Raw genomic sequence first — 144179 nt, 5'->3', positions numbered from 1 at the left:
AATAGATATTAACTACCTATATGCATATATCTTCTGGTACTACATTATCTTATATGTAACTTAGGCACCAACCATTTTTATATGGAGGGTCTGGGATTTTTAATTTTGCTTTTTGTCTGCTCTTTTATTTTTTTCAAAGGCAAATGAATTATAATTTTTTTTTCAGGCATATGACAGATTTTGTTATTGTCAGTTCAATCAGAATTTTTTTTCTTGATAAGGCCAAATAAAATATTTCAGTAAATTTTCATCCCTTCCCGTCCCTACAAAATGAAAAAAAGAGATGAAAAAGGAATTTCAAAATCAGGATTTTTTTACCTCAGTTTTCAGTATTGAGATACTATAATACACACATCTTTCATTTCTTATATTTAGAACAGATCGATACATTAAATAGCTATAATTAAGCTAGTAAATATCGGATAACAAATAAGAAATAAAAAAAAATAATCTCCCACCCACCCTACATTTTTTTATGAAAATCTACCATTTATGTTTACTTGGCCTAAACAAGACATGGATTTGTGTGTAGCAAGGAATTGGACAAGGAGCTCCTCCAACTTGCTTCTTCTAAAACATAGCAGTACCCAGGCTACAATCAATTATGCATAGTCAATCGTGATTGACTTGCATAAATTAGCATTCTTTAAGCATCTCAAAAAATATATCAATTAAGCGGGAAGTAATCTTTGAATACATTCATGATTGTTTATCTAATAAACATTCTTGCACACCTATATTTAGTCTATAGTGCAAATGTATGACATTATAACTTCATGACAGTATTTCATTTATATTTTAGTAAAATAAATGTATTATGTAATATATATACCCATAAGAAAATTTCACGTATTTTGTTTTGGCGTCCAATCATTAGCCTCAGAGCCTTGCTCACACTAACAAATATGCAGCCACACTAGTACATGTATATAACCACGAAAATAATATGAATACATACATCAAGATGTACAGAAGGCTCATTCTCTTGCTCGATAAGATAAAAAGATGTATTAATCATACCTGAAACGAAAGACTCCTCATTAAAAAACTTAAAATTTCTTTAAGTTATAGATGAATGGATCTTTTTAATTTCATGTCTCTTTTCTTTTCTAACTAAACTAACTGGGGAATGATCACTGATAGCAAATTTGCAAACAAAAGAATCCAGGACCATATGATATAATTTGCTATTATCATCAATTAAAGTGCTTGAATTTTCTGATACTCTAGTTGGCTCAGTTATCAGCTAATGAAGATGAAACATATTAATGAAATCTAATCGTTTGGTAGAGGTTTGGTGGATGTTTTGATGGATATGAAAACTCATATTAAAAATCACCCATAATTATAATATTAGAATTTAAATTATTAGCTATACTCATTTCTTTTTCAAAGTTATCAATCCAATCAGTTAATGACTTAGATGGTCGGTACACATAGCACAAGGAAAAGGACTTTTCATGTAAAGTCTCCAACCATAAAGTATCAATATCTGAATCACGTCTATTAGAAAGTTAGATCATAATGAAAATAAACTAAAATACCACCACCACCACCACCACGCATCTTTCTTCTCAAGATTAATATTAAAACCTGGAATAATTAGTTCTCTATTAAGACTATTTGGATTTAGAAAAAAGTTTCACAAACCATTGTCTACTATATTATTTCCTCTTTTAAAGGCTAAGATGGATGGTGATTCAAATACTTGAGAGCATTCAAGGTAATTAATTATATAAGACCAGTGCTTTCATAATAAATAAAAGATTATGTGCAATTTTGTTACAAATGTTATTAACTTTTTATTTGTTTTATTGACTTAAAGTCTGAGAGCACACCTCTGCTAGTGGGCTGAGCAAGCTGCATATTTTCCTGAATTTCAAAAGTCGAGTAGCTTTTTTAAATGAAAACTGTTGAGATTATGGACTACTATTAAGTTTTAAGTGACGTAAGTATGGTTCCACCCCAGCCAACCCCCTCCCCACTTAATGAGACCTTTCAGTTTCCTTCATGTATGATTTTGTATCAAGTATGTTAGTTGCCTCAAACCTTTCGCCCTTGTAAATTGTTAAATCTAAGAAATTAACTGAGGACTTAGAGAACGTATAAGTAAATTTAAGTAGTTAATGTTCTTTATTAGCAATTTTATATAACATTTGAAGCTAATCAAAAAACCATTTAATACAAGAAAGCAATCATATCAGAACTTTCGATGCAAAATTATGTTGTGCTTGTTTGAGAATTTTTCAATAATAAATTTAATAAGTTCATACTCTCATATGTCGCATATTTCAAGGGCTAGGAACCATTGCGCATCCTATACGCTAGATGAGATAAAAGTGAGCTAATTTAAATTCAGTAGTCTTAAGAATTAATTCTAATATTACAACTAAGCTATCTTTGCTAAAAAGCGGAATAGCAGTCTTCTTTTTTTTCATTTCAAAGTTGAAATTTTCAGCCACCTTAATTAGTTCATTACTGAAGTTGTTTGTATACATGATATATAGAACATTTTAGTCATTCAAAAACTGTAGAAGTTCCAAGCTATCGCGTACATTATTTCTAACTATAGGTAGCAAAAAATAGTCAAGAAGTCTACCGTTGGAGATTTCCGTTGGAGAACAACTTCGAGAAATATTCGAACGACCTTGTATTCTAACCTCCTCTCTGTTGGAGATACAATTTAAATTGGTTAAAATGTTTGGTTGTATAATTTTGTTAGATATACATTCTGCCACATTGGATAATATGTAACCCTGTTAAACCCCTGTTTAAACTTTTTCTAAAAATACTTTTTTTTTATTCTGATTTTTCTCTAATGAGTGTTACATCTGAGCATCTTTCTAATAGAATTTAAAATACTGGATAAATATACAACAAAAGTCTCGATATCCATTCACTAACTCATTATAACATCATGAATTTTGCGACTAAAAACCGTAAAAGTTAATATTAAAGTCATATATTTCTCCAGACATAATTTTACATGTTGAATGACAGTTTATAATATATTTACTATATGCACATGCAATTCCTCTCCTTTCCTTTTCTTTTTTTCCCCTTTTGTTCTGCCTAATCTTTTATTATGAAATACAGAATAAAACATTATTTAATTGTTTTTACCAACGTGGTACTTATATTTGTTTTGTTTTTCTTCAAAGTAAAATTATTCTTTTTACTTTTCAAAAATACCCCCCAATAAAAATGATCGGTTCCTTACTGAGATTTCTTATCCTTTTCGAAATGGCCTCTTGCTTTTCCTCACTATCCAAAACTAGAAGTACTTTCCATGCTTCTTTAGCCTGGTACTAAGACAGTTTACTGTTATATAACTTCACACATCTTTGAAGTTCCCTCTCATAAGTAAAGCAAGGGTCCACACAAACTAAAAAACGTGAAGGCAGGAAGATAAACAAAATGAATATTCTGCTGGCGGATATTTCGTTATTCATAGAATTACCTGTCCTATCAAAACATGTTACATTATAATATGGCCTAAATTAACATCCCTTCGGCTCCTGCGTATGGTATGTTCATATCACAACTCATACATTATGCCAGAGCTCGCCGAAACTACGCAAACTTTTTGTATCGCGCTAGAACTCTAACAAATAGAATTCTGGAACAGGGTTATGTTGCTACAAGATTGAAGTCATCACTACAGAAAATTTATGGTCGTCATCATGAACTCGTGGATCATTATGGAGTATCCATTAGCACCATGAAAACTGATTTATTCAACAGGTCATAGTTTTCCTTTCCTCGTTTGTCTACCCCGGACTTGACTTTTTATAAGCAACTCGGCGGGTGTTTCTAGAAAAGCAGAGGACGCTTACCCTACCGGTGCACCTGGTCCATGCTCCCAGTTTTTAGTGGAGTCTGAGTTGCTTTTGTTACTTTGTATGTATGATTTTAGTTACTTCATGTTCTTTGTTGTGTATGTCTGTTTTCCATGTCTGGTCTTTGTCCCTGGATTACATTCTTTTGATTACCGCTATAAGCTTGGTTCCCTTGATTACTCTTTGTATGAACCTTAAGAATTAAAAATTAGCTGCATCGGGATAGTTTAAAGACATTTCGGATATATTTATGATATATCACTTTTGTTTAAGGATATATATATATATATAGATTTCGTAATCCCACCAACGGTTGAAATTAAACACGCGATTTTGTGACGTCACAACATTAAATTGATTTATTAAGTAAAATCACGCGTTCTTATTGGGCATACTGATTACAAAACTCCCATTTTACAAATGAGAAAAACAATCAAACGGCAAAAGAATGAAAGACTGAGAATTCTCCGACACCCTCAGGAAAAATATTAATGTTCTCTATCTTTAGTGAGAGCCTCGTCATAGAACTTGAAATTTTACCCATTGGTGTCTGGGAAATCTCTGTTATGCACTCACGACTCTTCATTTCTAAATTGTGATATTTATTGTTTATGCAGTCCCATACTTTATTTACTTCGCCGCATTATTACTTATTACTTTTTAGAGTTTGATGTTTACATGTGATAGACGTAAAATGCTTTACACAAAAATCAAGATTATTTTTATGAGTAATGCCCCTCAGACTAGGTCTACCTCCTTATATATTTTTTTTCAAATCTCTACATTATGAAGATCCTTGAAAATGATGAATATTCTCTAAAAATTGTAGTGATGGTAACATAATTGGAACAAAATATCAGTTTTAATGATACATCTTTGGTGCCTTCCCGAAATTAACTGTCAAAAGACTTTAAAACTGCAAGAATAAGTAAGCAGGCATGGTATTGATGTAAAAAAAAAACAGAAATATGTGTAACTTTTTCGGCTCATCTGTTCACGATTTCAGTTATAAAATTTCATGCAAAATTTTGCACTTTTGGAAAAGAACCAACTGGTACAGAGGAGACAAGGACCTGAATAATTCCGTTTAGTTTAAAACACATTTTGCATCTCTCGATTTTCACAAGAACTGCATCTATTAGTGTACGAATGCTTTACTAAGCACAATCAATATGACCTCCAAGTTTCACCTTTTATTTTCAAATACTTAAAACTGTAGAATTCTAGTTAATTTCAATTAAGCATTTATAACTTAAAGAGTAATTCACGTTAATATTCTTGCATATGCATGAGTACACCTTTTAACTGTATACATTTGAAATGACGTTTTCAACTTGATATCCATGATTTGTTATTATCAAAAAATGTAAGAAACTAATACATTTTTTTTTGCACATGTAATATTGATATTCGATTTTCCTTTAGGAATATATATATTATACAAACATATTTTCTATAACATGAAACAACACTCTCCGGGAAAATGTTAACTATTGCCTAGAAACAGACCTCATATACTTTAAAACTTATATTGTCTTTATAATTTAGATGACGGTGTAAACAATATGTCGATTAGGTTTTGGTTTTGGTTTGCAAAAAATAAATATGGTAATATTCCGACCACAGCGGTAAGAACCAGAAATATCTATAAGATAATTGTATTACTGGGCGACACGAATTAAAATTTTTAGAAAGTATTTTTTTTTTAAAATCATTACACGAGCATTGGACATGTTTTAAGACAAATCAAAGATACGGTCTCAATTAAATACCATTGTTTTGTATAATTTACTTTGGTACTGTGACGTCATTAACGTCGATTCGGTCCACAATTTTGGGCCAGGTTAAATATTTTTTAAACCGTTTCGAGGTTTATGATTGTAAGTTAACTTAATCTTAACTGGAAATTGCAATTTCTGTCATACCATTTAAACGAAGATATATTGAAATGACGCATTAACGCACAATCAGCCCCTGGAGCTCCATCACCTGAAATGGAGTCAGGTTGATTTGGTTCCCAATTTGTGAAGCCAAGCTTTGCTCCATTTATCCACTCAAAGTTCCCTTCAGTTTTTAAATCATTTAGTCCTATCCACCATTCGTGCCTTTTGTAATCTAAACAAGCAAAACACGAACCTGAATACAATACAATGATTTACATACGACATTGTTCTTTTTCATGTGGTTTAATCTTTGTATATGTTAACCATTTGCCTGCGCGAAGGACACATATATCCTTCAGACAACAAACATTCCTTCACAAAAATAAATTAAAATTAAGACCAATGAATGGGCTAACAGTTACAGTTTTGTATTTTTACCATGTTGCTAAGTAATTTTAAGAGCAAATCTTGACGTCATGGACATGATGACGTCATACGTGTAATGACGTCATGCATTTTCGGCGTGTTTGACTTTTATTCAAAATGGACGACGAACTTGACGAGCCTGTACGAGGAGAGTGATGAAGAAAGTAACGAAGAAAATTATAAAGATTTAAACCCTGAATATATGTGGACATTGCTAGATGCTGACAGTTTTGAATTTCCACATGATATTGAACCTTTTGAGGAGTCAATTGGACCAATACTTCCATTATTGACTTTCTTGTTGAAGAAACAAATCGATATGCTAACCACATTTGAAACACTAACAACTTTAAACCAAATGCAAGACTAGATAAATTGGAAGTTAGTAATCATGAAGAAATGTCGGACTTGGTTGTCCATGGGTGTTATCTGTAAACCCACATTTGCATCTTATTGTTATGGAAGTCAGCAAATCTGGTTATACAATACACCGACATTTACCAAGGTAATGCGGCGAGATCGGTTCCAGATGGTTTTGTTATGGTTTCACGCAAATAATATTTTTAAATGTAGGTGCTGTATCCATGGGAAATCCAAACTATGATCCTGCTCACAAGGTTTGTAGAATTTATGACCTGACAAATAAAGTTTTTTCAAGGAGAGGTATGCGGCAGTACGAGATTTAATGGTTGACGAGAGTATGGTTGGACATAAAGGTCGAGATTACACAGTATAGTATATGCCAGCTAAAAAGGCTCATTGCTGGAATGCTAAAGTGTGGGTACTTGCAGAGTCGCACACGGGGTATACTTTAAGCCCATCTCTGTACGCCGGCATGTATATATATATCAACAAAATCTGATTAAATATGCTATAATGACTTTAATAGAAGAGTTCGACTTATTGTGGGAGTGAGTAAGTAATTCGATTTGGATACTGACTGTGTATTTATCAAAACGCAAATAAATCAAATTAAAATAAATCAAAAATGTATCTGTATGACAAACAATCCATTCATTACTGGGTAGTTTCCTACATATCACTTATAAAGCCATTCGACCAAAAAAGAAAAAAAGTGTCCTTTTGAAAACACAAAATCTGTTTGGTAACCAAACCTACTTGACGGGAACAGCGAGGAACACAAGAAGAAACATGCCAAAAGGCTTCAGAAACATGAAACTACAGAAAGGTGAACGAGTTGTGCGACAGTCCGGTGAAGTAATGGCTCTAACGTACGGAGACAGGAAGACAGTTTGCCTTTTGTCTTCTATATATCATCCAAGGTATTACAAATATGTAAGTTGTCAAACAGTTGCTTATTTTTTGTTTTAAACAAATAATTTCCTTTTATACATTGTACATATGTCTTTAAGTGTAACTTCCAAAATAACAAATAATACTATTTACCGGTACGGTAAGCAGAGCACGCTTACCCTACCGGTGCACCTGGTCCATGCTCCCAGTTTTCGTTGTTTATTTGCTTTTGTTACTTTGTATGAATGATTTTAATTACTTTATGTTCTTTGTTGTGTATGTCAGAAGTCATCACTACAAAGGTTTTATGGTCGTCATCAGGAACTCGTGGATCGTTACGCTGTATCCATCTGCGACATGAAAACTGATTTGTTCAACGTGTCATAGTTTTCCTTTCCTCTTTCGTCTACCCCGGATTTGACTTTTTATAAGCAACTCGGCGGGTGTTTCTAGAAAAGCAGAGGACGCTTACCCTACCGGTACACCTGGTCCATGGTCCCAGGTTCTAGTGGAGTCCTAGTTGCTTATTTACTCTTGTTACTTTGTATGTATGATTTTAGTTAGTCTATGTTCTTTGTTGTGTATGTCTGTGTTCCATGTCTTGTCCCTGGACTACATTCTTTTGATTTCTGCTATAACTTTGGTTCCCTTGATTACTCTTCCATGTCTGGTCTTTGTCCCTGGAATTACATTCTTTTGATTACCGCTTTAAGCTAGGTTCCCTTGATTACTCATTTAATCATACTTCTTTCAGTTTGGAAAATTATATGAATTCAGAAGGTGTTGTACACGATATTTCGAAAGCAGTTGTCATGTACTTTATAACAAATTAATGGGAGTTGTTAATCTCGCGGACCAAATGCTGACAACTTATTAATCAGATGTGAAGTTTGTAAAATTATGGAAGAAACTTCTGATGAACGTACTTCTTAGAATCACTGGTAAGTTAACTGAGATTATTTGGGTGGGAAAACATTTTGCTTTGGCTATGTCCGTCTGTCTGCCTGCCATAACTTTATAACTGCAACTCCTCGGAGTTCCATGAAACTTTGTAGGTAGTTAGGACATGATAAAGATTTGGATATTATCATGATTGTATGATCAAGTGAATTTTGAACATAGGAAACGTACGTTTTTGTATGCAGAAAACAAATTTTAATTGAATCATTTATTTTAATATAGCTAATGTCGATTCCAATCTAAGACATCGTCCTATTTCACAGATAGTCATCATATAGGCCGTTGTTGGTTTTCAAATTTATCAATGGTTATGTGCGACGTTTATTTTCAATGTCATAAAAATCGTGTAAAAACGTCTCAGTTGATAGCAGTCGGTGCTCTCTTTATTACGCGTTTGTACGTGCGTTGTAATGGTTTTAATAGCCCAACAACGTTAAATGATGGCACACTAATGATTTTGTAACCTTTGTGGATCTGGTGCCAATCAACCATTATAGTAACATTAAGTCTTACTTAGCTTTAATACTAATTAATTCACAATTCTCCTGTGAAAAATATTTAGTTTATATAAATGTTTGAACAATAAATATATCAATCTGGCCACGTGAATTTCAAGGATGATTGTGTAATCTGACATATTTTGCGATCTTTTCTTTCTTTACAAATAATGGTCCGTTCTACATTTAACGGTGCATGTACATTTACATAGTACAATTTTTCTTCTGTCACCCTCAGATGGAATGATTGGAAGCATAACTAAAAAATAAAAAATATATATATAAAATTCTTCATGAACAGCAAAATAAAAGTAAAATATTTGACTACTAAAAGATTTACGGTTCATACAGATTTTCATTGCAGATTTATACCAAGATTTAGGCTCAGTGCCTCTAAATACATTGTACATGTATTCCAAAAGCATTTACGTAATTTTAAATTACCTTTAGGTGGCACTCTGTATCATGAGAGTTAATTCAAATATTTTGCCATGGTTTCAGGCAGAACCCTACCGCGACGAGAACAATAGAACTCGCGCTCTCGTTTAGTTGAGGCGGAAAATTTAATTCTGTTGTTTGTTGCCATTGCTAATGACCTTAATAGTTACTTTTAGACAAAAAAATTATTATTTTCGATTTAAGTTAGGAACATTATTACTTAACATTAAATTATCAACGAAAACAGTATCAAATAATACCAAGATAAAGCCTCGATCTTTAATTGAAATGATTTTGAGTGGGGGTACGTTTAATCAAAATTGGATCACGCTTTTTGTTTGATCACAAAAAAATCAGGAAAAAATATACAAGTCCGACAAACGTGTATCTACCAACATGTCAAATTTGGAATTTTTTCTAGCCGTGATAATTATAAAAAAAAATTAATTGAGTCGGGACATCGAAGCCTTGCCGATGTACACATGGCATACATTTACCTAACTTTACCTGTATAATCATGTCAATGAGCTTGTCAACAATTAAGATCAAGGTTACGTGTATATCGAAAACGTGGCATGGTTTAATACCAAAAGTGATTTACTACAATTAACTCATACCGGTATATTATTTGAGTATAATTTCACTCTATTTACTAGGAATTTTATTCGCGAAAATCTGAAAATTTGATTAATTCTTGCTTTTGAGGTGTCTGTTGTAGTGTTGAACATGGCTTTTATTTAAAATGTATCCGTTCGCAGATTTTTTCTCTCTGTCAAAATATGCAAACAACATACGTTCTACTCTGAATTCCTTTCTCACGCTAACAGTCCCGAATTTCTTATGTTTGTGTAACAATCACACTGTCTCTTATTCTGTGGTTTACGAAATTTAAAACTATGCCGAATTTTTTTCAATAGGAAAGGCAATTACACTACACATGTGCACAAAGTGTTCAGAATGCGGCACCGAGAAACATCCCGATGGCGACATATTTTTTATATGTCAAAGGACTACACGACATTCCTCCAAAACCCCAAAATAAATACAAACCTTTCTTTATCCTGTAATGTAATTGTATTAAGGTCAACTTAATCTGGTGAGTTTAGTTTAATAGTAAAGACACCGACCATTTGTATCCCGCGGGAGGGGGACCGGGAGGGGGATGTGTTTACCTAGATTTGATGGCAGATTATAATTTTTTTTCAATGAATGGATGAGATAAAAATCAGAGAATTTGGAACTCTTTTTTTTTCAGAAAGACCATACGATCTGGTCCTTCTTTAATTATAAACATGGTGCCTAAAACAAAACACTGTGGCGAATTTTTACTGGCTTTCTGATTGTCACGTGCTCTAATTGTAACATATATAGCGTCTGCATAGAACCTGTTCCAAAAATGGCAAAATCGTAACTTGTCTGTAAGAATCCTTCATTAGCTATCATCATATTCTACTCCAATCTTGAATGATTTTTAGATACGATTGCCGTACACCGATTGAGATCATGAATGAAGCTATAGGACAGTTCATGTACGTTCTACATTACAACCTTTGACTCTTTTTGTTTACTCAATAATGTACGTGTGTTGTGTCTTCAAATAAAATTTTAAGTTTAAGGGGATCACTTCTATATGCGACCTCGGAGGAAAATATTTGTTTTTACTTTCTAGGAAACTAGAAACACTTCTCATAAAAACAAAACGCATGATCCAATTTTAAACTACGAAATATCATCAGGGCACCACAGTTTACCACCAATATAAGAATTTTTCACAACTTATCCATCCAATGGAATCATCGTTTTACAAATCTGTCAAGCAAAAGGCACGATCTACATTTGTCGTTTCCTGTTCACCATACATGTAGAAAGCACTTTTCACCAGACATATACATTATCAACACGTGAATGTCGGTCATATTCGATCATTTTCGGTATCGGAATCAACAACGGCCTATCGCAGCCATTTCCTCCCAAACAGTCGAAAATTACAATGAAATGGGAGATAATCTAACTTGGGAAGATTTCTGCTCGGTTTACGGATCCTCGTAGATATTTGTTTTGGTAAACTATTTACTGTTTTGGGCTGTATGCAAATTGTCTAAAGAAGTTATAGCCAGGAGTAAATAAAGATCTTGAAGCTTATGTTATTCACAGACACAATTACGTTTGTTTGTTTGTTTGTTGGGGTTTAACGTCCGAGCAGCAATATTTCAGCTATATTCAGACAATGAACGTGAAATGGATGACAAAATGAACATGAAATGAAACAAAAAGGATGGGTCACAAGGATAATAGGGTCGACAAATTTTGATTGCCACTGGAAAAAGGGGGGATGGGTAAGGTAGGGAAATTTAGCCTCCTGTGGCGGAGCGCAAAGGTTCCTACTCCTATCGAATACCACAGCAGGGTCCTTTAACGTGCGAGGAACGTGGTATCTTTCACAACACGGTGCACCACTATGGTTTGCGGTCAGGTTTTCCGTATTATAGCCTGACAACCCCAGCATGTAACACGCCAGGTGCACCCCATTCCACCACCTGGGGCACACATCCCAGTTGCTCTGTGGGCAGAGCGCCTAGCCCCCGGCTAGGTTTCTGAGCACTATTTAGTCGCCTTATACGACAAGCTTAGCGCTGCTGCAGGCCTATTCTTTTGACACCCGGACCTGCACGGGGCGACACAATTACGATGTATATATATAGACACAATTACGATGTATAAAATTAACGGACTGAGTCATTAAAAAACCGAATGATGATACTGAAAACAAAACGGAAAATATTCACTTCGACAGTTTAATATTTGAATAAATCTAACCAACAAATTGGTCGACGATCTTTCAAATTTTTTTCATCAAAAGCACTATAGATTTGGTTCAAACTGAACAAAAATAATAAAATATTAAAACTAACTTGGAAATAGATGAATAAAATGGCGTTCTGTCAGTCTCTGAAGAACAGGGTGAATACTTTGCCTGCCAGTCCTTTTCTTGAGGAGTTGCACTTACAAAGTCATGACAGGCAAACAGACGAACATAGGCATAGCAAAATGTTTTCCCACCCAAATAATCTCAGTTAACTTACAAGTGATTCTAAGAAGTACGTTCATCAGAAGTTTCTTCCATAATTTTACAGACTTCACATTTGATTCATAAGTTGTCAGCATTTGGACCGCCATATCAACACCTCCTATTAATTTGTTATAAAGTACATGACAACTGCTCTCGAAATATCGTGTACAACGCCTTTTGAATTCATATAATTTTCCAAACTGAAAGAAGTATGATTAAATGAGTAATAAAGGGAACCAAAATTATAGCGGTAATCAAAAGAATGTAATTCCAGGGACAAAGACCAGACATGGAAAACAGACATACAGAACATAAAGTAATTAAAATCATACATACAAAGTAACAAAAGCAAATGAGCAATTCGGACTCCACTAAAAACTGGGAGCATGGACCAGGTGCAAGCGTGCTCTGTTTACCGTACCGGTAAATAATATTATTTGTTATTTGGAAATTACACTTAAAGGCATATGTACAATGTATAAAAAGGAAGACTAAATTATTTGTTTAAAACAAAAAATAAGTGATTGATTGACAACTTACACAATAGTATTACCTTGGAGGATATATAGAAGACAAAAGGCACTCTGTCCTCCTGTCTCCGTACTGTAGAGACATTACTTCACCGGACTGTAGGACAACTCGTTCACCTTTCTGTGGTTTCATGTTTCTGACGCTTTTCGGCATGTTCCTTCATGTGTTCCTCGCTGTTCTCGTCAAGTAGGTTTGGTTACCAAACAGATCACGGCCCAAAACTGGACTCGTAAAACCATTGTCAACCACTACATGATGATAGTTTCTATAGAAGTATTCGACCAACTTGGTAACGCTCTGTCCCAGGTGGTTGAATGGGATACTCCTGGCGTGTTACATGCTGGGGTTGTCAGACTATAATAAGGAAAACCTGACCGAAAACCATAGTGGTGCACCGTATTGGGAAAGATGCCACGTTCCTCGCACGTTACAGAAGCCTACTGTGGTATTCTCCCGGAGCAGGAACCATAGGGATCCGTCACAGGAGGCTAAATTGCCCGACCCTACCCACCTCTCCCTATTTTCAGTGGCAATCAAAATTTGTCGACCCCATTGTCCTTGTGTCCCATCCCTATTTCATTTCATCATCATTTCATGTTCATTTATCATCAATTTCATGTTCATCGTCTGAATATATCTGAAATATTGCTGCTCGGACGTTAAATCCCAACAAACAAAACAAACAAAACTAAAAAACACCCTTTAATATAATAAAACATTATTTGGGATGAAAAATACTACATACATTATAGATGTAGCTTCATATCTTGACAAACACGTAAAGACCAACGGAATAGGAAAACTAATGACCAAAGGTGAAGATTTATCATTCCGTATTTTTTTGTCAATTTTCCTTTCACTTTCCTTTTCAGTGGCAACACCTTTGGAACATGCGTATGGAGTTTTCCTATCACGTAACTCATATGTTATACCAGAGCTTGTCGTAACTGCTCTGATTTTTGTAGCGTGCTATACTCCTTACAATTAGGCTTCTGAAACAGGGTTATATTGCTACAAGATTAAGTAAATCACAACAGAAATATAATGATCGTCATCATAGACTCGTGGATCGTTGCGGTACATCAATCTGCGCCACGATAATGGATTTCTTCACCGTGTCATAGTTTTCCATTCTTTTATCGTCTACCCGGGATGTAATATTTTAAAGCAACTCGCCATTTGTTTCTAGAAAGCAGAAGACGATTACACTACCGGTGTACTTGTTCCGCACTTCCAATTTTTATTAGAGTCCGGGTTGCTCATTTCCTTTTGTTTCTTTGTACGTGACACTTTGGTTTGTTTATGTATGTATGTGTGTGTGTGTGTGTGTGTGTGTGTGTGTGTGTGTTTTACTTGTCTAGTCTCTATCCATGGAATGTGTTCTTTAGATTTTCGCTCGATTTTTGGTTTCCTTGATTATTCTTTGAAAATGCTAAAGACGACGATTAGACAGGAATGCCGGAAAGAGACCGGAAGTTCTGGGAGCAAATGAACAATGAGTTTCAGCTATATTCAACAGGGCATCGGTTAGCTCTACTACCTTTCAAGGCACCTTTACCATCAGTGTCTAACAATGAAAATGAAGCAAGGCATAGAGCAGAACCGTTGAACGCTAGTCTCAAGAAAAGTTCAACAATAGGAAAGCAGCTCGTCAAATTCACTGCCATAATTATTAAACGAAGTGATACAAACAGGACTAAACTTGGCAAACAAACTTATTGGTGGAGTTCTACTTCTTTAGATGTTGTCACTGTCACCAACAAGAATCTTCACATACAGAAAGAGGGTACACATCTTCGGAAACAGCCTATTGCCTGCCGCCACAACCCTACAGTTGCGATTACCTCAAACCTCTCTTCAATTCTGTTAGGGTTTGCTGTCAAAGAGTTCTGAAAAAACTGTTCTGACCGTGACCTTGTCAGTATCTCTCAGGGCATTGGACAAACTCAGTTATAATCTGTCATTGGTCGTTACACTCTCCTGTCAGGAACTGTTCTAGGTAGAACAGATATGTGGATTAGAAGAGTTCCTGACAGATTCTGACAGTCATTAGCTCGCGAATACTTCTCTGACCGAATTACATACAGTACATGTACGTGATTACGAAAAAAGGCCCGAATCCCATTCGTACGACGGGAACGAAGCCTTGCTATATTTAAACTTGATTTTTTTTTTATTTTTTACCCGACTTTTATGTATAGCATGCAGTACCAACAAAAAATATTGCCTGCCGTACGTGCTACGCCCCTGACAATTTTAAACAGTTTATACAGAAATTTTAGACCTTAATGGAACTCTAAAGTGCTCACACTCATATACATTTTGCAAGAATAAGATATTTTTAAAGAATTTTGAATCCAACAAATGTGTCACAGCCATCCACATGATAGTTATATTGAAAACTTAAGCATTTTAGTCATTAATTTTAGACCGTCATGCAAATAAAAAGTGTACACAGGCATACATTTTGCAAGAATATGACATTTTTTTTTAAAAATTGACTCAAAATAATATGTCACAGCCCATATATGATAGTTACATTGAAATGATTAGTATCTTAGTCAATAATGTTATACCCTCAAGCAAATTAAAAAGTGTGCGCACTGATGTATTTTACTACAATATGACATTTTGGAGAAATTTGACTGAAATTAATTAGTCACAGCCACTATATGATAGTTATATTTTAGCATTTTAGTCATTAATTTTGTACCCTCAAGCTAATTTAAAGTAAGCACACTCAAATATTTTGCAAGAATATGACATATAATAATATATGACATAATATATATATATATAGAAAGGTCTGAAAATTCCCAACGATGTTAGAACTGTCAAATTTGCGATGCAAATTTTTGGTCGTTCCCTCCGCGGGACTCGAACTCGTACTGCTGTGACATGTATGGCAACACCGCCTGCACAAAGTCCAGCGCCCTAGACCACTCGGCCAGCTAGGCTATATAAAATATAGCTTTCGCTGGCTGGGTCATTCTTCCTCGTAGGATTAATCTAGGGCTGTAACTTAGTACACGATGTATGGTGGTACGGGACAGTTCATTTAGATGTAAATATGTAGGATAGAGGATCAAATTAAGATGCATGTCACAACAAATCAATATTATAGGCTAAAAACCAATAATTCCACTTCCCATAGGCTTCTATGCTAATTTCACAATATTCAATGGCTTCTCTGGACTTTACCTTAACTTGAACCTGCAGAGGACTATATATCAGCATGATTCTACATATGTCAGCTCACAATCCTCAGAATGGCATGTGGGGTTAGCAGACTTGCAGTGCAGTACTGGTCACCGGAAGTGAAGTGTCTATAAATAGCATGGGAAATCCCAGTGTTTTCATAAGATAGGGGTATATTTAGAAATCATTATCGAGATTAGGCTTCACATCACAAGAAGCAAAATGCACCTATAAAATGTACCGAAATGTTTTTCCTTTCAGAAACTGTTTAAATTTTTTAAATGAAATGAGAACTTTTTTCACAGCACTATGAGGAACAGGGGTAATTTCTGCGTAGGACTATTTTTGCGTACGTTCCAAATGCTCATTGGTTGAATTGGTGGTCTGTAACCTGAATACAACGTCTCAGAATGTGACGACTCTATTCGCTACACTGCTCCATCGGATCAAATTGATACAGGGAAGATAACGTAAACTTATAGAAGGGTCTGAAAAATTCCCAACGATGTTAGAACTGTCAAATTTGCCAAGCAAATTTTTGGTCTTTCCCTCCGAACTCGTACCGCTGTGACATCTATGGCAACACCGCACGCACTGTCCAGCGCCTATATATATATAGCCTAGCTGGCCGAGTGGTCTAGGGCGCTGGACTTAGTGCAGGCGGTGTTGCCATAGATGTCACAGCGGTACGAGTTCGAGTCCCGCGGAGGGAACGACCAAAAATTTTCTTGGCAAAGTTGACAGTTCTAACATCGTTGGGAATTTTTCAGACCCTTCTATATTATATATCGGGATGTACCCGGCTTATTATCCAATCAGAATTCCTACATTTTAATGTAAGCGTTAACATATGTATGTAATGTACATCTGCTTAGGAATTATAGTATCATTGATGTGTTAATTAATTTTGTAACTTTCTTTTTAGCAATGGTTACAAATAGTCTCCAGTAGCCATTTTGAGTATAAATTACAGTACAGCTCGCAGCATAGTCTAATAGATGCCAGGTATACCTCCAATACCTGGCATACCTGGCACAACTCTTAGAAGTTTACCTCTGTAATTTCTAATATACAACTATTAATTACTTGAAAGTAAATTTTGGTATCTCAGGTAAATTTTACCTGTTCACCTAGACAGGTACAAGTAGCAAAGTTAAATAGGTATTCAGCGAATTAGTATTTTATGACACAAAACACTTACTTAATTTGATGGCTTCTCATAATAAGAGCAGCAACAAAATTGAAATGTTCAGTCTTATAAGAATAAATCTATATATTTTCATTCAAGAAGAATTTAAGAATTGGCAAAACATTTTAAAGAATTTTTTTTTACAAAAGTGGTTGACTACACTTACATACGTGTATATCAGAAAATTAACAATAAGTACATGATTATTTTTTTACACTTGAAGTGTAGCAAAACTTTTTTCTTCTCAAGAGTTAAGATTTAGATTTTTTTAATGAAATGCAATACTATGAAATAATTAAGTAGTGGCTACACACTGAAGTAAAATAAATTAATAGATTTATAAAGTAGAAACACCTGATGTTCAAAGTTTTTAATTTGCCTTCAGGTTAGGCTTTGTGTTTTATGACCTTTTCCACATCCTGTCATCCTGGTCGTAAGTATTAATTACAAAAACACTGGATGTATGGTGTGTACTATTCAGGCCCCAAGGTATACTTATAAAATGTAAGATTTTCAAGTCAGAAGTTTGGACACACTGTTAATTAGTTTCACAGTTATACATGGAAATATTAAACAGTAAATTAAAGCAGAAAAAACAATATTTACTTAAATGCAAAATTTTATATTAAATCTAGAACAAAATTTAGAAAAAATGTCCTGTTTTATATTTAAAATTTTGTAATTAAAATATAAATATAACAAAAAAAAAACTTCTAACAAATTTTTCTTTAACATATTCCATTTTTTATATTCATTTTAAAAAACTGAGTTGAGCCACCTGTGTGTGATAATTAACTGTACAGGTGAAATTACCTGTAGGTCCACGTACCTGCTCTGTAAATTAGTAAATTCCTGTTGTATATTGGATACAGGTGATGCTTGGGTGGGGGTCATGTTAATTAGGAGCCAATAAGCAATAAATAACTGGCATTGGATGCCAGGTATGAGGTATGCCAGGTATTTATCAGACTAGTTTTATAATTCATGTACTTCAAATGGGTTGAATTAAAGAAATGAATTTCTATGAAGTCAATTTACTAGTAATTTTGCTACAAGATTGAAGTCATCATTACAGAAGTTTTATGGTCGTGGATAGTTGCGATTTTTCCATCTGTAACTCGGCGAGTGTTTCTAGAAAACCAGAGACCACTTACCCTACCGGGGCAACCCAACTATATACACAATCAATTATTACGGATAATCAAAGAACATATTAACACTATAACAATAAAAACTTTTGTCCAAAGTGTTTTTTATAATTACATGTATAATTATTTAAGTTTGAGCTTTTTTGGCTGTCTTATTAACCCTGCAATGATTTTTAATACAAATTGTGTGCTTCCAACAGATTTGTGTAAGAGAAAAAGGGTTAAACATTTCACTGCAAAAATCTTTGATTTTCGTGCATTACTGCAATTCTGATATTGATCTGTTCAGTGTGGTAAAAATTCTTTAAAACTCTCAAACCAAATGCAGGTTTCATAGAATGGAATTGATATTGAACAAAACAAATCAATGTGTAATCCATTTGAATAATACAAATGAATACATCTGCCCCATGAGAACTGATTTGTTCACCGTGCCTTAGTTTTTTCATCTTTCTTCTTCACCGGACTTGACATTTGTAACGAGCAACTCGATATGTGTTTCCAGAAAAGCATAAATAAGACGCTAACACCACAGGTGCACCTGATCCAATCTTCCAGTTTTGGGAGGGTCCAGAGTTACTCATTTGCTTTTTTGTTTTGTTTTGTTTTGTTTTTGTTTTTCTTTTTGTTGTGTGTGTCCATATTTTCCTATCTTGTCTTGATTCTTGGATTATCTTCTTTTGATATCTGTGCGGATCTTGGTTCCTTTGATTATTCTTACATGTACAATCAGTAAATTGTGTCAATGCTGTATGGTCATAATGGGATTGTCAGTTAGATCGGTGTGACTAAATACATGTAATATGTTTAAAATTATAAACCAAAGAATTTTTTTTTTCTGATTTGACACTAGAATGTAAATGCTACTTTAAATTGTCAGGCTATGGGATCGTACATGTAATAGTTACAGTAAATTATAATTTTCGTTTTGCTTTTAATTAAATCATCAAATATTATGCTGGCAAACTTTACTCATGCACAAAGAAGCCAGAAAACGACGAATGATCATATCCAAAGATTTGCTCCAGGTGGTTCTGTACACGATGTTTAATAAACACCCTGTCTCCTCTTTCTAGCTTAGCGACAACACTAAGAGTACTCGAATCAGCATATTTACCAAGCTTACTGTACCCTAGGACATAAGGACTGTTGTTTTTGTTCATTTGATAATGAACAACATGTCCGTGGTTCCCCAGAATCATTGCAGAAAAAAAGTAGACCCCAGACTTCGGACAGACAAAATGCCCCGTTAGACTGTTATATCCTCCACCGATGTTGACCTTTACTCCGTCGAATTTAATGACGTCGTCAATGCCATAAAGACTGAAAAGGTGTGGCTGTAACGTGACAAAAAACGCAGGATATTTTTTTCGATCTGAAATAAATCAAAACAGCAATCACTGAAAGGAGAATAAGAATGTAAAGCAATAACAAAAAGGGAAAAATATATGTGCATGTATATTTGATGTATCCTATGATGTTGGCATTCTTGAAATGTTTGTGCATACAAACGGAATTCCGTTTACGGGGATTCCAAGCCTGTATGTACAAAATGTACGATATGTCTGACGATACCTGCGGCATCCATATCACCATGAAAAGTCACGTAATTACGCCCATCACTAAAAGAAGAAAGGCGTAAACTATAATCAATTATTTAAGTGAACAAAACGAGTGTCCACATTGTAGGGGGTTTCTCAAAAATATTTCGAAGTAACAAAGTATCTATGACCCTGACCTCCAACGTGTGCAGAGACTTGTGAGAACATTTTATTAAAGTGATTATAAATGCATTAATATTGAACTAGTCCACCAGCCTAGGATGAACTGCAAAATAAAAGCAACGAAGTTGCTCAGGATCTACATTGTACAAAACTACAGTAATGGATTCCCTTAATGTACATTTGCTTAAATCGGACATCAACGCTTCCATTAAAGTATCTCGTAATATCGGATAAGGGTGTTTAGTCGTTTCACCCCGATTGCCCCGAGTCTATTCGCACCGGGTCGTTTCGCATTGACATATTTAGAAAGAAAGAGAAAGTGTGTTAAGAGTAACTTTACTGTCTGTCAAAAGCAAAGTATTTTTTTAAAGTTCTGGCTAAAATTGATGAAGCAGTATACAATAAGATAAGAGAGGAACAGGCTTCCGAAAAAATACCAGTACATTGTAGAGTGTGTATTGATCAGATTATTACAATTTGTTACTATATTTAGCAAGGTATTGAATGAAACATGCCTATATTCATGAACTTCATTGACATAAGAAAAGAGTTTACCAGCATCCATAGATACATCTTATAGTAAAATCTAGGAGTTATTTGGATTTCTACCATATTTAGGCCACCAATTTCTTCTAACCCAAATATGAATGCAGCACACTATATAAAAAATGTCACATACTAGCCTATCAAGGTTAGAACTGATGTAAAACTATGACTCAAATTGTAACCTTTATTGTTTCTAACTGTCAAGAGAAAGAGAAAGCAGAGTAGAGCTGATACAATTTTGAAGGTAACAATTTTTCTGAGCTGCAATTAATAGGATACACCTTAGGTCAAGCACAACACGTGCTAAGGACAAGGTAAAATTGGGAGAACTTTCGGCCTATTCACACGCATGTATGCAAGGTGAGACGATATGCGTTCCGTAAATATGGATCATGTTCTAAGCACGTTACAAAAAGTTGAATGAATGCTAATCGAACGCCCGACATCATTATATACATGTTCATGTGCAATTTAACACGTCATGCACGACCTGGGTGTATGTTAGACGAATATTGTGTATGGGCTTGGCATATGTGAAGAACGCTAGTTAACTGGCATACGCCGTTACACATTCTATAAGCGCTACAGATAAGTTACGAATTAGTTTCCCGCGAATAGTTTGTTGTGAAAGCATTATCAACGAGGAAATGTCTTGTTTCTACTGAGTGTACCACCATATTTGTTATTTTCTTCAAAGAGTAATCAAGGGAAGCAAGATTCTAGCGGAAATCCAAAAATGTAATCCGGGAACAAAGGCCAGACATGGAAAATAGACAAACACAACAAAGAACATAAAGTAACTAAAATAATACATACAAAATAACAAAGGTAAATGAACAATTCGGACCATAGACCAAGTGCACTGACAGGGTAAGCGTCCTATGCTTTTCAAGAAACACTCGCCGAGTTGTTCATAATAAGTCAAGTTCGGGGTAGACGAAAGAGGGAAGGAAAACTATGACACATTGAACGAATCAGTTTTCATGGTGCACCGTAACCATCCACTAGTTCTTGATGACGCCCATAAAACTTCTGTAGTGATAACTTCAATCTTGTAGCAACATAACTCTGTTCCAGAAGCCTAATTGTAAGAAATCTAGCGCGATACAAAAAACCCGCGTAGTTACGGCAAGCTCTGACATAACGTATGAGTTGTGATATGAAAGCTCCATACGCAAGTGCTGAAGGGATGTTGCCACAGATGTAAGGAAAGTTCCGAATGAGAAGTCATCACGTTTGTTGTGAAGTCAATAGTTTTCCCTTACCAACGATTTCTAAGTGTAGGTCAAGATATGAGGCTGACTTCACAGTGTCTTTAGTATCCTTTATCTCAAGTTCTTTGGGGTAAATACGATGTATCAAATCCCCGAAACTAGGATTGTTTAACGATAATACGTCATCTATATAGTGGAAACTTAGATTAAAGGATCTAGCTAAACGATGCTCTATCTTTCGGATCAGATCAGGTATAAAGTCAGCCTCATAAGAGTGAAGGAATAGGCCAGCAAGTAGAGGAGCAAATTTGTTCCCATAGGAATGCCGACCGTTTGTTGAAAAACGCGTCCACCACACTAGACAAATATGTTGTCAATCAAAAATTTAAGCATTTTTAAAAAAAAATTCTGAATATTCGGAAGATGATTTAGAATTATTTTTATACAGTATGAGGAACCTCTACCAAGAACTGTATATTTGTATCTAGGTGGACCATCTTTTTTTAACACCGGGATGCGTTAACTACAACGTGACATGTATAATGTGACATGGTCAGTACATCAAATCAAAATTCGACTACAAGCATAATACTATGCTGATTGGTCTTTTCCCATATCAGGTAGCAGTTCGGGAAAGATACCAGTAAAGAGTCATTTATTGAAAATATAATTTCGGATTAAATTAATTGACACAGAACTTTGTAGATGAACAACTTACTACATGTACATGTACTTACCTAAGATACTTGAACTCTTAATACCACTGACAGCACTCTCAACTTCTTTCCGTATCAGATTTTTTACCCGTTTAATCAGATAAGATTCATCCAGGCCTGATCCACCAGAAGTACTTCCAGCATTGGTACCGCATGCAAGAGTTATCATAACCAACATAACAAAATTCTGTTCCAGTTTATCAACATGTTTTTTTTTTATTATTATTTCTTTAAGAAATAATTATCTCAAGTCCATCTTTTTTATATACATTTTTTGACAGGATATAGGCTTTATTTTCATTTAATATCTCTTCCGATATACACAACAGACTTCCAGTATTTCCTTTTAATTTATATTGTTTATTATTTCAGCACAAAATGACCTTGCATATATAGATCAAGAATAACAAAGAAGTGTTATACATTGTGGAAATTATCAGGCAGCCTTTCATAGTACATGTGTACCTGCGCATTACACGCTTATCACAACACAACAATATTGTCGGAGTACGTGCAGCTATTTTTGTAATGTAAGTTTATAACATCCAGAAATTTAGTTGAAATGCACTATGGAAAAATGGCGGGGAAATTTTCCCGCACTTCTTCCTTACATAAGCAGTCAAATATATCTATGTCACAGATGCTTTAGGATAAACTTAAATAGCTTTTTGTTTTTTTTAGATGTACTGAATAATGTTTATACAAAAATGACTAAATTAGGAAAAATGATGTTCCACCCATTGCCTGATTCTTATACAGAATGGTACTTAATACATTTTAACTTCTGTGGTACATATAAGGAAAATGAAATTGAACAGAGTGGTTTTATACTGTTCATAAAATGCAACGAACAACATTTCTTTGTACTACGAAATATTTCCACAGTAATCTGTTGTATTTTTTTATGAATCCTTACAGATCACGTTTTTACATGTACATATATATAATGTGGTGTATAATTTCTATAGAAATGACATAGAAGGTATGTAGTTACATGTACAATGTGTATGTATCCACTGCTTCTCAAGAGTAATATGGTATACATGCACATGTATACTGAAAAGGGACGTATGTAATTAGGATTATACAGAGATGTTATATTATATTATATGTTATTAACCCACCAACTGTCCAAAATACGTTAATATATGTCAAAAACTGACAAATTGATATGAATTCAAACCGGGCATCTATACGGGGCCAATATGGATCAAACCAGGGCCAATGCGGCATCATAACTTCCGGTCGTTTGACACCGCCATTTTGACTTAGAATTGGATTTCATGAACTTTCATCATCAGATTTAAAAGCTGCAGAAACACAAAAAAATCTTCCATTTAATACGAAAAGGATATTTAAGACTGATAAATGCAAATAAACCTACATGTTCTTGGTAAAACACGAAAATAACTGTTTTACAAATCATCTACTTGAGTTGGTTAATAAAATTGTCAATAAATATGTAATTTCATATTGGCCCTGTTATAGGTTTCGGTCATTCATATTGGCCTCGACAGCTGTATTGGCCCTCGGCGATGCCTTGGGACCAATACAACCGCCTCGACCAATATGACAGACCTTAAACCTATAACAGGGCCAATACGAATATACATATTTATTTATACAGCTTTTAGATCTGCATGGTGATCAAAGTTCATGAAATCCAATTGTAACTCAAAATGGCGGTGTCGAACGACCGGAAGTTATAATGCCGTATTGGCCTTGGTTTGATCCATATTGGCCCGCTTTTTTCATATTGGCCCCGTATAGATGCCTGGTTTGAATTGATATCAATTGGTCAGTTTTGACATATTTTGACGTATTTTTGGGTAATTAGTTAATAACATATATTATATTATATAAAATGTTAAAACAATTATACAATAATAAACATTGTTACGATATTCGGATTTTTTTTTCAGAAGTTATTACAAAATATTGCTTCACCATTTGGCATTTGGATTTCGATACATGAATACGAATAATCATCTCTGTCAAATTTTATGCTTTTGGAGTTCTCTTCGACAAATCTATTGTCTCATTGTCATCGTAGAAGTAACAGGTGATTCCAGTTCAGTTAATTCCATGTACATTGCATTAAAATACCTACAGTTCATTAAGGGGATAACGTTTTACTGGTAACATCAGAACAATGTAATATATATAAACTCCTTGCGAGACAAATTTGCCATTCCGGAAACGGCAAATTTTACATGCTTAAAGAAAAATGTAGAAGGATATTTTTTGGCTGATCATGTAGTACTTAAGTAGTCTAAGCATAGACATGCAAAGAGATAAAAAAAACTATCGAGAAAAAAGTTATTACGGAATAAAGTCGATCAGATTTCCCATAGGAAAATCTGGATTTCCTAAGGGAAAATCATATATTTTCCATGGGATGTGTAAAGATTCTATGGGAACTAATTTTCCATGGGAAGATTCACTTTTCCCATAGGAACTTTTGTTCCCATGGGAAGCGTGGACTGTTCTCATGAGAAATCTGGTAAGTTACATAAATCATTTTAAAAATCCCAAGAATCAATTGTTTCTATAATTTCATAATTACAAATTTCATTTGAGTTCTTCAGATAAATTTGTTTTAACCAAGGGATGTAATTTTGTTTTTAGTTTAAATATATTTTATTTGTAATAAACAAAAAGGATTGGATAAAAGTAAAACATACTTACGAGGTCCTCTCCCATATACAATAGCAATGTACAATATTTTCTCAAACCGAGCATGCATCATTTTTCAAACACTAGATAAAAAATAAAGTGAAAAATAAGACATAGAAGAGAAGAGTTTGAGAAAAGGAAAGAAAAAATAAGAGAGTTGAGAGGAATGTGGTGATGGTGAAGAAAACATGGGCATATCACTATTTCATCAAATTTCATCAAACAACAGAAAATCTTTTAGTTTCTTTGATATATCTATGGACATGTTTTATTAAACGAACATTTTGATCATAAGTTAAATTTGGATTTCCATGAATCAAAAGATTTACATTCAATGGCAAATCATCGGGCAGCCAACTAATGTTATTCATAAGGATTACTCGAGTGTTTTCGTGTAAGGGACAGTCAAGAAAGAAATGATGAGCATCCTCAACATCTCCGCATCTACATAAAGAACTACTTACGATATTGACTCTACATAAGTCATAGTTTAAAGAAGGAGCAGAACATCTTAATTGTGTCCAAATAATATTCAGTTTTCGTTCACCAATAGAATAATAATTAGGAACTAGTGGTTTGTGTGTATCCTTCTTTAACTCTGTTTTAAATTTGGAAATAGTGTCTAATTGTCGAGTGGATACATCAAGTTTATTCCATTCTTTAATAGTAGCAGGGAAAAAAGACTCGCTTGTTACAGATAATCTACAAAATGGCTGTAATATGTCATCTCCGTTCTTAGGGGATAATTAGTAAGGGATTGTACTTTGGGTGGTATTATGTCAAGCAAATAAGATGGGGCATTTTTATGTTCAATATTATAAATCATTTGTAACTTTCTTCTTTTGCGTCTAACATCTAGTGGTTCCCAATTAACTTCTTGATATATTTTTTCTATCTTTGTAAAAATAGGTAAACCCGTGACAATTCTCGCTAATTGAAGTCTTTCTAATTTGGAGGTATTACATACACCACAATTATCCCAAACTTCAGGTGCATATTCAAGTAAAGGTCTTATATATATTAAATATAACTTCTCTAAAGTGTTTCTAGTAAGTTGATACTTCAACTTCCGAAGAATATTTAGATGTTTTTTAACACTAGCTATAATATTTTCTACATGGTCGTTCCACTTGGCATTACTGCTAAATGTTACTCCTAAATGTTTATGTTGGTTTTTGATTGGAATGTCTATTCCATTCAAGGAGAACGTGAAGTTGGGAGTTTCATAATTGGAGAATATCAAAATTTCGGTTTTATCTGGATTAAAGGAAATCAGCCACTTTTTGGACCATTCATCCAATTCACTCAGATCGTGACTGATTACAGAGAGGATCTGTTCACTGTCAAAATCTGAGTAATTGAAGGAAGTGTCGTCTGCGAAAAGTCTGCACAAGGATGTCAAGTTACCTGCTATATCATTTATGTATATAATAAAAAGAAGGGGTCCAAGTACAGAACCCTGTGGAACACCAGCTGAAAGATTGTAATCATCTGAGGATGCTGTATTCAACATTACCTTTTGACGTCTACCATCTAAGTAACTTTTAAACCAACTAAATGAATTTCCTGAAATACCATATGATTTAATCTTTTTAATAAACCTTTGTGCCAAACTTTATCAAACGCTTTCGAAAAATCACAAAAAAACAGTTCATTTCCTTTTTCCCAAAAGAATTTAAAATGTTACTGTATATCTCAAGAAGTTGATGCACGGTAGAGTATTTTGGCAGAAAACCAGATTGGTACTGATAAATTAGCTTATTACTATATAGATGATTATATACATGTTTAAATATAATTCTTTCCATGACTTTGCCAACACAACTTATTAACGATATTGGTCTATAGTTTGAAGGCAAAGAGGGGTCTCCTTTCTTGAATAAAGCAGTAACATTTGCCATCTTCCAGCTAGATGGGTATTTGCATTGTTGGATTGATTTATTAAAAATCTTCTTTAAGGCGATAGCGACTTTTTCTGGACAAAGCTGGAGCATCCTATGACTAACAATATCTGGTCCCGATGCTTTGTTGGGTTTTAAAATCTTTAATATATCAACGATTTCGTTTTCATCTATTCTAATATTTGAAATACAGCTATTTGTCTTACTTTCGAAATCTGGTAACTGATGGTTTTCCTCCTCTAGTTTTGAGATAGAACAAAAATATTTATTCAGTAATGTACATTTTTCTGTGTATACTATGTCACTTAATACATCATCGTTTATTATATTTTGAAAGGGCGGGATAGAATTTGTACCTTTGTTTGATTTTATCAGCATTTTCATAATCTTCCAATACGCTTTAGGATTACTTACATTATCTAAGATATAATTGTCAAGATTACTTTCAAACTTTTCTTTGGCAGCTTTTTTTAAATTATTGACTCTGTTTCTCTAATTCTTGTACCTCAGAATATCACTTTTAATTTTTGATTTCAAAGCTTTTTTTCTAAAACGGTCACGCTTTCTAATTTCCTTTCTAAGTTCGTTATTAAACCAACATTTATCATTTTTTCTAATGATAACTTCTTTGGTTGGAATGCACTACTTCGCGATGGACAAAAATGTTCCCAATCCACGGCCTCTAGTTTCTCGGCAAACTTTTGTTTGTCAGTTTGGTCGTACAGCCAGACAAGTCTTTTGTAAGAGACAGGATCTTTGTTCGGACATACCAAATATACAATAGATGCGTCGTGGTCACTTACAGATCTGAGAATATAAAAGACATCGGCAATGGTGTACGATACTGTGTTGCTTATAATAATAGGATCTAATAAAGATCTTCGATTATCAGTTGTTCTAGTTGGCTTGTTAATCACATTTGTAAAATTGAACAGATTTATTGTGTCAAAAAGTCTATTGTTATCAATCATAAATACATCCGAATTTAAATCATCCGTGACCACAATGTTTTCATTGAACTGGTAGGTCATTCCTATCGCATGATTTAATCGTGTAAAAAAATCAACATCAGTTCCAGGGATACGATAAATATTACAGAGTACAAATCTTTGACCCTTTGCTCTGATCTCAACCCAGAGTGTTTCGTCGATATCATTTTCTAAAATATTCAGTCTGTTGACATGAATATCGTCTTTTGTATACATTAATATACCGCGACCAAAGTTATTACGATCTTTTCTGATGACGGATTTAGAAAAGGAGTCTAGAAGTATATCTTCATCTTTTATATTTGGATCTAAGTGTGTTTCCGTTATGATTATGATATCAAAATCCTCACAGAACAGGTTTAAAAAATCTAGTTTGTTCCGAATACTTCGTATATTAATGTTACATAGTGAAAGGGAGTTGTCGTTACTGGAGGAGCTAATAAAAAACTTTGAGGAGTTAATTATAGGACCTGGGTTCATTTCAACATTTCCTGTAATGAGAATGAAGTGTAGTACAAAAAGCAGAAAAAAACTGTCTATTTTGGGGTGTACTGATTGAAGAAATGAAAGGCCGATGACAAAAAATGTACAATTAAAATTAATGAGAAGCAGATCAAGATAGGTTGAATTTCTATAATTTAGGGGTATTGAATTAAACAGTTTTCTGTTGTTAAACAAACCAATGGCTGCTCTGTAAGTACAAAGATCATTACCTGCCATCTATCACAGAGACAGAAGTTGCAGATATGATGATATAACAGCTACTGTCAAAGAGTATTACACATGTCAATTCACCATCACCAACTTTAGAAACATAACATAAAACACATACATTATATACAAAACAAATTACAAAGACTTGAAGAAAATACATATATGACATATACGTCATAGAGGCTGAGTGGGCATTGGGATTTGACAATGTAATATACCTACATATGTATTTAGGGACGTATCATTTCTTAGCTGGGAGGCCTAGGGGGTAGTCATTTAGAATTGAAAGTTGGAGTAAAAAAAAGAACCCCTCGCCTAAATATAGGGATATATTTAGGTACGCCTTCTTCAAGTTAGGGAAAATACTTTATCCCCCTTTTTCATTTATAGTTATTGTACAGATATGCATGTAAATTGCGGTATACCCAAAGTAAAAATTCAACGTCAATAATATGATGGGTGGACAGATACCGAGTGTGTTCCAATATTAGTAGCCATGTCATATTTGTTGGTAGCTGCATTACAATGAGGACATGCAAATATAAGACTTTTTATATAGTTATACACTGTCGTGGGTCTCTTTATATCATTTGCATTTCAGCAATTAGGAAAGTTTTGAGAAATGATCCCCCTCTATAAAGAAAGATAAAAACCTGAACTCTCCTTTTCCATCAAAAGAAAAAACAATGATATCCCCTATATTTTGACCAGCCCCCCTCCCAGGCAAAAAAAAATGACACGTTCCTTACGATTAATATGTTATACGCTACCAGTCAATTAACTAATAGTAAATACATATAACATAAATTAATACATTATACTGTTCAACTGTTTATTGTCATAGATTATTATAGATTACTCCAGTTGCTGTTTACAGGTTGACAATTATTCACTTGGTACTCCATTTTCAGTTATAATTTGTTACATGAGGAAGTACCTGAACAATTATATGAGTAAACTTTCTCAAATTTTATCCTGCAATTAGCTTTATCATTAAGTAGTACATTGTACTTATTGGGTAGGATAGTTTGAATTGATAGGTCTGCAGAACTGTAACATCAGGGGCCTCGGGCATGTATTACAGTTATACAGTCCTAGCAGCAATTCAAATCCAAACAAAGTACAAAGTACTGCAGAGTAAAAACGAGTTTTACAACCAATCATATATTATTTAAGTAATATGGAGAAGTCACATTTTTTTCGCCATATTAACATGAAAATATGGAATAAAGAGAAAGTAACAAAAAAATATATATTAACTGATTCGACTATTAGTATTTCTCCTCCATACAGGTTATATCGATGCGAACATTTGATGATATTTATTCATATGCAATATTTTAGCTATATCTTACTAAGGTGTATGATAGCTATATCTTACTATAATGTATGAAACATACTTACAAAAACAACTAGAAAATGTGTAAGTGGGACGGAAGATGCCACGATAGGTATTCACAATAACCTAAAAGTTTAACTACAAAGTTCCATGCTAATTCAACGTGGACCCTGTTATGTCAACATAGTTATATCCGGGGTTATATCTAATAACATAGTATCATTGCCCTTCCATATATTTGGATTTTATGGACCTAAAAACAAAACTTGACAGTGGCAAAATGGAGAATGTAGGTCAAAATGTCTGAAGTCCGCATTTTGGATCGTGCTTTACTAACCAAGATAAACATACTGACAATGTATCGTTGTCCTATCATGGAGTAGTACCCAAGAAAAAAAGAAAGAGAAAAAAAAACAAAAAAAAACTAACAAACCTTATCAAGTCACTTAAGCGGAAAATGTATGTCAAATTGACATAATTTATTGTGGATATTGGTGTTCTAATTAAGTGACAAAGTATCGTTGCCCAACCATATACAATACCCGAGAAATGGACCTAAGCCCAAAAAATCTTGACCAAGATAGGAACGCACGGACGTACTCACGGACAATAGTAAATCTATATACCCCTTTCATTTCCGTGATAAAACGTGTATGGATCTCATAGTCCGTACAACTTTGACATAGGAGGTCCAATGTACGTATAAATTCTCTAGTTATACTAAGGAGTAATGTTTGAAATGTGTTCAAGTTTTTTTTATATTATCATCTAAATCGCAGTCCCAAAAATACAAGTAAAATTTGGATAATTGTTTCTGTTGATATCAAACAGAACAGGTAAATTCGTCTAAATATAGCCTACACAAAAAAACCCGCAGGTAGAAGTTAGAACGCATGTTTTGGATGAATGCTTATGTTTACAAACAATAAAATAAAAACAATTCATGAAGACATAGATAGGCTATTTTAAAGCAGAAAGCATCCTTTAGACGTTTATATCACGGCTATGCTCAACTGCTGCATGATCTCTGATACGTCGCTCAAAGTTAGCTATATCATCAAAGTTGTTTATGATCTCTTTTCGACTCTCTGCATATTGTTTAACGAAAATTCTACCATCAAATGTCCAGTATGCTTCGATTAATTTGTCAATTTTAAGTTTGGCAAGTCTCTTAACCAATTCCGTTCTATAGGGTGTTAGATTTTCTGTAATAAAGGTGCCATTTGTGTCGTTCTTTAAGACTTTTTTAGTGGAATAAACCAAAGCCCTTGTCCTGTATCTTATAAATCTGACGATAACTTGGGATTTTCCATTTCTAACTTTTCCGATTACATGCGATCGGCCTATGTCATTCAGTCCAATATTCAAATTCATTTTGCCATTGCAAATATCAAGGACAAGTTGGTCCGTGTTTAAAGGGTGCTTGATTCGGCCATCCTCATCTGTTGGAACTGGGACATTGTGAAACCTAAGACTAGTTCTTCTAGAATATTGTTCCTGATTTTCTAGTCTGTATTCAAGTTCAGCGATGTTTTATATAGAGCGTCGATGTCTCTTTCACGTTCTTTGACCGCACTAATGTTGGTCTGAACGGATCTTTCTAAAGAGGATATTTCAATAAATTGTTTACAGATTTTTTTGTTCATTTTTTGTGATGATTGCGTTCTGTTTTTCCAACTCATTGCGCAGTGACTTTGTTTCATGATCGATTCGTAGATTGACTTGTTCAATGTCAGCAGATATAGACTCGCTGATTTTACTAGCAAGTACTGGCATTATTGTTGTCAGAATTTCTGGGCTCATCAAGATTTCTAATACCTTGTCTGCGAGATTTTTCATTGCAGCTGTCTGTTTTTTGGTAGCCGGAGTTTGGAGTTCGGTTAAGTCATTCAACGAATTTCGTCTACGGATTTGTCTTTTTGTTTGCTTCTCAGTGGCAGGTAGGGTATCGGGGCTCTCTGGGTTGCGACGTTTGTTAGTGGTGGGTTTTGTAGAATCTAAAGAATCAGTACTGGGATTTGGTTGTGATTGGGTAAATATGGGCAATTCGTGATCATCATGTACGGAGGCATCCATGTTTGTTTACGTTTTTGTATCATGAGTTGAGTTCAGAGTAAATGTTACAAATGTTATTACACACAATTTTTCAACAAAATTTCATATCAATCAGTCGATTAATATTCTAGCAACGATTTGATAAACTTATTCGTCCAGCATTTATGTTTTCCAGCAAAAAATCCCAAATTTTATCCTACCATGTCAAGTTGACGCATGCCTGGATCCCTGTAATTTTGTTCCATTCACCATAGGGGAGATAATGTTGATGAAATATTACACATCTTTTTTTCAATATCACAGTTTGGTTGAATCTTTAATTCTTACACTGTTAAAAAAAATTCCAACAAACCTAATCATGACCTTTGAAAAATATAACAATCACAAGTACATGTTACAAGAAAATTGAAACAATTTGTTTAATGTGTATTATTTCTTCTACAGTAGTATTACTTTTTTATGTAATATCTACAACAAAACAATTTGAATTGCATGAAATGAAAAGGTATAACAATCACCACACATAGGAGTATTTTCTTTCTCTTTTAAAAATGTCAGTGATCAGTTAAAACTGAATTTAGTTGGTGTGTCACCAAACTGGTCTTTTCTTGTATTAGAGCATAAACAATTTCCACAATGAAATAAGTTTGTCCTGTTAGTACTAGTATAATGAAAAGATATAACAGACTCCATATAAAAGTTTTAGAAATATCAGTGACAATAACATTCCACTGATGAATCTCATACAAGGTCTTGTACTAATACGATCTTTAAATAATCAGATGATTTGTTATATATCAGATAGTAATGTGTTGTGTTGTAACATTCTGTACTTCAACAATTTTAAGACTTGTCTACAAAGTAAAAAGTGTGAGGACCAAACTACTCAGTGACTTTGTATAATTACTGCTTGCCTACAAGAGCTAAGTACACAGTGAAATTCTGTAACTTCCTGGAACTAATACTATGAGCGTGTTTATGTGCAAGTTGTGCTTTGAATAAGATTTTGTAGGCCAGGTGAAATTATCCACGCAAGTTTCTTTGCTGGTACATTTTTATACAATGTATATATAATAGTCTGAATTGATAAATGTACAAATGTACTAAATATTTCGAAATGCGAGTATAAAATACATATTCGTATTCATGCGAGACATTTTATATTATATATACAGATCTGTTTTTTTAATTAATCCATCATAAAAAAATTCACGTACAAGTGTATCAGTAGGAACATGATTTTGCTTTTCATTAGAGTTACCTCTCTTTTTACTGGTTCGTTACATTCAGTTGGTACGGTTGTTCTTTTTAAACCATGAATCAATTTTTCCATTTGTAGTGACTATATTTTATACCTATCGGTACATATTCTTTTTTATGGAGTCTATGTGTAATTTGTATATGTATTTCTAGTGTTATAATTTAAAAAAAATCTGTCCCGCTGTTAAGTATGAAACTCACTTTCAAAATGCTTGCCGATGATATTTTTTTTTATTTTGTCATCATTTTTTTATTCACTTCGTCATTTCTTCAGTCATGTATACCTTTGAATAAATTTCGAATGAAACATACTAGGTTGAGTAAGAAATGGACATGAACAGTCAACAGAATTCTAACTGGAACACGTCGACTCAATTATCTGATTCGATTTTTTTTCAAACATTTTGTTATCATAGAGAACATTCTCTTTCTACCTAAATGTCAATGTCCTTAGCCGTGAGATTTGATCTACTTATAGTTTACTGGGCTCAATATAGTCCTTTTAAGACCACTCGGTCACACTTGAATGAGATGCATCAGTATTAACATTATTGTCAACTACACTTGAGACCAGTTTTTTTTTGTATTGAATAAAACATGTCAGAATCCGAATTATTTCATTGGGAGTTCAGCGGAAATTGGTATTGAGTTGTACCGATGAAATATCAATAAAACAAAGGAACATTACTGCATCAAGTTATTGTACAGATCTAATCTGTTAATATAAGACTATTTAGACGTGAACTACTACGCATCAACCCATTTTACCTTTTTAGATAAAGTTAATGTCATTTATTCAGTAAGAAAGATATTTAAACTGGAACGGAAAGAGCTCACATGTTGGTGACGAGAATCCGCAGAACTATACAAATCAAAGACTGAAGTCTTCAAAGTCGCTAATCGTCAAATATAGGGTATGTAAGTCTCGTCACGTGACTCACTGGTTTCATGAGAATGGGTCCTCGTCTACCATTCAAATGCACGAAGATTCGTCATTAACATATATTGTATCATTGGGTTCAATATTAAAAGCAAAATATCCTTTTTGTGTAAAAGTATTGATAAAAAATGAAAAATATCTAGTTCTGCATGAAAAATGTTAATGAAAGCATAAAATTGAAGATTTTGCATTGTGATGCAGCGTTTCGATTTCCCGAAAGTAAACAGTAAAATTCAGTTCGGTCTTCTCATTTCGATCCGTTCTACATCGTAAATTCCGGAAGGGAAACTGAAATTAGAACGGGACTTACAAACACTATTCTCTGTCACTGATTTTGGCTTACTTTCAACATCTGAAATGAAACAAATACAATATGCTCTAAAATCGGGCGGCTTCCGCTAAAATCTTGGTTCAATTGATATGATTGCGTACTCTTTCGTAACCGTGATGACCCGAATGTTTTCGATTACCCGGAACCAATTTAAACAACTAGCAATGGCTACATACATGTATAGATAACGGGGTCCTGATAATGTATATGACATATATATATATATATATATATATATATATATATATATATATATATATATATATATATATCATAACGAGCCCCTCTGTTTGAATCGGAAACTGGGTGATATTACATAAATTCAATGCTAACCGATCATTTCATCTTTTAATGTAAACTCCCATTGTCATACAAGCGAAAAAAAAACACACATTAACAAGTGTATGATATTTTTTTAAAAGAGACACTTTGTAGCGATCTTTGGGTTGCTTATGATATTGACTAGAGAACCAGATTAGGAACCAGATTAAACAACTAGCAATGAATATTGATTTTATAGATATCGGAGTCGCGCTAATGTATATGAGTCTTGTAACGAGCCCCTGCCCCTGAAGCGGAAACTGGGTAATGTTCAATGCTAACCGATCATTTTATGCAAACTTCCCGTTCTCATACAAGCAAGAAACACACGTAGACCACACGTGTATGATATTTAAGAGGTACATTTTTATCTCGTATGAAGCTAGAACTATGGCGCTATGGCGATAAACACGGCACAGATCTGCAGCATTACGTGAGGTATAAATATATAATTATGCAAATAATATACGAATATGAAGTACTGACATTAAGAGTGCAAGAAGTCGCTTACAAAAATGACAATTGAATTCAGATTTTATAGGGTTCGAAACAAAATGTTGTAACAGTGAATTTCTGTATTGGAAGACCATGAGTGATTTGTAACTATCTGTAAAAGATACTTTAACTTTGGCTTGTTTTAACCCTTCATTCCCTAAAATATTTGGGAAGGATACTGTACTCGGAATTATCCTTCTTTGGTCATTCATTTTCAGAAGTACAAAAAACATGAAGTTGAAAAACGTTCAAGTTTCCAAATGATAAAAGGAAAGAGTTTTGCCACAGGGTTTTGTTTTTAATTTCTTTTTTAATCGAAAATTTATCGGTTTTTTTAACATTATTAGTAAGTATTGACGAAAAATTTGCCATTTTTGCAATTTTCACCCTCCCCAAAAGCTTTAATTATGATTAACCTTCAACTCAGAAAACAAACATAGTGGTTTTAAAATGAATGGTTCATTTATAAGTGTCATGTAAAAATGAAATTGAAGTAATGTTGCAAAAAATATTTCTTGGTCTTCGTGTGTCAGGCAGACAACGGGCAAATACAAGAGGTAAATTGGGCGTATGTGTTTATTAAGCCAATTCTGAGTGAAATTTGATAAATAGTAACCAAATAACGACAGAAATCTCTGAGTGCAAATTATTATTTTTAAATATGAAATTACGTTATTACAACACTTGACATATGTTGGTTTAATGTCATATATGTAATGTCAACATAGAAGCGTCGTGACAAACTATTTATATTCTTATTGTTGAAAACATCAATTTTTAAAGGAACATTCATTATACATCTTAACAAGTTTATATAAGAGCTTATGGAAGTCAAAGTTCGTCTAACAGTTTTACATTTGTACGTGTAAATTTGTACTTCCGGTGGAGTATACAATCTGGTCTTGCATCATGGAGACTACAAACACACTACATATCGAGTCCAGAGTTAAAAGTCCAAATACATTTGTAATTTACTTAATTGAGAGAGCATTCATTCTATTGAAAAGGAAAAAAAAACACAAAAATAGATTCTGGAAAAGCATCAAAATGCATGGTGAATTAAATCTTATGTGCTAAAAATGAAGAACAAGTGCTTTTCTTTAATTACAAAATGTACACTACAGCTCCGCACGTAGAGATATACTGATTTAATCTTGTCTGTTCGCCTGTTTAATTAGTCACGTGTTTTTCGTAACAGCTTTCCATTTAACTACTAGCTTGTCACATTAACTTTGTCTAAGGGAACACCTGTTTCCAGCAATAACCTGTCTTGAGTAAGAGTTCTAGATTTTGGTATTTTAGTCAATTATGTTTGTTAAGACTATCTCTCTTTTTGTGACTATGATTTCTCTTTCTTTTGGACGGTCACTAAAGAGGGATTATAAATATAGATGGCCGTGTAGTGTTTAAGTCGTGGGATTTGACCTTTGGGGGCGACAACTACTTTCAGTCTAGTGGGTCAGTTTATATTTTGATCACATTTGGGTGTGAGGGTATCACTGGTGGACATTTTCCACATATTTTTTTATAGATCTGTCTGTCATTGATATTTACATATTACATTTTATCTGGTTTTCTGTACGTAATACCTCTCCGTTTTATTTATTTTTTTTTATTATTTCTTATTCACATTCCTACATGTTAGAAAATTTTGTGCGTGATCAAACGTTTGTTTACCCCAGATTTTTGTCCACTAGATGCTTTGAAGTCTGTTTTAGAATTAGATTGCACTTGGACTCGTCCTTGATTGACCTCAACTAACTGCTTGTTACTTTCATCATATCACAAATCAGAAAGCAGTTACGTTTGTAAATCTCAATCAATTATAGATTAGCTCACAAACAAAGAGGGAATTTTCGTTTCGCACAACTTAAGTTGGCATACTTTCTTATGTATTAATTCTAGACAAGTGGGAATAACGAGAAATCAAAATGCTTTGTAATTTGTTTTTAATGGGTTTACAGTGGATTGTTTTGTTTTCAGATCAATTAACAATCAACCAAAATGTCGATTATTTCACGAATTTTTAGTCAGCAGAAAAAATATTTTAAAAGTTTTAAAAGTTTAAATCTTTGGGGAAGTCGGCAGGCGAACGATGGAAAACCTGTGAAGAAATTTTGTTTACACATTAATGAAATATTAAATAACCCATATACAATATGTATATACTTATTGATATCATCTGTATACTTGTATTAAATCGGCAAAGAAATTGTGCAGACTCGTGTAATAATCAGGCATGACTTAGAAATAGTAAAGTGTCTCAGTCTTTGTTAGATTCAGGCAGTGAGAGAAACATGGTATAAAAATCACACCATTTTTAAAGTGCAATTTGACTATTTGCACCACCAACGGAATCAAAGAAAAAAACAAGATTATCCATATCCTTTTGATAAATGGAGTAATATTTTTTAATGTACCAGTCCACATAAAATTCAGACATTGTCAATGTCAAAGTGATTCATGGTCAAGAAAAAACTCATAAAAAAACGATGCATTTTTAGTCTACATATGCTATACGTTCACATAAAATGTAACAAAAATATTTTCTGCATTTGGATCTGCACTATTTAGAAAACCATACATTCATCTTCCACTAAAATCAACCAAATCAAGCCAAATCAAGAACGATCATAATTCTTGCAAAGTGCAAATGTCATGTACAAACTATATAATTTTTATCTCAAAAGCGTAACAACTAAATGAAAAACTAAGACCGGTTATTTGATCAGTAACAGTTCCTGAACAAGAAAAAAATCTAAATTCATTGGGTTTTTGACATGCATGAATCACGTTCTGTCTGATGTTTAGAAAGACTGCTACTAAAATGCACCGAAAATAAACATTTAAAGGGCAAATAACTCTGTCAAAATCTCTTATTTCAAACATTATATTGAAAACATTTCGATCAAATCTAGTGATGCAGAGATCAAATGTAGTATGTTTCAACTAGAGGAATCATCCTTGAGTGAAATAACATTGTCAGATCAGTGGGTTTTTGACATGCATGTTTCTGATTTTTCCCATTTTTATATTTTATTTTGGTATAACATTATGTGTAAGTCTTTGTAAAACGTTTTGTTGCTGAAATAAATAAATAAATTCATTGCATCTTAGAATCATTTCATATACACTTTATGGTACTGATTCGAAGAAAGGCCTAATCATTTGAATAGTGGTTGAAATACTTTTCCGCCGTTTAACTTCCTCTGTATCTTTAAAAGACCATATTCCCTACTTGCGGAGCTCGGGATGCAGACATATTTTATCCTGTTTTTGCAGAGTTACCTCCCGTAAGAGCAGGTATAATTTCGAAGTCTCTCTAATCGACGTTCGGATTCGGATGCAGAAAAAAGAGGTAACTCGAATGAAAATGGAATTCCCAACAGACACACACAACGGTGTTTCTAAAATTTACAGGATGTTTCATTTTGTTGATAGGTTACATAAGGATGATTTTCATTTGTATCCCGGGTAAAGAAAATTTATGGCAGTATCAGTAGAACGAGAAATTCTCTTTTGACTTTCGAGATTTTCTATCGGATGGAAAACCTTACGTGTTCCGAATAGACACCTGCACCAAAGGGAGATAAATGTTGACAAAATGTTGGTCCGCAAGTCGGGAATATATGGACACTACCGTAATTTACAAAATGCATCTGGCACACGGAGGTGAAAATATATTCATGAAGTTTGGGGTGGACTCGATTTACCACATATGTATATGCACATGTACACTCATCTGATAGCTTTAAAGATTACAAAAGAATAAAAAAAAACTTCTAACATATTCAACTTGATAGCTATTTAATATGATCACTAATATTACGAATGAGCGATCTTAAAAAATAGAATATTTGGCATTCGTCTCCCTCAGGTGTTTAAGTGAATTTAGATGCGTCTGTATGATTTTCCGGAAATTTTACAGCTATAGATTGAAAACTTTAACGAGAATTTACTCTTAGCTAATGCAGTTCAGAGACAGCGCCTTCTAAAAACATTAAAACATTTGCCCACACAAGTAAGTAGTCGTTACGTTTAGGTATAACCAATTACATTTGTACATCTTCAACGTCAACAGTTACAGCTCCAACACACTCACGGACTACCGACTCATCCAGTGGAAGAATAAGCTCTACTAACTGGGCGACAATCTTAGCCAGCAGCAACTCAACATTATCTGCAACTATCAAAGGCAATTGAAGATGGGAGTAAGTCTCATTCTCCAAACATTTCAGGAGTTTGACAAAGTCTGAAGACATTTGTGTGTATTAATTAGATATTGTACCATTCAGGGATGAACAAACATGGAACCACTGACGTACATGTAGTTTTCTTTTCTTGTTACAAGATTCAAAGAATCGAGTTGGAATGAGAATCTACAAACAAGTAACTAACATATTACATGTATAATTCCTTGATGTAAACAACGTCTCATGACAACCGTTATCGTGTGGTTAAACAAATACGCCTCAATACAGTCAAAAACATAGGGAATATTATACAATCGATGCTCCCATATCGGTATAGTTTGCATAAAATCACTTTTACGAGCTATGGCCCAAACCATGCAGAAAAAAAAACTCCATCGTGTAAAAGCCATTTCAATGCTTACTTTGGTGGCCGATACTGTAAGGACAGACAATATAACTTGCATGCAAATAAATAACCAGGGCTGGTAACAACCATCTACATGTATACAAGTAAGGAAATACCCATGCATGTGACAAATACATATAAACCGTTAGCACACATTCGTTTGTATGTGCAAGTCCTCCTTAGCTGTACCTGATTTCCAAATACATGTAAGTTAATTCAATTTTTAATTTATAATGGTTAATTTGCACGGTATATACGTACATGTAGATCAAACAATTGATGAAACTAGGCGAACTCGCCCCTTTTATAATTTGTACCTGTTTTCATTATAAAGATGAGTGAAATATCAAAATGTGAATTTCATTTTCGATATCTTTTTTACGTCGACTAAAGTAACAGACGAGTTATAATAACTTATTTGTATTTTCACTTTAAACCTCTGAATCAACGCTTGATTTATAACATATATGTTTTTAATCAAAAGATCATGTAGAGTAGTAAACATTATAATTTTCTTAAATATTTTCTTTAAAGTTTCTTTCTATAAAGTTTAAATGGGAAGGAACTTTGTGGAACGTATCAATTAATAATTTTGATTAGTTATATAAATATTTTTGTTACTTTTAAAGCAGATCGTGTTTTGAAGTTTAAATGTTATATTCAATTAATAAATGAAAGTGTTCATTGTACTTTTGTATATGTACTGAATATCACATGTTTAAATCTGTATCATATGCCATATTAACCCGAGACTCACATATCAACCCCAAAGGACCGCAGTCCCGAGGTGTGATATAGGTCGTAGGTGAATACGGCATGTGGTATAGTTTTTGTCAATAAATATGTAATTTCATATTTGCCCTATTATAGATTTCGGTCAATCATATTGGCCTCGACAGCCGTATTGGCCCTCGGCAATGCCTCGGGATCAATACGGCCGCCTCGTCCAATATGTCAGACCTCAAACCTAGAACAGGGCCAATATGAAATTACATATTTATTAACATATAATGCATGACTGTATATCTACATGTATAATTATGTTCCCATGACATAGTGTGAAGACATATTTTTTATACGCCCGTCTAAGAAGGGACGTATAATGGTATACCGTTGTCCGCCCGTCAATACTTCGGACAATAACTCAAAAAGACTTTCACATACTTTTATGAAACTTTGGTGAATTGTTAATATCTATTGACATATGCTCTCTCTTTCGATTTTTATAAATTTCAGATTTTTCTTTTCCGTGTTATGAATTTTTTATACTTAAAATAGTGGAATTTTCAAGTTTTCAGACAAAAACTCAAAAACACTTTCACCTACTCTCGTGAAACTTTGGTGAATTGTTCATATCTATTGATGTAAGCTCCCTTTTGATTTCAATAAAAAAAAATTCAGATTTTTGGTTTCCGTGTAATGTTTTTTTATACTAAAAAAAGGAGTATTTTCAAGTTTTCACACAATAACTCGAAAACAGTTTCACTAACTTTTATGAAACTTTGGTGAATTGTCTATATCTATTGACCTAATCTTTCTTTCGATTTTTAGAAATTTCAGATTTTTTGTTTCCGTGTAATGATTTTTTTTATACTTAACAAAGGGGAATTTTCAAGTTTTCGGACATTAACTCAAAAACACTTTCACCTACTTTTATGAAACTGGTGAATTGTTCTTATTGTTGTAAGCTACCTATCGATTTTAATAAATTTCAAATTTATCGTTCCTGTGTTATGAATTTTTATACTTAAAAAAGGAGGATTTTCACGTTTTACACAATAACTCAAAAACACTTTCACTAACTTTTATGAAACTTTGGTCAATCGTTCATATCTAATGACGTTAGCTCCCTTCCGATTTGTATAAATGTCAAAATTCACGTTTCCGTCTTATGAAGTTTTACTCCTTTAAAAAAAGGCGGAAACGACCAAGGAAATTTATTCGTTGAAAAATCGTTGAAAATGGATCATTTGTTATGATAGTGCCTTATTTTTTTGTGCATTTTTTATTTACTTGTTTTGGAAGGGGTGGGAGGAGGTTTTTTGACAGGGCTCGCAGTATTTCTAGTCGATCATATAAATTTATTAAAAGCATAAGAACAAGCTATAAGGGCAACGTGCGTATCATGCGCGTAAATCGCAGCTCTTTATTTGTTCTTCCCTTCATAATTATTCTTACCCGTATACTTTTGTCCGCGTATCTTCTCAAAAACGGCCGAACGGATTGGAACCAAACTTAGGACAAAAATAGGACACTATCTGCAAATGTGCAACCACTGTCTGAATTTTCAAACATACGGCCGTCATTTGGTGACGACAAAAGCATACAAAATAGAAAAAAATCGCAGAGACTTGATACTTGGTTTGAATATAGGTCACCACCAGGGCTTCCGATCGATTGACAAAAAGAAAAAAATGGTCGCCATTCCAAGATGGCAAGATGGTTGCCGGTCGAAAGTTAAAATAGTGATGTATATTATCAACTTAAGTAAAGAATTATATTTGATTTCAACTTTTAGATCGTCCTTTTTTTTATTTTATTTCGGAATAATTACTTGTAAATGGTTTAAAGCAATTTCCCCAATTTCGTTCATTTCAAACTTCGCACCCTCCCTATATGAAATCTCCACTCCTCATCCCTATTCCTCAACAAACATGAACATAAACTAATCCAGATAAGGGGTGTACTTACGTACTTCTTACAAACTAAAGGAGTAAATATGTCAAGGCCGTAGAAGTGATTTATTACATGTAACCGACGAGATGACAAAACTCTTGAATTCATTTCAGCAAGATACAAAAACGTTCCTTTTGGTGATAACTGAAAGTATTAAGGGTGTCCATGCAAAAACCAGTTAGTAGGTGGCACATGACAAATTTTGTTTAGAAATAAATCATCTATTTCATATCGCAAATACACCCTTTTTCAAAATTGATTGTTGATTTTTGACTGCAACGATTAAAGAGAAATGCATTAAAACTCATTGAAAATGGGAGCTACATGTAATTCTTTCATTTTGTGCAAACTTTGGTTGCTTTCTTAGGGAACTGTAAAATCATTTTTTGAGTCATCCGTTGTTGATTTAAGTACCAGTCTACATAAATTTAGACACTGCCAATGGAAAAGTGATTCATGCTATTAAAAAATACCAAACAAACGATTTTTCAATCTACATGTACTTTCACATAACGATAATCGTTCTTGCATTATGGTCTGCACTTTTAGAAAATCGTACATTTATCTCCCACTAAAATCAACCAAATGAGACCAAATCAAGAATGATAACTCTTGCAAAGTGTCAATTTCATGTACAATCTATATAATTTTTATCTCAAAACGCAACAAGCAAATGAATGAAAAACTAAGACCGGTTATGTGTAACTGTTTTTGACAAAGAAATAAAACTGAATTCGGTAGGTTTTTGACATGCATGAATCAATCTCTGTCTGATTTTTAGAAAGACTTGAAAAATCTTTGTACTATTGGACATATATGTGATATAAACATTATATCGGAACCAAAAAAAATCCGTGGAATACAAAATTTTAGATAATGTAAAACGGTAACAATATATTCAAAATGTTATGGAAGGACAAAGTGCAAGTCTTGTTATTAATGTCACCGGTCAAAAGGTTAAAATGTCGGCAAGCAAACGTAAATATCTTGCCTTGTTTTCGTACATCTAGTTTCTGAAAGGTCGCATTTTTGCAACATATTTAATGTATTATAAACCTTTGTTGTCAAAAATGTACAAACCTTCATTTATAATGTTTCTTAGGTTCATGTCCTTAGTAAGTTTTCGTGGTCATTTGTCAGTTGTAGAAGGTTTTTTTTGTAATTACACATGTAAATCAGTAATATTGTAAAGTTTCAACATTCAACGATGTTTTAAAGAGATGTTTTCCAACCCACATATATTCTGGTATTACGGGATTCTGTGTTGGAACAAGTCATGCAGAGATGGGGGTCAAGTCTATTATCGATCGATTTTTACCTCCCCAACTCCATGCACGAAACTAACATAATTTTCCAACAATATGTGGAGATTCAAGCATAGGACTCCACCCCTCCTTGAGACTGAAGTTCTTGTATTTCTGTTTTGGATTTTTGTTCTATGCAAAGAAAATAAGTTTCATCGTGTGTATTTTTATTTCATTTATTTATTATTATCATTTTATTTACTTTTATTTATTGTTAATAAAATATGCGTTCTTTGGGAGTTATTCATAATCTCCTATAATAATACCCGTGTGAAATTGATGTCGTCATGTCGAACAAAACTCGAAAACCGTATTAAAGACACTTATACATGTATAATGAGCTCAATCTAGTCCAGTGGTTAGTTATCGTATTTCAGCAGTCTTTTGAGTTTGAAATGTCTCGCCAGAGACTCGATACTTTTGAATTTAAGTGGTAGATAAATAAAAGCTGGTAATGACAGAATCTCAACGTTGGAAAGCGCTGCAGACCGTAAAAATATTTCTTAACCAGGAAATTGACAATGTGGGCACATAGATTATGATCGATTAAAAAAATGGCAGTTCATTCGTTTTAAAATATCCAGTGATGCAGAAAAGTGAGTTAAAAGTAACAATAATGAAAGGTGGGCGGAAATCAGTTATCTCCCATTGAAAGTTCAATTCATTTCATATAAATGATAATCATAAAACTTCGAATTACTGGCATGCACTTAAAAAAGAAATGAATGCATGCCATTTCTACATTTCAGATTTTAGATCGCATGGAAAGACATGCATGTATTTTTTTCTTATGTCTTTGTTTTTGATTTTTTGTTTTTGTTTTGTTTTGTTTTATTTTTGTGTTTGTTTGTTTTTGTTTTTGTTTTGTTTTGTTTTTGTTTTTGTTTTTGTTTATATTAGGGGGGTATGTTGATTCATTCAATGCCTGATTCTTACGAAGAATGGCACTTAATTTGTATTTTGTGATGATGAAAATCGTGATTGTACGTTCGGAGACAAAACGACCCAAATTAAAACTTGATGAGAGATGAAAAGAGACGCACTAAAGGAAAATCTAATCATTGTACTGCTCGATTAAATCAACCCCTTACAGTAAGTCTCTGTCTCAAATCAGTCGTAGAAAAAAAACTAATAGTACGTGTACGTGCATATTATAGTTGTTTCATTAAGCCTTTAAATGGAGATTGCAATTACATTTATGCTGGCATTTTATCACTTTTTCTTCCTTTTGTATTCCTATGTATATTATTTACGTTCTGTTTTTTTAATTGTCAACTGCTAAGTTGTGCGTAAACACTTGCACCAGAATATGTTGTCTAACCACATTTTGTATTGTCTTTTGAACCGATGACGTCAGATAACAAGCCTTCATAAAACGTAAATCGATGCTTTAAGGAGGTAGACCTAGGGTAAGGGACAAACATTGTAACTCTTGAAATCAGGGATATTCTTGTATCATATTCAATTTCACCAAAGCCTATTAAGCTTTCATTTGAAATAGAATGAAACCAGTCAAAGTTTCTTTGAGGCTTACATGAGATAAATGTAAAATGCTGAATACAAACGTTTCAATGAATTGTAAGCCTTTAAATGGAGATTGCAATTACATTTGTTGCCACCTGGTCCATGCTCCCAATTTTTAGTGGAGTCCAAGTTACTCATTTGTTTTTGTCACTTTGTATGTATGATTTTAGTTACTTTATGTTCTTTGTTGTATATGTCTGTTTTTCATGTCTGGTCATTGTCCCTGGATTACATTCTTTTGATTACCGCTATAACCTTGGTTCCCTTGATTACTCTTATAAGAGTTATGTCCCTTACTTTAGGTCTACCGCCTTAAGTTATTGGTTTGTAACTGTGTTGACGGCGTTGCGAAATGTCCAATGTACTCAACCACGCTTGTATTGTCAAAACACTGTGAAATCTGTCAAAAACACACCCTGAATTAGTTTAGTCGAGGTTCTGTTTATACAATCGGACCGTCGTTAATTTTAAAAGCTCACTAAATTCAATGTACAATGTAACCATATTACAAAATGAAAGGCGGAAACTGCCGTTCAGAGTTGAGTTGAATATAAGTCATTGCAAGGTGGTCGGTACATAATAAGAAAACTTAATGACGTCTGTCAAGATAGTAAGATACAAACATTTCGTGAAACTAGAAATTGACCTGTGTGCCCCTGTAAAAATTGTAGCTTGAGGAATGTTGAATATCTTTTTAAGTACTGAGTTTTAGTCCTTTTACAATACCTATCATCTAAACTTGTGTTTGAAATCATAGCTTTTCCTCGTGTTGTTATTATAACTGAGAGTGAACTTTGTGAGAGTTACTCGTTTGCGACACAAAAATCTGATGTTTGAAAATACCCTTTTCAAACTAATTGTGATACATATGCATGTAACAGTATCTCTTCATACAAAAACTTCATATGATGCCAAGTTCAACGAGATTCATTAGACGGCTAAGGTCGAATTAAGATAAAAATGTTTACAGACATGGCATGGATGGACGGGTGGACGGACGCGTGGTTTATTCCTATATAACACCTCAAAGCTTGTTTGTTTGTTTATTTGTTTTTGGTGTGTTTGTTTAATTTTGTTTTTTGTTTTTTGTTTTGTTTTTGTTTTGTTTTGTTTTGTTTTGTTTTTTGTTTTGTTTTGTTTTTTTTTTGGGGGGGAAGGGGGGGTACTATTATTATTATTTTTATTATATTTCATTTTATTTAATTTTTATTGCGAATTCGTTCTGATATAAGTGCTTACAAAGAAATAAAGAAATATAGTAGGATGCAAGATGTTATCAAATTTGTTGAGTCACTTTCTGTGCTTGGGTCGTCGCCTGAAGTTGAGTATATATCACTTGTCAACTACATAAAGATTGCATTCTGACTTTTGTACAATATGCTCTGGCTTTTAATTTCATTTAACAACCGACAAGCATACCACTTACCATTGAGAAGCTAGCTACAAATTGAAGTTTACATTATGAATCAATGGATAAAAGATTTTTTTCTTCGAGTGTAGTTAAAGAATAAATATAGTAGTTTTTACAAAATCAATTTTTCGAACTTTTCTTATTAAGCAACTGAATGGGAGGGCGTAACGTAAGGCGGGGCGTTCCCCTCATTTAGCGGTCAATACAACTCTCCCATTCATTGGACGATTCGGATGGATTTTATTCACAGATTAACAATTCTGTAATCAGTTGATTAACTCCAGAGCAGTACATTTCTCTCACCTTGACTAACTTGAGGATATCGACAGCACAAGCAATTAATGAAATTGCTTTCATTATTATTTAAAAATTAAGGAATTGCATTATTATATTTATATATCGAATTTCTTGTTCGAAATGAATTCGTACGTTAATCTGCTTAGCCTAGCATAACTGTGACTATAAAGTTTAAATATTTAAAGAAGTGAATAATATCACCAATTTATGTTTATATTCTAAAGGTGAAAACAGTAGAAGGTGTATATATATATATATATATATATATACGTATAGTAACATAGACGAGGAATATAAGATGTGTATTTATTAGATTACAGTGATAGAGGAAAAATTGACGTTAACGCAGAAATCTTGGCGTCTAAAATAATGTAACAAGAATTATCCGCTATTTCTGCTTCATTCTTACAATTAATGCAAAAAAACTATGTTTAACTTTGGGAGCTATGCTTTATTTTCTGTGTTTTTCCACAAATTTTGCACTCCGACGATATGGCTGTTCTTTGTTGGCGTAGTATCAGGTAAGATTTCGTTTTAACGCTTAGTTAATCATTATCGCCATTTAATGTTACAACATGCTATTTGTGATATGTCCTCAATGGGACATAAACCACTGAAATGTACACTTCTTATCAAAGAGGCAATATATTAGATTATTAAACACTCACGCTGATAAAAGACGAGTTATAAATAATAGAAAAGGTGCTTATCACAACGCAGGTAGCAAACTAAATGCTGATGTTGGACCATCTAGTTCACATTTTATTGAGTTTGAACATTGAAACCGGATTTCATACAGCTATCTCCAATTAACCACACAATTTTACAACTTGTCTCTTTTTAAAGTCTTTTATCAAGTATTTTCGCTTTAACGCTTTCCTGATGAATGTAATTAATATATATTACACTTGAATTTAAGAAAAAGAATAAAATGATGAATTAGTTTCTACAACATAAATTCACTACATTATACACAGAAATATGAAAAAAAATAGAATCTAAAAATTATGCATGATTTTTCTACATAACTATAGAATAATATACGGTTTGAAAGACTTTTAATGGTTGAGATGTTTTATATAACCAGTTTATAAATCCTGCATAACAGGATTTACACGTGTTTCACAAGAATGCTTCCTTCTTACTATGTACTTAAAACATTTAGACTTTGTCCCCAATAATAAACCATTTTCATAATTTCTTTTTATAGAACAGACGTTAAATCATGCTTTCTTAAGATCTTAGTGTTGTCTTAAAATTTGAATATGGCTATTAAAATACTTGTTTAGATCTTACTGTAGGCTACCCAATCTGAATCGGGCAAGTCAAACCTTTTTTGTAACATTTATATGAAAGTTAAAAGCATAAGTATACTATTTAGAGGTTTATTATCGACAAGATATCTTCTTTAGGTTTAATTCGCAATGAATAATAATCTCGTTTTTCAAATAAATTTCTGTATTTTGAGGTCAAAGGCAGATGCATGTTTTTGGTGCAAATGTACCCTATAGCTTACGAGCCTAACGCACTTGGAAACTTGAAGTCATCTCCACCCCCCTTTTTTCTGATTAAGTTAAGGCCGTGTAAATCTAAAACACCCACTTCTGGGATATAGATGTTAATTTGGTATGCATCACAGATATCCGTGTAATCCACTACAAAGATAAATGATACTTGAGCCAAAGAAGAAAGAAAATATAAGATAGTTGTCAGGATTTGGATATGTTTTCAATATCAACTTAAAAGGCAGTTAAATCCGCAATAATTGAATTACAAGAGAGATTTATGTTAGTGTGTGACAATTTAATCTTTACAAGTGCAAATAGTAACGTTATAATCCAGCGAAGTATTGCACATTCTTTCTTCTTTAACGCCTCTCGCTGAATGCATTACAACACAACTATACTATTTCTACAACGTTTAGAATTCTAGTTGTGAATAGGGCTTAAACTATTTAAACCTGTTAATCCAGTGTGTGGTGGGTATTTTATGGTACTTTCAGTCCAGGGGATTGTTTGTTTATAACAGTACTTGACCATTATAAACAACAATTTGATATAATGAATTGGTCCTTAACTTTGATCGACAATCGAATTCAAAAATATATTATCAGGGCCTCGTGGTCAATGGCCTACACTTTTAAGCTACAATTTATTAATGCCCTTTGGTGATCATGACCTAACCCTCTAATAATGTACAGATCACCGCTACATGTAGTGCAGTCTTCTACAATGTATGTTTTTTTACGATCTTGAATATAGTTGCGGATCTTGCATTACGGGAATTCTGTTACATGTAGTACAGTCTTCTAAAATGTATGTTTTTTTCGATCTTGAATATACAGTTGCGGATCTCGCATGACGGGAATTCTATTGCATGTAGTACATGTACAATGTAAGTCAGTTGGTTCATTTGTAGTTGGAGGAAGCGGAGCTTGTCATTCCGTTGTTGTAATTTTAAGATAAAATTATAAAGATTGCGTTAACCTGGAAGCCCGGGTAATATTTTCGTTCCGCAAGTTTCTCTCAAATATAACGCCGGGTCAGCAGTGACGTCTTCTGTCTTTTAATTGGCTGAGTGAATATGACATTTTTATTTACTTTATACGTTCTGATATTCAAGTTTAAAAAAGCAACGTTTAAATATTTCTAGCAAATTACTCAAATTGCCTTTCGATACAAATCCACAATAAATAAGATTATTTAGATAATTTCATCTTGGTTTTTACCTTATTTCATAAGCAGCAATTTACTCATATATTGTGTATATCCGTCGCTGGTGACCTGAGTCTATATTTTAGCGATCCTAGGGTCGCTTATCATATTGACCAAGGAACCAGATTAGGATTGTGTATGAAATTGTCACTCTGGAAGATTTATCGTTCTTGAATTGGTTTGATTTGGTTGATTTTAGTGTCAGATGGATATATGTTTTTTTTTCTCAACAAACGCAGTTCTAAACGCATAAAGGGCTATCGTTGCGTAAAAATATAGCATCTGTAGACCAAAAAAGCATCGTTTATTCAGTGTTTTCTACATCGTGAATCACCTGAACAGCATTGTATAGGCAGTGTCTGAATTTCATATGGACTGGTATTCAATTGGCACATGGAAGTGTAATGTCTAGATATTACACTTTATTATTTCTATCATGATTTGGCCGTTTTATGCGTTAATCCTTCGCTGAATAATTCATTGACTAAGGATGTTTACAAATGACCCACTCCTACAATTCACTACAGGTGGTATTCATACATGCATCTAAACAATGGGAAATAAAAACATCTGTAACTTCATTCATTTAACAGGGTACACATAGGTTGTATTGGATGATACAGAGTAAATAAATTAAGCCTTCCTACTACCATGGGCTTATAGAAAGGTTCGCTAAATCGCACCTGGGGGAGATTCTTTAGTTGTTGGTTCATTTGGATAACAGTCTTCGGGCACATTATGACTTATAAGTACTGCTAGTGGCCTGACTGTTACGTGGAAGCTTTGACCCAAGTCTGGTCTGAGAGCGTTATATTTCAATCTTTCAGAGCTTAGCCTACGTGATACAAAATGTACTTCACCGAAAAACTCAGAGTATGTCATACATGTAGTTACATGTACTAGCGGTTGGGCTCTGCGTTGCCGCTCTGATCTACTCCTGTACGTTACCATCTTTGGTCTTAGAGCGTTATTCCTCATTCTATCAGAGCCTAGACTTCATGATACTCCATCGAATAAATCGGTCAGGGTATGTCCTACATGTAGTTACATATAATAGCGGCTGGGCTTTGCGTTGACGCTCTGATCAATGCAGACCCACATTTGGCCCGAGAACCCCCCTTTTTTTAACGTCTTGGGGGTACGCCAAAAAAAGAGTGAGGCTATCAGACAGTCCAATCTTTTCGGCTTATATTTTACAGTATACAATAAACATTCCTATTTTGATTAGTATTTAGTACTTAAGGCAAATCTTCGGTCGTACTGTCCGCCTCTGTAATAGTCGTAAATGACCAACTAATGTCTAATAATTTGTTTTCGTCATACGAACGAAACTTTAATCTTTATTGTAGTGTGATAACTGAATTTCAATTATTCTAATGTGTTACAAATCTATGAAGTTCAAAGAGAGGGGAGGCAGGTGCACAGTCAGAGGAATTGTAATAACATTTGTAATTTTCAACTTGGGTGATCACCAATAGGGAGAACTGTTTACATCGGTGACAAGTATCTTAATTCAGTTTATATCACATACAATGCATTCCTTTTAAATCGAAATATATTACTAAGTACCTAATATATTACCGGCCCTTGGCAAGAATATCGCATACATGTGTATAAATAAATGCAATAAGCCTACATTGTATATGTTAAAATAATTTATAAATGTTTAAAGTATCAATTTCTTATATTTTGTATACACTCGGTCCGTATAGTACTGTCGCGATCTCGCATGAGTTAAGGCAGACATGCATTTTTGTAAAACATATTTATGGTACCAGGACACTATAGTTTTGTCATAAAATTTGGATATTGTAATTATTTTATTGTAGTTCATTTGTAATAACTATTCATTATAATTTATTAATAGTTGCCTTTTAAACTCCAGCAACTTGTAGCGGATTCCGAGCTTACAAATAGGGGGCCAAACCCTGGTCTTCAGGACAACATTTTTTCCTCAAGCAATATGTGAAAAAATACGCTTTATATACTCGCGTGTTTAAAATGCAATGGCAAAACGAAATTGTTTAGTCATCTATTGAACTATGTTGCTTTCTTACTATTTTTTTTAATGTTTTAACATAACAGAAAAAGCTCTCCGTTTCTTAATTGGACATCGGGTCACCCCTTGGATCTGCCTGTGATCACAGTTATCAGTTTGATTACGTGATTCTATGTTATGATTCTAATTTTTTATGCAGCTGTTTCATAATTCTACAAGCCGATTTTCCCTTTTAATGGTCTATTGCCCTTAGCTGTTTGGACAAAATCACCTTTTATTGCCATATTGATAATTAAAATGTCATTAATCATTTTGTACCTAAAATTACCCGATTACCTGCAAAACTCGACTACAAAATGTAATTATATAATGTACATAGAAGCAACTAGACTGTAAATTATCCAAAACGAGTATCGATTTATAGAAGAAGCCTTTTGTCTTCAGAATACAACCGTTTTATCGCGTGAATTGTTTCTTCTATGACCTTAAGTGACGCATCACAGAATACCATCTGTTTGAAAATTATGTTTATGTTTGAAGTCTATTGTTTGTCAGAATATTGCCGGCAGAAGGAGAAGATTGTTCTGAGATTCCCAGAAGGTCTGACAAATCTTTAAAACCGATATGGTTAATGGTTTCATGGTTAAGATACATTAACGGTATCCGATCCTAGGGGAGGGCTGTAGTGTAATTGTCAGTCTCTGTAAGAATCAGGCAGTGGATGAAACATGTACGTAAATGACGGTATGATAATTAATTACCCATATTTTGACATGTAATTTGACTATCTGTACTATCAAAATTTAGAAATAAAGTCAAGATTGTTCATATCATTATGATAAAATGGTACGCATTGCAAATGAACATTTCAAGGGCACATAACTCTGTCAAAACATTTGTTTCAAACATTGTGACGAATATTTTCCAAACGTCATGCAGTGACAGTGGTTATACATGAATCAAATAGAAAGAAGACATTTTATATTGAAATTATTATAATATCATACCAAAGGGGTTTTAATGTGCATGTTTCCGTTTTTTACCCGACCCTTAAAAAGACTTGTTCCTAATAGTTTACTATAGTTTTGACAAATACATAGGATTTTCTGATACAATACCTTGCTTATTTATGCATTGTATAAATTAAAAGCATATAGCAGTATCTGATAAAACAAATTGAAGCATTCTCCTCAATTGTAAAACTTATTTATTTTGACAACAGTGGTAAAAGCATATTAATTTTATATGCAGTACTTTGGTCGAATTTCCAACAACTGAAATAAAGTACATGTAATCTTGATATTTGTCTTCTTTTGTTTTCAAACCAGGAATATATTTTACGATATTTCTCCATTTTGGTGTTTGATGTAAAACAAATTCTCGTCTATTTCATCATACAGATACTATCGTTATTTTATATAAGAAATGTTGTATTCAAAGTGTTTCCTGGAGTACTGAGAAAAAAAAGAAAGAAATATCGATAACGTTTGCATGTGTTGTTAATAATAAATTGTGTTCACAAAGAAAAAAAATACAATCTGAACTTCATTTCTTTCAATATTTAATTTAGCGGTGGCGTTTCATGTATTAAATACTTAGACCGCTAATTTCACAAACTGATGCATGAAGGTAAAAACAAATCTCATACGTTTCAAAGCTCCCCGATAAAAAATGTCATGCTTAAATGATATTTATCAAGTAGCAATAATATGATGTTTACAGCAATATATGTTATATTCCTGTATGATAAAGGTTCACCAAAATATCATAAAGAAATGATGAAAGAAATTCAATTCTAAAAGTCTTGCAGGGTTTAATAATTGTATGCATTTTAGCAATTTAAGCGATTTTAATAAATATCATCTCGCTTATAAATCAAACTTAAAAGTTCTTGATGTGTGTAAAGAGAAGCGAAATAGACAATTATTAACGAAGCACGAACATGTAATTACATAGATTTATATCTTCAATAATTTATTTATGCCTCTATCACTAATATGAGAGCGCTACACGATCAAACTTCCGACCTACTATTAATATGACTCAAAGGTAGCTCAAAATACAGTGCTATAGGAAGCGTTTGGGACGAACAAAAGAAGGACCGATCGAAGTGATAACAATAACCTCATTTTAATTAAACTGATTGACGATCGTGTCCAATTTCCAGGTCAAAGTTAACTTGACATTTATACATGCATATGCCTGGCATTGTTCAGAAATATCAATTTATCAATTACTTGTGCTCAGGCTTCAATATACACTTCATTTAGTTGTTGCACTTGAACATCATTCCATGCTAGCTAAATCGCAATTAAGAAGAATATTTTAAATGCCATGTCTCATTTCAACATTCTTCCCATCAATATGTACATCCAATTGCATATTTAGAGGATTCCAATTAAACACATAATAATGTATTTACAAAATTATGGTTATCACCGATAATTACAAGTTCTGAAATTAAGTCAATTATTAACGTAAGTAAGTTGAAATAATTAATTAAAAAAAAGTGATTATAGACTGGGAATGCAATACTTGTGGTCTCCTTTCCCATAGACTTATGTTACAGTAGTAAAGCGCATATCTTTACGATTTTTTTTTCAGGAAATTGAAAATTGATTCAATACAACTTTCATTCATTAACTACTACTAAGGACTTGTAGACATTCAATCACCTTATCGTGAGAGCATGTTACATGTGTGTTATTATGTTCAATCATGTAAACGAAAAAACCCATATCATAGTGTTATGTTTGCTCTGTTTTACACCTGGTCCATGCTCCCAGTTTTTAGTTCCCTAGATTACTCTCTTACAAGTTATAGTTATTTTTTTTGGACAAAACTTTAGTTTGCAAAAAGACAAAAAGAAGGCGCACTATATTTTAATACCATCCATGTTGCACCCGTTCAGGAATATGATATGCAAGACTGGTACCTTGTATGAGTAGATAAAGGACTGAATTCCCAACCCCTTTCTAATCAGAGTTTACGCACCTCTCCTCATGTAGGTTTACGGTAAAATAGTGTATTATTGTCGTTAAATATGAACGTGTTCGTGACATAAAATGAAAGGGAAAATTTAATATTGACATACATGCATTTTACAAGAAGATATACAATACAAGCAACGTATTGGTTTTCTGAACACACGAAAGCAAAATAAAATAAAGCCAAATGAAACAAAATGTCATGGCTATTGCATCATATGCGGTAACATCGGAATTCGACGTTTGGCAACTGTACAGTATTATAGCGAAATATACAATAATTATATGATCAGTAGCAATTGAAACATCTTCAACCTTTCTTAGAAAACAAAAAAGAATAATTTAATTGATTATCAGTACTACTATATTAAATTTGCACATGCTTGTGCACCTCAGCGTGGAATGCAACCGCAACATATATGCACACTCTTGTCTAGAAAAGGAACATTGCAATTTTTATATACTTAAAATAAGTTAACATGTACATTTTGATATTACATGTATGAGTACATGTTACATGTACCAATAGCGGAATATGGACTTTTCACATCTTAGTACTGCGATTGAAAGAGCTTTCTATTCATTAGAAAATCAGGCTTTCATCAACACATTATTAGACAGCTGCTCATTGATGAATATTATCATTTCGTTTTGCTCATTTAAGCTTTTGGAAATGAAAAATGTTTATGACTGCCTTTTCTACTTCATTCTATTTATTTGTATTCTTTTTTTCTATTCTTTTTTTTTTAAAGTTCTGTCATTCCACTCCGATTAAATTTCTTTTGTCTAAACTAAGAATTTATTCCCATTATTTATTCTTTTGTTTATTAATAAGACAAAATACGGTTATTTTTTAGTCTTTTTATATACCATCAATATCGATGTTTTTGTCTCTTTCAGTTGCATGTTTTATACTTGTAATTGCAAAGACAAGATTAAGCGTTTGTATCGTGTTATCTAAAGCGGAAAATATAAAATATTTCCATTTTATTCCCCATTTCTCGGTCGACGGAAAACGTTCGAAACGTTCAAAAAATGAAAATTTTACAGATCGACAGACATTGTTTTATTCGAATTTTATCCGGTTTAAGTCATGAAAAATGAAGTAGGGAAAAAACGTAACAAATCGTTCAGCTATGCAAACGGTTAATACATTGTATATTTTATCTTAGCACTCCTCCTACATGTAACCGCAAGACTTCGTTCCACACCCGAGTATAAAGTACATGTCGTGATTGAGGTCCTGACCTCACTGAAAACCTCAATCTACCTCTATAAGTATTACTGAGTAAACAATTACTGGCTAATTAAGAACTGTGGGTTTCAGTCATTCTTCTTAGCTTCTAAAGAGTTTGAGGTAGATCTATTCATTTGAAACCTTTAAAAATCCCATAAATAATATCTTATGTACATACTGTTGAGGAATAAATCATATGAAAAATGGCATATGATTATCTCTGCTGCTACTTGACGCTTTCTGCTAATCGCCGATCCTCAATTTTTCATTATTTTTTTTTATTTTGAGACTTTAGTTCAGTTACTTACATTTAAAGCTAAGTGTACCTATTAACTGTTATCCACAACATTTCTCCAATTAGTATTACATGTAATTTAGTACTACTGTCAAGTAGCCATAGTCCACACATCGTTGTATGATATAATCGTAAAACCTTCATAAACCGAACCCCTAATAATCCGTGACTTGAACAAACCGGAGAATATTTTTTTCAAAGCTGATACAACGGATTTTGGACACCTGTTTAAACGGAGAAAAACTGCCTTATTGAATAGAGAACTCCGATCAGAAAATGTTTCGTTAAAGACAGGTTTCACTGTCTATTGTCAACTTGTCTACCCCAGTATCATGTTTGTTGATGAAGACTCCTGTCATTAATGTTTGTTTTGTAGGCTGGGTTTTTTTCGCTTCATGACTTTTTCGGAAAATTATTGCTTTGTCAGTTGAAATCTTTCAACAACATTAATAGCATGTCATCCGTGGCTATAATTAATAGCCATCTAAACTGTTTCTATCAGGCGTATGATTGTCCAATGGTGGTTCGGTATTTATTTAAGTACTAGTCCGCATAAAATTCAGACACTGCCAATGGTAAAGTGATTCATGATGAAGAAAAACCCACCAAACAAACGATACTTTACAGTCTATACACACTATACTTTCACTTATCGGTAATCATTTCTGCATTCAGATCTGCAAGTTTTAGAAAATCATACATTAAATTCCCAATAAAATCAACCAAATCAAGCCAAATCAAGAACAATTATATATCTGGCAAAGTGCACATTTCATGTACAATCTATATAATTTTTATCTCCAAAGCGAAACAACCATATTATAAACGAGGACTGGTTGTGCGATCAGTAACTGTCTCTGAACAAGAAACATTCAATTTTCTAACAAAAAAATAGTGGGTGACCACAAAGTAGTCTCGAACTATAAAGAGCCATTTTCTCCACTGTCACTTTCGTTTTGCACTCATCGCACTCACCTCTTCGTGAGAGCATGTTACATGTGCGTTATTATGTTCAATCATGTAAACAAAAAACCCCGTATCATAGTGTTATGTTTGCTCTATTTTACACCTGGTCTATGCTCCCAGTTTTTAGTGGAGTCCGAGTTGCTCATGTGCTTTTATTACTTTGTATGTATGATTTTAGTTACTCGATGCTTTTTTTGTGTATGTCTGTTTTCCATGTCTGGTCTTTGTCCCCGGATAATATTCTTTTGATTACCGCTATAGCCTCGGTTCCCTTGATTACTCTCTTAAAGTTATAGTTATTTTTTTGGACAAAACTTTAGTTTGCAAAAAGACAAAAAGAAGGCGCACTATATTTTAATACCATCCATGTTGCAACCGCTCAGGAATATGATATGCAAGACTGGTACCTTGTACGAGTAGATAAAGGACTGAGTTCCAAACCCTTTTGTAATCAGAGTTTACGCACCTCTCTTCATGTAGGTTTACGGTAAAATAGTGTATTATTGTCGTTAAATATGAACGTGTTCGTGACATAAAATGAAAGGGGAAATTTAATATTGACATACATGCAATTTACAAGAAGATATACAATACAAGCAACGTATTGGTTTCCTTAACACACGAAAGCAAAATAAAATAAAGCCAAATGAAACAAAATGTCATGGCTATTGCATTATATGGGGTAACATCGGAATTCGACGTTTGGCAACTGTACAGTATTATAGCGAAATATACAATAAGTATATGATCAGTAGCAATTGAAACATCTTCAACATTTCTTAGAAAAATGAAAAAGAATAATTTAATTGATTGCAAAGTGCACATTTCATGTACAATCTATATAATTTTTATCTCCAAAGTGAAAAAAAACAAATTATAAACGAAGACTGGTTATGTGATCAGTAACTGTCTCTGAACAAGAAACAAAACTGAATTCGGTGTGTTTGTAACATGCATGAACCACCTTCTGTCTGATTATTGTAAAGACTGATACTTAAATGTACATTCTACTTTAGTACGTGTATGTGTATTTTCAGCTCTTTGGTACAAGTACGTAAGCGCATAAAAAATGTATACATACATGTACATGTATATGTATATGTATTTGCAAGTCTATATTTTAATTTTACTCTTGTATATCAGTGAAAATGTTTCTTTGCCAAACAAACCATTGTGACAAATTACAATGAGAAACCACGTCATTAATCCTATATACATATTAAGAAATCAAAGTACGTACTTACTAAGTTAAATAAGTACGAAATTGAATATACTTTGTATAGTACTTATGAATGTACATGCAGCAACGGATTGCCAACCTTTCAGATAGTAGGGAACAGGCCGAAAAAAGGTACGGTGAAATAGATAAAAACATACTTTGCATGAAGTTTCTGTCCCATATGATACATAAAATTCTTGCTCTCGAGTTGTCAGCAATTAGATCTAGACTAAAAGACGAGTGCCAGTAAATAAGTATACACAATTGTGGTGAGCACAGCATCATCCAAAGTTTGCAAACTCCGTGATTGATCTGAAAGTCAAACATAAAAATAGCTCAAGTCTGGGAATAAATACATTTTATTTGATAAAAGTTGAATTAGTTAGAGAACAATACTGAATGGTTGATGATTTACGTATTACTCTTAAATGGTAAATGCTTGGGTCATTGTATTCTATGGAATGTCATTGATTTTGTGATTATTGTCCTATAGTTCCACTAGCTGAGCTGATTGTTATGTCGATTTTGTTTGACTGATTGCTTTCGTTCACTGTTTAAAGCCCCTTTATTCAAATAAAATGAAAGGCTCAGGGTAAAATAATTTAATTTTTTTTACTACATGTAAGAAGGGAATTATAAGGAATCATTGTATCTGTTTTGAAGGAGTTCATTTGTTAATTACCTCGCCAACTCATTCACGAACTTTACATTAGTTTGTAAATGAGTTGGTCTCGATCATCCCTCGTGCACTCTCTTACTGATTATGTCTTCCAAAACAAATTTCACATGTATTCCTGAAGTTTTGGTTAAATCGGAATTTTTTTTTTGCCTGCTTGTAACAGAGAGACTAGTGATTGACAGCCATTTTCATTTGTCACCTTCAACAAAATTTAAACTTTTTTAAACTGCAGAAATTACATACTAGTCTTGAATATAATTTTATAAATATTATCTGAAGTGGCAAAGCATATTTTTAAATTCTTATTTACTATTTACATAAATCTGCATTATGATGCATGCAGGACAAACATCTTCATGCTCACTAAGAATTTGGTTTCTAACACATTTTTTTTTCGATTTCTCCATTTAGTGATTTTTTTTTGTTAGTTGCCATTTTGTGATTGTGTTGTCTGCTCTACTTTTTAGCTAATGTTATGTTTTTGTATTTATTTTATTATCACAACTCATACGTTATGCCAGAACTTGTCGTAACTATATACACATACTTTTTGTATCGCGCTAGACTTCCTATAACTAGGCTTTTGAAACAGTGTTATGTAAATGCAGCTAAATGTACAAGATTGAAGTCATCGCTATACAGACGTTTTGTGGTTGTCATCATGTATCGAACTCGTGTGTCGTTACGGTGTATCCATCTGCACTATGAAAACTGATTTGTTCAATGTGTTACATACCTTTTCTTTTTTGTACACCCTGGACGACTATTAACGAGCAACTCGGCGGGTGTTTCAAAAAAAGCAGAGGACGCTTACCCTACCGGTTCACCTGGTCCATGCTCCCATTTTTCTGTACAGTCCGGATTGCTCATTTACTTTTGTTACTTTGTATGTTTTATTTTGGTTATTTTGTTATCTTTGTTGTGTGTGTCTGGTCTTTGTCCCAGGAATACATTCTTTTGATTTCTGCTATAATCTTGGTTCCATCGATTACTCTTTCTACCACGTACTAGTCTTGTTATTCATTGTAGAAATTCTATGGGACTACTTGTTAATGAGGTTATAGTATTATAAGTAATGAAACGCAATTATACGATACTTGCTCAAGAATAAAGATAATGCACAAGACTCCAAAAAAACATCAAAAGCATTACAACTCATTAATTACTGATCTACGCCTTTGTGAAGTATTACCCCATTTTTATTACGAAAGGAAATTTATGTTTTAGTATGAAGCTATAGTAATAATTCTAGAGGTGCATTAAGGACCACCATTTACTGCACATTTCGCACCTTGTCATAATTACCTCGATCCTATTATCCACAAAGCCTTCTCAGACAAACAGTGGAATGTAAATATTGTTTCCTCAGCCAAAACATACGCAATAAAAACCATCCGTGATTAATATGTCATATTCCATTGCTATTATCTACTATTATTGCTTTTTACATGTGTATTTCTTTTTCCCCGTTTATTAATTAAGATTTAAAGGCGTCTAGTCGTAGCTTACTGGTGAACTTGATTTACAATAGGCATTTCGCTTTGTATAAAAACACCGCAACTGAGCGAATGTTTTCCGAGCAATCTATGGTTCAATAGTGATCTGCAAAGACATCTGTTATTGCATATAGCTGAGATATAATAATGTATAATAAACAGTAATCGTTGTTGAATTTGTAATGCGTGATGATAGAATTATGCGTCTTATTCTTTCTAATTTTACAATACAAAGAGAGACATATTGCCTTGATTTGACGCCGATGCTTAACCTGGAATAAATTATCTTCATGAATACAATTTATTTTTGATCTTGACCTTCCTAAGTATTTGGTTATAATGCTGCTGATGAGGGATCACTCCTTGAAACACATGTACAGCAAACCGCAAACTGTAAAAAAATATTTAAGATTACCGTATATATGGGCAGGTGTAACCTGCTAGAGGACGAAGTTGAATATATATATCTTCTTGTCGCTACTTCCCCCCTCTTGTCGCTTTTTCTAGACATCTTGATGATTCTTGTCAGTTATTGACGCTTCTTATGACCATTTAATGAGACCGGTATTACCTACCCTGATAGCATGTCGGAATCGAAAAAAAAGTATCTGAATCTAAATAATTATTGAAGACCATATTATAAACGATTTTTAGTGAAGCAGATACGAAAATTCCGAACTTTGTATTGGAAGTTCTGAAAGACGTGCACGTGTCAGACTGAAATCAGACTCTCAGTGCTACCAAGCTATGCCTTAAAATGGCATTAAATACTAATTTGATGACTTCATCGTCTATTAGATATAAATGTTCATATTCACCTCTTAATTGAATTCAAAACAAGTTAAAAAATAAAATTGATTGAAATGCACTCCAAAGTTTCCTTACTCTTTACAACGTAAAAACAATACTTTTAAGTGTCATTATATGTAAATATCAGGCAATCGGTGGCACATCATTATTTCCAATTTTGTCTTTTTGTCTCAAATATATTCAGTACTGTACATGTCGAAAACAACTAGAAAGTTATTTAAATTTATCCTGAAGTATCTGTGACATACACTTTTTGATAGCTTATAAAGAAAAAAAGTGTGGGAAAATGTTCCGGACATTTATCCGTAATGCATTTCAACTTATTATGACATATCAATATCTTAAAAGGCAAACTAAACAAATGCTTTGATGGCAATTTCTGGAAATTATGAGGTACAAATACTTGTATGATGCAATAAAATCTCTGCGGTTATTTTTCTTTATGTGTCACACCTTATACACATTTTTTGCCTGATTCTTAGACAGATAAGTACTTAAGTAGCAGTCTTTATAATAATCATAAAGGAAGGAGGTAATTCGTGCATGCAAAAACCACACCGTTTCTTTTACAGAAACAGTTACTGATCACTTGACCAGCTTAGTTTTTCATTTGTACGTTGCGCTTTTGAGAAAAAAATATGTAGATAATACATGAAATTTGCACGAGTTATCGTTCTTGATTTTGTCTGATTTTGGTTGATTTTTTTGTGCTAAGTAAATGTATGTTTTTCTAAAAAAATGTAGATCTGAATACAGAAATGATTATCGTCTCGTCGTGTAAAAATATAGCATTTGTGGACTGAAAAAAAGCATTGTTTGTTTGGTATGTCTTTTTACACCATGAATCACTTTATCACGTGCAGTGTCTGAATTTTATATGGACTGGTACTTTGAATCAAGAGTTGTGTTTTCTAGATGTTCAGGTGAATTTTAATTGTAGCAATTAAAATCAAATATTCTTACTAAATGTATCAGTTCAGTTGGTCTGCCTGACTTTTACACTGATTTGTACATATACATTACGTTCAAAGTCGCCGAAGGTGCTAAATGATAGTTAACTACAATTTTAATTAATACAGTGTAGCAATTACTTTTAACTAACGAATTGCTATTCCAGGTTATGACCCCAGGGGACATCAGAGGGATAAGTTATTGATCAACCAGCCCGTGTTTCTACCAACTCAGCAAAATTATACAGTGTCTGCTGGGAACCTAGCAGTGTTGTCATGTGCTGTAGAAAACCTTGGTACAAAGACGGTAAGCGTACAGGCATACTACTGTTACATCCATAAACCTTTAAAGAGAACTGATGGTTGATTAAATACAATTTTTGCAATGTATACAGATAACTGATAATCTTCAGAATCGGGTCAATATATAGTACGTCCACCCTTGTACTAATTGCGATTTATTTCCTACGAAGTCTTGATTTTTAACAAATTCTTCTCATCAAAACTTTATACCCTCGCTTTGCTTTACATTATTTTTCTCCGCCATTTAACCTGATATACACTGGACCCGCTCTATATCATTCTCTTTAATCCCAGCCGTGATATATGGGTCTGCGGTTAGTATGTATCACTAAATTGCATTTGAAATCTTCTTCCAATATTTGCAATCCACTAGAATGCGTATAGCAATTATATACATTCACGAAACAGAGTTACTATTTGTATCATAATTCATAGAGCAATAGATAGTTAAGTTCTAAAAACGATCGACAAATCTCACTGAATACAGCAATTTAATGGCAACTTTCAACTCTGCATATTGCGTGTACTTATTTTATTTCAAAAAAGATATACATATATTTCCATTTTAACTTTTCAGTTGCATGTTCTGTATATAGCACTAAAGCTGTTATTTAACTAGAAAACTTTGCAGATGTTCTATTGGGATTACTAAGGAATTCACCAACCGCAGTAACATACATTTACAAAATTGAATTTACCGTATGTACTGACAAACTCAGCATTTTATTAGAAAATATTGTTAAAAAACGGAACGAAATGATTAAGTAAATTATATCAGTATCTCTAGAGTATCTTAAATATAAGTTTGTTCTATTATTTATGTCTTTTCGTTCAACTCGTTAGTCCTTCTGCGCGTTTGTTTCAGTACTTCTAAAATTTTGAGGAACGGGTTATCAAGAATAGACAGAAAAAATATGACATGAATTAGTATGTCAGACGATAGTGGCCTACACATGTAGTAGCTACAAAACGTACGTGTTAAATCATACATAAAATTAAACAAAACAAAACAAAATCATATCAACAAAATTTACCTACAAAATAAACGTGTACAGGAATAGAATATACACATCTGCTTCGTTAGGGGGAAGACTTAAATAAATGAGAACAATTAGAATCTCTTATATAAAAAATGTAAGATTTGAGGAAGGCTTTTGGTTAAAACTACTATATTTTATATGAAAAACACTTAATGACAATGAAGGAAAGTTTCCCACATGAACTATTCCAAATGTTCACAGGTATGAAACGAAAATAAAAACGAAGCCAAGTTAAAAGCGGCACATTCTCTGTAGTGTGCATACTTCTCCTCGTGTGCTTTTATAGTTCTTGCCTGTTCAAATAGTCTAACCAGCAAGTGAACGTTACGGTGTACCCTATAGTATATAATTTTCCCGGATGCAAAATTTCTCGACTTGATCTTTTGATCAATCCAACTTCCGCTGGCTTTTATTTTCGTGTCCATAGGTACGTCTACAGGAGATGTTTGTGAATTATCTGGCCTTAAGGAGGTAGACCTAGGGTAATGGACACAACTCTTACAAGTCATGGGAACGTTTGCATTGAGCATTTTACGTCAATCTTATATAAGCGTCAAGGTAACTCGGGCTGATGTCATGATTCCATTCTGTTTCAAATGAAAGCTTTATAGCATTTGGTGAAATTGAATATGATACAAACATAATTTTTATTATCAATGATTTCAAAAGTTCCTTATCCTAGGCCCACCTCCTTAAATTGACGAGCTTTTATTTTCGTGATTTCGCGAATATAGCGGAAGTAAGAACGTCGCAAAAATTTCCCGCTCTACGGTATAATGTTTTTTAAACGTCAAATGCATGAAAGATCAAAGCAGGTTTCAAACAAAATCCTACAGCTCTATGTACACGTGTTACTCAAGCGAACGGAGTCCAACTCAAATAATCATTAACCTAGGCGGATTTGAGAAGGGTGGCCCGCACCATTCCTTCTGTTAAAGTGAAAATTAAATAAAACTATGATAAATACTCAAAAGCTCAATGAATTATATAACAAATTCTGTTATCTACATGTAGCTTTTATATTCTAAACACAAGTAAACATAATGCATATTTACTTTTCATTTTCAGTTATTGTTCAGAAAAGTTTAAGGTCCCGTTTTTATATATCTGTGGATCTGCAACTGCTAAACTCATACATTGTACGACCTACATTTCATAGTCATGTATGTATTTGTACCGGTCAAATTGAATTAGACAAATATTTTCATTAATGAAATATGCGTGGTTTGAGCTTTGTTGAAAATTACAATATCAAAATTGAGTTTTTAAGCGTTCGAAACGAAAATATGACTACAGTATGGTGTAAGTGTGTATAGTAAGGGGAAATAGTATTGACGTCGCCATCTATGAATCCATAATATTTGTACCAGGCATGTTTTAAAATTCTGTAAATTAAAAGATATTGACAGGAAGTGAACAAATACAATGTCCCCTATTGTCTTGCAGGTCGTTTGGCGAAAACTTCCGGATGACAGCCCACTCACCGTCGGCAAAATGACGTATATATCTGATTCCAGAATACAGTTACATCACGTGGTGTATCAAAATAAATGGAATCTTCATATCCGGAGTGCAAAAATAAGCGACTCCGGAGTTTATGAATGTCAAATAAGTACTAGAGAGAGAAATCTGCGTCAATTATTCCATCTTAATGTTGAAGGTAAACATTGAAGTACTATTATAAATGCATGTCTGAATGATCCTGAATATGCGTCAATACAAAAGTCAATCTTTATACCTGTAGAAAATTTCACCTTACATAAAATGTGTTAAAAATGTGAAACTGATTGTGGTAAAAAAACAATATAATATAGGACATATAAATATAATTTTTTTAGTCATTCCATTGATATTTTTTTTTCTTTCCAGAGAAAGTTGACACCGGGCCGACAAAGCATTCGGGTACGTATCGTAAATTGGAGAAAAAGGTATTCAGTGGTACATAGACATATTTCAAATTGAACTTAACAGATTTAATGCAAGGCATTACAAGACATTTTATTTGACGTATCACACTCCCAAGTAGACGACTTAGTACCTAGTTTTGACTAGCTACATGTTATAGTATTTCCAATACTACAGGAATTACAATTGTAATTATTCAAAGTAATTTTAACAAATACTAAAGTTTTATATGAATAATGTACATGTATTTTTATTTTATGTATAAATACTGGTATATGAACTGTATCGCAGATTTGTATTTAATTGAGTAAAATCCAGACGATATACATGTAATATAACAGAATGCTACATTAACATCTGCAATTATCCAGAGCGGATTCATTTCTTCAATTAAAACACAAAAAACAATATGCATTTTTCAGGTATTACAATTACTGGAAATGTCCACGTAGAAATTGGCGACACTTTAAAAATGACGTGTAACGCTACGGAACTAGATTTACGGTTGGAAGATATTGCCTGGTTCAAAGACGGAGACTCACTGGAAGGAAATCCGAGAATCAGAATATATAAATCTGTGTCGATTACAGACAAAACAATTAGTAGCGATTTATTTATAGAAAGAGTAGATATGTCTGATTCTGGTTACTATCTGTGTCGGACAACAAATGAGCTTACAACACACAGGCATGTTCAAATTTTAAATAGTAAGTAGACAGTTGTTTGATTTGCCAATAATCCTTTTTCATATTTCCGACTTTGGCTTCGTCTTTTTAAGATTTTAAGCAAAGAGGAGTATCTTTCTACAAATTTGTCATCCTGCAGACTAGTTAATTGTCAAATTGGAGCAATGACCAGCAGTAGACTTCAAATTCAAATATTCAATTTATTACATGTACAGCCGCTGTAAGTGCTTGGATACTTTTTAATAAATTATTTCGAATCATTCAGGCACATACCGAAGTGGAAATAGTTTAAGTTTCCAAGAAAAATGTTTACTGGTTACCCTGTCACTAATGAGACCGCCAACCAGAGTGTTGAATGTTGATGGGTTATGTCCCTTTTAAATTTGGCTAAAATGACTTACGTTCCATAAATATGAAAAAAAAAACTATTGTAATTAATATTCACAAGGTGGCGGGAACGGAATCTTCCGTGCAAATTTCGTAGGAACAAAAATGCAGACAAGGTTTTGTGAGGGAACATGTGCGCTAACTACATGTAACTCCTTTGTCAAGCAAGCCGTTTGACAAATTCAAAGTCTGGTACTACGCCTCCATATTAACCACTTTAAAGATCTGTAAAACGTTTTGAGTTTGTCTATCACGCTTGTTTCTTTTTTTAACAAACCCTAATTAACCCTAGTGCTAATGTTCAGTTTTAAGCTGTAATTTTTTACATGGAAATAACTCGTCAAAGTCTCAAGAGATACAAGCAAAATCCATTTTTACCTAAGTGCTTGGGAAAGACATCAATTTTACAACACATTTTATTTATTAGTCAAACTCTGCTTTCAATGAAACATCTGTTTGATCAATATAATATTTCTCAAGACGACTTGATATTCTAACTATCACGTCGACATTTAGTCATCGTAAAACGACCGCTTTTCCGACACACTTTACCCCTTTTTTTAGTTAATCTGCCTTTATCAGTTATCATTTTCTTTATTCCACAAGAAATGACAATCAGTACCCGAATGGCCCTATCTGCAGCATCTGTCACCAAATAGGAACTTATTTAATGCATTGCTGCACTTTATCGAGCAATGTATAGATTTTGTTTTCCATTACACGTATAATTAAGATTATTCCTTGCTATATTGCAGCTACCGGTACTAAAGATAGGAGAGGTAAGCTTTCTCTTTAATTACAAATTCCGCAATTAATTTTAATTCTGATAATTGCATGAGTCATTCCGAGGAAAACAATGCTGGTAATCTCCGAGAAAATGTTTTATTATCAACAAAGAAACTTCCGGTACTGTCAACGTCATGTCATTATTTTTTTCTGCGTGACTAGATTAAAAAATCAACAAAGAAGTTCCAGTTTGTAAGATTACTCATTACATTTCTATAGCACGTGTACATGGTACTAAACTAATTTTTGAAATTTCTGACAAAAGCGTATGCGTCATCTGAAAGAGTCATAGAATTGAAGATCAATTGAATTACAATTTGAAGTGCTCTGAGAATTTGTTATCATTTCGTCGCATTAAAACGGGTTCTATTTAATAATGAGTAATCAGAATTAGCAATGACAACACAATGCATAAAGCGAGACGCAGATGTACTTGAATTTAAGGATACACAGTCAAGACTGGCTCATAGCGACCGCCTACATGCATATGTATATTCAACAATGACCTGTCTTTTCAAAGACAATATTTAAATATCACCTGTCTTGTGTAACAATTATTTTGCCCTACCTTGAAAGGTCACTAAGGCAGGTTTTAATGTATTCCCACCCAGTAGAAAATCGAATGCAAGTACCTGGCGTGATGTTTCATACTTTATATACTAGTTTAAAACAATAAAATTTATTGATAAAACAATTTTTTAACAGTCGTAAATATCAATTTTCTACATTTAGATTAAAATTTGATACGCATTTGTATTTTCAAAAGTACCAGAGGAATCCGTCTGATGGCATACATGTAGATCTACATGAACAAGTGAGGTATTATACCTGTTTAAACCTACAAACCACTTTTTGACTGATTATTTTTAAGTTTAGGCGGATGCCCAGTTTATACAGGTTCAAAATAGTTTCAACATTTTTTAATAACGCAACCTCAAAAGTTGGTTTCCGGTTTTGATTTAGGATTGATTTAGCCTGGGTTTACTGTATTATGCAACGCAGAGAATAAGTTATACTTTGCTCATTTATTGTAGAAACACTGATCAGCACGGACTATAGAAGGGACAGGAGCAAAGATAATAAAAACGATGCTAATAGTCTCCATGGCAACGTCGTTTTATTTGTTGCGTTCTTTGTCGAGTTTCTGAAGCATATGTTTTCGTGACTGAAAACATTTTTTTGAGTTGTGAGATTTTCTTGTCAGGAAAGTAAATTTAAGATGAAAGTGTTAGGCTTTGTGTTCAATTCGTTGATCGTTGAACGATTCTTTCATGGTTGTGATCTTGCTATTCAAAGACTTAAAGTGCCTGTTTGGTACAGAAGACGATAACGCCTCGCACGGATGGCACAATCGTACAGTGACAGCAACTCATTACAACATGTACGTAAGCGGGTACTCACACATATGTTTGTATATTATAATTATATTTTTCTCATTCTATACAAACACATTAACCATCTTGATGACACATGTATTAAGAACTATGATACATGTTTTGCAGATAAGTAGACAAAAAGTTGGATGTTCTTCGCTATTTTTGAGACTTTTCAACTATAAATTATGTATGATTCATCTTCTATCAGTAGAAGACCTTTAAGTGTCAGTTTTTTTTGTGTAAGAATCCGGAAAAATCAGAAAAATCAGAAACATGCATGTCAAATCCCCACCGATCTGACAATATAATTTCACTCGAATTTGCTTTCTGTGTTTGAAAAAAAACATTATTTGATCTCTACACTGGTGGATTTTCTCAGAATTTATTCAATAGAATATTAGAAAAATAATGTTTTTTTCTCATACCATGTTTCACCCACTGCCTGATTCTTACAGAGACTGATAATTAAACTTACTTAAGTAGAATTGAGATATAATAAACCTAGAGAACACTCCAACAATGAAATCTGTCTAAACCAATTTGAAACCAATTTGAAACCGTTTTTGGGAAAATCTGTTCTGCTCATGAAGCCTTTTGATTTATTTAGGTTAAATGCTATTGTGTACCTCAAAATGTCTGGTTTCACCTGTTTTCTGTTTATTCCGGGTTCGATTTAGACAGGTTTCACATTTACAGTAATTAAAATAGCTTGCACGACAAGTTTATTATAATAAAGACCATTCCTTGTATACAGTGCTACCTCTAGTTTCAAGTCTAGTCCCATACATTTTAATACTTGTTTTTCTCGCTTTTATTCCTAGACAATGTTACTCTTAAGTCAAAGGTTACCCGTAAATAAATAGCAACTTCATGTGGTAATCAACAGAAGAAACACTTCCGGGGCAAAAAGTAAGGCAGTGGCGGATCAAGATTTTTATTTAAGGGGGGTCAAAAAAATTTCTTGACAAAACCACCGGTGAGGATCATGAAGTGAGTGTTTTTCAAGATTTAACACACAATTTTTCAACAATTTGTTTTCTAAGGGGGCCGCCTCCCACCCACCCCCCACCTGAATCCGCCACTGTAAGGTTGCAGATTTGTGCTTCAATATAATACCAAAGAAGTTTCCATGAATCAAAGTGCTTTTAATATATAAAATATATTTATGTATGTGTATGATAAAAAAATGTATATTTTATTAATAACGTGTTTGAATGTGACTATTAAGATGCTATAAATGTATGAATGAAATAGAGGGTGGATCTTTCACATACAGTTTTTGTGTCACGAAAAAATAGAGGGCTCTACTATCTCAGCGACTGATTTATTGATATATCCAACGCGACTTTAAACTTATATAAGTGGTTTTCCGCCATTTCACATTTTTCGGGTTTTCTGTTATGTTCATAGAAGAACCTATTCTTCACCAACCATATCTTGTTTTAAGATATTTTCAAACTCTCGATAGTAATGTTTTAGATTTTAACATGCTAGGTAAAACTCATAGTTTTTATTCTTAATTGGGGAAATTACGAAATTAAATTATACCTGCAGTATGCCTTATATTTCTCCATTTTCACATGTTTCCGTTAAAACTTTAACTCTCAGTAAATTATGCAAAATCATCTAAAAACTTAAAAGAAAATTGATAAAATTAAATTAAATAAACAGCTGACAAAGCATTTATAGGTAAAGTAATTGTCAAGACGTACAAAATGTATATATCACCTTTGATGAAACATTTATTAAATCTGTTTGATGTTTATGTTTATGTCACAGATGAGAGTTCCAGAATATTTATAATTTAACGAACTGTTTCTGCATGAGAGAAGAAGAGAAAGTTTTTGTTTATGTATCAATGTCTTCTTTTAACATGTATCAATTATGCATATAATGCATATTGAATAACGTATACTCATCATTCCAGTCTTTGATTGAATTGATTCTGAATAATGTATAATTCTTGTTAAAGTTTTTTTTTGTATATTTTGTTCCATGAAATTTAACTCGCATGCATAATTTACAGAAGACATATGTATGTGTAAATGCTTGTTTATGCAGAAAAATATTCTTGAAACTATCACCCAAAATCTACGCAGAGAAAGACAGTTAAGTCACGTGTTAGTTCCTGTAGTTATATATATATATATATATAACGCATGGGTATTGGTCAAATCCATCAGGCAGACTCAGTTTAGAACAATGGACATTGTTTACAATATATAGTGCTAGTTAGGGCTAATTATCTTAATTAAGTACAAGTCTTTATATGAATCACGAAGGTCATTTGTGAAAATGATATATCATACATGTAATTGAAAACTTCCGTAAATCTTTTTTAATTAAAATACATTTAATATGACACCCCAGAAACAATTCCTCAGAATGGTGAAGAAAGATATTTCATTATTTAAATTCGGTTGCAATGCACTATAACATTTTCTCGTCATTCTTTTTCATATAATTATTTTTCCAAAGTCCTATAACACTGAGGCTTCATTTCATGTATTGGACTTCAATTGGTGAAATTTCCCGCTGCTACATTTGGTCTACTTTTGTAGTATTTTTGGTTTTTGGTACTTGTATACATTTTTGGGTTCTAATTGATTATTGACTATTCTTTGAAACACGTGTATTTTGTATTTTATCAGTGAAATATACATTAAATAGACTGATCACTTTTCACCTGATGTATCAACTCTTTCATTGGTATTACGATTGATGCTAATTATGTATTTTGACTACATTTTGGCATACGAAATGTTCACAAAATTTACTTTATTTCATCACGTACATGTATGCTGTATACGTACAGTGTGTCAGGCATTGAAATGGTCTTGTACACGTACCTATTCTTTACAAACTAGAATATACAAAAAATCTGTTTTCACAACATATAATGTATCTGATTCTTAGAATGATTTGTACCTATTATTTATCGCTTTACAAATCACCGAGCGTTAAGATACGAATAAACATATCTGGTTTTTTTTGTTCCTATTCCTGCATTTATTGTCTTCACACATCCTGCAACAAAACTTTCTGTTTAAATAAAAGCGTTAGTTACACTTAACTGGGATTGATTTATAAACACAATATTTAGATAGCTAGAATACTGAATACTCCTAACTATGCACGAAACTGTTTATTATTATTATTATTATTATTATTATTACGGTGAACGCGTGATATCATGTACTTATTGACTACTTTCATGGTTTTGTTATTTTGCAGGTTACTGTAGTTGTTATGAAAATTAGGCCAAATAAAAATATGTATGTTTACGGTTCCCCTACATCTACCTACCATATTTTTGGTGCATACCCTAGCATATTTATGAACATTTTTTTCTCTCAGAAGCACCATTAAACTGTAGACTCTTCGAATCCCAATTTATGCAGGTTAAAAATGTAAAAAAAAAGAACACGAAATATCTACCTACATGTACATACAATGTATACTTATTATGGAACCTTAAGCAAACATATTTTTTCTTTTGGCCTTATCATTTATTTTCATTTTATAAATGAATATTTACTGTAAATGTACATGTACTGTATGTAAAACAAACGCAAGTCATCAATGTTCATAATACCTTTATAGATATGATCATTTCAATATTATTGTCAACTATATTTTGTAAGTCTGTTCTCGTCTGCGACGCAATCATTTTATCAAAGTAATGGATGTAAATGTACTTTAGATGTAAAGTATATTTACATCGTTCACAGCCATTTACAGTGAATGCCATTCATCCATTAGATGTCATCATCATTATCGTTATAACATGCCTTTGATGTTTATCGTATGATTTATATAAATTTACAAATTGAAGCGAATAAAGTCTTAAATTGAATATCATTTCTTCAAGTTTAAATTTCATTTTAATGTTTATTTACATAAGATATACAATGTAGGGTTTGTGCATTTTAGTAATGAAATTCAAACTGTTATACTAAAAGGAAAAATACGAAATATTCAGAGTTTAAAATGAATATTTAAATGCAGACATTCGAATAAATATTTCTAAAAAAACAATTCGAAAATTATTTTTACGATATTGGAGCCATAGAAATATTTCATGCTTATGATTACATTGAATACGAAATGACAAAACATTAAGTGTCAGTCTCTGTAAAAACAAGGCAGAGAGTGTACTAACATTAATTTGAGTATTTGCACCACCAGAATCAAGGGATAGGGGGATTTTCCTTATCATTTTGGTAAATAGATTTATAGTTTCATTAAAATGCACTGAAATGAACATTTCAAGGGTTAGTGACTCTTTAAAAAAATCTTTTTTTTTAACATTCTCTCGAAAAATTTCTGAATAAATTCAGCGATTCAGAGATCAAATAGTGGTCTTTTCATATAGAGAAATCCTCTGTAAGTGACATTGTATAGTCCAATCGATGGGTTTTCAACATGAAAGTTTCTGATTTTTCACAATTTGCCTGATTCTTACATAGACTGACACTTAACGTTCCGGGGGAAAAATCAGTCAAAGCCCTGTATAAACGGTATTTTAAATCTGTGTAGAAAGATGGTAAACTATTTCTTGAAAGTATAATTTCAATTTAAGGATAAGATTCAGGCAAAATGAGAATATTCAGAAACATACATGTCAAAAACCCACTGATCTGAAGGATGCTTTTTCGATTTGAAAATACCATTATCATTGGATTTTCTCAGAAATTGTTCAATAAAATGTTAGAAAGATAAGGTTTTTGATAGAGTTATATGCCCTATCAATGCAGTTCAAGGAATTGTAACTCAATTTACCAAAATAATATGGAAAATTGTATAATTTTTTGCTTAATTTTGATGGGTCAAATAGTAAAATCAAACTTTCAAAATGGCGTTTTTTTATACCATCTTTCACCAACTTCCTCATTCTTACAGAGACTGGCACGTAAGTTCTAAAAGACCAGGCCAACAGACATATAAAATATTACAATATACAAATACAAACGTACATGTTGTGAAAAATAACAAAAAAACATAAACAAATACACAAAAAAAAAACCAAAAAAAGAAAGAGGAAAACGATACAACAAAAAGCAATGTCTAGTCTGCCAATAAGATAAATATCTCAGCTATGAGCACTTATGTTCATGTACTACAAAATTATTGAGTACATAAGGTCGACTGTTTGAAAATTTGATATCTTATTGTGGCAAGTATATAAAATTTGATATCTCATTGTGACAAGTATGTAAGATAGGATATCCTATGGTGGCAAGTATATAAGATTTGATATCTTATTGTGGTAAGTATGTAAGATTGGATATCCTATGGTGGCATGTGTATAAGATTGAATATCTTATGGTGGCATGTATATAAGATTGGATATCTTATGGTGGCGAGTATGTAAGATTGGATATCTTATTGTGGCAAGTATATAAGTTTGGATATCTTATTGTGGCAAGTATATAATATTGGATATCTTACGGTGGCAAGTATATAATACTGAATATCTTAAGGTGGCAAGTATATAAGATTGGATATCTTATTGTGTCGCAGAACTATTATTAATGTATTCTAACCATTGAGGTGAAGACTACATAGTTACTTATTTTAAAAGGTCGGCTATGCTTATACACAGTGCACTAAACTATTCAGTTTAAGGTCAGCTGTGAATTCTTAGGTGCAATCTACAAGCTGTCCAGTTCATAAGGTTGGCATTACTAATTACAAGTAGGCTGTGAGCAACAATCTTTTTAACTGCTACAAGGCAGGTCCTTCGAAGCTGATAGTTTCTAGGCCCCATTGTGTGAAAGGCTATCAAGTCATATAATTGTAAGTCCAGACCAATCTACAGTGAATGAACTGCCAGTACACGTTGGGTGGCAGGACTTCCAATTATTTCGACATTATTTCGTTATTTTAATATCCGTTGGGACGGAAAATAACTATTGAAGTTTTTACAGTTGGTTTAACCTTCCTCTATTAATGAACTTACTACAAAACAAAATAGCTCAATATAGAGATATAAACTGACAATAATAATCTAATAAAAGCCCTGATCATTTGAGATCAGTATCTTTAATAGTGTCATGATGACATGCGAGGACATTAATGGAGTTTTACAGTTTGTAAAATAGCTTGCAATACAATTCACTGTGTTATACATGTATGTAGTATGATATTGTGTTATACATGTATGTAGTATGACATTTGAAAGATTCACGTTGTTGTGTATACAGTAAATGAAAATAAAATGTCAGGTAAATATTTTACTCCATTGGAGACCAGTCACTTGTGGGGAATCCAGGTGCGGAGTTCGACACCCCCCCCCCCCTCGGAACAGCGCCCTTTTATAAATGTCTTTGTCTGCTTCAGTTTATAGACATTATTTATTAGTTCATTGCAGGGCAATTTAATGCTTAATACACATCAACATTTGGCCAAGCCCCGTGCAGGTCCGTGTGTTAAAAGAATAGGCCTGCAGCAGCGCTAAGCTTGTCGTATAAGGCGTCAAACAGTGCTCAGAAACCTAGCCGGGGGTTAGGCGCTCTGCCCACAGAGCAACTGGGATGTGTGCCCCAGGTGGTGGAATGGGGTACCCCTGGCGTGTTACATGCTGGGGTTGTCAGGCTATAATACGGAAAACCTGACCGCAAATCATAGTGGTGTACCGTGTTGGGAAAGATGTCACGTTCCTCGCACGTTAAAGAACCCTGCTGTGGTATTCGATATGAGTAGGAACCTTTGCGCTCCGCCACAGGAGGCTAAATTGCCCGACCTTACCCATCCCCCCTTTTTCCAGTGGCAATCAAAATTTGTCGACCCTATTATCCTTGTGACCCATCCTTTTTTTTTCATTTCATGTTCATTTTATCATCCATTTCATGTTCATCGTCTGAATATAGCTGAAATATTGCTGCTCGGACGTTAAACCCCAACAAACAAACAAACAAACATTTGGCCAAGGACATAATTCACTTGTACAAGTACATGTACATGTATGTGTACGGTTTGTGCGTTGATTTTTGAGATGCTTAATAAAATACCATAACTAACGCAGAACAGCTTTTTATTAATGTTTTTTTTAATTCATTTGACTCGGTACAAATATACATAGACATACTTGCATATAATTGTATTGTACATTTTCGAAAAAAAGACAAATGTATACTTTGTAATAGATGCATTATTCTAGACAAGATTAACTCAGACAAATGATACAAGATCCAAAAGCAAATGTCATCAATAATTAATGTTCCTAAAATTGCAATTCCAAACGAGAAAAAAAATCCAGCGAGAATTTGATCTTCTACTGATTTTAGAATATATAATAATGTAAAACCGATTTAGATGTTTCACAAAGAATGTTTAATTCATGTGATGGCATCCGTGGTTCTGTGTTAAACTTATAATTCAGCGGACAATTTCAACAGGAGACTAGAAACTATCGATGATAAATTTATCGATTTATTCAAATAGAAAAATAAAATGTCAATTCTCTGAATTAAATACTTGTAACCTTACATTAGCAATACAAATTCTATATCACTGGCGTTTTGGATATAGAAATAAACTTAATACTTAGGCACCGACCATTTTAGCGGAAAAGAGGGCTGTGATATTTCCAGGCTTCCCTCAGGATAAAAATGGTCGGTGCCTACCACCAGGCCAACACTGGAATACATATGTATTCTTTTCATGCAAAAATCAGAATCCCCTGTATCTTAATGATTTCATGGAGTTCGCCATAGCCAGTAGTCTCCGATCATACAAAACAAAAACAAAAAACAGAACTACAAAATGATTGACTGTGTTCATATTTTTAGATAGACACAATATATCGGTCGATAATTAACTTACAAAATGTAACTGTAGCAGCGACTCCCGGATCTTTAGAAGTGATGTACATCAGACGTTGTGTCATGGATATTTTCCATTTACCGTTGCTTTCCTATATATATATAACATCATGCCTGTAACATTCATGTTTACAAAATGAAGACACGTAAAAACGCTATCTCCGCGGAGCTTCGGTGGGGGGCCTGCCATAATTTTGCCTACACTTCAATTTGGCCAGCTACGCGCCTGTACGCTATTGCGTCTGTGTTGAAGAAACACACCTATCTAAACTATAAATGACTATTGCAAACAATCAAAACTGTGATTATTTGAAAGCTGTATACTGTTGGAATCAGGACAAATAATAATATTGAATATTTGTTACAAATGGTACCTCTAATTCTTTATAATCCGTTAAACTTTCCAAAAACCAGTAAAAAACCTCAAAATTCCGCATGTCAGGTGTAACACAATGTAGGTTCAAAAAAGCTAAAATAGTGAATTGCGCTATGTTGCAGAGGGTACGACACTCGCCAAACTTTGCATGGAAGAATAATATCATATGTTCCTCTTGAGATAATTATCGAAATTGCGTTAATTTCAGGCAAAAAAAATATTCAATGCAAAATGAAAGTGTTGGTAAATGGTCAGATTTCTAAAAGTGTTCAGTAATCAAATTATGTTATTAATGTAAGAACTTATTTACACAATATTCTTTTCCGATTAATATTTCCTAAAAATATACATACTTTCAGCAATTCCACGTCAACATTTGATAATATTTTCATTACAAACGTAAAAGTTACGTCTTTTTGAAAATGTCTAGCGAAATGTCAGATGTCAATATTTTCCGGGTTCGTTGAGAAAATGTCATGCTCCAACGCATTTCTACAATCAATTGGCAATTTATTCTATGAAATAATAATACTTTGTAATTGTACATACACTTAGGAATACACATATTTCATTTTTATGGTTTAAACCGTTGAAAATGGATAAAATTCGAACAAAACAAATGTCTAGCGATTTGTCGAACTTTCACTTTTTGAACATTTGGAACGTTTTTCGTCGATCGGGAAATCGGGATATGAAACAAATAATTTTCGCTTTAGATAATAAGAACTAGACACTTATACTCGTCTCTGCAATTACAAGTATAGAAAATATGCAACTGAAAGAGACAAAAAAATCGAAATCAAAGGGATATAAAAAGACTAAGAGTACCTGTATTTTGTGTTATTTATAAACAAAAGAATAAACAAAAAAAAAAAAGAATAGAACAAATTCTTATAGTTTATAGGAATTCGATCGGAATAGAATGACTGAAACGCAAAATAGTGTTGACAGAACTTTAAAAATGTTTAGAAAAGAAGAACGCTAATATATGAAATGAATGCAGAAAAGGAAGTCATAAACATTTTTTTTTATTTTGGAAAACGCAAATGAGCAAATGAAAAGAAAATCAATCAACTATCTAATGGGTGTTGATGAAAGCCCGATTTTCAGATGGATAGCAAGCTCTTTCAATGCAAATACTAAGTTGTGAAAGGTCCAAATTCTTCTATTGGTACTTGTAACATAAAATCATACATGTATATCAAAATGCACATTTAAACTTATCGCAGGAGAAAGTTGTTATGTTCCCTCTCTAGACAGACATGGTGTGCATGTATGTGGCTGTTGCATTCCACGCATTTGCAAATTTAATTTACCGGTAGTACTGATAATCAAATTAATTAATCTTTTCGATTTTTTAAGAAATGTTCAAGATGTTTCAATTGCTACCAATAAAAAAATTATTGTATATTTTGCTTTACTGTACACGTTTTAATAAACAAGCAAGCAAGAAACGAAAAGTGTCGACAAACGTCGAATTCTGATGTTACCGAATGTGCCGCAATAGCGTGCGTAACGTCAAAACAAACCAAACAGATAAAGTAAATACAGAAGTGATAAAAAAAAATACATGTATCAGACACAAAGATAAACAGACCTAGTTGGAAAATAAAACCTCAAGATAACGTAAAAGTATTACATCAACTGTCACCATGTGCTAATTTTCACTATTCTTGGCGATGTGCTAATTTTCACTCTTATTGGCGATGTGCTAGTTATCACTATTTTTTGGCGATGTGCTATGACTGTTTAGTACTTTTGGCGTTGTGCTAATTTTCATTTTTTTTCGCGATGAAGAAATAAATAGAACACGTAACTTTAATATCGAGAAAAAATAATGTAATTATCTACTATAATTATTTTTCAAACCCGCGAGTATGTGCAATTGTTACCATTAAAAGTGTCGCATAATTATAAAGGCTCAAATCATTGAACTTCATGTATACATTCGTACATGATATAACTTCATGGCGCTGGGTTTGGCTTCCTGTTTCCCGATCGAAATTTTCATACTTCATGTACGTACAATTCATTTCTGAGATTACTCATTAATACATGTGAACGGCATACCGAAACTGATATTTTTGTATTTGGTTAAAATCCACTAAATATGTGACGTCACAGTGAGATACATTTGGAAGTAAGTTTACAATAATTTGACTAGAGTACCATTTTCATGCAATTAAAATTTGGCCTTGTCTAAAATCACTAATGTTGTCATCTTTACAATATAAAGATAGCTTGTATTGACAGTACAGTTAAACCTATCTGAACCGACACTTGAATAATCAGGAAATCTGTCTAAAACCGGACACTTTTGAAAGCCCTTTTATATCAATATAAGCTTACATTGATTTTTTGGGAAACCGAATACCTGTCGAAACGGAACAGATTTTAAAGTCTTAGATGGGTTGGTTCAAACAGGTTTCACTGTATCAACCTAGTGAGTAATTCTATTGAAAAATAAAATGTAATCAGTGTTTCTAATGGAATTTATTGACAAATTCTAAAAGTTCTTTTCTGTTAAATGTTAAACTCTATGAAATGAAGCCATTAGCAATAAAAACATTTCCTGTTAATAATATTAAAAAATATATCTAAAAATGTAATATTTCGAATAAAAAAATGGATATTAGTGGAAAGGTCCGAATTTCCAGCATTTTTTCCTTGTTATAACAAAGATTTAGAATGTTTTCATTAAAATCAACGTTTATCGATTAAGCATGTATATTGCACACTGTTAATGAGTATAGTTCCACCTAAGAATCATGCAAAAACAGACAAGTCCGAGATTCTTACGCGTACATGTTATTTAGATTCACATATATATGTATTAATAGGGCAAAAGAAAAAAAATAATAAGATTTAAAATAGAAGATAGAGTACACGGAAAATTCACAACACAATTCATACGCTATTTTTTAAGCTATAAATATACATTGTAACTAGGCAAAAATTATCTCAATCTATACAAAACTCATAGGGAAACTGATATTGCAGCAATTATTTGAAGGGTCTATTAATAATACATCTATATGTACAATGTAGGTTACTTAACATCACGTATTAAAATGGAGTTGAAACGCCCTCTGTATATAATACTACATGTAATTACCAGGTTTCTTTTGTCTGAATATAGCTGAAATATTGCTGCTCGGACGTTAAACCCCAACAAACAAACAAACCAGGTTTCTGAACGACACATTATGAACAAATGTTTGGATCAACTTATATCACTTGGCATATTACTGAACTTTTCATACATTTGCAACCACACGCAAGTACATGTATAACTGATCTTTAGAACAGTCGAGCGTGTCATTTATCACGGAAGCCACATATCAGTCGAATTAGAGCGCATTTCTAGATTGGGTCCATAGATTCCAAAAGGGGTAAAGAAAAGGGGGTTTCAGACCATTATTGGCTCTCTTTTGCCCAAATTTTACAAGACATTACATTGTAACATTTGTTTTTTTTAAGGAGAAATTCCATCACAGCATTTTCGTGACCATTATTAACTTATTTATACGTTGCCTGTGTTATATAAACGTCATTAAAATCCCATTCCCGATAGTACATAACCTTCATCACGGCACCGAATAGAACTAATCAACTCTCGCCACTTGTGTCGCTGTTCATTTTCTTGGAATGTTTACATTTCCCCAAAGCTATTTATTATAGTAAATATCATTATGCTGAGGACTACTTGACGTTTATCCAAAAACGTTGCATGGCATCGGCTGTTTATTTTTTCTAAGGGTAATTCTAGATAATTTTCTTGACATCTTCAATACTACATGATAATGACCAGACAGTTTAATATCGGCATGTAGAACAATTGACTGTAATATTGGTCCAATTACGGCAGACAAAGTAACATTCTTATATACAGGGAAAGCATTTAAAGACAAATTTACATGTCTAAACAATTTTTATATATGATTATAACATTCTATTTCATACTTCATATTGCGCTGCGTGTACGTTTATAATAGAATAAACATCATTACAAGTATTACACAATTGTAATTTGTGAGAGGACGGAGTTGAATATACTAATAGTTTTTAAAATGATAATGCCTTTTACAGTTTTACATCACCAAGGATTTTTTTCTTAATTTAACAAAACGTTAAATTAAGACGTGAGCAACAAACATTTAATGTTGTTAAAGATTCGAAACTAAAAAGATCCTAAGGCTTGCTAAATATATTACACTTGGTATTACAAGTTAACTTCCTGTCCAACTGATGCTTCTGAGGTCAAAAGTTAAATCTTCATTGACTGCCATTATGAGGACCCCGTCCTCTATACTCTCTCAACTTTAACATATGTTAATGGGATGTGGTTTTCGCTTTCACTTAACAGAAGGTTATTATGCTCATTCCTGACTTATTCTTTCTAATATACAATTTTGCAGAACAACATGAAATCCAGAAAGCAGATTTTGACCATGTATCAGATGGAAATGATGTACTGTATTTATGGTTTGACCGAAATATTTGAAACCAAAACTGACGCAAAAGTGGTGTGGACTCTTATAACGGCCGGTGATCTCAAGTAAATATATGTACATACTTCCGTTTTCCATTCTTTAAGAAGTTTAGAGCCAACTTCTGTATCTGAACTACATTACCGCCCTCCCTTTTATGTTTTGTTTTATTTTTTTGTGTGTCCGTTTTCATTTTGGATTTTGCATTTGTAATTAAAGAATCGCTCTTTTAAGCGTGAACTAGAAATTCATTAAACACTTTAATTGACTTGTACTTAAAAAAACACCATCATTAATGCCATTCTCATTTTAAAATCAATAAAATGTCAATTAAAAGACGAATTCCACAATAAGGTTTTATTTTATGGTTCCCAAGGGATATATAATGATGGTAAAGTTGATTGGAAAATAAGAAATTTAACAATCAACGTTCTCAAAACTTTGTTCTGGGCTTTCAATCCTGACTTTTGTGAAGTACAGTAAATAACATATAATTGTACAATGTTGTTTAGTTGTTTTATGTGTTTTATTTGGATTGTTTGTTTATGTTTTGTTAAATACCGTTTTTAAATTAGATTTTCGTTAAATCTAAAAGGTTCCGTCACTCTTTAACATTACATTGGTTATTGAATTCTGATTGCAAGAATCCAAGATTGGAAGCATGAACTTCCATTAGAACCTAACATAGTTTTACCAATATCGTTCTTGTATTTGATTTAATACGAATACTTTAAATTATACAATTGTATATACCCAAAAGATTGTACACACAAAAACGACAAAAATGGCGTTTAGATAGGTATTGAACAACTTTAAGTTCAAGTTAATAAAGAATGTCGCCTTACTGTCTAGTACATTTCTGACTTTTCCAATTTAATAGTAAGTTTGTAATAAAGGTCGTAGCATTCATCAACCGATTCAGTCTACGAATTGACCATTTTCTCACTTGCATCTATTGTGTTGCTTTTATTCCATCACTACTGTCACTACCAATTAATTTCCGTGAATTGAAGAACCGTCTAAATCACATATTCACATTACTTTCTAATAGAGTGATTATGACAACAAGAAATGACCGGTCCCTATTTAATATAAAATCTATAGTTACTTCCTGTCTGTTACGAGTTCATTAAGTGTCAGTCTTAGTAAGAATCTGGTATAGTGTTATGAAATAACCCACCACTTTGACAGTGGAATTTGACTGTCAGTTCCATCAGAATGAAGAAGTTGATACAAAATTATCCGTATAACTATGCTTGAATTAGTTACAATATCATTGAAATGCATTGCAAATCAACATTTCCAAGGGCAGATAACTATATTAGCAAATCCTCAATTTTCCGACATTTGAATGACACATTTGTAAATACAAAAATCACAGTGATACAGTGATCTACTAGCAATAATTTAAATAATAAAATAACTCTATGAGTGATAAAAAAATTCAGATTGAAGGGTTTTTGATCATGACATGTATATTTCTTATTTAGCCTGATTCTAACAAGGACTTGTACTTAATTGAACCTACAGAGGTGAAGCTTTACATTGAAGAGGTATACATGTAGAATTGTAGTACAGATAGATCGATGGAGGTAAAAACAGTGGTAATTAGCATCTAAAAATGTCCAGGGTTATACTGTAACATATAAAGAGAAATTATTAGACCATTTCCACCCGTTAATTTTCTAGTAATTAACTGAACTGGTAATCAAATGTACATTGTATGATTAATTCAGTACAAGTTCACCTAAGTTTCATGCAGAGAGTGAAAGTCTCTAATTCTATAATGGTTTGACTTTCTGAATAGTGTAAATTCTTTCAAAATGTTCCATTTCTAATTCAAAACTAGATCAAATGACGAAGGATATTGGCTAATTGAAGGAAAAATGGCAGCTTATATTACATTGCTTGTAATACGTATAATCAGGACTAAACTACAAAACTGCGAGCCAGAAATATATTCCAGTAAAAGGCTGTTTTGACTTATATTTCATTACATGCAATTTTTTAGTATATGTTCAAATCTTAGTGGTACTTTGATAAATAAAAATGAAACATCTTTAAAGATTTTAGACTGCAATGAATAAAAATCAACACGAATTTCTAAACCACTTTGAGTTTCTTTATTTGCAAGTTTTACTAACAGGTTACACGTTAGTGATTAGTCTGTCTTATACTGTACAAGATTATGCGCATGAATGGTTCGACTGATGTGCTATATGAATTTGGTAAAGGAGAAAAGTGCGTAAGGACCGCTTTTGGCCTCATAATTTGTGAATTTTTAAAAATTTTATTATAGCCGATTTCTTGTATAGTAAAATGGTCACAAATACTGAATACAATCTGGTTTTGACGAGATTTGTGACGTTTTTCCAGAATTAATAGTATACACTTTTGTAACTTTTACAAAAACCTTAAACTTGTAACATTTTTTTTTTCAATTTTCAAGATGGTGTTTGTGAGGAACGGAATTGGCCACACATTTGTTCATTCAAGGTATATATTTTCACATGAGTTGTAACTGACAATTATACACAACATATGTATGAAGCATGAGAATGAACACGCATGTGGCCGTTGTTAAAAGAATGAAAAACTGTACAAAACCTTCGGCTAGTGTTTTACAGTCTTATTAACAGATTTTATTCCAATTTCAGCCAAGTTTGAAGGCCATATATGACCGTATATATTCAAATTAATATCATCATACACCAATCAAATCAACTATAAAACACATTAAAGAGTTAGAGAAATATCTTTAAATTTTCTTCAGGTAGACTTTGATTTTGAGGCCAAATTTTGCCCTTACCGGACTAACTTCTTTGAACAATATAGAAAGTACATTGTACATCTGCTTCATCTTTGACCATTCCGACTAGTTCTCGAATAAAAATGTGCTTTCTGTTTGCTTAATGGAGACAATCATTTTCTTAATTACTTTTATTCCGACATGTACAATGTAAAAAGTCATGTACATATGCATATTTATATTCTTTCTGCTCAGAGACACGGTAACGTAAGAGAAACTGAAACGTGATCTTAATTCAGACAATAACGATCTTGGCATACAGAATCAGACCACATGTTACGATCCCCGGAATTTCTTTAAAAAGCCTTTGACTGCCATAATTGGTCTCACACAAACAGTAATTTTTGTTATATACATGCATATTTTACTACTGGTTAGTGCCATTATCAATAGGACTTTTGACATAAAATCTCGTTTTAGTGTTCTAGAATTTCTGATGTAGAACGTATTGAAATCTGAAGACCGTTCTAAATCTTATTGTTTACTTCCGGGATCTCGAAACGCGGCACAACAATGCAAAATATTCTGTTTATTGTTTTCTTAACACGATTTGTTTTTGTAGAAATAGATATTTGCCATTTTTGAAAGGTAGATTGGGACACAACCTCGTGAAACCACTGACGAGAAGTACATTACCCTATTAGAAGATCAAACAAGCTCAGCACGATATGAGGTAAACGCAAAACGTCACGAAATAAACGTTTTGAGTTGGGAAAGACGAAAGGCTGTTCTTGTCTGATTAATGTTACATTTTCCCACCAAATAATAAGCCCCTTTGATTTTTGATACCGTAATAAGAAGATAAAACATAAAGAAACAAACATACAAAAATAAGCTGATCACTCATTCAAAGCCTCGTTAATTCACTTTATAAAGCTTAGTTCAGGGTTCTATACTTTTGCTGACGCAAGAGTTCTAATTTTTATGTCACATAATTCATTAAACATTGGTTTTATTTGCAAAGAATTACCATTGTTTTGTTCATTTCTTGCTTTTTTAATAAAAGAACCATATAAAAACCATAAAAAAATACATCATTAATTCCACTTACTCCAATTAATAGAAGCACTAATAGAAAATAACGGATTACTCCATGGTAAATAATAGTATTATAAACTAAGACGTCTTGCACTGTTTATGAAACTATGATAATGGATTCTAAGAAGCAAGGTCAGGTACATAGCGTAGATACATACACCTAACCACACGAAATGACAGAGTCAATAAACAAAACCTTAGATTATTACTCATCCGGGATGCCATTAAAAAAAAATAACATTACTTTCCCCGGAATTAACATACCCCAGGAGAGAATATATAATTCTATTCTGAGGCGTCATAAAGATAGAACTTACAGAGCTTCCCGTCGCTCCACAAAAGAAGATTATGAAATTAAAGAATAAAAGATGGATGTACAGTTTTATAAAAGGAGGAAACCTTAGCGAATCGTTTCCTTTACACTGAATAGTTCAATATATCTCCCACTGCGAGGAGAATGAATACCAGATAAACGATGAAATGTTTTCTTCAAAATTCATGGCAAATGCTTGTATGTGGTCAAAATGGCTGATCAAAATTGTTTTTCCATATTCAGTAGTTGTTCCAGCTAATGAACAGATAAAAAGACTACAAACAGGGAAACGAATGCTGACATTTCAATTACATTTTACAATAGGGTTTAGATGTTGCATCCTGTATTGAAATGCAGATAAGTTGTCGTAGTTGTAATATCCCAACACTGTAAAATACTCAATCATACAAAACAGCTTGAAATGCTTAATCAATTACATAATTAACATTTAAACAACATGTATTTCTTATTAAGGGTCGTTGTTTGCAACACATTGAAGAAAGTTAAGAAACAACTTTCATCATTATACAGTAAAACCTGTCTATACCGAACTGTAGAATTTGTCCTGTTCAGTGCATTCAGGTTCAAAATACACAACGGGTCATGAAAGGGCAAAAAACACATACATGTATTGTATATCTAATTTAGACAGTTTTTTGCATTGTTCATTAAGGGTTTGGTTTAGAAAGGTTTTCGCATTGTTCACTCAGGGGTCGGTTTAGACAGGTTTCCGCTTTATTCACTGAAGGTTCGGTCTATTCAGATAATTTTCATTGTATTCTATTACACTTATTTTTCAATGATATGAACACGTTCAGAATTAAGATTACACAATATTTGAAAAAAGAAAGTAAATTGATACATGTAATATCAATATCAAGAAATTTTAGGAAAAGGAAACCATAATCGCTGTGAGGTATTCCACCAAAACAGCAAGGGAAAAATACAGTCATGTATAAACAAAAGCGTATAACAGGGACGGATCCAGACATTTTGAAAGGTAGGGGCGCCAAACGTTGTTTCTCAGTAAAGGGGTGGGGTGCCAGGACATTATTTGTCATTTTTGTCAATTTTACACATGAAAATGACGAATTTCCTAATAAGAAGGAGGGGTGCTAAATTAAATTTGAACTAAAAATCTATATTTGAAAGAACAATCTTAAAGATGCTTATTTTCTGAACAGTTCTGCGAGTTATCGTGCAAAACTTTGTTGATACTTTTAAAGAGCATTTACCTCTTCATAACTGTTCAATAAATGAATTGAAGCGGGAAAGATTTTCTTCATGAATCTGGACGCGGAAGGGATAGATAGTCTGTACATATATATGAAGCAGGACGCAACCGGGACAGACATACATGTAGTCTACATACTGTTTGAAGCAGGACGCGACCGGGAATTGATAGTCTACATACTGTATGAAGCAGGACGCGGCCGGGAAATGATAGTCTACATACTGTATGAAGCAGGACGCGACCGGGAATTGATAGTCTACATACTGTTTGAAGCAAGATGTTTTTCATGATAGATAGTCAACATGTTTATATTTGTATTTTAAGTCTGTAGTTGCATCCAATGATGTTCTTTCAAAGAGTGGCTGCGTTTACTTTTTTCTATTTCTATATCTCTGTAATCAACAAGTTGTTTTATTTATTGATTCGTGTGCGACATATAATATTTTACTGACGCTGCAGGAGATAATGCTTCGAACTTGTCGTAATGGACACTATATGCATTATTTCATTGACCAATTAACCTTTTAATGACCGATAACTCATCGCTGACACATTCTTTATGAATCATTCCCTCCCAGGTAAATAATTCACGTGCATGACTCATCACAGGTATCCGAGAATTCCGAATGACATTGATGGATAAAAACTCTACAGATAATTAAACAATATTGACGAGAAAATAATCAGTTTTATTTGGTCAAGTCCATATTAATCTAGATATTCCATGCACGTCATTGGTAATGAAATTCTAAAATTACACGCCGATAATGTGAAAATATCTAGTAAAATAAGGTTGGAATTTACACTCTAGCTACGTTCGTATTCATAAAATTTTCATTAAGGATTATGATGCCAAATACGCTATTAATTCTCTGCAATATCAAAACGTTTATGGCATTTAGATTATACAAATGCACATGTATTGACTGGTATTGCGGATAACTATGTTTGGCAACGAATCAAGGAAGCTAATGTTCCATGCACTTATACATGCGCCTTCAAATTCGTAATTGTTTCCCCGTATCTTTGTGACAATTTCTAAACAGAAATTACATTTATACTTACATTGTACTTACTTATCCTCTAAGCGCTTAAAGGCGCGTAGGGTTGTATAACTATGAAGCTCCAAAATAACTGTTATTTCACACCCGGCCTTTCCCTTATCAATGAACTCACTGGCCATTTTTCTTCGCCAGGTTTCTTTGGGTATTCCCCGTCAGCTGGTACCCATTTTGCAGAAACTCATTTGGTGTTATTTGGGTCTCTCCTAATAAGATGCCAAAACTAATTTCTGGTTGAATCTGGTTCATGATGCTAATCTGACCTGTTTTTTTTTTCATACAAAGACCGATTGATGATTTTTCAAGGCCAACAAACTTGGCATACAATAATCATATTAATCTTTTGTTCATTATTATCATTGTCAATTTCTGAAATGGAAGCTGATTACTGCAACTTGATGAAATAGAAATTAGAGGATATACAGTATACAGTATTTAAATAGTTATACATGTATATGAGGGAAATCAAGGGAACCAGGATTCGAATGATAAGTAAAAACCAGTAGATCAGGTGACTTGCGTTTCCATGGAAGAGCGTTTTTAAGGTCAAAGAGTAAAAAGCGATAAGAACACAATCCAAGGATAACTATTAGACTAGGAAAATAGACAAATACAACAAAAGACATGAAATAATCAAAATAAAACGTACAAACTGAAACAAAAGGAAATGAGCAACACGTACTCCATTAACAACTGGGAGCATAAACCAGTTGCTACGATAGGGTAAGCATACTCTGCTATTCTAGACACACCCGAAATTATACGAAATGAACTAATCTAAAACGGGTGCATGTAAAAGCGACTGGCATAAAATCAACAACCGAAATAAACAAAAAACAAAAAAAAGAAGAAAAACAAAAAAGAAAAGAAAAGAAAAAAAAGAAGAAAAAGAAAGGAAAATAATAGGAAAAAATCTTGCTGAATACCTATTGACAAGACCCTTTTGTGATAACTTGAAGAGCATGCCCAATATACTCTTCCTCACAGTAGGGCTTGACTTGGGTAGAACAAAATAATTTTCCTCGAGGAAGTGTATATTAAGAGAGTAATCAAGGGAACCAATATTCTAGCGGAAATAAAAAAGGAATGTAATCCAGGGACAAAGGCCAAATATGGAAAATAAACACAACAAAGAACACAAAATACATGTAACAAAAATAATGCATACAAAGTAAAAAAAGTAAATGAGAAACTCTGACTCCACTAAAAACTGGGAGCATGGACCGGATGCACCGGCAGGGTAAGCGTCCTCTTTTTTCTGGAAAAACTCGCCAAGTTGCTCATAAAAAAACACAAGTCCAGGGTAGACGAAAAAGGAAAGGAAAACTATGACATGTTGAATACATGGTTCATGATGATGACCATAAAACGTCTGTAGTGATGACTTCTCGTAGCAACATAAGCCTGTTCCAGAAGCCTAATTGAAAGAAGTCTATAGTGATACAAAACGTCTGCGTAGAGTATAAGTTGTGATATGAAAACTCCATGCGCAGGTGCTGAAGGGTTGTTGGCACAGATGGAAGGAAAGTTGACAAAAAGGAATGGAAGGTCATTGCGTTTGTCGTAAAGTTTGGTCATTGTTTTCGACCTCTTAGTGTATGTCAAATTATTAGGCATTTATATAGCGGAAACTGAGATAAAAGGATCTAGCAAAACGAATGTCCTTCTTTTGGGTCAGATCAGCTATGAAATCAGCCTCATAAGAATGAGGAATAGGTTAGCAAGTAGGGTTGTAAGATTAGTATATGATGTTAATATACTCTAAGAGAAATAACTCTAATTTTTTCCGTCAAAAGAAACGATGCTATGTTCGTTAAATATTCCGTTTATTAATAATCTGAAAGCGGAACACATGTTCAACTTCTATTGGTTATTCATCGTATTAACCAGTCATTACCGCCATTTTCTCTGGAAAAAAAAGAGATATTAAGTAGCGTAGTTATGTGTAGACAAGATTTAGATTTATCTGTACAACAAAATTTACCTACATAGATTATTGTGGTTTTATACTCTTTACACCATGTTTTTTTTATGATATCATAGTTTCTTGTTTATTTAAGGGAATTACCATTTAATTTTTATAGGGGAGGGGGTGGGCTAGTATCAAATTTGATTTAAAAAGGTCGGATTGAAATTTTGAAGAATTAAAAAGGCAATATCGACGGTTCATAAGGTAAAAAGACAGGACATTTATTTCGTCGAAATTAAAAAGCAGGATAGCATATTTGATTCTTCCCTCTCAAAATGAAATGGTTACTCCCTAATCTGTACAATCATGGATAATAGTGTCATAGTCAGGAAACGTGAATCTTGTTTGAATTTGTTTTTCGGTCTTTGTCCACAATATAACCTCATACAAGTAGTTACAAGAACAAAGATGTATATGTTGTGAGTTGCTGAACTTGATTGTCCTGTTAATTTCTTTTTAGAACTAACGCATTTGTAATTTGCATTTTTTCTTTTTTTAGTGGGGATGGTAATTAGGTATCTTCCTATAAATTTTAGTATTCATGAATATATTCAAGAGATTATTAAGCAATATAAATGATGATAGACAACTTCCATTAGTTTTTCATTTGGTACAACGGAACCTGTCCACGAATTTCTGAAAAGCTGAATAAGTCAGACATTTTTTAAGCTCCCTTTGTTTCAGTTTGAACCTTCAGTTGGATAATTCCATCATTAAATAGTCCTGCGGACCAAAAATGGTAACCCTTGAGTTTAGCTACTTTTCACCTTTCAAATACAAAAATTATCCGTTTCATCAAAATTGATTATCATTCTTTCATAACTTATTCATGTACAAAATGTATCTAAAACATACCCAGATTCTATTTTTCACACTTTACTTTACACTGTCTTACTGTCTTAAAATTATTCCTGTTTCCACGACAGCCCCCGTAAATAAACATCCTACATCGTCGAATCTTAGTGTCGAAGTAATACCGGGGAATTCTTGCTCGGCAATGCCCGACCTTCATCGGGAGTGTACACACATCTGAAGAAGAATTGATTGACAAGTAGCTTTATACACAATTAATAAATACTTATTGTACATTGTTTTGTTCCACAAAATCAGATACATATACAATACCCTTTTATTGTTTTTATCCTGCCATGAAAAAGCGATACAATTTTTTAGATACACATGGATAGAATTTTTGGTTTTATTATAATCCCTGTAGTGCCCCATCAAATCGATTTTTTTGTATTGTTTTCCACTGAAAGCAGAGGAAAACCCTGGCTTTATATACAGTATAACTTAATTTATTAATTTAGGGTGCGGCTGTTAAAGTACAAACAAAAATACAATCTCTTGCGCTAAGTGTAATATACTATCGAAGTGATACATGAATCAGGAAGCGGTTATAGGTGTGTGGAAGAAATTGGCAAAAAGTATATAAACACAAATATTACACAGCTGTTACATGTATATGATTACAAGAATAAATTGAATTGCTTAAATGGATATTATTTATCGGTATAATTATAAAGATGAATTATATTAACCACAATCCAAACATTTTAATTCCAAAATAAATATATCGAGATTTTAAGTATCTTCCATTCTCTGAAGATTGCATCTGTTACTTTCTACTTTCTTAAGATTCAGTTGGGGGATACTTTTATCGTTGTGTATTATTAAGATTTGAAACTTCCCCTGACCAGATCCTATACCACGTTTATAAGTAAATGTAAAGGGTCATTTAATACCTTCAAATGAATCATATTTGTTATGATATTGGTTAAGAACTAGACTAGTGTTACGATCTTAACAGATGAGCACAGTAAATGAACAACTCTTTCATTGTATAAGTGGGCTGCTATCACTGACCCCTCGCACAAAAAATGGTGTTTAAACGTGTCAACTATTCTCTGCACGAGCAAGGGCATTACACTGACTTTTTTCGCCCATTATTAAAGTTACGTATGGATTTCAAGTGCATTTTATTTGACACCGTTTGCACCAAGATCTAAATCTCATGTTTCAAATATGTATTCGATTCGTAAAATGATTTCCATCGAATATAAAGTACTTGAACCACATCATTGTAATATACACTGTAAATAAGAGGCCTGTAATGAATTTACATTAATTGTTTAACAGTTATTCTGTATGTAAGTTTACGTTTAATTTGAAATATATTGGCTGCATTACTTTACGTTATTCACATATACAATGTACATTCATCATTTAATGATGGTCCCAATCTTTTTAATGATCGTATTCAAGAAAAAACGAATTGATTTCTCACACTCATGAAATTCTTAACTGGTACAGTTTCAGGAGAATGAGGGAAAGAAAACAATGCTATGCGCGCTAAGAAATCGGGATTAAACCTTCATGAATTTACGATTAAGAATTACGCTTTGTATCAATACCGTCGTTTTGCTTTGTCGGTTCAACATGACACTACAGACACTGCGAAGTCAGCCTCATATCTTGACCTACACTTAGAGATCAATGGTTAAGAAAAACTATTGACCAAACTTTACGACAAGCGTGATTACGTTTTATTCAGAATTGTCAACTTTTCTTTTATCTGTAGCAACACACCCTCAGTGCCTACGTGTGGAGTTTTCATATCACAACTCATACGTTATATCAGAGCTTGCCGAAACTACTCAGACTTTTTGTATCGCGCTAGACTTCTTACAATTAGGCTTCTGGAAGAGAGTTGTGTTGCTTCAAGATTGAAGTCATCACTACAGAAGTTTTATGGGCGTCATCATGAACTCGTTGATCGTTTTGGAGAATCCATCTGAACCATGAAAACTGATTTATTCAACGGGTCATAGGTTTCCTTTCCTCGTTTGTCTACCCCGGACTTGACTTTTTATGAACAACTCGGCGAGTGTTTCTAGAAAAACTGAGGACGCTTACCCTACCGGTGCACCTGGTCCATGCTCCCAGTTTTTAGTGGAGTCCGAGTTGTTCATTTGCTTTTGTAACTTTGTATGTATAATTTTAGATACTTTGTGTTCTTTGTTGTGCATGTCTGTTTTCCCTGTCTGGTCTGTCCCTGGATTACATTCTTTTGGTTACCGCTATAAACTTGGTTCCCTTGATTACTCTTTGAAATGTGAAAAATCTTGTACTTGTTTATTTCCCACCATTGTATGTGATAAGACAAAATTGAATGAAGTATGTGGAGATACATACTTTTTTGACATTGTTTACTTGCAGTCACGCATGCCTTGAATGTTTTAAAATTCTTCTTATTTCCTTTGCATCCGCCTTAAATAAATAATCTGCATCTCCTATATTTCTTATCATAGTAATATCTGACTCGTAGGGCTCGACAAGGACCCACTTCTCTAGAAATTTCACAGAAACCTGTAAGTTATTAAGATTGTATGATTTGAGTTCAACCTGCATTGTCGTAGTTAGGCATTTGTTATATTGTAAATGCATAAAAATGTAATATCGAAGATGTTTTCAAGATGCAGGAATTTAAGACCGACAACAGATTTGTCAAGTGTGATGGGCGTGTTCTTTTGCAGTCGGTCGGCATTCCAGTTGGATCAATTGTGTCTACTTACTGACCTGTTTCTACGATCTTACCGAGACGTATTTTACAGCTGATGATCTTATTAAAAAGAAGTGACATCACTTTGCCTGATTTATGGACCACAGTATCCGCCACATCTTCATTTCCTTCTCTAACATTGATTTAATTATTCATCATTTAAGGTTCCACATATTTTGGGATGTTCGCAATCGATTCGGGAGGGGACAGGGGTCTCCATTCAACATTTATTTCCTTTTTCAAAATTCATTTCTTATGCCATTTAGGATAGAACAGAGTTGAGAATAGTTGCAATCGACCCGGGAAAGGTCAGAGGTCACATTTCAATATTCATTTCCTTTATCAAAATTCAATTTTAGGTCGCCCAGAGTGCTTGCAATTGATTAGAGAGGGATAAGAAAATTTAGTTTGGCATCCATTTTCTTTTATGTTTTGGTATTCCTTGGGTTGAGCGGTTTCGCCATGCACCACCTACACCTCTCATTACAGGTTGGTTTTCAGGTTTGTCCGTTTAATTAAATCAAAGTCCGAGATCTGTCAGTAGGGCGTCAAATTACAAACCACATTTATTACACCACTACCACAAGACAAATAAATAAACAAAAGGAAAACAAAGCACTCACACACCATCACAACAGTACACAATAAAAAGACAGCATGCAGACTAAGTAAATACACTTAAGATATAAGAATATAAATAAATATATATTAAGTCTATGTCTGGTCTATATCACAGTCGATATCAATGTTCAATATATCACAGTTCTGTTTATCTCATCACGACAGTATTACTTTGAATTAAGTGTATTATCCAATTCATTACTACAAACGGACTAGTATATTTAACAATAATATACCAAAAGGCTTGTTAATATTATGACAGATTATAATTTATTTTCACTCTCCATTTCAACCAAGTTTTATCAAACTGAACATATTGATAGTTGTAATTCTTGTAATTTCCACATAACACAGCTGTAATAAACTCTATGTAAATATATCTTCCAAATTATAGCCATCATAAATGGATACAAAGGCTAACTCTAACCATAGTCCCCTGTGAAAGGAACAAAAGAGGTCTATTTGAGAACAGAAACTATCTACATAATGAAAATGGCCAATAATATAAATTTGACAACCGTACGCGCCATCTTTACAAAAATGACAAACCGAAAACCAACAATATTTCCAAGCGAAATTCTCAAATATAAAAATGGGTTGGGTTGGGTCATCTTGAAATAATATTTTAACTGGGAGTTCATATCACCCTGAAGAGCATGACACCCACTGAATGTATCCTATATCAATATCATTCCTGATGTGGAAATGTGCATCTCTGGCAATAATTCCTCCAAACTTCCAAACTAAATACTCATAAACATCTGCCTTCAACAACTGTCCAGGTGCAAACTGATCAGGTTCACCACCTAACCACTTGGCAGATCTAAAAATATCTAGTTGAACAGGTTTTCTACTAGTCACCTGATCAATAACCTTTACACTCTACATAAATATATCTTGACATTAACCTATCCAAAGGATAACTCGTACGTATCAGTTTGTTGCCAAATAATTCTTTTTCTGTATAAGTCTAAACATTTCTTTACTTCCGACTAAAAACACCAGATTGTTTTGTAGTGCGAACGTATTAAGTAGTAGTCTTTGTAATAATCATGCAAATTCTGTAGTATGTGATACAACCCAAAAAAGGCTACACATTTTCATTTTTGTTGTAGAGTTGCTTTATAGGTCTATATGATGAAATTTGTATAATTCATTCCAATCTGTCGGCTCTAATAATCCACTTTGAAAAATACAACTGTTTCCATTGTATTTCAGTATCATTTGCACAGTTGTCTCCCTTTGAATTCTGTAATGCATTCGTGAGAATTTATATCTCCTATGAACAGTGGTTTTGTGAAAGGCCAAATGCTAATTTCTGGTAACTGTAACATTTTAAACAAAATATCAAAAATAAAAATATGTAGGCTTTGTAATTATGTGGTAAGACAAAATTGAATGAAGTAGGTGGATATATACATACCCATTTCACATCGTTTACTTGCAATTGAACATGCGGTGAGCGTTTTAAAATTGTTGCTATTTCCTCTGCATCCGCCATAGTAAAACAATCTGCATATCCCAAAATCCTTGTCATAGTAATAACGTTTTAGTCGGGCTCGACAAGGACCTTTTTCTGGAGAAAGTTTACAGAAACCTGCAAGATAAAGTTATTAAGATTGCATTGTTTGACATTAGCCTGCATGTTTGAAGTTAGGCATTTGCTATATATATTATATTTAAGAAATATTTAATATTTATAAATTCATTTTTTAATATTACAAATTCATTTTTTAATATAACAAATTTGATTTCTAATATCACAAAACCCTTTTTGAATATTGAAAACTCATTTTTAATATTTAAAGAATTTCTGATATTAAAAACTGATTTTTTAATATTGGAAATTGATTTTTCTGATATTAGAAAATTGTCTAGTTGTCAAATCATTTTGTTATATCAAAAAATGTGAATGATTTTGCAATATTGCAAAGTGATTTTTTAAAATAAAAAAATCATTTTCTAATATAAAATATTTATTTTCCAATATTACAAATTTAATTTGTAATATGCAAAAAATGTGTGATATTTTATAATATTATTAAATGGGGAATTTGTACTATTACAAAATATTTTCTTAAATTAAAAGAATGATGCTTTAATATTAAACAAAATATTTTCTAATATTACAAAATATTAATTTGCGTCCACCTTGGCTTGTTATATGCTGAGTTTTCATGTCATAAACATTACATCAGAGCATGCCAAATCTACGGGTATTTTGGCATCGTGATAGACTTTTCACAATTATATATATAGGGGTTTTTTTTTTCAGCCTATTTATGAAAGTTAGCTAGACACATTGGCAAAATTTTGTACTTGTGAATTTCCCGCCTTTGTAATTATGTGATAAGACAAATTGAATGAAGTAGGTGGATATATACATACCCATTTCACATCGTTTACTTGCAACTGAACATGCGGTGAGCGTTTTAAAATTGTTGCTATTTCCTCTGCATCCGCCATAGTAAAACAATCTGCATATCCCAAAATCCTTGTCATAGTAATAACGTTTTAGTCGGGCTCGACAAGGACCTTTTTCTGGAGAAAGTTTACAGAAACCTGCAAGATAAAGTTATTAAGATTGCATTGTTTGACATTAGCCTGCATGTTTGAAGTTAGGCATTTGCTATATATATTATATTTAAGAAATATTTAATATTTATAAATTCATTTTTTAATATTACAAATTCATTTTTTAATATAACAAATTTGATTTCTAATATCACAAAACCCTTTTTGAATATTGAAAACTCATTTTTAATATTTAAAGAATTTCTGATATTAAAAACTGATTTTTTAATATTGGAAATTGATTTTTCTGATATTAGAAAATTGTCTAGTTGTCAAATCATTTTGTTATATCAAAAAATGTGAATGATTTTGCAATATTGCAAAGTGATTTTTTAAAATAAAAAAATCATTTTCTAATATAAAATATTTATTTTCCAATATTACAAATTTAATTTGTAATATGCAAAAAATGTGTGATATTTTATAATATTATTAAATGGGGAATTTGTACTATTACAAAATATTTTCTTAAATTAAAAGAATGATGCTTTAATATTAAACAAAATATTTTCTAATATTACAAAATATTAATTTGCGTCCACCTTGGCTTGTTATATGCTGAGTTTTCATGTCATAAACATTACATCAGAGCATGCCAAATCTACGGGTATTTTGGCATCGTGATAGACTTTTCACAATTATATATATAGGGTTTTTTTTTCAGCCTATTTATGAAAGTTAGCTAGACACATTGGCAAAATTTTGTACTTGTGAATTTCCCGCCTTTGTAATTATGTGATAAGACAAATTGAATGAAGTAGATGGATATATACATACCCATTTCACATCGTTTACTTGCAACTGAACATGCGGTGAGCGTTTTAAAATTGTTGCTATTTCCTCTGCATCCGCCATAGTAAAACAATCTGCATATCCCAAAATCCTTGTCATAGTAATAACGTTTTAGTCGGGCTCGACAAGGACCTTTTTCTGGAGAAAGTTTACAGAAACCTGCAAGATAAAGTTATTAAGATTGCATTGTTTGACATTAGCCTGCATGTTTGAAGTTAGGCATTTGCTATATATATTATATTTAAGAAATATTTAATATTTATAAATTCATTTTTTAATATTACAAATTCATTTTTTAATATAACAAATTTGATTTCTAATATCACAAAACCCTTTTTGAATATTGAAAACTCATTTTTAATATTTAAAGAATTTCTGATATTAAAAACTGATTTTTTAATATTGGAAATTGATTTTTCTGATATTAGAAAATTGTCTAGTTGTCAAATCATTTTGTTATATCAAAAAATATGAATGATTTTGCAATATTGCAAAGTGATTTTTTAAAATAAAAAAATCATTTTCTAATATAAAATATTTATTTTCCAATATTACAAATTTAATTTGTAATATGCAAAAAATGTGTGATATTTTATAATATTATTAAATGGGGAATTTGTACTATTACAAAATATTTTCTTAAATTAAAAGAATGATGCTTTAATATTAAACAAAATATTTTCTAATATTACAAAATATTAATTTGCGTCCACCTTGGCTTGTTATATGCTGAGTTTTCATGTCATAAACATTACATCAGAGCATGCCAAATCTACGGGTATTTTGGCATCGTGATAGACTTTTCACAATTATATATATAGGGTTTTTTTTTCAGCCTATTTATGAAAGTTAGCTAGACACATTGGCAAAATTTTGTACTTGTGAATTTCCCGCCTTTGTAATTATGTGATAAGACAAATTGAATGAAGTAGGTGGATATATACATACCCATTTCACATCGTTTACTTGCAACTGAACATGCGGTGAGCGTTTTAAAATTGTTGCTATTTCCTCTGCATCCGCCATAGTAAAACAATCTGCATATCCCAAAATCCTTGTCATAGTAATAACGTTTTAGTCGGGCTCGACAAGGACCTACTTCTGGAGAAAGTTTACAGAAACCTGCAAGATAAAGTTATTAAGATTGCATTGTTTGACATTAGCCTGCATTGTTGAAGTTAGGCACTTGCTATATTGTAAATGCATAAAAAATATGATATAAATGATGTTGTCAAGATGCAGGAATTTAAGATCAACAAGATACATGTATATGTCAAGTAAAGTGGCCGTGTTTTTCGGCATTCGGACGGCATGCTAAATGACAATATTGCAAAGCTACTTGTGACCTATTTCTGCAGTCTTATGAGACAGATTTTACAGCTGATGTTATCATAAAGACGTAACATTGTTTAGCAAGATTCATTGATCGCAGTTTTCTCTACATAGATGACGTTTTGTCTTTCAACAATCAACGCTTCGGGGAAATGACTGCGTCGCAGGTACCCAAAATAACTTTGAATACTACATATACTATACAATCAGTCTCTTATCTTGACATACACTGAGGGAAACCTCACATACAACAAACGCAACGACTTCTAGTTTTATATTGTCAACCTTCCCATGCATCTGACAATACTGGTTCAACACCTAGGTTGTCAAGCCAAAGTGGACAAAAATTGGCGTTTTCTAATATTATAAAAATAATTTTTAATGCAACAAATTCATTTTTAGATATTACAATTTCATTTTTTGATATTACAATTTCATTTTTAATATTACAAATTTGATTTCTAATATTTCAAAACCCTTTTGTAATATAAAAAAATCAATTGATTTTCTAATATTACAAAATATATTCAATTACGATTTTTTAATATTAGGAAATGGTTTTGTATTATTAAAAAATGTGACAGATTTTGAAATATTGCAAAGTGATTTTCTAATATTAAAAATTCATTTTCTAATATCACAAATTCTGTTTGTAATATTACAAAATGTGTGATATTTTATTATATTACTAAATCAGCAATTTGAAATATTAAAAAAACAATGTTTGATATTAGAAAATGAATTTTTAATTTCACAAAATATTTATTTTCTAATATTAAAAAAAATATTGCGTAATATAAAAAAAAGTTTTCTTATTTATAAAATAGGTTTTTTTCTAATATTAAAAGAAATACTTAATATTTCTCAACTCACTTTTTAATATTACAAATTCATTTATTAATATAACAAATTAGATTTCTAATATCACAAAACCCTTTTTGAATATTGAAAACTCATTTTTAATATTTATAGAATTTCTGATATTAAGAACTGGTTTTTTAATATTGGAAATTTATTTTTTCTAATATTAGAAAATTTACTTGTTGTCAAATCATTTTGTTATATCAAAAAATATCCTCTATCCTACATAACAACACCTAGATGAGCTGTCCCGTACTACCACACATCACGTACTTAGTTTACAACCCTAGATTTATCTTACGAGGAGGAATAACCCGGCCAGCGAAAGCCGAGTGGTCTAGGGCGCTGAACTTTGTGCATGCGGTGTTGCAACAGATATCACAGCGATACGAGTTTGTGTTCGGCAGAGGGAACGACAAAAAATTGTTTCGCAAGTTTGACAGTTCTAACATCATTAGGAATTTTTCAGCCCCTTCTATGCTTACGTTACCTTCCATGTATCAATTTGATCAGATGTATGTATGTATGTATATATGTATGTATAATTATATGCATATTACATAAGGTGTAACATTCTTATTTTTTCATTGGTTATTGAAAGAATATCCAACGTACCCGAAGCCTTGTTTCTATTTTTAAGCATGTTGGCGCTATATTACTTGTTGTATATATATTGACGCTATACTGCTAGATATAGATCTAGATATTCGTCACTCCGATTTCAACTTTCAATGTCAAAATTAATGTTCAAAAGCGTCTGTAAAAGTCGAACGTCGAAATGTATTAGTTCCAAATGAATTCTTATTTGATCAAAACAAAATATTCAAAATTTGTCCTATTTTTTATAATAAAACATGTTATTGGTTTATCCTTATATATAAACATCTCAGAATGTGACGACTCTATTTGCTGCGCTGCTCCGTCGGATCAAATTGATACAGGGGAGATAACGTAAGCATAGCAGGGTCTGAAAAATTCCCAACGACATTAGAACGGTCAAATTTGCAATTTTTGGTCGTTCCCTCTGCGGGACTCGAGCTCGTATCACTGTGACATCTGTGGCAACACTGTCTACACAAAGTCCAGCACCCTAGACCTATCGGCCAGATAGTCTATACAAAAATATAGCTTTCGCTGGCGGAGTCATTGCTCCTCGTAGGATTAATCTAATTAAAATAATGTTCTTTAAATTATTTGATAAAATAAATTATGCTTTTTATACATGTACATCATATAAGGATAAGTGTATAGGTTATGTCGCTTGTATCGTCACAAAGACGAGTACTGTTAGAAAATATATACATATGAGGCAAAAGACTGAATTAAGAAAAATGATGTGTCACTGCCCGATCTTTACACATAATGGTACTGAAATATCGACGATTTGTATTAAACATGTCCAAACATGTTTAATATGAATCATCATATTTCAAACACAGGCATAAAGACATCTTAAGGGTTTGACAATCCGGGAGTCTTTAAAATTATAACATGTGGTCATTTACAAATCATAACTAAAGTGTAAGTGCATCGTACACAATAAAATGATACAACATCATGTTTATTAATAAGCTTGTTAACACCTTTTTACCTTAAGTGTCAGTCTCTGTAAGAATCAAGAAGTGGGCGAAAGAGGGTATGAAAAACCCGTCATTTTGTAAGTTTAATTTGATTATTTGCATCAACAGAATCGAGGAAAATGACAAGATTTTCCATATACCTATAGTAAACTAAGTTATAGTTTCATTGAAATCCACTAAAAATGAATATTTCAAAAGCAGATAGCTCTGTCAAAATAATTATTTTTTTACATTCTATTGACAAACTGAGCAAATCTAGTGATGAAGAGACAAATATAATCTGGTAAACTACAAAAAAGAATCCTTGAGTGAAAATATATTGTCAGATCGTTAGGTTTTTGACATGCATGTTTCTGATTTTTTTACAATTTTGCCTGGTTCTTACAAACATTTACACTTAAGTAAATGTATAATTACTTTTTTGAAATAATTATTGAAAATAATAAAGACACAGGCTCCTACAGTAAAGGCTTTTACCCAAAGAAATCTTATTGGAACTTTTATAGATATCGTCAACCGTTACATTATATTTAATCAGTATCTATCTATAAATTCTATAACTATATAACTTTAAAGTAACAATAAACATTACGTATCATCCAGTGCATAGTGTCGGCACAACTTTGCACAAACGTCACTCACCATTGTTATTTGCAGCTGAAAGTATAAAAAAACAAGAACATTGAAATAAGAATTGATCATCAATTGATCATCAATTTTACACACACTAAAAGTTGAAATATTCTATGTCAGACACCCCTTTAAATTGAGTGATAAGGTCATTTGTTTTATTCGCTAGTTGCTTCAACATATAAAACAACATATAAATTACTATGATGCAAATGTAATATATGTGTAACAGTTTCAACAAACGAACCATAAACCAAAAAAACCTGTGCATATCTACTGTTTGAAAAGTGTAAACTTCCCAATGAATAATTACAGCATCGCCAAATTCCTTTTACACGATTTTAAATATCCATTTAAGCCTCGCTCAATCTTGTCACTATTATACCTTGAAATAATAAATAAATCAATACCACATTATTTAAATTTAAAAGGTTTGAAAACACATTTTGTTTGTACCTTCTTGATTCGAATTAGCAAGTTCTAACATCGTTGGGAAGTTTTCAGACCCAAATGTGTTAATGATATAAAAAGAACATGAGCTGGTTGGGTAGTGTGGTGGAAAGACTGATTCACTTTCCGAGATCTATTTATATTTGATATTTATTTTATGTGACAATCATCAGTAATTCCATAACAACATCACCCAGATAAATTGTCATGCATGCACTACCATACATTGTGGGCTAAGTTACAACTATAGATTAAAGGTATTGGAGGGATCATTCGATCAGTGCAAGCTGTATTTTATATAGTCTAGCTGCCAAGTGGTCTAGTGGTATTTGTGAAGGAGGCATGTCCATAAATGTCACAGGATCAATAATGCGAGTCACGTAAAAAAAAAAACGACCAAAGTTTTGATACAATCAATGCATTGTCTGTCTTTGAGAAACGCATTTTGTCTACCACAACGGTAAAAAGGGGTTGCATCGGTCATTTTCTTATCAATCTTAACAAAATGAAATATAGACATTTGGCCATGCCAACATGTTTTAGCTTGAGTTTGTCAAAAAATGTATACGTTAACATCTTTTGTGTTAGGCAGACAAAATGTGTCCACCTAACCGCACAAAAACTTTGTAGTACACATTTGTTTGTCCTACTCAACTTGCTTTGATGTTTTAAGGCAACGTACTTTTGTGTTCAGTTAGAGAAACTGGGTTTAAACGGACATTTTAAATGTTGATATGGTTAAAATATGACTTAATATAACAAAATGAGCGTTTCAGTGTACAAAATTTGTATTCCTCAGTTATATTTTGACTGTGTATGGTCAATAGAATCATTATTTTAACCAGCATGTTACGTGTGTGTGTGTGTGTGTGTGTGTTACCAGACAAAAAATTAATCGTATGTCATAATTTCCTGCAAAGATATAATATTGGACCTTTCACCTTTTCATTTGGTGACAGTAAAATGGACAGCTTCATAATATCCGTTCGTATTCAACAAACGACATCCATGCCTAGATGAAAGCGCCGTTAAATTATACAAAAATAATGATTAATCATCTTCTTACCTGTTTCAGCTATGAATAAGGCACAAAAAAGAAAAGCAAACCTTATGTCCATCTTGCTTAATCATATAAATGGCTTGCAGTTATCTTGCTTTTATATACATGTGCATGTTCAAGAGCAAAATGCCAACACCTGTCGCTGTATATAAACTATTTTGTCTAAAAACATTTATTCAAAGTGGTTTATTAAAATATATAGATTTGGCATGTAATTTCGCGAAAAATTAGACATTCGAATAAATAAAGCATCACTTATAAATGTAGGTATATTTCAAATAATATTACATCATATAGAAAGATATCGAATATGAGGAAAAATCGAAAATGCATTTTCAGTAATTTAATCGTTCCCTACGTTGTCATATTTCGAGTGTGATGGCATAAAAACTTGTTGATGATATTTGAAGCTACAGAAAGATGTTACAAAATGGTATAACGTAATCTGCAAGTTGTTTTGTACCAATAATCTTTATTATGTCTGTTCCATCATACAAATATACGTTTACATTACAAAATAACACATTTAGACACATCAAAACCAAAGACTGAATTAAGAAAAATGATGTGTCACTGCCTGATCTTTACACAGAATGGTACTGAAATATCGATAATTTGATTTAAAGTCCAAACATGTTTAATATGAAACGTCATATGTCACATGTTTCCAGATTTCGAAAAAGAATTTAATAATGTTTCAGAAGATCCAAAACTATCAGTTCTATTGATATATACACTGAAGTTGAGAAAATAGGAACTTAGATTTAATATATTACCAACTAGTAAATACATTCCATGGCAGTTTGTTTGATACGATCAATTAAGCATCATAAAAAGAATTAAACAAATTAGAGTAAAAAATGACTTTAATAGACACTAGAAAAAAAAGAAAAAAAACAAACTCAAATTTTTTCATGGTTTTTCTCGTTCTATCTGTTATAAAAAATATAGAGTCACCTCCAGTCTCGAAGGGAATACAGGATTTCTCCACTCTAGATAGCTAAATTTTAAATTTTAACCCACGAGCTATAGTGAGAGGGCTAAAATCTACAATTTAACTGTCGAGAGTGCGAGAGTAGAGACATCCTTTAATCCCCGAGATAACTAAGTGAGAATCTGTTCTCCGATGAATAAACCATAAAAACAAATAAAACAACACCCTGAATTCTTCCAACATCAACTACGTCTTTAAGGACCTCCCATCCAGTCATCAAGTCATTGCGTCATTGACATCACTACCATTATGATTAGTTGATACACTACCAACTAATCTTTTAAAATATGAATAACATTCGTAAATCAACAAGTATTTAATTGATCAACAATATGAAAAACAACTGTAAACATGATAAGCGTGGTAAGCGTGGGAGTCTTCATGCGACATTTAAATTTCCCGGCACGCACATGGCGGGAAATTACAAATTTTTAATCACTCGCTCGTGCGGTGTGAATGAAGCCTATGAATGGAAGAAAAAAATATAAACGTTTAATACATGTTAATGTAGAACTGTCATACATTTATCATTACAGATTCTCGATTGACCTTTTACATGTATCCAACAACGTATAAAGTTAATGTAAAATCGTAGTACTCCTGTGTTGAATCAATTTATGTCAATAGTTTGAATTTTTACGCCTCAATAATTATCAAATTGTTAAAATAGGGATAAGCTAAAAGGAAAGAACGGGGATCGACTTCAAACATATATAAACACAAGCTTATTGTTGTAGGATGCTTACACTACCGGTGCACTTGGTCCATGCTCCCAGTTTATAGTGAACTAACAATAATTGCTTATTTACTATTGTTACTTTATATGTATTATTTAAGTACTTAATGTTTTTTGTTGTGTTTTTATTGTCTGGTCTTTGTCCCGCTTTTGATTTCCACTAGAATCTTGGTTCCCTTGATTATGCTTCCTTTATGTTATAAAAAAAAACCATTTAGATACTTACCAAAGTAAAAAGAGTTTAAGTTTTCTAGAAAAATGTTTACTGTTCTTCCAACCTAGGGCTGGTAACAAAAAATTCATTGATATTAAAATATCAGTTAATTAAAACTAAATGACTAAGTTATCGTAAATCAGAAATGATATGTAGATAATAATCTTCTTGAATCAGCATGCGAGTAATACTTGACAAAAATGATTTCCTTGTAAAGAATGAACACAGAATTACTTTTGCAAGGTTACATATGCATCCTATACGCTATTAATTCATCGATCGAAAACTGAACTGATCTTTCCCTGTTTTTATTTTATTTTTTAATTTTAGGTAGAAAGCACAAGGAATGCAAAATGTGTGACAAGAACAAGAACTTAATTTAGCACTTATAAGATTGGACTGTGTATTGGGAAATGTTTTGAACTGTACTATAGTAGAGATATGCGAAAGGAATAAATGTACAAATGAAAATTGTTTTATCAATTATTTTATTTAAGTGTAAATATTTTCAAGAATCAGGCTAAATGGAAAAATCTGAAATATTCATTTAAACACCCACCGATCTGACACTATAATTTCACTCAAGGATAGTTTCTCTCTTTTTAAAGACAATTATTTGATCTCTGCACCATTGGATCTGATCAGAAAATTTTCAATAGAATGTTAGAAAAAAAAGTTTTTGATAAAGTTGTCTGTTCTTGTAGTTTTTAGTTACAGTGCATCTCATTGAAATTATATCTCAATTTACCAAAGTGAAAGTGAAATAGTCAAATTAAACTATTATTTCTGAAATAACGTCATGAATCTTGTCAAAAACACCTTGTATTAAGTGTTTGCGACCATTTTACTGTACTACTTCTACCTAGAAATCAGCTTTAATCACTTTTTTAAAATGCACTCATTATGAGGACAAAAGAGGTCCTTATTGAACTTTCTTCTTTGACAGTAGTCTTTTAAAAAGAGCCGTAACAAGAAGTCAGCGATCGTTGAACTTACTAAAATTTTGCATTATGTTGGCAACGTCAAGTAACTATGCGTACGCAATGTCGTAAGAAATTTTAATCTGGCAACAAGAGGGTTTCACCCGGTATTTTCAGTACTTGTAGGGTTCAACCAAAGCTAGATCCCTTCGGTTAAATAAAACAACGACTCAATGTTTTCAAATTCGTAACAATATCAATATTATGCCAAAGAAAACGTTACTTATATTTTGCCTATTTTGAATCTTTGAATGTGAAATAGGCATTATTGGAATAATTTCATGGTTCAAAAACGTAGATATAGAATTTTCTTAAACCTTCTGTAATATCTACACCCCTCGGCTATGCCTCGTCGAGTATGTTTGTGTAAAGATCTTTATATCTACGATTACGGATAAGAACGTAAGGAATGTAGTCTGACACAATCTACGAAAATGAATGTTTTAGTCCAATTATTTATTTTTAAGTTCCATTCTGACTTAGCATGGTCGCAAATACAGTCTTCAGCGCTGTTCTAGCACCCAGTCAAAACCTGCCTTTGTTTCTCGATCTTTACTACAACAAAATGAGTCACGTTTCCTTTGCAGCATGTATATTTTATAGATTTGTGATATACGTATATTATTTGCGTACTTTATTACATGTTCACCGTCAGACTTGAAATAGAGTACGCTTTGAGAACTGAACACTGATTATTATAATGTAACTTTTGCCTCTATAAGGTATGCCACATTAATTATATTTTCATTATATAGATGCAAGTCTATTCAATTCATTTACCCTATTACACTAGTTCAGCAATTTTAAAGGTTAAAACAATGTTTTTCGTGAAAAAAAAATTCTAACAGCGAAACCGTTTTATATCATATTTAATAAAAGCTACATACCACGAATGTCACATTTCAAAGGTTCCAATTTTTATTTCACTAAATTCATTATGTTATGATCTACTTTAACTTTGACCTGCAGAAGACTCAAATCACCAAAATGCTGTATGTTTACATTAAAAGCTCTGAAAATATCATAGGGTGTTTGCTTATTTACAGTGCGATACAATGAGTTAAAATAAAACGGAAATTTCTCTTTACTTCACAAATGTGGTCTTCACACAGGACTCCCGAAAATATTTAGATCTGTAACTTACAGTGACAATTTCATGCACAAGTAAAGCATGTAAAGAGAACTTGATTATCTACTGAAAGAAGGACCACTTATACAGATTTGAAATCTGCACTTTTCCATAGTTACAAAACCCAAGATCACTAAAATTTGCTCAATTACTTTTAATATTTTGATTATATTGTTTCTTTGTGTCTGTTTTCCATGGCTTGGCTTTGTCTCCTGGATGACATTCTTTTGATTTCCACAGGAATCTCGGTTACATTGATTACTCTTAGAATAGTAAAAATAATCACTTTAGTAAAATCACTGATTTATTCAACTAAACCTTTCATGAAAACTTTCATAAATTTTCTTTCTAGAAATCCTCAGTTTTTGAAGGTTTTAATTTTTTTTTTTGCCCGAAAATGACGAAAAAGCTTAAAAAAGACTAAAAGTGCCTTTATAAACCAGAGTGTTGTAATTTCTACCAAATGATCCAAAAAAATTCAAGCTGTTTAGATGGGGCCAAAAACGCGTCTGACAGCGTTATATTTGTTTGGATTTGAGCCATTGTTTTGGAACTTTTATACCAACGTCTACTCGTCACTGAACCAATCTTTTACTTTGATTCATGACAACAATAAACGAGAAACCTCTGGATATAGATTAGTTACATTGAGTTTTCCATTTTGTGCAATTCACTACTACGCCAACCAGTTTGCAGATTGCTGTCATTCGATCTCCGTTTTACTAACTACCTGTCTAGGAATACAGAAAGGGATCGCCATCTTGATACCGGTATGGAGACGGTCAGGAATGACCAATCGAAAATCGGTAACCGCTTGTGGTATATGTGTATTGTTTTCAATAGGCGTTCATATACCAAGAACTGTTGCTGTATCTTTCAAAACTCTGAATGACAGTACATGTTTCATGCAACAACATGGGCAGAGCTTTGTAAGATACACCCTCAAGTATTACCCACTTTGTAATCAATTATTTACTAATCACATCATTTTGTATGATAGCATCAACATTACTAATTGTCGCCACTTTTTGTAAAAGAAAAAAAACAAAACCGAATCTTCGGATGTCGTTGTATCAAAGGAAATCTTGCATTCTTATCGTTAATGTGTCAATTGTATTTTTAGTAACTGAACTTCCTCGACTATATTTACATGGAAACGTATTTGGGGTATATCGTTCAAGCGGATGGAAAAACGAAAATGTTCAGAGGAAAATTTCAGGAAACACTGAACTGAAACTGCAACAGCAAACAGGGACTTGTACTATTTCTTATGTAAATATGTCTCAAATCCATTACGTTGCAAAATTGCCAGCTGATTTTCGCAGTTATTACGCAAGAATTTTTTATCCACATATGATAGAGCGGAATCAATTTATAACTATAGGATCGTGGAGGCTGACAAGGACCGGCATACCCAAAATACCTCATAGGATGATTTGCAATGAACGGACAACCAGCTCCAAAATCAGGGACACAGCTCATAGCAGTATTACACAGACAATTTTGAATGAGACAAGAATAGCGGAACATAAAGTTGAGACGTTACTTGGTAGTATGTTCCAACCCGTAGCGATTAAAATTTTGAACCAATTACGGAAATACTGGACAGCCAATGGAAAAACAGTGATTGATAGAACTTTGCAACACTTGAATCGCAGCTGTTGGAACAACAAAATTTATGACGTTCTCCGTAATATCAATGAAGAGATGAGGAATTGTTGGTACCAACAGACCCTGTCAACTTTGACAGAGTTTCCAATCTTATTGATTGGATCAACATCATACAGCGAAAACATGAATTATATGATGGCAATACTAACGGAAGACTCCAATATTAACCCAAATCACTTTAAGATATTACTTGAAATTCTTAAATTATCGACGGTCCTTGGATGCTTATTGAACTTCTTGATATATGTTTTCTTAAGTAAGAAAATAAGAAGGGCAATACTGCTGAAGCTTTTGTGTAAAACACGTTTGTAACTTCCACTGATACCTACTTCTATTTCTGCTCTTGTAAACATGAAGAATCAAAATGGTGATGTGGTATGCGCAAGAACATTTTTTTTCTTCTATTTCCTTTGATTTTGTTTGTTTGATTTGGGCTGTATTGTTTATTATTTATTTGTTCGCATTTGATTTTTAATTGTTTTATGTTTAAGACTCTGCAAAAAATGTTACTTTTATTGGTACTGTGTGACCTTTAATCTTGGATCTGTATATAAATTTGTAGTTATTTTCTCGTCCATGAACATATGTTAATTAGAAATTTGTTCCTTGAAGAACGTGAATCGCTAATTCTTTTTTTCGGTACCTTGTCAATGCTCTCGGTTTTTTAGCAGCTTAAATTGTTTTATGTAGGTATATAGTTTTCTATCGGTGCATACTGGCGATTCGTTGCTCGAATATTTTCAATTCCTGTCCTTTGTTGGTAGTAGTTTTGTCTGAATTGTTATATAAAAATTTTTATTGAATAAAGCATTTTCATGATGGCTTCAGATTGGCGTTTTATATATAAACACGCACACAAAAAACGACTTTGGGATAAATCTGCAAATTTACGCGGCCTTGAAACATATATCTAGAGGTAGGTCTTGAACTTCGTACGATCCTCAACAAAGTTGAGAACATTAAATTGCATCTGTCACCTGATAGTCAAAACAGGAATAAAGCAGTAAAAATACCGTATTAATGTTTTAAGAAGGTAGACTTAGGGTAAGGGACATTACTCTTACAAATCATTGGAACCTCGGCATTCAACATTTTACATCAATCCCATGTGAGCATAAAAGTAACCCAGACTTATTTCATTCTGTTCAAAAGAAAAGCTTGAAATTCTTTGTGGAATTGTGAAAGAGTAATCAAGGGAACCAATTTGAGCACATTTGATATTAAATACGGATAAACTCATAAACTCATTTCAAAGTCTGAAAGTATCCTAAAATTTAATTTGTCGTGTCATGGCTTGGTTCTGACATTGGGTATCTATTAGGTTTTATGATAAATATAGCATTTAATGATGTAAGATTATACACATTATAAATGGTCTATCTCGAAATTTATTCATTATGACACTAGTGAAAAGGAATGAACAAAGAAAATAGACACACCTAAAGAAGAGATTGTGGAAAACCATAAATCTGTGCTATCATCTTTTGGTCTCTCTACCAGGGACAATGATTATTATTTACCGTCTATGTACTGGATTCCTCAACTCCACAAGAATCCATACAAACAACGTTTCATAGCTGGATCTGCAATATGTACCACCAATCCTTCTTCAAAACTTTTAACTTCTATACTTACAACTTTCAAAGTCATACAACACAACACTTGTTACTCCTGTAGTGGTATTAATGTGGATCCTGAAAAATTCGAAAGATCTTTTGAAGACAATCAATTCAAGACTATTATCAGAATATAATAGCATCAAAACCTATGATTTTTCAGCACTGTATATTTTTATATTCCAATGGGAACAATTTGTGCTTCTCTACTTGCTGATCTATTCCTTCATTCTTATGCGACTGACTTTATAACTGATCTGATCCGGAAGAAAGAATATCGTTTGGCTAGATCCTTTAATCTCAGTTTCCGCTATATAGATGACGTATTATCTTTAAACAATCCTAATTTCGGGGATTTGATACATCGCATCTACCCAAAAGAATTGAGATAAAGGATACTACAGACACTGTGAAGTCAGCCTCATATCTTGATCTACACTTAGAAATTGATGGTAAAGGAAAACTATTGAACAAACTTTACGACAAACGTGATGACTTTTCTTTCTGAGTTATCAACTTTCCTTTCATCTGTGGCAACATCTCTTTAGCACCTGTGTATGGAGTGTTCATATCACAACTCACACGTTATGCCAGAGCTTGCCGAAAATACGCAGACGTTTTGTATCGCGCTAGAATTTCAATAAATAGGCTTCTGGAACATGGTTATGTTGCTACAAGATTGAAATCATCACTACAGAAGTTTTATGGTCGTCATCATGAACTCGTGGATCGTTATAGTGTATCCGTCTGCGCCATGAACAAAAACACTGATTTATTCAACGTGTCATGGTTTTCTTTTCCTCGTTGGTCTACCCTAGACTTGACTTTTTATAAGCAACTCGGCGGGTGTTTCTAGAAAAGCAGAAGACGCTTACCCTACCGGTGCACCTGGTCCATATTCCCAGTTTTACGTGGAGTGCGAGTTGCTCATTTGCTTTTGTTACTTTGTATGTATGATTTTAGTTATTTTATGTTCTTTGTTGTGTGTGTCTTTTTCCCATGTCTGGTCTTTGTCGCTGGATTACATTATTTTGATAACTGATATAACCTTGGTTCCCTTGATTATCCTTTATCTACTCAGAATCGTTTTTTATGTCTATAACCCAAATGGCGTTACGGTAGTTAAAACAATTTAGGAAAAAAGTTTTCTCATTAAAGAATTTTAGTTAATATGTCTTTTAACACACTGAGTGAGACCAAAATAGGAAAGTAATTGTTATATTCTGATCACAGTGGTCAGCCTGTTATAATTGCTCACCCACTGGGCAATGTTTTCTGTTGGTGACAATTTGTTTGCATTAAATAAAGTGATAACCTTATCTCCGACAAATCTCGTCACGTTGTAGTGATTTTACCGGGTAAAAGAGTTTTTGCAGTGCATGTGAAACCATTTCAAAGTTGCAAATGTGTCTTATTTCCGGATAGTGAACATAACAGATGTAAATACTCATATCAGAGAACTTTTAATACATAACTAAGCGAATAGCAAATTTAGATTATAGAAAATTGAAACAGAACTTTGATGTGAACAATTTTCTGAATTGTCTAGAAAGTAATAAACCCTTTAAGTGATTTATTCACCTACAATTATATGCCAAAAAAAACATGTTTTAATGAGTAATCAAGGGAATCAAGATTCTAGAGGAAATCTAAATAATGTAATCCAGGGATAAATACAATACATGGAAAACAGACATTTAACAAAGGAAATAAAATAACTAAAATAATACATACAAAGTAACCAAAGAAAATGAGCAACTCGGACTCCACTAAAACTGAGTGCAGGGATCAGGTACACCGGTAGGGTAAGCGTCCTCTTCTTTCCTAGAAACCCCAACCGAGTTGCTCATAAAAAGTTAAATGTTAGCTTAAATCAATAAATTTATTTTATTAAACATTTTACTTTTAATCAAGTTGATCTGACCAATAGGAATTGATATCAATTAAATAAATGATAACCTGTTTTTGAATTGTTTTAAATATTGTTTGTTATCCAATATTACAGTGTTTACTATATTACTCTGATTACAACATCAAGAAAAAATATTATTAACAATAGATTATCTAATAACTTCTCATTTATATAAAAAATACACATGTCACTAAAAATGCAAATGTTGAAACTTAAACTAAATAATATCAAGTACCTTTCGAACCCTATACTCTGATTGTACAATATCACTTCCGGTAAACTGGTTCCAAACCTGCCTATCTATGGCCTGGGAAACAGGTGACATATCACCGGTGTAATAAGAGTAGAATTCTATGGCTGAATTATTTCTTCTTCTGAATCGTTTTTCTGCTATTTGACTTTTATTTCTATTGGAGACTGGTCGCTGAAATTTAGTTTTTCGTCCAACAGGAAAACAGTCGTCTTTCTCTGGTTTATTAGAATGTTCATTACCATAGGTTCGACATTGCTGAAGTTTCTGCTTTAAACATTCAAAACAAAGACATAAAAATGCTAAAACTATCCCCAAACCGATCAAGTAAAATGCAAGCTGTACATCGAATATAGTAACTTGTTTAGCTTTACTATCCGTTTGACACTTTGCTGGTTTCGGTAGATACTTCTTCTTCCACATTGGTATCAACCCACTTTCAAGAGTTACAATGATTCTGTAAATACATAGTAGATGAAACGTAACGAATATGTATTTCTTGAAAGAGAATTATTCTGCACAATGAGAACCGATCTGTTCAACTTATCATTGATTTTCTTTCCTTTTTCGTCCACTCCGGAATGGACTTTTTATGTGCAACTCGGTCGGTATTTCTAAATAAAAAAAAGAGAACGCTTACCTTACCGAGTTGCTCATTTACTTTTGATTCTTTGTACATTTCAGTTAGGTTGCTTTATGTACTTTGTTGTGTGTGTCTGTTTCCATTTCTGGTCTTTGTCCCTGATTCACATTCTTTTGGTTTCCGCTAGAACCTTGGTTCCTTTGATTACTCTTGCTATAATGTTAAGCAAAACTTGTTGACAGAATTTAACTACCAAAAACTCGGCCATTCTTTCAACAATATTGTACGATACAATTAAACTTAAAACGTGTTTTTTTTTTATTTTATTTTTTTTTTTATTTTTCGTATTTCATAGGATTGTCCAGATTATTGTTTGGTATTTCATCGGAGATTTAAAATTACAGTCAACCCTGTCTATATAAAACCTCGAATTATCCAAAGCCTGTCTTAAGGAGGTAGACCTAGGGCAAGTGACATAACTCTTGAAAGCTTTCATTTGAATCAGAATAAAATCAGTCCAAGTTAAAATGGGTTCGGTTTTGAAAAAAATCACTGCATATATGTAAAACTTCTTTGAACATCATATTACCTTACATTTTGTATTTTGTAAACGGTTACTTAACCTTTGATATGGTCATAATGTAAACATACTCATCTGAGAATAGTTGTATGAATGGTGAATTGTTTGGTAACCCTAACCCATACTGCAGAGGAAGCAGATCTGAAGTTGCGGTCGTTAATTCACAGTTGGTTAACAGAGCTAGTTCCATTCCTGTTATATCTCCAATAAAGGCATAGTTATTCGAATTGAGAACTTTCTGTATCTGGTCACTAATGCTAGAACTTAAAACTGTGGGATCGGTCCTGTTAAATTTCACCATTTTATTCCACACATCAATTCGTTCCGGTAAATCTGAAGTCTAAAATTAAAAGCAAGGAAGCGATATTTAAAAAAATAAAACGAGATATTAATGATAAGAAGACAAAAAAAAATATACTTTAAAAACATATAAAAAATAACGACTTCACATGGAAACTATGGAATAAATAAACAATCCGGATTCGATTAAAACTAGGATTATTTACAAGATGCGTTGAATGGCTAAGCGTCATCTACTTGTCAGGTTATTCGACGAAAGACATTAAATACAATATTGTTAATAAATCTGTTCTCATTGACGAGATTGAAACACTATAACGATTAACAAGTTCATAATAAAAACGGTAAACATTGGCAGTGATGAATAAATTCTTGGGGCAACAGTGTCATGAATGCAACAAGCATCATGTAAACGGTTATCAAAACTTTAATACGGTCACAACTAATGTTAGACTATAATTGGATAAATAGTTCGATACTATAAACGTCGGAACAAGTCTTCGAATCGTAATCAACAGACCATAATTAAATAGTATTTACTATATAATAGAAAAAAAGACACACTGAACAAAGAAAATTAAATAATCAAATAACATGCACAAAAAAACAAAAGAAAATAGGCAACCCGGACTCCACAACAAAAGGAAGCGTGGGCTAAGTTCTCAGGTAGGGCAAGCATCCTCATATCACGAAACATCAAAAACCAATTTTGAAAAATTTCTTTATCATAATCATTGATCTTATTAGGTACTAAAATCACTGAATATTTATTATAAACCACAAATAAAAAATAACTTAAATAAGAGAATATTTTGATGACAAAAAACGTACTAAGTATAAATAACAATTTTTTACGTTGATACAATAGGTATGTTGCTTGTGGATGACACTACATTACATTCATTCATTTAATGTGTAAACTCTTTGAACAAATGATTGATAAATTAATGTAAGTGGAAATAAGTCATAAGTATCAGTGCATTGGAGGTCATGGAAAATCCTAGGTATGGATTTTCTTCTTCTGACTTAGTCTTAGATGAGAAACAATCGGAACTACTCGGCCATTTCAACTTCAATTAAAATAACATCGGATGCAGAAAGGAGAATTCCTTCTTGAAAAATGTGCCGGAAATGTAGTCATTCCCGAGTCAAAGTTGCTCTACCTCCAGGTGGCGCTAAACATTTAAGTTAGATATCACAAGAGATAAAGAGCAATAATCCTTTCCAGAATTTTTGCGCGAAAAAAGTAATGGTAAAAAATCAACCAGTTTAACTTTTATTTTAGAATCAGATAGGACAAATTCAAGACAGATAATTCCGCCGAGATTTTTATTGTGTATCGAGAAAGGAAAGATTGAGGAGTTCTCATTGAGATGAGAACCTAAATTTTATAGCAACGTCAAATTTTTGGACTTTTCCTATCATTCAAATTTCAACTGCAATTTTATTCTGCGTTCTTTTCTTTTCTTTTTTTTTCTGGTTTGTATATTATGTTTTGAGTTTTTGCTTGTTTTAGTTTTATTTTTATTTTGTTTTTTCGTTATTGCTTTTGAATTAGTTGTGTTCTTTTCTTTGAAATACTTGTTTGATTGTAAATGTATTTCTTTTTATATTAAAACATTATTTCACTATTATTGAATTTTATTTTGCTTTTAAACATTGAACTGCCGAATGATGTTGAAAAACGATACTGTACCTTTAAGATAGTCTCATAAATTGAAGACCCTAAAGTGCCCCATTTGTAGGTGTCTTGTTGTATCAGATCCTCTATATTTGAGAAAGGTAATTTTTCCTTGTAGACGGTGAGAAAGGCAACAAAGTTACCACTATAAGCAGCTGCCAATATAATACAGAATATCCACCAAGATGTCAGAATAGTTCTGCCTGATGACGCCTCTGCCATATTTTCTCCACCTGAAAAATTGAAAGCTAATCGGTAGCAAAGACGAATAATTGGCCATTCTATTTGAAAATATCAATTGAAAGTATTTTATGTTGCTAATACCCGTCAATTTGTAGAGACGAGAACACAGTAAAGATATTTTTTGTCTATCAATTCAAAGCTTGATTAGTCTTAAAATTGACCCTATATTTATTTCTTTTTCATTAACAGTTTTATTGTTGCTACCACGAATTCAAATAATTCAGGTGTATATTAATGAATTGTCTACATACAAATGATTGCAAGTAATAGATACACACAAATATTAAGTTCCAGAAGTTCTTAAGACTTGCTTAACTGATTGATCATGTCAACAAATATATTTCCTGCGTATATGTCAGTTTGGACTAGAAACTCTACCTTGAGTCAGGAGAGCTCCATACATATACCAGAATGAATCCGAGAACTGATGCAGTCCCTTCCGATGCCTCTCGTGTCTATAATACGGACTGTACTTTTCATATACAAATAAAAGACCAGAAACAACAAGTAGTGATGACCCAATAAACATCATTACTTTTGGGCTGAAAATCTCCATCAGAGTTGTCCACCTTGAATCATTAATATTAGGTTTTTTCAGCAAAATTGCAGAAAATTCGTAATAAAACGGATGTGTGAAGTCCATTACTGTTTCCCTGTGCGGGTTAATGGTTATTGGAGCAAATACTATATCGACATCCTATAATAGATAAAAAAGGGGTGTTGTTCCTGAAGGAAGAATTAGAAAAAAAGAAGACACAAACGTATGGAAATCAACCAACAAAAAAAAATCATCATAAGGACAGCAGAAGAAAACTGAATTGTTCAGCATGAAAAAAAACAAAGGTTAAATTCTACCCTTCTCTAAACATTCATATTGTTACTCGTTCGAAGACAGAAGAAAATTATCCTTATTCTTGTAGCCATTACGTACGCTATTTGGCCTTAAAATCACGTAATATTTTACGATGTGTGTTGCACTGGACATGTTTCCTACCTATAGGGTTTGTAAGCCTCATTCCAATGTCATTTTCCTTTCCGATATAAAACGTATTGAAACCCGAAACGCTCTGCATTTTTTGTTTACCTCCGTGATTCTCGAAATCTGCATTTCAATCTAAAATCTTCTATTTGAGACTCGTTTTTAACATTTTTATCATGTAAAACTACATGTTTGTCATTTTTACCGATATGTTTACACGAAAAGACGTTTTGCTTTTAAAACTGAACTCAATGCTATGTTTATGCATTTGAGTAGTAGGCGAGAACCTATTTCATGAGACCAGGAAGTCATTTGACGAGACTTAAAATACCCTATATACTTAACCAAAGTGTTCATATTCATCGTATGTTTTATGAGTTTTAATGAAAGTTTCAATGTCTATCCTAGATTTACCAAAACTTTCATGCAATTACTTGTCTGCTTTGTCTCTAATGGAAGAATGGTGAGCAGCCTATTGAATAATAATTTCACAGCTTCAGTTTACTTTCATGTTATTGATTGATTGATTATGGGTTAACTACGGTTGATATTTCATGTATTTCAGAACAAAAACAATTTACAAGTCACAGAGCCTGCTTGAGAGTTCAACACGCTGAGCAGTATTTTTATTGTTTTAGATCGGGAAGAAGCAGTGACCACCAAATCTTAAGTCTTTGAAGTGACTCGGTTTGGGGAGCAAACACACGACCTTCACCACTCAATGCGAGATTGCTACCCTGAGATCACCAAGGTTGTTATACCTTCACGTGAAGATATGTCATTAAGTAAAACAAAATAATATATAAAATTCAAAATAGCTTACACGCCGCTGTAATTCTCCTACAAGTCCATTCCACGTGTTACTTTCCTCATTTTCAAGTGCGCCCCAATTTCCGTCTTCCGGTTCGCGTAGGTCGTATCTGATAAAAATAAATTCCATTTTAATAAGGGTGAGAGTCGGATTGTAATCTTTCGAGATACATATGATTTTCAAAAAGAGACATTAATAATGTAGTTAAGTTGTACTTTATACTGCGAATGAATAGTACACAGATACATAATATTTTTAAAGCAAAATATACACATTTTACTTTATTCTACTTTATTTCATCAATTGTTGTTTTGTCTTAAACTGACAAATTTATTATTTACTTTATTTACATCATGATACTTTGTTGATTAGAATGATATAACCCAAGTGTGAATTGTTTTCGATGTGACCCCTTTGTGACTCATGATCAGGAGTGGTTTGGATTACTGTCGATAGACTATTTCCGGATTATTCTCACTCACAATATGACGGGTGTGGCTAGAAGACCAAGGCATCATGCTTACCCTTCCAGAGCACCTGATGACACGCCCTGATTTTAGATGGAATTCATATTATAAATGATTAAGTTTTTTGTGTTACGGCTTGTTTTCTTTATCTTCAGTTTTGTATTGGACTCCTTTATGACGGTGTTTTGTAGCAAAACTATTACCAGATTATCCTAACTTGTAATGTGACAAGAGTCGCGAAGCAGGGCATGCATACTCTTCCGGAGCACCTGTTGTCACCACAGATTTTTTTATTGACAGTTCATATTGTTGGTGCTTTATTTTTTCATACTTTCCGTATTTATATGCAACACATCATACTCTGTTTGTATGTAGATTAGATCGTATTTTTTTTTTCATATTTTCACGTTCAGTCCATTTTCTTGGATTTTGGTGTATCTAAATTGTCTTATCGTTGACATTTCAAATATTTGTCTGCCAATATACCTACCTGTGTAAGTAGGCAAGCTCAATAATTAAAAAAAAACTCCATTCAAATGTATATAAAACTTGGACCTAAACTAAATGCCGCAAACGATAAACCACGAATTTATTTTATAAAGTCGAAAAACATATGCTTACGTGAAATTCATCACATGTGACATTTCTTTCAGCATGTCTATCATAAATCCACTGTATTGTTTAGTTTCCTCGTCAATAAAAGTGAACGGATGCCACTGTAAAGAAACATGATATTGATCTAACAGTATCTTAATGGGATATAATTAAGTGTTATTTCTTGGTAAGAATCAGGCAGTGGGTGAATTATGGTAGAATTAAAAAAAAAACACAGGTCAGGTCGTATTCAAAATGATATCAGAAGTTTTGAAATGCATACGTTTCTTTTCTTCCTGTTTTTTTTTATTTTTTTCGTTTTAAAGTATTAATAATTCGAGGTTTGAATTATATGAAATACAATATATAATTTCATATATGATTTCACCATCAAAGGGAGTTAACTTTCCCTCCACTGTTCACATAATTATAGTAAAATTTACATACCAAGGAAACATTGCTTGGATATAGAAATCATTGATATGTTTGTATCATATTCAATTTCACAAAAGCCTATCAAGCTTTCATTTGAAACAGAATGAAATGTCCAAGTTACTTGATGCTTACATGAGATTGATGTAAATGCTGAACACAAACGTTCCAATGATTTGTAAGAATTGTGTCCCTTACCCTAGGTCTACCTCCATAAAGCAAAGGCAGTTACTGTCATCGTTATTTTCCAGCAAAATATTGTGGCGAAACAGGTTTAAGTACATGTAGTTTATAAACCATCTCAGAAATAGTCCTTAAGTAAGCTTATTCAATTGATGCATTATACATGTACATATAAATGTAACTTAATGAGAGTAATTCTGCTTTTAATTAAAGCAACTGTTGATTGGACATATGTTAAATTGCAATCTAGATTTTATAAATAATTTTTTCGTACTGAAAACAACTTTGATTTTTTTCCAGTTTCAAACTGTAGTTTCCTTTCGTTAAACTTTTAGCAGTACTCCAGATAAGAGTCATGCAAAATGTGATTCATGGTTGTAAAGTCTACACATTTTTATTCTTGTTATATTGTTAAATATGCTATATTAAACAGAAATAAACACGTGACTTTTCATATAACCCTTGTTTTGAAGGAGATAAAAAAATATATAAAATGTACTGTTGAATTCCAATATATATATATCCTCATATATACCTATAGAGCAATTTAAAAACAAAAATAACAAGAGGCTCCCAGGAATCTGAATCGCTCACCTGGGTGAATTTTGCCTATCAAGGGCAATAAATTTAACAAGAAGTTGTCCAACAATTTGTGAAAAAAAAATGTCATTTTTCCACTTTCAAGGGCAATAACTCTTACAAGTAGTCGTCTGACAACTTTTACCACTTACGACTTAATAAGGATCATTTCAGTTATTGAAAGAATTTAACTAAACTTAATGGTTTTGGAGATATATATAAAAAAACCACATCAATTCTATGCAAGATATCCCTGGGAACATTCATACCAAGTATGGTTACAATTTGTCAAGTAGTGTCAGAGGAGAAGATCTTTTTAAAGAAATAACATTACAAATAGAAAAAAAACCACAAAAGGGCAATAACTTCGACATGGCGGCTTCACAGATAAAAAAGAAATTTTGACCACAGATATGCCCATTATCCTGAACACTTTTACCGAAATCTGAATTTGGCTAAACCTAATGGTTTTGGAGATATATGCAAAAAAAACTACTGTCTGACCACTAAGTTCTGTTTTTAATAACGGCAGCCATGTTTATTAACGGATAAAAAATCCCCACATCTGTTCTCTGCAAGATACACTTAGGAACATTCATACCAAGTATGTTTTCAATAGGTCAGTGTCAGAGGAGAAGAGTTTTGAAAAACTGTTAATGACTAACGACGACGGAAGCCATGTGATGGCAATAGGTCACATGGCCTTTGGCAAGGTCAGCTAAAAACGTGTAGCCTTGTTGGGGTATATCACAAATTACAAAATTTGCATGATTCTTACGAAGTCTACTGCTTAACCTTTGTACATGCGGTTTTTTTTTACTTGTAAGCATAACTTTAACTTCACCATAAACTTTTTAACAAAATGTTATTACGTTACCGTTAATATACTGATTAAAAACCGTCTACCGTTGAATCCAAATTTAACATTAGGAAAAACACGGGTGGAAAAATTCAATGTTTCATTCTTGTGGATAATTCCAACGGGAGACATTTGACGTTCTCTATTGCCCTTCCATAAAAGCGTTGAAACAAAGCCTCTTTTCGTGCATGTAACGTTACGCTCTATTGATGGATTCTGAAATATAAAGATTTATTCAGTAGACTTATTCTTAATTTTTATAGAATAATATTGCAATACTGGAGTACGTCACAACCAAATGTCTTTGTCCAGTTTCCTCATTTATATCTAAACCACAAATGTAACCATCATTGAGCGTCCTGTAGAAATATTGCTAGGTACCAGTAATTAATTTGATAATAAAAACCATGTACAATGATCGCCAATTCGAACTCTTATTAAGTATTAGTCTATATAAAGTTTAGACACTACCAATGGTAAAGTGATTCATGGTGTATGAAATACCACCAAACAAGCCATGCTTTGCTGTGTTTATATGCTATACTTTTACATAACGATAACCATTTCTGCATTCAGATCTGCACTTTTAAGAAAATCGAACATATATCTACCACTAAAATCAACCAAATGAAACCAAATAAAAAAAAAAATAACTCTTGCAAAGAGTCAATTTCATGTACAATCTCTATATATTTTTTTATCTCAAAACCGCAACAACCAAATGAAAAACTAACACTTGTTATGTGATCAGTAACTGTTACTGAAGTTACTGAACAAGAAATAAGACTGAATTCATTGGGTTTTCGATTTGCATGAATCGTCTTCTGTCTAACCTTTATAACGACTGTTGCTTAAGTAGAAGATTCGCGTTTAAATTTTGATATTTAGAAATGGAACACAGCGATTATCGGTTGAATGCGCTGCTTGATCAAAACATCAATGAGGTAAGATACAATACATAAAAGTCGTTCAGGACTTGACATGATTAAAGTGATAATAAGCTATCAGTTTAAGTGTTAACATTAAAACCCTTACAATAAGTAATTAGTTTTGAAAAAACGGACATTGAAGGGTTTACTGCACAGTTAAAGGGGCACAAACACTGTTACCCTTAAATTGGTTTATGTACTTGAAGATTTAAACGTAAGTTAAAGCTGTAAAAACTGTTCAACAGTTGATACCTAAAAAATAGTGTAATAGGGAAGGCTGCAAATTGAACTAAATATACTGGACAAACTTTGTGAGTTGAATATGTCATTTCTAAACATTGACATTTTGTTACATTAATGTAAAGAACGACTTATCAAGGGAACCAATATTCTAGCGGAAATCAAAATAATGTAATCCAGGGACAAAGACCAAACATGGAAAAAAACACACACGCACAACAAAGAATCTAAATTAACCAAAATAATACAAACAAAGTAAAAAGTAAATGAGCAACTCGGACTCCATTAAAAACTTGGAGCATATACCAGGTGCTCCGGTAGGTTAAGCGTCTTCTGCTTTACTAAAACACCCGCTTGATACTTGGAAGTCGTGCAAGAATTTTAGCTACATTAATTACTCAGAGCGAAGTGTATTTACATGAAGAGATCTTTAAATCTTTGGAATACTCGGCAACAAGATGCATAAAATAATATATATATAATGTTACATGAGATGGTTGTAGTGCTTCGGAGCACATTTAGGCATTACCTCGGGTTTGGGAAAAGACGAAAAAAACTAATCACAATATTTCAAGTGGTATTCCTAATGGATTTCGGTGGTCTTTTTTATCCAGATAAATGATATGGTCTGAACTACAACCTATAATGTCGGTGACAAAATGTGTCCAATTACCTTATCATAATAATATTCGAAGTATAAAACAGCAACATTATCAAACATAATACTGGTAGTATTCTGTAAACTACTTAAAATACTGATGTCAGATACCATTACAATCCATCTGGAGAAATGAAGCAATGAGTTCCGCCAAACATCTTTTCGGTCGTACCTGAAAGGCTGTAAGAAAGTTCGAGATAGTTTGCGGGAAAGTGCACAAATTTAAGTATTATTCCGTAAACATGCATGTCTTACAAATGGAAGATAACACCATTCATAAGAATAGTCTGTAGGAAAAATCAATGCATCTTTTTTTTTTAAAAATGCTAATTGTATAAAAACAATGTACATGTATTTAATAAACATTATGAAATCTGATGTCAATAATATATTAGTTTTTTTTCTGCTTAATGTGATTTTAACTTACTTCAAACAATTCAAAATCAATATTATTTTTCTTTCCGTCATATTCCTTTTTAATGACATCCTGCATTATGTAGTTACATTTAAGCATCTTTTTTCTCAATATTGTTCAAAATAAAGTTATTCTTGCTATTGTCAATCGAAAGAAAATAGAGTGTAAAGCAGTCAGCTTACAGAAAGATATTTAAGTTTAAGTAGAGTTTAAGTATAAGTTCAAAACACTGAGGCTTCATTCCTTGCATTGCATATGATAGAACCTCTCGGTGATGGATCCGGCTTCCTCCTTCGACAGTTTTGGTTTGAGTACTTCTTGTATACAACTAATATTTCAATTATGATCTTCTTACATATCTAATTTTAATGCTGCTGATGAGAGGTTACTCCTTGAAACACGTGTACAGCATATCGAAATTTAGAATGCATAAAACTGGTATATTTTGTATTCAAAAAGTTTATTTTAAGTCGATGTATATTAAATATTACAACCCAAGCTCTAATGATCCTTTAAAACCGAAATGAATAAAAACAATATAACTTTATATTAATGTTATATTAATTCTCATGTAACATACAGTAGTATATACACACAAAGTAGCTTAACATAGATATAAGAAACTATCAATAGACAGAACATTTGTGGCCTCTCTATTAACCCTCACAGTAGACAGTCTGTAATAGCAAATTAAGTCATTGCTGTCATTGTAAACTCAAATAGACCACATGCAGTATGCATCAGTGCTATTTCGGAAGATCACTTTCCGACGGAAGAGTTAAAAGAAGTGCAGAAACATCCTTCAGATTTGCTGGCCAGATAAATTTACCAATGAACACCTTTAGAAAAGAGCAGCAAATCATATACTGATTATGCAAGAAAAAAGAAAATGAAATGGACATGTTTTGAATATACAAGGTAACATCACTTGTCAAGCCCTACAATGGAAATCTCAAGGAAAAACGAAAAGTGAAAGGGACGACCAAGATTAACCTGGAAAATAGTTCTTGATAAAGAAATGAATGAAAGTGGGTACAGCTGGAACACCATACATCAACTAGCAAAGTATAGAGTTGGATTAAGAGGAATTGTCAGTAGCCTTTGGTCCATGGAATAAAATTAAACTTAAGTAAGGTAAGTCAAAATCATTATAACATACCTTTCTCAGAAATGGCAAACATGAACTATTAATGTTGCTACACAAAAGTGTAAAGTTCAAACGATCAGGTAAATTCTTCAGATTCATACTTGCTAAAGCGTCTATATTAGATGACGTCACTTCCGATATATGATAGGTCACAACAAATATTTCTCGTTGTGACAACTGTCTCACCAAGTCCAATGACTTTCTTTCTGAAAAGAGCACATTGGTTTAAAATACGTACGACGAAAAAAATCAGTCAATGCTTTGGACAGATACCCTGATGCGATTCTTGTTCACATCATATTAAGCAGCTAGTTTTTCAAAAGTCGTTCAGACGTTATGAATTTATTTCTTAAATTCCAAATCATTTTTCTCTTTTTTACCATTGCATAAAAAGTATTTCGCCGTTATTGACTACTATTTCTATCTCAATAACCAAACTTATTATCTCCTATTAAGTAAACATATATACGTTATGCAATATATTGGCAATGTCGCAAATCGCAATGATATAATTTCTTATTCATTTTTTCCTAACATTGCTAGTGGTTTTGTTTTTGTGTAATGTCCAGTTTTCCTTATCGTCAGACTTTAAATGTATTGTAATTGCATAAATCTTTTCGCGACATTGTGAACATAGTTTGTCTCTGTTTACTGTGTTTATATAAGGTCATACACTTTGATTTTGAAATATCTTAATTGTCCTGTTATTGACGTCTCGGTTTTTCCTGCCGATATTTAACATCAAGGCAATAGCACGAAACCAAAATATTGCATACAAGTTAAACTATAGAAATGTTGATATTACCGATAAAACGGAGAGGCAACTATACATACATCAAAATGTTTAAAACAAAACTCTTGTATTTGCATAGACTTCTACTTAAACAAACTGATCGATAACTTCTGAAAATATTTAGCAAAGATATACGACAAAATCAACAATCTAATGGATACATTTACGACAAAAATCCCTTTCATTCAATTAATAGTTTAAACTAAATATAATGGGCGTATTTTTGTTAAGTAAGACATTCTGTAAAATCGGAACTTTCTAAGTGCACGGGTAACAAACTGTTAACTCATTTGAAATTACTTTTGTGTTTTGAAGAAAAAACATTGACATTAATTATACCAAAAGTGTAAAAGGGGCTCCAAGAAACACCAACGCCCCGTGCAGGTCCGGGTGTCAAAAGAATAGGCCTGCAGCAGCGCTAAGCTTGTCGTAAAAGGCGATTAAATAGTGCTCAGATCCCTAGCCGGGGGCTAGGGCGCTTTGCCCACAGCGCAACTGGGTTGTGTGCCCCAAGTGGTGGAATGGGGTACCCCTGGCGTGTCACATGGTGGGGTTGTCAGGTTATAATACGGAAAACCAGACCGCAAATCATAGTGGCGCACCGTGTTGGGAAAGATGCCACGTTCCTCGCACGCTAAGAAACCCTACTGTGGTATTCTCCCCGATTAGGAACCATAGGGCTCCGCCACAGGAGGCTAAATTGCCCGACCCTACCCTTCTCTCCCTATTTCCAGTGGCAATCAAAATCTCTCGACCCTATTGTTCTTGTGTTCCGTCATATTTTTCATTTCATCATCATTTTATGTTCATTTTATCATCCACTTCATGTTCATCGCCTGAATATAGCTGAAATATTGCTGCTCGGATGTTAAACCCCAACAAACAAATAAACAAAAGGACAAACTTGTGCCAATCAAGAATATGTCCTGCCATTTTAGAGTTAACTAAAGAAGTTTAAATACAGGAGATGTGGTATGATTGCCAATGAGACAGTCATCCAATGAAAGCCAAGCAACGACCAACATAACTTCTACAGGTCTTCAATAATTGACGAAACCCATACCATGAAATAAGCTGTAAAAGGCCCCAAAATAAATGAAGTGATGAAGTGAAACTATTCATAAAATAGAAAAATTGACATAATCTATAGAAGAACAATCTTAAAACGAATAACAATGAACAGTAAAAACAACGACAATCATTGGACTAGATGTTCATGGCTTGGACTAGATGTTCATGGCTTGGACTAGATGTTCATGGCTTGGACTAGATGTACCTGGACAGTCATATATAGTATGTCGCAGAGTTAAACAAATAATGGGGACAGTGGGTGAAAATACAACAATAACACGAACTATAAAAAATCTTTTGAATTCGGATTTCACTTTAGAGATCGATACAGAATACAGAATTTAGTGAAAACATACCATTAAATTTCCAAGTAAAACAAAGTCTTGGGTACTTAAGGAGGTAGACCTAGGGTAAGGGATACAACTCTTACCAATCAATGGAACGTTTATATTTATCACCGTTTAATATAAATCTCATGCAAGCTTTAAAGTAACTTGGACTGATTTTATTCTGTTTCAGAAGGAAGCTGTTAGGCTTGGGTAAAATTGATAATGATACAAACATATCACTAATTTCTAGAGACATGTCCCTTTCCCTAGGTCTACCCCTTAAATCGTGTGTGTGTATCAAATAGTCGGTATAGTTCATTTAAGTTCTTTTTGGAGAAATTTTAGGGAAAAGTATAGAATTGTGCTTTCTTTTTTCTATCTTATTTACTTCATCCAGCCGATGTCACACTGCAAAGTGGTTATAATTACCTACTGTGATATTTCCAGAGTTGTTAGTGTATATATACATGTACATATACATACGTTTTAAGTTAAAGGCGGAAGCTCCATACTTAAATTAGCACTGAAGAAATGGCACGCATGACTTGTAGCTTACAACACCAGCAACACATTTCAAATGATTTTGATGGTTTTGGATAAAAATATATTTTCCAAAAAAACTCACCGAAAAATAAGGTTGTCGTACATGATTACGACTGCTCTAACACAATTGATTTCTCACGTATACTTGTCTCCTGTGTCATCGTCTTGCACTTTTAGATATTTAATCTTTTTCGAGTATTTTTGGAATAACAACTTCGAAATGTTCAATTCAAGATGCAATTTTCTAAAATTTTCTCATTTTATTTGTCCACATGCAACGTTTAGAGGTGTATAGGAATCACCCCGTCTATCTGTTCGTCCTTATAAGCGCAACTTATCCTAAACCATGGGATTTTGGATAAAGAAACGTAATACTATCGGAGGACTCCATAGGGAGACAATCCTTATTATGGCTTTTACAACATCGTAAGCGCAACTTCTCCTAAACCACTCTAGAGATTTTGATCAACTTTAAAAGAAGGTTGTGTATGATATATATATATGTAGATGCACATGAAGAAACATCATTACTGTCGGAGGACTCCAAAGGGAGATAATCCAAATTATATAAGAAGGTTTAGGTAGAATATGTGGTCTCAGTCTTTTATTCTATGCCCCATAGGCTTCTATAGTATACCTTAAATGTTCATGATTTTTTAAAAAATAGAGTTTCAATCTAACTCTTGACCATGTTTTTCAATTTAGGAAATGTCAAAAATAATTTTAGGTCCATTTTAGAAAAAAGGGTTTGGCATCATACGTAAATATGCAAGAAGGATCAGATGTACTATCAGAGGAATCCAAATTAAAGGTTTTACGTTTCAGTCCATTTGAAGCGGGGTGTTCCCTTTGTGAGCTTGCTCACAGTATTTCTAGTTGTTTTAAGATATAAGTCAATTAATCAGTTAGCTTGAAATATAAAAAAAAATAGGATGGGGGATGATTTTGTCTTCTTCAAGAGAGTTAGCCCTTTTCATAAAACACAACAATGTTTTACATGTGAGGTCACAACTATCATTTGTTTTATATCACCCAATTGCGTGGAAAGCAAATCAAGCGTATAGCTCAATTATTTTGAATAAATCATATTTGTGTATATCGAAAGTAAATAAAGACAGAAACAAAAACGAAAGGATGTCAATATAACAGCTGTTAATGTTGCGATCAAGAGAACTATATCTTTATTTAATATCGACAAAAAATTAGGTAGCATCTAAATTAAAGGATAATTCATAAACATCACTCCAAAAACATGAAAACAAGATACAGGAGCAATCTACGTACATAATGTAGACCAAATATAAGGAAGATTAGAAAGCACACAATTAAATACTGAAAATTTTGCATTATAAACTTCCACGAATTTGTGGGTGTGGTATTAGGTGCCAAAGTATGAGCATGTCCTACTCAGCCAGTGGCACCAAAAAGTAATTCTGTTGATATCAGCTTAATTTTTTTTCGGTGTTATGAAAAGAGTTTTTTTCACTTGTTGTTATAAACAATACGATGCAAATAATAATTGATAAAAAAAATCGCGATTTTTTAAAATCATAAAACTGAAAAATCGAATGTGACATAAATAATGAGATTCACTCACCCGTTCCTTCTTCATAAAACACACATATAGATGTCCATTTAAGATACGATATTAGCGTCATTAGAATTAACACTTCATTTGCTTCATTGTTTGTCAGGAAATCATGGTGAGTTGAAGAATTACTCGGCATACAAATGTCGCATCCTTCCATTTTAACTATCATAGCAAGTGCTTCAATTTATTAACTGTTTGTCTTGAGAATTTTTCCCGTAATGTCATCGTCACAACCTCGTATTCCATGTATTGAATTAATATGCATCTTTATAAGGCTCCTCTCAAACTCGATACTATTTAAAATATTTACCTGGCTAAAATGTTGTTGTTTTCGCTTTATTATCTGTGTATATCTTATATTTAAAACAAAATAGAGAAGAGTGTAATTTCTGTTTTCATTTGATCAATACGAAGTATTTTTTTTAGAAAAACAGCTATGAAATAAAATTTAAAACAACCGATTATAGCTACAAATATAATTATATTTAGGTGAGTGAAAGCATTCACATACAAAAATCGCATACCGAAGGTATGAAAAACTTTCAGCACAATATATTTTCCTCTTAGTTACTCACAAATTGCATTGTGATGTTTCTTCATCAATGATGTTTCAGACTGTACTTGATCAAATTCAACAAACTCAAACGAGAAAACAATTATCTAAATTAAAGATAATCAGATATTTATTGGTATGTTCGTAATTAATATTTCATACCATTATTATGAATATTTTAAAGTTTGTCATATATCGACTTCTACATTACAAAAAGATTTTTTTTTGTCTTGATTGGTTTCAATGTTCGTCAGGAAATCCTGATGAGTTTATGTAATGCTTTGTATACAATTGTCGCAACCTTGTCATTAATATATGCACTTTGATTTAAAAACTATCTTAAGTTAAAGTATTGCCCGACACTTCAAAGTCACAATCTAATATTCCATATATTGATTTTTTTTTGTTTATCTAAATAAGGCCCCTCTCAATCTCAATACTATCTAAAATATTTCCCTGCGTGACAATTTAACGACGTTTTATTGTTTCTGTATAGTTCTGTGGGTTTAATGCCAACAATCTCAGAGAAATAAGGGAATAGTCTATTTTCTGTTATCATTTTGATCAACATTGATTTTCGAAAAAAAAACATTTATAAAATCAATCTCAGAACAACCGATTATATAGCTGTCAATCTTTGTAATGTTTTGATTAATGGAAACATAGACATATAAAAGTACTTTTCAACATAATATACTCTGACAAACTGCGATGTTTCTACATCAAAGATGTTTCAAATTGCACTTGATCAAATTAACCAAATTCAGACAAGGAAACAATTATTTAAATTACAGATGATCAGATAAAATTTATTGATATCTTAGTAATTATTCTCTACAACTAATATTACATACAAATATATGGATTTTTTACCTTTTGTCTTGTATGAACTTCAAATGGTAATTTTGTCTGTATTTACAGAACAATTTTGCACTTTTTGTTTGACGTTAATAACTCATTTTGTGTTTGTTCTTTGTCGAGATGAAAATGAAAAGGCCAAAAGTAAATGATATGTTTGTATCATGATACCCTACCTGCACTATTTCTGTGCCTACCCTAAACAGTCTATGGGCATTTTGGATCCAGCTCCGTTAAAGTCTAGATTGTTTCCCCATTAACTCATGTCAAATGTTTTGTTTTGTTGCTTTTTTTAATAATTTCCCTACCTATATACCCTATTAAATATCTGCTAAATGTAAAATGTACATTTTTTAACAAAAAAAGACAAGACTTGACATGATACTGCATAATAAGTTCATTCATTTGAAGATATTCAGAACCTAACATCGCAAAGAATATAAGAGAGAAATTTCAGACACCGAGGAGGTGAATGTCAATTTTTCTAACAATGCTCTGCAAAGTGAGGGAGAATTGAAATCTAATCCGAGAGTACTGCAATTTCCTGCTCTTGTATTTTCTGACATACATATGTCAAAAATGGTGTTTGGTCTTACCACGACACTTTATTCTACTCTTATGTACAAGCTTTTTTTTTTTGTTATTACATGTTCTTTGTTGTGTTCATACAAAAGACAAAAACACCACTTATATTAGTATAGCAAATTCTGGTATGTTGTATGCGTGTTTCCATGGTAACCTCTCAACAGCAATACTTACACCAAATACATAAGATGATCTAAATCCAGAAATATAGAAATAGGAAGTCAAATCCAGTATATACTGTATGGGACGACGAATGGGAATGACGCCATGGGATATGAGGAACGGGGCAATAGAGAGTAGGCATGGTTGGATTTTCACCTCATAAAGAAGCTGTACATAGCAATTGAGGAGGCAATAATATACTGACAATCTTTTTGCCTTCTTTTTTTTTAACTGTGTGGGCAGCCTGAAATATTATACATGTACACAAATTAGTCATAAACGTTTCGTAATATCTCCTCTCACACTTTGACAATAGGGTATGTAAGTGTCGTCATGTGACTCGGTGGTTTCACAAGGAAAATAAAACTAGAACAGACTTAATATAAATATAAATATAGACGTTGAACAAAGACCCGTTATGCCAGTGGAACTGGTTGGCATTTTTAACATGTACATCTAAACATGTAAGTGTATTATCAGTACTTCCTTTTATTTCTAAGTAGAACTAAAATGTCTTATTTTACTCTTTTAGTTTGAATATACCCCTATATATATTTCCAAGTTTTCCATTACTCACTTAATTTGCTTTGTTTTACTTTTAACAGTTGCTCACTTTAATTAAATAGGTTAACGACATCAAAATTGATGTCTTTGGGAAGTGAATTGTGCTTCTGTATATATATACATGATTATGTTGTTGGAAGTTCAAACACATCATTACTTACATTTATAACACATTAGGAATATACCCTAAACATTATGTAATATTCATATTGCAACTCGCAAAACACGAATGCACTAAAAAAAAGCATTCTGTATCTACAGAATGTTATAATTTTATAATAAAAGTCCATTATGTGTTGTTAAACCTATTAATGGGATTAAAAGTTATTTTTATCGTAAATTTCTCCATTAGTTTGATGTTTTTTATCGTATATCTTGACAACATATTTTTATTAAGGTATCGATCGCTATGTTGAAAACAATTTCAAAGTGTATATTTGTCTATTATATCGACACTGGAGAATATATTGTTCTACTGGTATTTTATATTTTAGTTCCGTGCTGTAGCCTCATTATAAAGACGTCCAAGGACAATTTGCGGCATTGCCCAGTTATGATTTCAATAAAGCAGTTACAAAAGTATAGTTTGCATTGAAAATAAAATGGAATTGCCAATGAAGATACAATGCATTTTAGGATTATAAAAGAAAATGTTTGCAAAATGGAATCATTAATATTCATGCATAACCTCTAAATGACGTCTGAAAAAGTCCTAATAAACCTCTGACCAGCATTATAGATAGCTGTTTGATATTGTATACAAAAGACCTTCACCTACTCATGATTTAACTTGGATTGATTGCTTTTCATTAACATTAACATTTAGTTTCGCGAACATTTATTTCAAATAAAAATTCAATTTTATTTCATATCGGTACCAATGTCGTTTCTGTTTTTGTTTGCCCGTTCGTACGGTCAACCCTTTGCTCTTTCACTTCACGAAGGAAAACCATTGGATTTGGTGAGTCAGTTTTGTAGTGACGTCAATAAGTACAAACGCCATGGCAAGTTCGAAGCTGAATAGTTCACCTCATCGTTTGAACTTTTAAATTACCTTTTTATGCAACAACGTCAAAAATTATAGGTAATGTTTGTTACAATGAAATCATTGTTACTGTGGACTTTTTACACAACAATTGACTTAAATTGACACGTGCGTCTTTAACTTCTACTTTGAGAAATATGAGCTATATATTTTTCTGTGTTCTGGCATATCTCTCGGTGACCCAGAGTACGAAAAATTGTAAATGTTGTTCTATTTCTTAAGGTACATTGTTTCGTCGAATGGTTCCATTTTTCCTTCACAAATCAGGTTTTCTTATGTTGAATATCGGCTTCGATTATTATTTTTTTTCCGTTTGTTTTTTTTTTTTTTGTTTCTTTTTGTTTTGAATTTTGTTTCTCGTTTTGTTTTGTTTTTTGTTTTTTGTTTTTGTTTTTATTTGGGTTTTTTGTTATTTTTTTTGGTTTTGTTTTGTTTTGTTTTGTTTTGTTTTTTTTCGGCTTTTTTAGTTTTTGATTTTTCTCATTTCGTTCATCGGCAACATGTGGAAAGCCGCATACAAATTTCCATGATTTAGTTCATACACAACAGTGAGGTAACAAGTACGTATTGTTTCCTATCCATCCAAAAATGTAACAACGCTGACTAAAACATTCGCTGTATATGTAATCATGACCAATGTAGTTTTAGTGATGACTGTTCATATGGTATGACTAAAATACATTAGTTATGTTGAAAGCGCTAACGGAATTCATATATCATATTATCATATATGGCACATTTGACTGCGAAGACCAATTAAGACAATAAAATACATTTTTCTTATTTATATAAAAATAATTCAGGAGAACCAAGATTCTAGCGGAAACCAAACGAATGTCATCAAGGTATAAAGACCAGACATGGAAAACAGAGACACACAACAAAGAACATTAAATAAGCAAAATAATAAATAAAAAGTGACAAAAGTAAATGAGCACCTCGGGACTCCACTAAAATCTGGTAGCATGGAGCAGGTGCGCCGATAGGGTAAACTTCCTCTGCTTTTCGAGAATAAAAAGTCAAGTCCAGGGAAGACAAAAGAGGGACGGAAAACTAGGACACGTTGAACAAATCAGTTTTCATGGTGCAGATGACTTGGAGTCCACTAAAAACTGGGAGTGTAGTGAGTTAAAGGGACATTATCGTTTTTGGGCAACTTGTTCATAATTTGTATATTTTTTAATTCGTTTCATTCCCCACTATTAAGAATTGTCCCCAAAATTAAAGCATGTTTTGGTCGAGATATCTATAATCAGACGAATACAGATATAGTACTATGGTTTAAGGAGTCAACTAATCCGTTAATGATGTCATGGAAATAAGGTACATCCAGTCGAAATTCATCTTCATCTTCTCATGTGGCATAAAGATTGAGATGAATTAGCTTTTGACTGTATAAACCCTATATCCATCACAGGGAGCATGGACTAAGTACACCGGTAGGGTAAACATCTGCTTTTCTAACAACACACGCCGAACTGATCATAACAAGTCAAGTACGGGGTAGACGAAAGAGGAATGGAAAAGTATGACAGGCTGAACAAAACGGTTCTCATGATGCAAATGGGTACACCGCAACAATAAACGAGTTCATGATGACGACCATTATACTTCTTTAGTGATGACTTCAATCCCGTTCCAGAAGCCTTATTGTAATAACTCTAGCGATGCACAAAACTTCTGCATTGTTACGGCAAGCTCTTGCATAACATATTAGTTCTGATATGAAAATTTCATTCGCAGGTGCTGAAAGGATGTTGCCACCGATGAAAGGAAAATTGACAATACGGAATGAAAAGTCATCGCGCTTGTCGTATAGTTTGTCAATAGTTTTCCTTTACCATCGATTTCTAAGTGTAAGTCAAGATATGAGGCTGATGTATTCACAGCATCTGTTGTGTCCTTTATCTCAAGTTATTTTGGGTAGATGCGATGTTTAAAATCCCCGAAACTAGGATAGTTTAACGATGATACGTCATCTAAGGAAACTGAAATTATAGAATCTAGCAAAACGATGTTCACTCTTTTAAATCAGATCAGCTATAAAGTCCACCTCATAAGAGTGAAGGAATGGGTCAGCAAGTAGAAGAGCGTGACTTGTTGATATTGGAATGCAGACCGTTTGTTGCAAAACGCGTCCACCACACTAGACAAAGATATTGTCGGTCAGAAATCCCAGCATTCAGAAAACATCGTCTTCGGTATATTTGAAAGATTTTTTGGATTCGCTTTAAACAAAATATGAGGAATTTATACCAAGAAATACATATTTGTATCTAGGTGTACCGTCTTATTTTTTGGAGTAACAACGATGTATAATGTTTTGAGTAGATATTTAACTGAGTATGGGGCATAGAAGTGTAAAGAGTTGAAAAAATAATAGGTTTTAATGCTATTATATTCTGATAATAATCTTGAATTGAGGAATGTTTTCTGGATCTAAATTGAATTACTACGGGAGTAACAAGTGTCGTATTAGAACTGGAGACCCTCATTGATAGCTGTGAGTATAGAAGTTAAAACTTTTGAAAGATATGTGGTGGTACATTTTGCAGATTCAGCTATGTAGTTGTTTGTATAGATTCTTGTGGAGTTAAGGAATCCAGTACATAGACGATAAATCACAATCATCGTCTTAGAGAGTCACTAAAATACACAAAAAAAAAAACTATTGGTATGGAGAGGTTATCTTGGTTCTTGCAGTAATCAAATAAAATCTATCAATTATTTCAACATGTTGCAACCTTAGGATACAAATGTTTAATTTTCTTTACTCCACTACCACCGCCACCACCATAGAATGAATGTTTTATTCTTCAGTATGCAAGTATGCACATTCCAAGATCCATTTCGGATCTATTTCAATCATCTTAGCAACTAGAAATATGGCTAGCATATGGTGATTGCTCGTCAAAAAATATGCCAATAATGCCTTCAAAACTATGTTGAACTTTTCGATAGAAAAAAAATAACTCGTATCAGTAATTAACAAACAACAAGCAATCTTGTTTTTGTTGCTCATTATAACATTATGAATTTTTCGACTATAAACCGTAAAATGTTAATATCAAAGATATTTGTTACATACTTCTTCGTACATAATTTAACATGGTGAACGGTAGTTTGTGATACATTCACTGTATAAACATGAGATTCCTCCCCTTTCCTTTTCTTTTTTTTTTAATTTTGTCTACCTTAACTTTTTTTTACGAAAAACAGAATACAGCATTATTATTTTCTTTCTCCATTTTGGAACTTCATTTATTTCTTTCTTGCCACAGATAAAAAGAAATGTTGTTTTTTTTATTTTTCCTCAGTGTGAAATATTTTTTTTTCAAAAATATCCCAGGCCCCACCCCTTCAATATAAAAATGGTCGGTGCCTAAGTATCTACGAATCAAGTCAAAATGTATACAAGGTGTGGCACATGGAGATTTGTCTTTTTAAGATATTGATAGGTCATATTTACTTGAAATGCACCATTAAAAATGGCAGGGACATTTTTCATTATATAGCCAATAAAAATATCTACGTCACAGATGTTTCAGGACAAATTCAAATAGCTTTTCATCTGTTAACTAGATGTATTGAATATATTTAATGCAAAAAGGAACAAATTGAGAAAAATGATGTGCCACCCACTGACCGATTCGATTGGCAAACAATTTTCTATGAGTTTAAGAATTTAAGACTTTCATCCTAAGCAGTAATGTATATCACTATGATAAAAATCGCCATTTGGTATATTTTTAAATCTAACCATGTTCATGTAATAAAACTACATAATAAGCATATTTTATCAATTTATTTTTTATCGCTAAAGAGACAAGAAGACTCCTATGCAAAATATCCTTTTCTCGCCCACATATTGAAATGGAACGCGCGCGCTTTCCCATATGATTTGTAATATTTCTTATTTTGGTAAACAAAAGGGAAATAAAAAAAAACGTTTAAAAATTAAAAAAAATAGTTCAAAACTCTCGGATTGACATACAACGATCTAAATGTGTGTCTATCGACAACTTAAGGACAGATGTTCAATTCGGCACATTTATCACAAATAACGCCTGCGTTTTGAACTTGAAGGGTTTTTCTTTGTTTTTTTTAAGGAAGGTTTGTTTGTTTTGTTTTTGCTTTTGTTTTTGTTTTTGTTTTTGTTTGTTTTGTTTTGTTTTTGTTTTTGTCAGGGTGGATTCGTTGAAAAACGAAATAAGTCACGTATACCGATGAACATGCCTTTTGCTCTCATATTGGATACGTCCTACTAATTGTGTAGTTTATCTGTTTAATTTTTATTTTCAATGGTCCTGACTTGGTTCGAACACTTCCGATAGAAATGGTGGGTAAAACCAGGTTTTGTAGGTCGCATTCCCGGTTGCATTTTGGACTTACATAAACTAATATTATGGTCTTATATAAACTTGTATGTATTGAGGGTATTCACCGGTGGATTAAAATGAAGCGTGTCCTAGCTAATATATTACAAACTAAACCTGATTTGAAGTATGAATTTCTCCAAAAACACTAATCGACAAAGTTAGTCATGAGTAGTTGCCCCTTGACCATAATAGAGTTTACAACTTGTATAACTTTTTATTTGAGCCTATATCTGATCGTAGTTTATTCAAAGGGATGACGTTTTCTTTATTTATTTATTTATTTATTTGTGGTTTTATTATATTTGACTACTTGAGTTATATGGGCATACACATAATTCATACTAAGTACGTTTTCCACTTCATTTTAACTTGATAGCGACGATCCATTTGTGCGTGTGCAATGTAGGGTAGACGATATAGGGTTTAAACGAACACTAATAATGCATATACAAACAAGTTATATTTTAATCTAAACATATGATATTACTTAATTAAAGGAACTCTTGATTGATTGAATATGAATACTTGATATTTTTTCCTACTTTTTAAATTTGTTGGCCGATACACACAGCAAGAGTCCTTTGGTGGGGGATCCTCTCTTACCATGAATCATTCATTTGTAAGAGTGGATTTGTGGCAGAATGTTACTCCCCACCTTTGCTAATCTGTCATTTATTCAATTGATATGTTTTAATTTATGTTGTAATTTGATATTACTTAATTGATATTTTTATATGCAGAATTAACTCTGCATTATATGATTTTTTAATAAATGACCTGTTTCCATCAATTTTATTTCTTATTTATAGCAAAACAAGGTCGGGCTCTGAGCTTTGCGTATCTAAGTGTGTAATAATGATGTCTGTCAGTCTGTCTGTCTGTCTGTCTTAAATGCTAATGATAACAGTTAAGTCGGCAATTTTTAACTACTCATTATTTCGATTTCTTTTATAATCCAAATAATTGATAAGGTATATATACATGCATACCGTATGGCAAAAAAAGAAAGTTAAACTCAGATGTTGAATGTTTAACGGAACATATTCGCTTGTCAATGGCAAGCAAAGCTTCATAATATCTTCCCGCTCGAAAGCCCTATAGAAGGCCATAATTACATTGTTGAAAACATTCACAGATTCTTTTCCATCACGTCTTTTTGTATCTTCATTTCCCGTGTCTTCCACTTTTAAATAGACTGATTCCTGAAATATAGCAAAACTTTGAACAAAAACGATTAATCATCAAACATTTTAAAGTTTATATGTATCACATAAAATCCACGTAAATCATCGGAACCCTGTAGAGGTAACAAAAACAGTTAGACTGAAAATGCATGTATAATTGAAATTCAGAAGTTATAGTTAATTTTATCAATATGCTGCCACTCAATGCAATTAACGAAATGATGGCATAACATTAAACAGCGACCGTTGTCATTACTATCCTTTATAAATAATAAATTTACTGTAAGCATCAATACATAAAATATATTTACATGATCCTAAAAAGAGACAAACCATTTATTCGCAGTTAGTATGTTTTAAAGAAGCCATGCACATGCAAGCAGGATAAGCAGAACAATCACAAAGGTCACAACCGTTTGTCCTCTATCGGATGCTTGGATGGTGTTACCGTCAATATAATCAGAATACTTCATACCGGGCGGTGTTATGAAAACATAATGATGGCCTTCATAGACTTCAATAAGCGCACGGGCCATCGCAAAAGTTGTCTTGGTCGTATATGTTTTGATGCTGGCGTTCAATTGCGTTTTTTAAAAACAAAATTTCTTAAATAGTCTCAATACTTGTTTTTTTTATGATGAAATTCGTATATGAATAGTTTTTGTGAACGTGAGTAATGTTTCTCATGTTTGAATTGGTAACTCTCTATGATAAAGACTTTAAAATTCCCAAAGACGGATTGGGATTTCCAGTCTGAGTTACAGTTGGTTTATTTATAGATTAATCGAATCATTTGATACATAGCAGAAGGCACGAGTGACAACAGAAAACTTCTCAGCAATTACCTTTTGTGTGTGTGCGTGTGTGTGTTTTTTTTTCTCCCAAAACAAGTAAATAATACAATATGCGCTTACATGTCTCCTTATTAAATTCAACTTGATTTTTCATAGATGCAATGTAAAAAAATAATAAAATGTAGGTAAAATTAAAACTTAATCAACACTATTGTAATTTACTTTAACTAACATAAGCAAGTATATTTAAAATCGTTTAAGTTAAGCGCCTTACGCAATGAACTTTAAACGACAAAGATCGGATTACTGTGAATATATTTATTGACTAGAAATAAAAATGTCTCTTGTTTGTTCTATGAATGTTCTTCATACGACCAATTAAAAATTTAATATCTATATAAGTAACATAAAGTTATTTTCGATGTCTATCTTAAGTTTAAAACATCTAGAACAAATACTAAATTGAACAATCCGAGTGTACGTATGCAGTCACAGGGTCTCCTGATAATGTGTAAATGATTAACCTTCGTGGTTTATTAATACTTTGGTGTTTTTGTATGATATTTATAAAATCCTGTTCGTAAACACGGTAAATTTGAACATCAGGTAGAAGATTATTATTATTGTCACTCTCCCATGTTGCTGTTGTTCATTTTTTTCTTTCTTCTTTTTTCATCTTTTTCCTTTTTTTGTTGTGTTTGTTTGGTTTGTATTGTTTCATATTTCTGTAATGTGTTGTTTGCTTGTTGTTTGTTCGTTTGTACAAAATTCGGTTGAAATTCTATAGATATTTGCTCGACGTTTGGGTGTTTATTTGAATTTTATTTACATTTTGGCAGGCCAATTACTATGAGGTGGAGCAATTGCCTCTATTACTAACAGATAGACGTAGTGAACATAATTTCAAGACCTATAACTTAAAACAAAACAAACTGCTGTCTTTAAATTTTCTCGGATCCTTTCCTTACAGTCAGTAAATTTCAAAGCCTATAACCGGAAAAAGTGTTTTTCGGAATAAATGATATAATAATAAAACAAATTCTTCGAAAACTAAAATTAGGTACTTGTTTTGTTTTGTTTTGTTTTTTTTTGGGGGGGGTTGTTTGTTTGTTTTTTGTTTGTTTGTTTTTGTTTGTTTTTGTTTTTGTTTTTCATTTGTTTTTGTTTTTCATTCGTGAGTCAAATCGAGAACAATATAGAATGTTAGCCAAGAAATTTAATGTAAAGGTATGCCCAATTTCAACCAAAAATATCCAGGAGGGAACTTTTTTTGTAACTATTTTAAATGTCATATAACGTAAAAGATGATCTAGTTGTATACCTAAAAACATAAGTATATGTTGGCACAATTGTATTCAGACCATGCGCTTTAAAATGAACAAAATAGGATTTTTATACACCATACGCAAATGAGTTTGGATATGTTTGTTAGTCTTAAAAGAAGTGAACTTGATATTATATTAATTGCGTTTGGTTTGTTCGCAAATCTCGGCATTCATTTACCTCGAACTGTTCGTGTAATTGGTCCGATATTTTTTTTTAACCTTCAACCGATTATTTTAACAAATTAAGTAACAGTCTGTATTATTATCACACAGGAGGTCATTCATACGTGTCAAAAACACACAGAATTCAGTATTATTTCATGTTCAGAAACAGTTACTGGTCACATAACCAGTCTTAGTTTTTTTTATTTGGTTGTTGTACTTTTGACAAAAAAAAACAAATAAAAATAAATAGACTATACATTAAATTTTGCTCTTTGCAAAAGTTATCATTCTTGATTTTGTTTGATTTGGTTGATTTGGAGATAAAGTATGACTTTCTCAAAAGTGCAAAATCTGGATACAGAAATAAGTATCATTATGTAAAAATGTATCATTTGTAGACTGAAAAAAGCATTGTTTGTTTGGTGGGTATTTCTACATTACGAATCACTTTACCATAGGCTGTGTCCGAACTTATGTGGTCTGGTACTTAAATCTATTAGATTCAGAGACAAACTCGAGCTCAAACAGCCTAAATAAATAACATGCACTTCAACATTTCTTGCTTGGTCCTTAAATGTTTAGAATCTTTAAATTTAACATATTATCAAAACTTGGTGTGAATGTAGTCTCAAGTATGAAAACTAAAAGAAGAAAGGATTAAGTTTTAATTGTATATAATTCTTTTTGGTAATTACTTCCTGGATAAACATCCAAATTTGCTTGGTTGAAAACTGTTAGTATTAATTTTGTACGGGAAAGTGTAACAGCATTTATTGCGCGGAGAAATGACTTCTGTTCTTCAACTAAAGCAAAAATGTGTATTCATCATACAAGGACATTAGGATTTAAACACCAGCGACATAAATACCAAGTAAGTTCGGCATAGTCAGACTTTAACTTAATGGCTATCAGTACATGGTTAAGACTAGAAGGAACAGAAGATATTGACGACGTAATGTACCCACTATTATTCTCCCTTCTTCCTGGGAAGAGCGAACAAACATACGACCGGCTCTTCAACCTATTCAAGACCGCAGGCCAGCAACAAGGACTACAACTTTCTGCACCGACTTCGAGACTGCTACCCGCAACTCCACACAGAGGGCTTTTCCCAACGTGTCACTCAAGAGCTGTTTCTTCCATTATACTCAGTGTATTTGGCGGCGAACACATAAACTTTGACTCGCAACAGCCTACAAAGAAAACGACGACCTACGACTTTTGGTGAGACGAGCAGCCGCACTTCCACTTATCCCAACAGACCTGGTAGAGGATGTTTGGTTCAGCACATTGGAAGACGCAGAAGGCATAGACATCGACACAACAGCTTTCGCCGACTATATTATACAGTTATTAAATGGGTTGGATGCAATAGACCAGAATATTTGTCCTGAGGTACTGAGAATGATCAAGTGTTCTGGTCTATTGCATCCAACCCATCTAATAACTGTTTTATTACCTAATGTGTCTATGAGATATAATAAAGAATGGAAATGGGGAATATGCCAAAGAGACAACCATTCGACCAGGAATAGGAAATTGACCGCTCCATGTTTACGAATTGGCAGACGAGAGTCACATCTACGTTTTTACACACGAGTTTTTTGTGTGTAAATATTCCAATTCAATGAAGCGCTTAAAAAGTTCAACCAATCAAAAGGCTTAGATAAAGGTCATTATGGGGTCACTGCAATAGACTCCTCAAGGAGACTATTGCACCGTGTAATAGTACATCGACAGTGCAATAGATCGCCCTGTCCTGAATAAATTTTGAAAATAGAGAAAAATATATGTATATTTAATAAACATGATAAAACCTTATAATTAGGTAATAAAACCAAATACTGGATATAAGGACAAAATAGGAATCAATAGAACCAATTCTCAACCGAAGGACCACGCACCAATAACCACTTAAAAGGATGGCACAGCAAGCTGAAGAAACTCATTAGACACGTCCATCTGAACATTTAAAAATTGATAGAAATACCGAAACATCGACATCAGACTTGCTTTCCTTAAAGACAGATTCCTCAACCAACAGATGCCAGCTCAAGATTATGCAGACCAGGCATCCTTTGGTATACGTATGGTACTTCGGTAGTGATAAATTGTTTGAAATTGACTTTGTGCTATGCTTTCAGTGTATCTCTGAAAGTGCTTCGTGTTTTGTTAATCTTGCATTGTTTTCTTTTTATCATAATTATGTTACATGTTTATATGCAATAACTGCGATATATTTGTAATTTGTAATACAATAATTATAATATATATTTATCTGTCTTCTTTCAATATAAAAAAAAATAGAAAGTCAGAAAAAACAAAAAATAAGAACATTTACTGTGATTAAACAAGCAAAAAATCGAGAAAGTATTTTACTTAGTTAAAAAAGGTAAAATACAGGTAAATTTAAACTATCAAACCCTTTTGAGGACCTCATAATCCCTAACCTTAATTGATAAATGTTTTAGTCTAATAATTAAATGTTGGAGAAACGTGAATATACCCATAAAATAGGTTCTCTAAATTTCGAAATAGAAATAATATAAACATTGCAAATTTCGTTACAATTGTACAGTTGCTTCAAGCAGTTATCCATAATAATCAGAATACGTATGACGTAAAAATTCCCTGAGAGATTCTTGAAACGATAAAATGAAAAACAATTAAACTGGCTAATCAGATAACTTCCAGAGCAGCTGTTCCATACCTTTCTGGAGCATGTGATGCCTTTCCCAGACTTCATATTGCTTTTGTTTTGTGTGTTTGTGTCTTTTTTTTTTCGTATTTTCTGGTTGTATATGTTATTTTTTATTATGTTTACTACATTGTGTATATAAATCGTCTTTGTTTCCCGAATTTATGCTTCGGGCATGTACATGGATTTTGATATGACTAAAATGTTCTATTTTTTACGCTTCAGAATATTTTGCCGATATTTATAACAAAAATATAACAACGAAGTGCATGGATGTTTGCGTTGAGATAGACCTGGGGTAAGAGACACAGGTCTTGAAATCAGTGATATGCTTGTACCATATTCAATACCACCAAGGCCTATCAAGCTTTCGTTTGAAAAAGAATTAAATCAGTCAAGTTACCTTGATGCTTACATGTGATTGGTGTAAAATGCTGAACACAAACGTTCCAATGATTTGTAAGAGTTGTGTCCCTTACC

General features: G+C 32.8%; 4 protein-coding genes across 7 annotated transcripts; 1 reads left to right on the top strand and 3 right to left on the bottom strand.

Moving 5' to 3' along the window:
* Nucleotides 1–19347: 19347 nt before the first annotated feature.
* LOC148620854 (cerebellin-3-like) lies at nucleotides 19348–22899 on the bottom strand. Its single transcript, XM_088574693.1, has 2 exons — nucleotides 22655–22899; nucleotides 19348–19808 (listed from the first exon to the last, which is right to left on the bottom strand). Exons 1-2 carry the CDS (start codon nucleotides 22809–22811, stop codon nucleotides 19402–19404), a joined length of 564 nt encoding a protein of 187 aa, XP_088430819.1. The 5' UTR covers nucleotides 22812–22899; the 3' UTR covers nucleotides 19348–19401.
* Nucleotides 22900–47392: 24493 nt separating this feature from the next.
* On the top strand, nucleotides 47393–73156 carry LOC148620853 (zwei Ig domain protein zig-8-like). 2 transcript variants are annotated; one of them, XM_088574690.1, is made up of 8 exons: nucleotides 47393–47986; nucleotides 62985–63124; nucleotides 65229–65323; nucleotides 65607–65820; nucleotides 66030–66062; nucleotides 66488–66772; nucleotides 67894–67917; nucleotides 68959–73156. In XM_088574690.1, exons 2-8 carry the CDS (start codon nucleotides 63094–63096, stop codon nucleotides 69087–69089), a joined length of 813 nt encoding a protein of 270 aa, XP_088430816.1. In that variant the 5' UTR covers nucleotides 47393–47986; nucleotides 62985–63093; the 3' UTR covers nucleotides 69090–73156. The 2 variants fall into 2 exon arrangements, with proteins under 2 accessions (XP_088430816.1, XP_088430815.1); XM_088574689.1 differs by lacking the exon at nucleotides 65229–65323 and having other exon boundaries at nucleotides 47402–47986.
* A 17100-nt stretch (nucleotides 73157–90256) lies between these two features.
* LOC148620852 (actinia tenebrosa protease inhibitors-like) lies at nucleotides 90257–104031 on the bottom strand. Of its 3 annotated transcripts, XM_088574686.1 has the most exons (8): nucleotides 103885–104027; nucleotides 102381–102395; nucleotides 98914–99087; nucleotides 97951–98124; nucleotides 96988–97161; nucleotides 96023–96196; nucleotides 91272–91445; nucleotides 90257–90355 (listed from the first exon to the last, which is right to left on the bottom strand). In XM_088574686.1, exons 1-7 carry the CDS (start codon nucleotides 103934–103936, stop codon nucleotides 91279–91281), a joined length of 930 nt encoding a protein of 309 aa, XP_088430812.1. In that variant the 5' UTR covers nucleotides 103937–104027; the 3' UTR covers nucleotides 90257–90355; nucleotides 91272–91278. The 3 variants fall into 3 exon arrangements, with proteins under 3 accessions (XP_088430812.1, XP_088430814.1, XP_088430813.1); XM_088574688.1 differs by lacking the exon at nucleotides 96023–96196 and having other exon boundaries at nucleotides 103885–104031; XM_088574687.1 differs by lacking the exon at nucleotides 98914–99087 and having other exon boundaries at nucleotides 103885–104022.
* Nucleotides 104032–111066: 7035 nt separating this feature from the next.
* LOC148620851 (glutamate receptor U1-like) lies at nucleotides 111067–129731 on the bottom strand. The gene is made up of 11 exons (XM_088573939.1): nucleotides 129394–129731; nucleotides 125073–125266; nucleotides 123514–123678; nucleotides 121690–121887; nucleotides 119646–119740; nucleotides 118570–118666; nucleotides 117146–117464; nucleotides 116540–116757; nucleotides 114615–114883; nucleotides 113366–113837; nucleotides 111067–111296 (listed from the first exon to the last, which is right to left on the bottom strand). Exons 1-11 carry the CDS (start codon nucleotides 129554–129556, stop codon nucleotides 111285–111287), a joined length of 2202 nt encoding a protein of 733 aa, XP_088430065.1. The 5' UTR covers nucleotides 129557–129731; the 3' UTR covers nucleotides 111067–111284.
* Between the last annotated feature and the right edge of the window lie 14448 nt (nucleotides 129732–144179).

This window comes from Perna viridis, chromosome 3, assembly GCF_037379345.1.
Source record: "Perna viridis isolate PV_CMFRI_1.1 ecotype Kerala chromosome 3, ASM3737934v1, whole genome shotgun sequence".
NCBI classification, from domain to species: domain Eukaryota; kingdom Metazoa; phylum Mollusca; class Bivalvia; order Mytilida; family Mytilidae; genus Perna; species Perna viridis.
This window is presented reverse-complemented; position numbering and strand designations above follow the sequence as displayed.

Coding starts and splice junctions, on each gene's coding strand:
- LOC148620854 (XM_088574693.1), bottom strand. CDS start 22,811: ATGTTGGTTATGATAACTCTTGCATGCGGTACCAATGCTGGAAGTACT. Junction 19,809..22,654: donor TAAGAGTTCAAGTATCTTAG/GTAAGTACATGT, acceptor GATTTATTTCAG/ATCGAAAAAAATATCCTGCG.
- LOC148620853 (XM_088574689.1), top strand. CDS start 47,893: ATGTTTAACTTTGGGAGCTATGCTTTATTTTCTGTGTTTTTCCACAAA. Junction 47,987..62,984: donor CTTTGTTGGCGTAGTATCAG/GTAAGATTTCGT, acceptor TTGCTATTCCAG/GTTATGACCCCAGGGGACAT. Junction 67,918..68,958: donor CGGTACTAAAGATAGGAGAG/GTAAGCTTTCTC, acceptor CATTTATTGTAG/AAACACTGATCAGCACGGAC.
- LOC148620852 (XM_088574686.1), bottom strand. CDS start 103,936: ATGGACATAAGGTTTGCTTTTCTTTTTTGTGCCTTATTCATAGCTGAA. Junction 97,162..97,950: donor AAGTAAACGATGTGAAATGG/GTATGTATATAT, acceptor TTTATCTTGCAG/GTTTCTGTAAACTTTCTCCA. Junction 96,197..96,987: donor AAGTAAACGATGTGAAATGG/GTATGTATATAT, acceptor TTTATCTTGCAG/GTTTCTGTAAACTTTCTCCA.
- LOC148620851 (XM_088573939.1), bottom strand. CDS start 129,556: ATGATAGTTAAAATGGAAGGATGCGACATTTGTATGCCGAGTAATTCT. Junction 119,741..121,689: donor TTTTAATCAGTATATTAACG/GTAACGTAATAA, acceptor GTTTCTTTACAG/TGGCATCCGTTCACTTTTAT. Junction 113,838..114,614: donor ATACAACTATTCTCAGATGA/GTATGTTTACAT, acceptor ATGTATTTACAG/AATCATTGTAACTCTTGAAA.